The 121896-nt window shown below is 39.2% G+C and overlaps 5 protein-coding genes across 9 annotated transcripts; 4 read left to right on the top strand and 1 right to left on the bottom strand.

Annotated features, from left to right (window-relative positions):
• The first annotated feature begins 54366 nt into the window (after positions 1 to 54366).
• Positions 54367 to 98701, top strand: LOC120721043 (chromodomain Y-like protein 2). The gene is made up of 7 exons (XM_040011045.1): positions 54367 to 54742; positions 81883 to 82489; positions 89091 to 89308; positions 95054 to 95226; positions 95322 to 95532; positions 95620 to 95763; positions 95860 to 98701. The coding sequence occupies exons 1-7, from the start codon at positions 54719 to 54721 to the stop codon at positions 96016 to 96018; spliced, it is 1536 nt and encodes a 511-aa protein (XP_039866979.1). The 5' UTR covers positions 54367 to 54718; the 3' UTR covers positions 96019 to 98701.
• A 250-nt stretch (positions 98702 to 98951) lies between these two features.
• On the bottom strand, positions 98952 to 117363 carry cmc2 (C-x(9)-C motif containing 2). Of its 5 annotated transcripts, none has more exons than XM_040011051.1 (5): positions 117222 to 117357; positions 116810 to 117037; positions 99877 to 99993; positions 99716 to 99787; positions 98952 to 99600 (listed from the first exon to the last, which is right to left on the bottom strand). In XM_040011051.1, exons 3-5 carry the CDS (start codon positions 99955 to 99957, stop codon positions 99517 to 99519), a joined length of 237 nt encoding a protein of 78 aa, XP_039866985.1. In that variant the 5' UTR covers positions 99958 to 99993; positions 116810 to 117037; positions 117222 to 117357; the 3' UTR covers positions 98952 to 99516. The 5 variants fall into 5 exon arrangements, with proteins under 5 accessions (XP_039866985.1, XP_039866982.1, XP_039866984.1 ...); XM_040011048.1 differs by lacking the exons at positions 116810 to 117037; positions 117222 to 117357 and adding exons at positions 100456 to 100530; positions 100702 to 101002 and having other exon boundaries at positions 99877 to 99947; XM_040011050.1 differs by lacking the exons at positions 116810 to 117037; positions 117222 to 117357 and adding an exon at positions 100702 to 101000 and having other exon boundaries at positions 99877 to 100530.
• Positions 102037 to 105240, top strand: cenpn (centromere protein N). The gene is made up of 10 exons (XM_040011046.1): positions 102037 to 102328; positions 102472 to 102517; positions 102653 to 102712; positions 103166 to 103239; positions 103367 to 103540; positions 103641 to 103742; positions 103938 to 103992; positions 104118 to 104227; positions 104343 to 104466; positions 104919 to 105240. The coding sequence occupies exons 1-10, from the start codon at positions 102158 to 102160 to the stop codon at positions 105038 to 105040; spliced, it is 1038 nt and encodes a 345-aa protein (XP_039866980.1). The 5' UTR covers positions 102037 to 102157; the 3' UTR covers positions 105041 to 105240.
• Positions 106623 to 113706, top strand: atmin (ATM interactor). Its single transcript, XM_040011044.1, has 4 exons — positions 106623 to 107001; positions 109035 to 109160; positions 109596 to 109795; positions 109902 to 113706. The coding sequence occupies exons 1-4, from the start codon at positions 106717 to 106719 to the stop codon at positions 111664 to 111666; spliced, it is 2376 nt and encodes a 791-aa protein (XP_039866978.1). The 5' UTR covers positions 106623 to 106716; the 3' UTR covers positions 111667 to 113706.
• A 380-nt stretch (positions 117364 to 117743) lies between the features above and the next one.
• On the top strand, positions 117744 to 119949 carry LOC120721047 (protein phosphatase 1 regulatory subunit 3E). The gene has a single exon (XM_040011052.1). It carries the CDS (start codon positions 118134 to 118136, stop codon positions 119055 to 119057), a length of 924 nt encoding a protein of 307 aa, XP_039866986.1. The 5' UTR covers positions 117744 to 118133; the 3' UTR covers positions 119058 to 119949.
• Positions 119950 to 121896: the final 1947 nt, after the last annotated feature.

The following is a 121896-nucleotide window of genomic DNA, read 5'->3' on the forward strand; positions in this document are numbered from 1 at the left end:
CTACACTTGCATGCTGACAAGTGCGCTTGTCATTTTAGCAAGGCAATCTAAAAGAATTCCATAATAGTTACCACACTGCTTTCTTTGCAAACATTTGGGGTTTAAATAGTAATCACCTTCTACTTTTCACCTAACTCTGCTTGAATTCTTTAGGAATTTGTTTTTGTTTTTTTACTTTGTCTCAATGCTGTGTTTCCCTACTCTCACTGATTGAACATTGCCTGTAAAATCTGTAACAGCACATAAGGGTTTAATTTGAGACAGAGAAGTTACCACTGGAGTGTTTACAGTTTATGTCCTGCCAAAAAGCAAAAAATAAGCAAAAAATATATTTCCTACATGTAAGTATTTCAGCACATCGCTGACAGAGCAAAAGTTAACTATTTTATATAACATTCAAAAATCATGAAGCAAAATTAGGAGCTTGACGAAAATATCACCAAACGCAATTTTCCTACAGGTAAGCACACATGGGACCTGCACTGTTATCACAAGATCTGACTGAGGAATGATGAGCTGTTCCACAGTGACAACAGTGAGGGAAGGGATAATAACTGGCTACATTATTTAGGTTAGTGATCGCATAAATAGATAAGATGGCAGCATCATTGAATATCTTTTTTTTTAAAAACACTTACCGCTGCTGTTGCACATTATATTTATACTAATTGCCTAAAAATATAGGGTATTGGGTGCTGTGGGAGTATCCTATAAACCTATTTTACAGATGCAATTACAATTATCTCACACAGCTCACGGTGTAAACTGTGAGCAAGAATAATTCTCTTAGGACTCCTGTCGCTTCTTCTCTGACAGGTGATAGGGGACCAAATTAATCAACATTTTAATAAACACTGTAGGAGATCAGCAGGCATTTGGGTGCAGTGAATTTTGTTTTAGACATAAATAAACATCCCAGTTCCATCAGAGACAACTAAGATGATCCTCTCTTTTCCCTGAAACAATCAGATGGGGTAATTTGTGGTTCACACCACATGCACAGGTGTGCTACTGACACCCAGGCTGGATCACATCTTTATATGTGCTTTCTTCTGAACCCACCCCCAGCGATGGCTTTGAACTGTCGTGCTAATGCTTGCTGCCCTGGTCTCAGAAGAGCCCAGAGCTGCACCTCTGAGGAAACAAAAGGAAAAAAATACTTATGAAGTGAAGCAAGCTGAACATGTAAATGCTATATTTTATGCGTGAACTCTACAAATCTTGCAAACTAGACTGTTGCTTACAGGAAACAGGGACAGCAATCAGGGGACCGAAAGTGAGAGGAAAAGGAGAAATATTTCTGAATTGACAAACATATCTTCTATACACATCCTAAGAAGCTAAAAAATAAAAGTCCTTTCATTATCAAATAATATTTAAACTTGTGGTGCACCTCTGGTTCAGCCAGTGTAACTTCTCTTTCACTGCCGAATCAAAATCAAGAAGGGATTAAACTTTGCAATATAGCAGCAGAAGAGAAACTGATTCTGGTTGGGTATTTATGATCTAAAACTGAACAACATTATTTTGTAAGCCAGCAATAATAAGTACCCGGGCAAAAAAAAAAAAAAAAAGAGTAAAGTAAAAGAAGGATGAGAAATAACCTAAAATTGGATCTATGGGAAAGGAAAGAGAATTAGCAGCGTCCTGCTGTCAGTTCTTCTTTCAATATAAAGAATCACTCGGGCCACCTGTGCCAGATGCTGGCTAGCATCATTAGGCATGTGGCTAAAGGAGAGTTACTTACCCAAAGAGGAGAGCTGTGTACCAATACCACCTTCCCAGGGATAAGAATCTCCCTGGGACTCTTAAGCTAACAGGAGCGCTCTGAGCCTCTCTTAAACAGATGAAGCTAAGAAAAAAAACTAAAACAAACCAAGGCTATTTATCAGTGTGGCAGCCACTGGACTTGTCACTCTTCCCCCTGCCTCCTCTCCATTCAACCCCTTATTCATGGCAGCACTATCAGCCCACACAAAGCAAATCAAATGCATGAATCAAGACAAGCTGTATGGATGAAGTAGCCAAATATTACTTCTCCAGCTGTCAAAGAGGACAAATTAATATAGAGAGTTGGGCACCACTTTGAGGGATGCCGTTTGACTTTCATCGCACTTTGGATCATGTTGAACGGCACAAACTTTAAAAGCCGTGCCTTGTTGTTGCTTTTTGTGAACAGTATTCCCATTGAAAGCCTGACCAGACGACCACATCATTATCCAAATCCCTGTTGCTTTTCTAGGAAAGTCCCTGGGTTTTAGTCAAGATCAAAACAGACCATCAAAAACTATACATAAATAAAAGTTACAGCCTAAAAACATTTCAGATTTGGGTCAGCGTTAACCAGCGGTGGTTCCCCTGCCACTACATGTCCATCTCCACATCTTCCCTTCCCAATAGGTGATTTCCGTGCTCAATTTGTCACGTGAGCACGCAAGAGCTAAATAGTTGTCACAATTGAAAGAGTGATTCCTGCTGCTACTGTGTATTACTGACACTGCTACCCTGCAGCAGGTCTACACACACACACACACACAAAGTGGGAGACAGATTATGTTCACCAGACTTACACTCTCCAGGGGGCTATCTGTCTGTGTTACAGTAGTGTTAGTCACACGGATAAAGCTACTTTGCTCCGCTGTATTCTGCAGTGTGTGGATCCTTTACTAAAGTGGTTTTAAAATACCAGTAATTATGCATGATATGTTAAAGTAACTGAATGATCGTGGTGTGTGCAAGTAATTGCCTCCCTTCTTTACTATTACTGCTATATCGCACTGAAAGGAGAATTCAGGGAAAAGTTAAGAACTAGCATAATGGGACATTTTGAAACAGATAAAATTGTCTCATTATGATGCATTACACAGACTCCTCAGAGCTGCAGCCTCAGAGGTTTGGTAATTTTGGACCCTCACATGTATTGTTTAATAAGCATTGTTATCATTACCACTCTTTCTCCTCCGCTCCACTGCACTAAAGTGCTGAAGCAGGTGAATTACACCATGAAACTTCATGATTTCATGATACTCTAGTGAATCTGTCCATTACACCAGAAGGCCCGATCCAAATCGATAAAAACAGTGCCTTAAAAGTATGACTATTTTAGTTGTTTTTTTTTTTTTTATCTTATTCTGTAAACTGATAGATCAGTCACGATAAGAAACTATGGGTGGTAAGCAAGCCATTCGTTGCAATAGCCATGTCTAATGGATTATAGTAATGCAAGGTTGAATGGCTCTGTCTGCTGGGGAGAGACCGCTTTCTCAGCACCCCCTCAGGCCATCGCCTCAGGTCTGTTTCAGAGAGTAATCTTAAGTGTTTCATAATTTCCACTCAAATGCTTGTTGTGATCACTAAGCTATATTACTATGTCTTTTTGCAGTTAGCTGGCTGTTTGACAATCCAGAAAATCAGTTTTATTCATTATTTTAATGATTCATGTTTATATCGTAAAAAGATTGTACAGTCTTACTGCTTCTGTGGAACAAAACAATATACCAGACATAATGTAGGCATACAAGAGTGAGGGTAAGAGACAGAAAATCTCCCTCGCTGTAAAGCAATGTTGAATCCACAGTGTACTTCAAACCCCAACAGTTTAGATAACCATAAGAAATGGCTCCTTTATTTCATTTTATTTTATTCCTTTATTCCTGTACGCTGGTCTCTGAGGAGTGCTGGCATCGATTGCTGATTTAATGAAAGCGTCTGTTCCTCTTCCCCCATTCCTCACTCCTCCTCCAGGTCACTCTGCTTAAAATGCCTCCGTTAATCAGATTTCTGTTAAAAGCCGTAAATAGAATCAGAGCTCTGGTGCCAAGACAGACTCTGCTTTACGCTGCTCTTTGCCCTCCCGCTCTCATTCTACGATTTCCCAACTAGTGAATCTGGTTGATTTTCATTCTGAAGTGCAAGTTAACAGAGAGCCCCTCATATTCACAGGTAAGCATGTGTTTTAAAACGCAAAGCACTAAGAAAGAAATAACACAGCAGAAAATTACCCCACTGCAATACAACAAAAAAATCACCAAAAATAATACAAATCTAATGATCTTTATGTATTTTTATTCCTATATGACTCCTGAGATTTTCTCTTCCTCTGCGACCTTCACATCCTCTTCATATAATTCTTGTAATCAGATTTAGAAAATTGGGACTGGAGACAAGTGGTGGAAAGCTTTATGCCATTTTACAAATTTGATGAACAGAAATGGGCGATAAACATTTATATTGTATTGTGGATAAACAAATTTTAGCACTTAGAATGGTACAAAAAATTACATACTGCAAAAACCTGAATAGTTTTTGTATTGGTTTATCTGAATTCAATAAACCTTTGATTGGATAAATATTCAGACTAGGCTATAGGGATGTGTGTTACTTAAGATCTAGTACATAAATTAAAGACTGAGACCACAAATTCAACAACCAGCTGATCCAAACAGAGACAGAGAGCTTTTTTTTGTGGTATGCATTCATTTTAGCTGATATATAGAAATGATCACCAAAAAAGTCCTCATAGTTTATGACAGATCTTCCTTGACTCAAAAATGTACAGTATATAACATCCTTTTACCAGACAGTTTGTACTGAGCCTAAAGAAAGCAGTGGCTTCATGTGAAGTCAAAGCACAAACTGAGCAAACTAAAAGAAAATATTGTTCCAGTTACACCACTGTAGAGTCCTATTGTGAACATCAGTGTTGATTCTTAAAATATTTACTTATGGAAGGCAATATGAGAAGGAGTCAGAGTGCCTCATTAATCTGCCTTGCAGATATTTAAAGGGTAAATCTCCTGGTGATCACATAGAACACCAAAAGTGTGAAAACTGCTGTGGCATTCAATGAACATCCTGCACTTTTGGTTTAAACATGCTCAAATGACCATGAATGTGTATCACACTCAAGATTGCACCAAAAGTATACACAATACCATTTTGACAGAGAACTGAACAAAAGGCACCCAACAACCAAAAATAGCTTTGAATGTCAATGTCTTTGTCTTTTATTTATTTGTTTGCAGATCTTTCAACAAACCTCTGTACTTATTTCCCATTTCTCTTACAAATATAAAGAAATGAGGGGTAGCATAAGACTTTTGCATGGTACTGTATGTATAAAGCAGCACAGCATGAGATTAAAGGAGCATTTTCTTTAGTTTTATCTCTCTTTAGCAGACTAAACCTTTATAACATTAAACAAAGTTTTTGGTATGTGCAGCCTTCAACCTGCTTTTGACAGTTCACCAGTTGTCTAAACTTTGAGAACCCCTGCTCTATATGAACTGGTTTGGACAACATTTCCTACTAAATTAGACATTTTGATGCTTGTATGTGGGTGCACAACTACTATTGTGTGGTAGCATCAATGAAGACCTACTATAGATAAGAATGGCAAGAAAGCTCTGTGTGGTGCAGGAAGTGAGACGTCCACGATGGTGCTTTAACGTTGGGTCTCTACAGCATTACATTCACAAGACATACATGATGCGAATCTCCATCGGAGTCTGTGTATAACTCTTAATGCTAGCTCAACGCAACAAAAAGGAAAGAGGCATCACTTTGTAGGTGGCACGTTTGCAAGTACACGTCTATATTGTTTCATTCTCAAGGAAAACTTAAACTAATATATCAGAAATCATACAAAAAGAACATTGTCTTGCAAATCTAATGACTAAGCCATCTTTTAAAAGCTATAAATGACTTATAGCATGCATAATTAACTACCTGTGACAAAATGAGTTTATTCTAAGAGCCAATTGTTTTGGAGTAGGTGTGTTCAAAAATTAAATGTGAAGAGATAAGGCTTCATCTGTAATGTTTATCAAAAATATTTTGTTTCATTTTAAGAGTAGGTCTTTCAGGGGGTGTACTTCCTTAACTTGCATCCATCTCTTCTCTATATTAATGCTGGCACTGGGAATAGAAATACTAAAACTTTTTTCCTCAAGTAAAATTAAATATAACATATCATAAATATAGTATCAAAAAAATCCTGATCATTTTTTCCTACTTAAAAGTGAATAACGAAAGAGTACTTAAAGATACTAACAATCCCATTCCTACACTAACCAGACATTACTTACGGACTGTGGATGTTTAAAGACCAGAAACATGTTAGTCAATACCAATATTACACAAACTGAAAGCACACACTTTAAGTACATGCATTAAACAAATCGATGACAAAAAGCACATGGTGGTCTGTGTAAAGTACATCACGTATTTAACAAAAATCCAACTTTAAAAAGATGGAAAGCCAGATCTATAAAAGAGCCCCAGTTCATAAATAGATCCTGAATAAACAAAAACATTATACAGTGTTATTCTCACAGTCATTTAGAATTAAACAAGTTTAAGACATACAAAGAGGCAGAGCACAATCCGTCTATCTCTCAGCAAGTTTCATGTGATGAATAAAACACTGTGTGCATTATACATTTAATATAGTTTAAAATATGCAGTTTAAAAAAAATCATGAACACACACTCACTCAGCTTACAAATGGCGATTGTATATGCTAAAGCATCCTGTAAGAGACTTTACTGTTCTTACTTAGACTGCATGAGGGCTAATTATCACATTGTTCCTGATGAATAACCAGTCAAAATGATTATGCCCTCTACAAAAACTCTTAATTAGCAAAATCTCTTTCTCAATCAAGTATCTAAATTACATTTGTACAGTTCAGTGATTACTGACCAAAAGGAGGATTTTTGAGCTGTAAAGAATACGCTGGGCCCATAAATGGTCTCACTGAATGGGTGACCACTCACCGAATGAATCATGTCCTAATAATTAAATTGTATGGCATACCCAGAGTGTTAACTTTAGTGGATGCACATTGAGCGCTTCTGACTTCTCAAAAGGCTTTTAAAGAAATTAAGTGATGGGCTTCGACAATAATTCCTCTTTTCTGGGTCATTGATTGTTCTCTTTTTTTGGCTCTTCCAGACACATTTTGCTCTTCTACTTAAGATTTGCATTCAGGGATCCTTGTTCTTATGTCTATAACCCCAGTCAGGAGCCTGAGCTTTCTGAGCTGTTAATTTTAAAACGTGGTAATTAAAATATTTATCTTGTAGATGAATTTCATGGATTTCTTACTTTTTTCTGGAGCTACCTATTTACTCAAGCACAATAATGGGTGAAAAAGACAATGAAGAATCAAGATATCCATTTCTATACATACTGCTATTTAGCAGCAAGGAGCCACACAAACTACGAAAAGAGCAGGAGCGCACTATCTACACATGAGGTGTAGGAAGTCTTCACCAAATATTTATATCTATGCAGTGTACACGGACATATCGTTAGTTAAGAGCAGACACAAATTAAACGGGCTTGTCAGTAAGAACAATTTTGTATTGTACAAGGATAAAACATTAGTAGCAATATTAATGCGACATTATCTAACATCAAAGACAATTTAATTAAATGAGCTTATAAATTACAAGAATTTTATGTCTGAATCTAAGAGGATGATAACGTTTACCATAAATTGTAGTCTGAATATATGAATATGCCTATCAATCAAATTTTGCTCATTTTCACTCTTAATTTGAATGATATATCTCTGCCAAGCACCCTGCTAATAGCAATGTTTAACCTTTAAACTAAAAGGCTCATCTAGAAAGCTTGAACAAAACTGCCACTAGAATGTAAAGACCTTAATAAACTTTCATAGATAATAACAGCATTCGTTTAATACACCGAGGCTGTGAAAAACCAGCAACTTGTGTCAGATTACAGCCAGCAGTTTATCTTTCTTTTCCTTTTTTCTGACCTTAGTGAACTAACAATTTGCTGCAATCTGTTAGCATTCAGCTATTAATCAAGTGGTTACTGAACAGCCTGCAGGACTGTTCTGATATAGTGGCCACAACAGCATACTCTCTGTTTTCAAGCACCTGAATATCATTTGTTTCTGTTTTTCTAAGCCGTATCAGCAACATGTCTGCATGTCATAATATTAAGCCAATAATCAAAGTCAATTAGCATCCTACTTCCCTCCCTTTAAGCACCTAATTCTTCACTATGCTATGCCTTTGAAATATAAAAAAGGGGGGAAAATGTTACTTACTTTCTATGATATTTTTTTAGCTATCAGGTTTTCCTGATATCAAGCTTCTTGCTGATCAATAAACAGAACTGTAGGCTAGTGCCATTTATCACCTCCAAATCTTCACTCCTGACGAGTGATAGATCTCCCATACAGTTGCTATCTAAAATTACTCATAAAGACTGATTAGGGCCAAATCAGAGCCTTCCTTTCCTGAATCTTCAACATATCATCAAAAAAATAGCTTTCTGGAGTCAAGTAGCCGTATGATAGACGAGCATTTCCAAGCGCAAGGCCAGGGTATTGTGTGCCATGAAGCTTATTTTATAGGGTCCATGATAGATGTTGTTTAGAGCGATTTAAGCGGCCCTTATGCTGGTGTCAGCATCTGACCCCTCCGCAGTGATAAAGCTATCAGAAGGAGAGAAGTGGAAGCAGAAGTGAAATACGGAGGGAGGGACACATGTGCCAGATAAACTCCTGCATACTGGGCACGCACCCAGCTCTGGAAGGGGAATGCCTTCATTCTTATCTGCATAAAAGTTGAAGGCGCAGGAGTGGCTTAAGTGAAAGTGCACATTAAGTCCTCTAATAATCTAACTTCCAAAACTATTTAAATCAAGATATTTTTTTTTTCCAAAACGTACAATGTTCCTTGTTTCAAGAGTGACACCCAAGCCTAACACATATTGCAACTGCAAACCAAAACAACAAAACAAGTTAAGAGCACAGCCTGATTATTTCATACTGGACACAAGCTGAAAATAAATGATGAAAACGTCATCAGATGCAATGATGACTGCATAAAAATGTAAATACAAAAGGAGGGGCACAGGCTTAGATACCAACAAGCTGCCCAAGAATATCAGCTGCAGTTGTGGCTACTATGTTTGCAAGGCACAACACATGTTAACTGGTACTTTACTGTATAAACTTGAAAACAAACAAGAAAATCTGTTCAGTCAGTTCACTTAAATCACACATCCTGAGGGCGCACAACATACTGATTATTTCTATTTATTTAAGGTGCAACAAACACCATAAAGTTACACAATGGGCTCAACTTTTCAAGTCAATTTTTTTCCTCAACTAGTATTTGTTTTTACATTTTTAGCAAATTGGCATCATTAAAATGATTGTGAATTAGCCATTACGAGTTCCTGTTGCACTACGTTCACGGTCAATTATCACAAGATTAAAGAAAACACAGAATTTCAGGAAAAGTGTAAGATGAGTGTTGTTTTTCCAACTTAGATTATACATTCAAAATATATATTTATATTCTAAACGACACTGACTCAAGAGCAGACCTGACATACACATTGTATTTTTACTATTTTAACTATGCAATTTTCAAGCTCATGTGTTAAAAAGCAGCCCTGAAATACTGTGTGTGCATCAGTATCCTATAACCCACAGGTGGTACACAGACAACCTATTGTAGCTAATAATCTTTAATCAGACCCCCATCTGTGGTTCATTAGCACCAGCTAAACATCTTCATCCATACTTCAAAACATTCTGCATTACTGATAAACTTAATGATTTCCTCCCACAAACTACAGGCCATGCTGTCCGATCGCATCAAAAGTATGAAACATGACAGAGAGCAGGTTCTGCTGCAGGTTAGGAAAAGCACAAGCAAAAGTATTCTTCATCATAGAGGTTACTCAAAACCAATGGGACATTAACCCACCTCCCCTCTCGCCTCCAACCTTTATAATACAGACGCTGCCCCCAAATGAGTACTTGGGGTTGTCATGTGAAATTGAGACCTATTGGTTGTAATCACAAAATGCGACAGGCCTGTCCCCTCTGAGAGCAGGTCACCTCTACTCCCCCGCCCTGCTCCTGTTCTGGTCTGTTCAGCCTGCATGAGCCCCATGTTTTATTCCCCATTTCTGTCTGCTAACGTTGGCCTTGTCATTTTTCACCCTGCTGACTGATTACTGGTTACACTGTTTAGCCAATCTCCACTTATAGCTCCTTGTCTTCTATGGCTTTATGACATTATTACAAATCTTTATCACCACCATCAATACTCTTAGCCTCATAGTGAGGTGTGTTTAGAACAGACACAAACACTATCAGCCCAACCAACACATACTATATTATAACAAACTATATAGGAGTTGTGATTGGAAAGCAATCGGAAACAGAAGTTAGTTAATGTTTTATACATTTTGCATTATTACGGTTCATTTGCATATCAGGTAGAAGCTTACCTAAACCTTTTTTTCAATCGTTTTCTTGCACAGGCTGCACAGATTAGACCGATATAGCAAAATTCTTGTTGTTTGACTAAACAACCTTTTGCACAAAATATTAAATCTGTTAGAAGTTAATGGACAAATGGCAGCCGTTCCTGTTCGACTGGGTTTATCACTTTAATCGTGAAGTTGTTCTGTATCATATTTAAAATATCGTATTTTATGTTGTAAGGATATTGCGTTTGTCATTGCTGTATGAATATTGCTTTCTTCCTGTTTTTTAAAAATATTTTTTTGATCTTCCACAGATCTTCACATCTACGTAGACTCATCACACTAGAGCTCTCATGTAAATCTAAATCAACATGCTACAACTAAATTTATACACAGACATGAAACACTTTCCAGAGCACAAGATGAAGCTTGAGCAAAATATGTTAAAAACTGTAATATCATCCTAAACACACACACTCCAAGGAAGCGACAGCAAATTTCGCCATTCTAACAAAGATACTCTTTAGCAAACATTGTTTCTGTTGCCGTCATCAACACTACAAACAAACGCAGCCTAGATTATCCCTCTAAGGTAAGCCTTTAACTTTTTAAGCTTTTAAAATATATGCATGTAAACAAGTGTATAATTCAACAAGAATATATTAAATTTGATTCCTGACCAAAGGCACTGTAATTTAAAAATCTACAAATTTCAGTTTAGGTAACATTATTTCTTACACACACCAATAACAGATATGACTTTACTGAAATGCATTTTATAATTACAGTATTTTTTCTCCTTTGAGGAAAATAAAACATTACATTAAGGGTGGAACAATTGTTGATAAAAATGTCGAGGGTAAGGATTTCTCAAAAGGGATGGAAAATGTTAAAACTATAAAAGAAAAAATGATTAATACTTCTCATTTTACTCAGTACTAAGTGTTTTTATTCTGTGTGAGTTTGTGTGCTTGCATTAGAGGGGGTTATCTAAGCGTAGTCACACTTGGCTACTCCTGGGTGGATGTGAGAAAGTGTCACTGCCTATGTTTGAGTAAAAAAAAGGGCGTGAACACAAAAAGTGACTTGATATAAACAGGAAATGTTAATATAACAAGTTTACGCTTGCTTTCATAAGAAGAGCACTGCACTGACAGGAAGTACAACTAACATAACATTAATTGTAGCTGAATAATTAATCCTTAACAATCAGAGTAGAATGGTGACTAACTGAAAATCGTAGACATTTTCCTTAGTAGGCAATTATAATATTATGGATTCTTTTTAGGCCACGTTTAAGGAGACCCATTAGCAATTAATACCAGCTACAACATGATTTAGAATATTCCCACACAGCATGTCTAGTAATTGTTTATAGGTTTAGTTTGAAGATGAAAGCTGAGTGCACATTATGAAAGCAATATAGATATTTATACTATATATATACACAGGCACAGTTAAGTGAAACTCATTGAACACTAGTAATGGATTTTGTAGCACTTGGCTGCCCTCTGTTGGACACAACCTTTAAATGTGCACTTCATCTTCCAAGAACTCAGTGCAACATGATATTGGTTACAATGTAATTACAGTGAAATCTGGTTGTTTGTGTATGAAACCAACTACACAGGTCTAAGATAGGACAAGAATTAAGTATAACGCATTCTATGCATTACTTTGTACCCTTATTCGTACTTAAGGGTGACGTTTCTACAAGTAGTGACTTACCTAAAGTCATACAACAATGTAAAAAGAATTCTTATACCAGTTATCAGGACATAATAAAAATAATCTAGTCGTTAGCAGGTCTTAAAATACAACCTCTGATAAACATGATAATATGATACTGTGTCATAATTTATTTAACAAAAGTTACAACAAAAAGCAAAAGCTGTGTACCAGCTACTGTTAATCAAATGCCCATGATTAACTGATCAGCAGCAGTTCTAACCATCTCAATCAAAGCAGAGGTTTTGGCACTTTGGTGCTCTGGAGCTTTGAGGTGTGGATTAACACAACACCATAGAGGAAAGATAATGTACGGTGTTCATATTTTTTGCCATTTACAAACAATATAAAATGCATCATGTTATAGTGAGAAAAATTATTTACAAGCAGAAAATTTTTAAGACAGTTCCCAAGCTTCACAGGAGTGGATATTCCAACAAATCTGTTCCAGAGTCAGACTATGCAATGCTGAGAAACTGCAAAAAGCACAAGAACTACATGTCAGACTCTACATGCCTCTGTTAACATGTTAAATGTTCAATAGTTCAATTTTAAAAAAACAATCTGAGCTTGTTTCGCAGCCAGAGGAGCTGGGCAGCCTGCAGTCTGAACTCCTCTTTTTACCAAAGTATTGTAGAGTCAAATGTGACAGCGAAAGCGCGGCCCAAACGGACTCATGCTACAAGACAATGACCCACAGGGAAACCAGCAAATCTATCAAATCAAGGTGTTACACTGGCCCATTCAAACTCCAGAGTTCAAGTGATTGAAATATGTGCAAGACCTTAAGAGAGCAATGCAAAGAAGAGTGGGCAAGATTTCTTCCACTGCTATGTAAGACACCAATAAAGTCACACAGATTCACATGATTCACAATCAAGCTATTGCTGCTAAAGGTGTTCCTCCAGGTCACTGAATCATGAAGTGGAGTTTTTCTTACACTGCTTCAGCATTATAGCTTATTTTTTGTTAAATAAGGACATGGTTTAATATTTGTTGTTATATATATATGAGGTTATAGTTACCACATTTTTTAGACCTGGTAAGGACTAGATGATTTTTCTAGTATGTCTTGATATGTGTACTTACTTTTACCATGACTTTACGCAAAGTAAAGCAAAATTTCCAAATTTCCCAAACAAATGAATTTTGTTTAGAGAAATTCTCAAAACTGGACATAAACTAATTTAAAAGTGTAACAACCAAGCTTATGTATACAGTTTGAAAATAATATATTTTCAAGATAACTCTAAAGGCATTCTTGTCTCATTTATAAATGAGAAAAAATAGACACATTTTAAGGTTAAATATGGATATCAGCCTCAAGCCTTTGTAAAGGTTAAATATGACCTGTAAGACTAATTAGGTCTCCCGTTTTCTCTAGATGACTTTTTCCACTCTCAAAAACCTGACAAGGGCCACGTAAGGACAAAAAGTGTAACGTAGTTTGTAACGTCTGACATCTCTGTTGGTTGTTAATGGTTTATCTTACACTAACCCCAGATGGTGCAGCCTACTAAAGGAATTCATTATGACTCAGGGTGGTGTTTCTTTATGAGTCACCATTTTACATAAGAGATAGCCTTCGTTCATAAGTGACAAGAACAACTCCCTTTTTTCTTCAGCACTAAAGGAGCTTCTTTAGAAACAAAGATTTCAAATTTTATTTGACCCACTTAGAGCAGTACTTTTCCAATGTTATGCAACTGAGAGACTAGTGCATTCAGTTTATAGTAAGACAATGGTGCCATCTAGTGAGCAACAACAACACTTCTTATTTTTCTGGCTATAGAATAGTTTCGTTATATTAATTTCACTGAAAGAACAGCAGTTTGTCTGTGAATGAAAAGCCATATTTGTTGCTTTTCTTTCTCATCTTATTTATGTTACTCCACTGGATTGTATTTTATCATCTGGGAAACTAAAAAGCCCCAAACTTAAAAATAGAGTATTTTATATAAAGTTGATAGTACGGAGAATACAGCTGATCCATATATTAATCTTATCTGTGATGCATCTGCATTATAAGATATTTGTCTGTCTATATTACATATTTGTAGTAGATATTTGACTACTTAGCTATTCATTCCCTGGGATTTCAATTTTCGAATTTGATCATTTTATTACATTTTTTATGCTAAACTAGAAAAGCTATGTCTTTAAGTATTTAGATAGTATTTATTTTAAATTGTACACTGTACACCACCACATTTAGGCAGACTTTCAGTTCAAATTCAAGTGCCTTAACAAAAAATGTGTTTAGGACTGAAAGTCCCATTTTCACTGTCTCAAAATGAATTGTATAAACTCATCATGTTTGACAGATAATGTGGTACGCTTCAGAGCTGTTTCTCTCCTCCTCCATTCTTTTCTCTTACCGTCATCCTGATACAAGTTAATCTTTGTTTCATCTGTCCAAACATTTTTTCAAGAGCTTTGCAGGGTCTTTAGAAGTTTTCTGGCAGAGTCTAATCTGATTTTCTTGTTCTTTCGTGTAACCAGTGGTTTTCACCTTGTTGTAAACACTCTGTATGTACATTCACCATCCCTTCTTCAAGCAGCAGTTGCTGAATTTCTTGCCATAGTGTAATATGTGTTAATTCAGTGTGAACGTGACTAAATAGTGGAAATAAATGATGCCAGAAAACCCAAGCTGTGAGAAAATTGTTGGAGGAAGCAGTTATGATTTATGCACTGAGTATAAGAAGAGTCTTTAAAAAGATGATCCCTTAGTGTATTATAAATGTACTATAAATATCTTATATTTGTCCCATATTAGCTTCTCTGCTCTGTTTAAGCCTACGTTAATGTAAAAATATTTTACTTAAATAGAATAGCTGCCAGACTACAGGCTCGCTTTTGATTCTCAGAGTTTCCATAACTTAAATGGGAAACAGAGTCCTAAGCTATCAGGTCCCTGTAGTGTAAAAACATCTCCCAGTTTGAGACTTGGGAAACAGACACTCTTTCTACTTTTAAGATTAGACTTAAAGCTTTCCTTTTTGATAAAGTTTATAGATAGGGTTGGATCAGGTGACCCAACCACATCTCTTAGTTATGCTGCTATGCTGCACTGAGCATTTACTCTCTATTTACCGCTTTTTACTCTCCATGTCAGTTACGGCTATTTCCTTTAAGATAATTACTCTGTAAGCTATTAATTTGTAGACATAGCTTTAATTTATTTTAAAAAAGAAAAACAGCATATCCATTTGAAAAATATTTCCTTTTTTGTTTTCATGTCACAGATGGAGTGGCTACTTCTTCTGAATATTAAAGAATAAATAAAGAAGGAAATGATAAGATCATTAATGCAGACAATGTGTGCTAGTTAAAAACTAAAAAAAAGGACACACATGTTTCACTTATTTACTTGTTAATCCAGTTCTGTTTCTGCTACTTTGATTTTTATACTTGTCTTATTTTTTTACTGCCCCTCGTTGTGATTTATGTTTTGTTACCTGAGACTGGCACAATACAGTTTTGTTACAGTTACATATTTTAAAGATGCCATCACTCAAGTAAATAAAAGTTAAGCAAATACAGCAAAAAATCTGACATAAAAACATTTCTGTTGAAAAATGTAAAAAAAAAAATAAATAAATAAAAAAAAAAGACACTAGGGAAAAAAGAGACCCGACTGAATAATATTGTCCACTCATAAAACCAACCACAATTTAAAAAAATAAAGAAATATACAGTTAACTGTGTCAACCTCTTTGATAAGGAGTGGTGCATTTGATCACTGACCTGGGATCCCTACAGAAAGTGACTGTATTTTGCCATTTCTATTCTGAGCTTCTGAATAGTGTCCACATTACTATAAGAAAATGAAACTAAGATTTTAACCATCAGGAACAAAAGTAAAACCTTGTAAAATAATAAAAACAAGACTGAAATAGCAAACTCATTCTGAAAACTAGCTGACACCAAGGCAAACTAGATTTGAAATTAAAACAAAAAAAGGCCCTTTTTAATTATTTAGCTGATGTTATGTTATGTCCACTAACTAAGGTGAGCTAAACATGCTGTATGAGAAACATGCTTCAGTACTCTTCCACTGGTATTTATATACACATTACTCTCAATTCATTCTGTAAATGGGAAATGGCCAAAATAAACTACCCTATTACCTCCAAAATGTGCAGTAATGCAGTATAGTGTGTAGTTTAAATTAGCCACCCCTTATGTAAAGGTAATTTTGACTGCTCCCTGTATCGCTATAGCAGATAGATCAACATGCTGCAGACATCCCTAACACACAGCTCACATTTACAACAGGAAAGTGTTCATCAACATTATTCTGACAAACCAAGGAGAGAATAGTGAAAATAAGTCATGCAACTGAATGCATAAACATGGTTCCTCCCATTTTTAATTGTAGACTTTTTGTAAAGCACGTAATAAGTTTCCAAGTGTTCAAAGTCATTTTATCAGTCCCTTAAATTAGCAAATGGGGCAATCTTTCTCAATGCAAAAATTACTGCCGAAATGACACACCGTTACAGCGAGGAGGCATCTATAATCCATGTTATCTGTCATAACATGGATTATAGATGTAGACATAAACGACCACTTACTGGACAGGCAGCTGCGCACCTTCTGTTAAAGACGGATTTAGCTCCACTACCAAAACAGCAGATTCAGAAAAACTTTAATTTCTCTATTTGTAACTTCCTGCAATGTCACATTTGTGCCTAGCAGGGAATGATCTGATAACAGTTTGTTTCAACTCTGTACTCTCACAACATTTAACCACACAAGGCAGTTACTGCACTGCGCTTCCCAATGCATTTCACTCTGATTGCATTGTGCCACTAATACTTGCTATTCTGCTACTGAATTTTGGAAGGCATTTTATAATAACTGTTAGTTGTTAAACGGCTTAGTCAATGCAGTACCACCATAAAAATGGATACGATCATAGCACACATTGAATGAAAAAGTCAGTCTGTATGCCACGGCCTGTCAGAAGAGAGCAAAACAAGGGGAAGAAAATCAAAAGGTTTAACAGAAGCGACAAGTTTTTTCCGACCAAAACCACAGTGAAAAGCAAATCAGTAAATACATCCACCTCTGCAGCACTTCAGCCCAGTCATTTTACACCGGTGCACACAGGCTGAACATTATTAGATCATTGTAAGTGCGTGAGGGAATTTCCCACATCAATTGCTAAATCATTTAAAGTATACCAGATACCAGAATGAAATTCAACCTATAATTATGAATCCCTTTTGGAGCAAAATAGATGATAAAACATGGTTTGCACGAGGGCACGGTTATCATGGTTATCACACAGCTCCTTGACAACTTATTGTTTGTGCATTGTTTTATTCTGGCATATATTTTGTTTTTATACATTATTGGCAGAGATATGAAAGCACTCTTGAACCATTCGGGAAGCAGGACAAAGTTTCAATAGCATGCTGTTGATTACTACTAAAGCCCTCATTAAACTGCAGCCAGCATGAAACAATTGGCATGCATTTTCTATCAGAACACGTCCATAATGCTGCTGTTTGGCTACTACGTTTATATGGCCCATTTCCCTTAAATGTGTTACATGCAGTTTTTTTTTTTACTTCCCCAGCTCTTTTCATATCAAGTGGTTGTTTTTCGTTGTGGTCCAAACACACTTTCCCACAGGGAACTCCCACAGGCAAAGTGCCCTCTGGTGGACAAATTATGCATCGTCAACACTCACAACATGGTTGAAAAGTGTTCCGCCCGTGTCTTCTTTAATTTTTCAACTTTTATTTACCAGTTGTTGTAAATGTAACATCAAGACATCAGCCAAAACTATCAGCCAGCTAAGAAATTGGTTAGGATCTTCTTTCTTTAAATTCTTCTCTCTTTCCTTTCTGGGCTTTGTTCCATGAAGCAAGTACAAACATTCTCAGGGTATCTTTCCATTACTTCACTTACCATCACTTATGGTAGCAATGTTAGCACCCATACATTTTTTGACCATCAGGAATTTCTGATTCATTTTATCCTTGGAAGTAGTGCAAGTTCTCTTAATAGAAGAATGCTACAGAACCCAGTGTCAAAATATTTGCATGGCTTACAGTCCTACATTGGATTTGTATGTTTTTCTGGTTACATTTAATAAACAGAACTTGTCCTGTTAGTAATTACTTGCAGCTAAATATCATCTCTTGGTTTGTAACCTAGTTCTAAATTGCAATGCTTGGCAGATTGTATATTGAAATGAACTGAGTGTGCCCTAATATAATTAATGACCTAATATAGTAATAATGTTTACCCTACTTGAAGTGAGAAGAGGAAGTTGCCAAAAAATGCTGTGTAAGTTAAGAGTGTTAATGGTCTGTCATTAAGACACACAAGACTCCGATGGATCACAACTGTTATTCCATTAAATTAATATTTAGATGTGCATAAGACAGTTCTATTTTTTTTATTTTTTTCAGCTGCAGTCCTGGTGGTGTTTAATGGTATGAAACTAAGAAATAACTGTTAAAAAAAACAAAAAAACAGGATTTAAAGGGAGGCTTAGTCTACATATTTAATCAATTTAATAGAAGGTCCACAAGTACAAACAGGTGCTTATTGAACATGTATGAAGCTTATAGAATAAAATTAAAAGTGAAAAAAAAATTCCAGCCAACAAAACAGTGGTTAGCATTGTTGCATCACAGCAAGAAGGTCCTGAGTTCGACTCCACCACCTTGCCAGGGCCTTTCTGTGTGAGGTTTGCATGTTCTTCCTGTGTTTACATTGATTCCTTGCAGGTGCTCTGGCCTCCTCCCACAGGCCAAAGACATGCACTTAGTGGGTGAGTTTAATTGGCCTATCTAAATTGCCCATGGGTGTGAGTGTGAATAGTTGTTTGTTTCTGTTTTAGCCCCGCAGAAGTGGACGTTATTCAATTTCAGCTATTTTAGTGTTAATTAAACTAACAACAGGTAACAATGACCTAATCCCCCAAACAACAATTTCTTTACAGGTGTAGGGCACTTACACTTTTCCCCCTCTTTATGTTTTCTGGGTTTTTTTTCGTAGTTTTGCAATTGGCTTGGGTCAGTGCCACTACTGGCAGCATAAAGTGATGCCTGGACCCTATAGAGATTGCGCAGGTAGTCCAATCCCTTCAGAATGGGACATCAATATGTGCCATTACAAAACAGTTTCCTTCACCTCCCAGCACAGCCTCAAGAGTATGCGATTCCAGGAGACAGCCAGTTACTCTAGGTGAGCTGGACAAGCCCTTAGAAGATCCTTAACCCATCAGCAGGACTGGTATCAGCTCTTCTGCAAGGAGGAACAGGATGACTGCTGCCAGAACCCTACAAAAATGGCCAAACAATCAGAATCACCTATTAACCTAACACCCTTAGATGCATGTCCAAAGCTGGTCTGTTCAGACACACTCCTGAGCCGGTTTTGGGAAAGCATTTTTGATGAAGAAAAATATAGTTTTAGTATGGACAAACAGCTGAAAAAAAGCCAGTTTTACAAGTTCAGTTTAGTGTGTGTGTGTGTGTGGGGTTTTTTTTTTTTGGTTTTTTTTTAGGAAGGGTGCTTATGTAATCTTCAGTATATGTGCTGATAAAGGGTTTTTTTTTGCATTGGCAATAGAGAAGAAAGACTGGGTCTTGTAAGAAAGGATATTTGCTACAAAATATATATTATTAATAAATACCAGTATTTCTTTTAGCTTTTTTTTGCCAGCCTGCATTTTTGCCAGACTTCCACAAGCACTTGGATAAACTAAATACGGGTTTAAGGGGTGATTAAAGTTTTAATGAATGCAGCCTTGACAGTAATTTAACATATTCGTTCCTTTCACGACAAAAGGTTGGTGTAGTTTGTGATTCAAATTCAATTGTTCTTTACTCAAAAGTAATTTGAAAATTCTTAATTTAATCAGGATAATTTAAATAACAAAGCGATCCACTGATGATGAAATAGCTCGGGATATAAAGCACTTTTAATTGCCAGGCTAATAAAAATAAGCCCTCCAGAGCTGTAACTGTAATGCAGTATATCTATATAGATGCACATGTACATCCAAAAGCTTAGGTTCCTCTTAATCTCTTAGGATTGCTTTATAAAATGATGTAAAAATCATCTAGAAAATTAATAAATACATTTTGTTAAAAAGAGAGAGAGAAAATCTGGGACAAAACAACATTCTTTTAGTACTCAGGCAACTGTAAGGATCAGGAAATCATGTACACACAAGAAACACAGAAATTCCACTTTCTCTGATGCCAAGTCGTGCTACAACAAAGTAAGAAACCTGTTTACCAATGCACAAACCCACAAAAACTCTAGCACCAATGTCAATAAAACATTTAATTCTGTTTGCCCAATCAAAGTAAATATTGAATGTCAATAAAGGATTTAGCCCATAAAAACAACAATGTCACACAATTTCACTCCAGTGAACCACACACTGCCTTTGTCAAAGAAAAGCAAACTACAAATTCACAGTGGACTATGCCCAGGATTAGTTTACCAGGTGGTAAAACATTCATCACATAGCCTCTAAAACACTGCAGTAATTATTAAATCAGCATTAAATATTACTATACCAACGCACTTTACCTTTAATAGGCCTTTGTTGTACTTTGCCTTCCTCAGTTTGCACAGAGGCATAAAAGAAAGAAAAAATCAGGGTCACAGTTTGGGGCAAAAATCAATCGTGTTAATCTCAGCAGGTCAACTTCACACTTTTTTTCCGTTTATCAAAGTATTCATCATAAAGCCCTAAAAATGTCACAATAGTCATTAAACCGGTGATTAACACAACCAGAGTGGCTTTTCTTACCTCAAAGACGGTATTATCATGACTTCAGTCTGCTTCGGAAAATGTTTTGACCAAGTCTTGAAGAAAGAAAAGAAAAGGCGCTCACTTGAGTACAAATATTTGTAAGCTACTTGGTTTGCTAGGAGGCCTATTAGCAGGCTACATGAACTTTACCTCGAGAAATATAGGTATTGTGTAAGATAACTTTGTGTTTAACTTCACAAGGCCCTTATGTTTTATCTAGACAGTTTGGGGGTTTGTTTGGTTTGGTTTTTTGTCATTTCATTATTCCTTTGTTTTCCATCAAAAACTGGTAGATGCTGGGCAGTTATTCACAATCACTATGTGGTTGAACCATGAGAGACAAACAGGTACAAGAACATGCAACACGGATCGTTACCAGCTACTTTGGGCTTTGGAGTTGACGTCACGCCGCAATGCATTGTGGGAGCGCGCCACCATTTTAGCAGGTCACGAATCAAAACAAACACACTGTGTTGGAAGGAAGATTGCTACTAACCATACTTAAAAGTAGCTCAAAAGAAAAGGGACGTTATGAAGACAGATTGCTTCCGGATGCAAAGAGACGGTGCTTGCAAAAAATAGCGTGCATTGGAAATGTGGACCCGTATGAAATATAGCAGTTTGTTTTTTTGAAGACCAACTGCTATTGACCTAGCCTCAAATAGTACCTTGCCTGTGGAGTCAGCGCATATAAGGTGAACCAATTTCGCAATTATAAATCTCTGGAGGCGCACATCCACAAAGGACTGGGTACAAGACTTGGCTATTTTTAAGCCTCCACGTTGTGAATTCGCCGTAATTCAAACAAAGGTAAGTCAGCTTGAGTACTGCCAGTAAAATGCGTTTGATTTTGCCCTTAACATTCAGATTAGTGCAAGCATAAATTCATTCATGAGGGGGAAATTACAGAACATGTGGAGGCTCTGTCAGATGGATAACACAGTGAGTTCAGTGCATTGATGTGACATTGTCCTGAAGGGTTTAGTTATTCTCTATGGTTAAAGATATTGCACTAATGGATTCAAATTTATTATAAATAATCCTAATTACACAGCTTGCTTCCGTGTTTGTGCGCTGTGTCACTAAAAATACATTTTATTTTAGTTTTATACATTGATTAATGACCTGCAGAATCTCCTTATCATATTAAGTGATTCATAATTGTCACTTAAAGTCAAACTTTGTGCTTTCTCCCTCTTGAAGTGATTACATCTTTGCATTATGTACTTTAGGTTATTTTTTTGCGGTCAGATTTAAAAAAAAAAAAAAAAGAAAAAAAGAAAAAAAAACTAGGCAGATTTAGAATATACCATGCAGCGTTCTATAGATGGATACATAAAAAGATAAAGAATTACATGTGCTAACTTTCTAAACACTTTATTTGTTACTTTTATGATAAATGGATTTTAAAGTAGATAAAACACATTTGTGTCAGCCTTGGCTCATTAGTTGTTGTCCTTAACTTTGTGTGGCAGGATGAATATTATCCCTCGGTCCAACCCACTTTCAGCCTGGCCCATTAGGGGGCGCTGGTATAAATAGTGGCCATTTGAGTGTCTCTGCATCGCTTGCCTGTGATCTCCTTCTTGGTCACCTGACTTCCCCTCGGTGTGGTAGAGATCATTTGTGGGTTACTCCTCTGAAGTCTCCATCGCGGCTGGTCGTAGCTATAGAAGCCTCCTGAGCTATTCTGCTTACGTTCTATGACACGGCTTACTTGGTACGTACGCTCTCTGCCTTCTATTGTTCTTTTATAGTAATTATTTATTATGTTTCGCAGGAAGTGTGGGCCTTAGTTTTGCACCAAGCTACGCGAACTGAAGTGCTGCTGTTTTGCCTTGCTGTGCTTTTATCGTCTGTTCCCGTTGTGAGATTTCTTTCCCCGCTGCTGTCAGCTTTTACAGTGGACGTCGGCGTGGACAACGGCCATATGCATGCCGGTTATCGGAGTCAGCTGGCGTGCATATTGATTGACTGTTAACTTGTCGTCGTGTGACGGCAAGTTGGAGCAGTACGGCGATTCCGTTTGCTCCAGATTTTAGAGTTTTATCCAGATTGTATGTTGTTTTATTGCTTTTGATTTGTAGTTTAGATTTTTGTTACACCACTGGTGGGAGGCCCTTTTTCTAGCTGTAGATCACCAGTGTGGTCTTGCAGTTGGGTTATCCCCCGGTGCTACACATTAGTTTGTTGTAATATATTAAAATTTTCTTTGTTTCTTTTATTCGGATGCGGAGTGCCGACGTGGAGGAGACTAGGGTGCCTTGGTGGTGGGATCCCTTGAGTGTACACACCTGCCTTGTTTAGTTTATTAGTGTGAGTGTGTGATAGTGTGCTGCACTTGTGTTTTGGGTGTGTTTTCTTTCTTTAGTTTGTGTGTGGCATCCCTGCCCCTCCACTGGTAAGCCTCAGCTCTGAATACCTTTTTAAGCATATTCGTACTTGAATATTTATGATTGTGCTTTTATATGGTGTTTTAAATAATTATTAATAAATTGTGAATTTGTTGATCATTGAACCTCGTCTCTGGATTGAGTATATCGAACCTAAGTGCCTTTCTGGTGATTTAGTGTTACTTTCAGTATTCTCTGGGTGAAATTCCCAGGGTGGCGTTGTCTTTTTAAAACTGCAAAGAGTATTTACTTTATATCCCATTCTCGTCTCGCCACAAACTTGGCGTTGTTGTCGACAGGATATACTCTTTAACACAGAGACGTGTGTTCTTTTTTGTTGTCTGGTGTAACGTAAACTGTTTTTTATTTATTTTATTTTGTACAGAATAAAGGCAAAGCAGCAGCTACTTTGGTGTGGGGTTTCACAGCTGTGTTACAGAGATGGAGGAAGAGTTACAGGAACTCAGGGACTTGATCGCGCAGCTGAAAGCAGACAATGAGAGGCTGCGCCAGGAGAGGGCTGTTGGGTCAGGTACTAGTGCTACACCTTCTACTTCAACTGCATCATCTGTTAATCCCCCAACGGCTGGTGTCTCTGTAGCAGAGAGACTAGTTTTTGTGGCCCGTGACAGAAAATGCCCTATGTTTAGAGGAAAATCAGGTATAGGGTTGAATGAATGGTTGGAGGAAATAGAAGGTTGTGCTAGAGCACGTCATTTGTCTTTGGCTGATAAAGCATTTTTCCTGTTTGACCACCTAGAAGGGGAAGCACGTGAGGAGATCAAATATCGCTCTAGTGCAGAGAGGACTGATCCTGCTAAGATAATTACTATATTGCAAGAACTTTATGGCTGTTCAGACTCCTATGTAGCATTGCAGGAAGCTTTCTTCTCTAGAAAACAGCAGGAAAGTGAGACACTGCAAGAGTTTTCCCTCGCTCTCTTGGGTCTTATGGAAAAAGTTAAATCGAGTGCCCCCAATGGCATGCCCAATGCTGACGTTTTATTAAGAGATCAATTTGTTGAACAGGTCTTAGATAGTACCTTGCGGCGGGAGTTAAAGCAGCTAGTAAGGAGGCAGCCAACACTGACATTGCTGGAGATTAGAGGGGAAGCTATTAGGTGGGAACGTGAAGGGTTGCCTAGTGGCGTTAGGCATAGAAGCAGTTCTGTCCCTTCTGTTTATGGCATTCAGTATGGGGTCCATAGCGGTCCTTCAGGAATAGCCCAGTCTACCCATTTGTCTGAGATGAGCGAGATGAAGGAATTGTTAAAGTGCCAGCAGGAGCAACTTAATCAGCTCACTCAGAGCATTGCTCGATTGCAGGGCCCCCATCGAATGCCTCGCTCAGGACGGGGCGATTCCATTATATGCCGTCGTTGTCAGCAACCTGGACATTTTGCTCGGGAATGTGATGGGGAACGCGTTCCTCGTTCCCGGCCTCTTTCGCAGGCCCCTCTGCATAAGCGCAGGCACTCTCCTTTAAATACGGCTTCGGAAAACTAGCACCCTCCGTATTGCCGAGCCACAGTTCGGGTGGGGTGTCTATTGGCTCAAGGGTTGCTTCTAATGGTCCAGAGGCAGTCTCCAAATTAATTTCATCCTGTCCTCATATAGATGTGGACATGGGTGGTATAAAAGTACCTTGTTTGGTTGATACGGGGTCCATGGTCTCTACCATTACTGAAAGTTTTTTCCGCCAGCATTTTGAGTCCTGGGGTCAAGAGCGTCTCCAAGCTTGTCATTGGTTGCAGCTTAAAGCGGCTAATGGGTTGTCCATTCCTTACCTTGGCTACATCGAGCTAAGTGTAGAGCTCTGTGACAAGTTCCTTCCACAGTGTGGCGTGCTGATCGTTAAAGATCCTCCAGGTGCAGGACCTTCCACGGTTCCGGGTGTATTGGGGATGAATGTCATTCGGAAGTGTTACCACGAGCTTTTTGGGCAACACGGTGAAGCATTGTTTAGTTTGGGCTTTGTCACAGAGGCCCCTAAACCCCTTGTGCAGGCGCTGCAAGAGTGCCATGACGTTAGTATAAGAGCCCCACTGGATTTGTCTGGCCATGTGAGAGTGAGGGGTAAGCGAGCATGTTGCATTCCGGGTGGTGTAATGAAAGTAGTGGCCGCCACCTGTTCGGAGCAATATTCAGGTGCCACCGTGTTACTTGAACCTAATGATGTTAACTTGCCTGCTGGACTTTTAGCATCCCCTGCATTGGTTCGAGTGGTTAGAGGTACTGCATACATACCAGTTGTTAATGTAGGGACCACGGCAGTCTTGCTTCACCCCAGGACCGTTATAGGGACCCTGGAAGATGTTCATGTGGTCAGTTTGCCCGCTGGTGTGATAGAAATACCCCCTAACGTAGCCACAATGGCATCTCACACCGCCACTCCTACTGTGCAGGATCAGATGGAAGGGATTGACTTGTCTAAACTGTCAGCAGAGGAACAGGGACAGGTGAGGTCTCTCCTTAAGAAATACAGCTCTGTCTTTTCTGCTCATGACACTGATTTGGGTTGCACTAACTTAATCTCCCATGATATTCCACTCTTAGACGATATCCCCGTGCGGCAGCGTTACAGGCGCATCCCCCCTTCAGAGTATGAGGTTGTGAAAGAGCATATTAACCAGTTGTTAGGGGCCAAGGTGATTAGAGAGAGTAGCAGCCCCTATGCTTCTCCCATTGTGCTCGTTAAGAAGAAGGATGGCAGCCTGCGCATGTGTGTTGATTATCAGCAATTGAACAACAAGACAAGGAAAGATGCATTCCCCCTGCCGCGCATTGAAGAATCTCTAGATGCGCTGACTGGTGCCCATTGGTTTTCCACTATGGATTTAGCAAGTGGCTATAATCAAGTCCCAGTTACGGAAGAGGATAGGCCTAAGACTGCCTTTTGTACCCCTTTCGGCCTATTTGAGTGGAACCGAATGCCATTTGGGCTCTGTAATGCCCCTAGCACCTTCCAGAGACTAATGCAACGCCTTTTCGGTGATCAACAGTGCCAGTCTCTGCTTCTCTATCTTGATGACATTGTAATCTTTTCATCAACAGTATCGCAACATCTGGAGCGGCTGGATGTGGTGCTAGGTCGGCTTCAGCAGGAAGGTTTAAAAGCCAAGCTTGCCAAATGTGCCTTTTTCCAGCGGGAGGTTCGCTACTTAGGCCATGTCATCTCCGACCAAGGTGTTTCCACGGACCCTAGCAAGGTGGAAGTGGTGGCTAACTGGCAGCCTCCTAAGACTGTTTCGGAACTACGCTCCTTTCTTGGGTTTGCCAGCTATTATCGCCGTTTTGTAGAGTGTTTTGCCAAGTTGGCGGCACCTCTGCATAGACTGGTGGCAGAGTGGGGAGGCAGAAAATCAAAGAAGAAGTCAGAGCATGGTGTAGCGGAGAACTGGACTGCAGAGTGTGCTCAAAGTTTTGAGACATTAAAGACTAAACTGACAACAGCACCAGTGCTTGCTTATGCAGATTTCTCTTTGCCTTTTATTTTAGAAGTGGATGCCAGCCATGCCGGCCTAGGGGCAGTGCTTTCCCAGGAGCAGGGAGGTAAGGTGAGGCCAATAGCCTATGCCAGTCGGGGTTTGAGGCCCACTGAGCGCAATATGCTAAATTATAGCTCAATGAAGCTGGAGTTTTTGGCACTTAAGTGGGCCATGACTGAGAAATTTAGAGAGTACTTGTTGGGCCACAAGTGTATTGTTTACACCGACAACAATCCTCTTAGTCACTTGTCTTCTGCTAAACTCGGGGCTACTGAACAGCGCTGGGCAGCTCAGCTTGCTTCGTTTGACTTTGACTTAAAGTACAGGTCAGGAAGGAGTAATAAGAATGCAGACGCTTTATCTCGCCAGCATCCACCTGATCCTCAGGAGATTAAAGCCATGGTTCCTGGTACAGCCTTGCCTGGACCTCTTCAACAAGCCTTGCGGCTGGGACCAGCTGAGGTATCACAAGCTGCCATTACAGTTTTGCCCCATCTCACTACTCCTGATCTTCATACCCTCCAACAGGTCGACCCAGTGATAAAAGAGATCTTGGTGTTCTGGAGACGGAAGCAGCGACCCAGCTTTGAGGAGCGGCAGCAGCTTGCTCCACCTGCTCTGGTGCTGCTACGACAATGGGATCGTCTGATTGAAAGGGAAGGAGTTCTGTATCGTCAGGTTCATCGCCCTGACGGTGCTGAGGTGGTACTTCAGCTTTTGCTGCCTAGTGCACTAATTGAGCAGGTGTTGACTCATGTTCATCAGGACCATGGCCATCAAGGGGTGGAAAGGACCCTAGCGCTTCTCCGCTCACGGTGCCACTGGCCCGGTATGTCTGCTGAGGTAGCTCGTTGGTGTCAGAGATGTGAACGTTGCCAAATTGCAAAAGACACCCGACCAGCAGCTCAAAGTTTCATGGGACATTTGTTGGCTTCTCGACCAAATGAAATCTTGGCCATTGATTACACCTTGCTCGAACCTTCCCGGAATGGGCTGGAGAACGTTTTGGTGATGACTGATGTTTTCAGCAAGTATACATTGGCTGTCCCCACTCGTGACCAATGTGCTGCTACAGTGGCCCAGGTTCTCGTGACTGAGTGGTTTTCGAAGTTTGGTGTACCAGCGCGTATCCATTCCGATCAGGGTCGTAACTTTGAAAGCTCCCTGATCCAGCAGCTCTGCAGGTTTTATGGTATCAAGAAGTCCCACACTACTCCTTATCATCCGGCTGGAAATGGTCAGTGTGAACGTTTTAATAGGACTTTGCACAATTTGTTGCGGACCCTGCCAGTATCCAGAAAAAGAGACTGGAATGTATGTTTGCCCCAGTTACTCTACTGTTATAATACCACTCCCCATCAGGCTACTGGGGAAACCCCATTCTTATTGATGTTTGGGCAAGAACCCAGGCTGCCAGTGGACTTTCTGTTGGGCAGAGTACCGGACCCCATCAGTGGAGATGTGCACGAGTGGATTCAGGAGCATAAAGCCCGGCTACAGGTTGTACATGAAGGAGCCAAGGAACGATTGCAATTGGCTGCCGACCGCAGAAAGAGGCACCACGATAAAAAGGTGAAAGAGGCACCATTGAACAATGGCCAGTTGGTGTTCCTGCGCGATCTGAGTGGAAGAGGGAGATGTAAAATCCAAGATCGATGGAAACCCGTGGTGTATATAGAATCCTGAAGGCACCTAAAGGAGGTGGGGCAGTATATACCATTGCACCTGCAGATGATCCCAGCAGTGTGAAGCATGTTCATCGTACCTTGTTGAAGGCTGTGGTAATGGCAGCCACACCATCAGAAGGGCCTGCTCCAAGCAGTAGCCCACATGGCCCAGAAATATCGTCCCCAGAACCAGGGCATGACTCATCGAGTGACAGTGACCTGTTGTTCTTGAGCATGGAAGCTCCTCAAGTAAATGTTTCACCATCTTACAGCCCAGGGGCAGTGATTCCAAGTAGCCCCGAGTTGTGGCTCCCGCCAGAAGACCGAACTTCCGATGTTCCAGCCACTTGTACGGTTACTCCGAGTGTAGCACCAGTTCCATCTAGCTCTCTTCCTGCTCCCTCTACGAGTTCTGATACAAGAAATGTGGTGGCGCGAAAAACAACCCGGTCCACAGCTGGCCAGCATTCAAACATCCATCATCTCCCAAGACCAACAGGGGAGGTGGCACAAGGGGCTGCTAACTCTATTTCTGAGCCTAGGGTACATGCTGTCTCTGCACTTTTTAGGCCTTGGGACTAATCTGGGTGTCTTTGTAATTCATCGTCGGGGCGACGATGCAAGAAGGAGGGGTAGAATGTGGCAGGATGAATGTTATCACTCGGTCCAACCCACTTTCAGCCTGGCCCATTAGGGGGCGCTGGTATAAATAGTGGCCATTTGAGTGTCTCTGCTTCGCTTGCCTGTGATCTCCTTTTTGGTCACCTGACTTCCCCTCGGTGTGGTAGAGATCATTTGTGGGTTACTCCTCTGAAGTCTCCATCGCGGCTGGTCGTAGCTATAGAAGCCTCCTGAGCTATTCTGCTTACGTTCTATGACACGGCTTACTTGGTACGTACGCTCTCTGCCTTCTATTGTTCTTTTATAGTAATTATTTATTATGTTTCGCAGGAAGTGTGGGCCTTAGTTTTGCGCCAAGCTACGCGAACTGAAGTGCTGCTGTTTTGCCTTGCTGTGCTTTTATCGTCTGTTCCCGTTGTGAGATTTCTTTCCCCGCTGCTGTCAGCTTTTACAGTGGACGTCGGCATGGACAACGGCCATATGCATGCCGGTTATCGGAGTCAGCTGGCGTGCATATTGATTGACTGTTAACTTGTCGTCGTGTGACGGCAAGTTGGAGCAGTACGGCGATTCCGTTTGCTCCAGATTTTAGAGTTTTATCCAGATTGTATGTTGTTTTATTGCTTTTGATTTGTAGTTTAGATTTTTGTTACACCACTGGTGGGAGGCCCTTTTTCTAGCTGTAGATCACCAGTGTGGTCTTGCAGTTGGGTTATCCCCCGGTGCTACACATTAGTTTGTTGTAATATATTAAAATTTTCTTTGTTTCTTTTATTCGGATGCGGAGTGCCGACGTGGAGGAGACTAGGGTGCCTTGGTGGTGGGATCCCTTGAGTGTACACACCTGCCTTGTTTAGTTTATTAGTGTGAGTGTGTGATAGTGTGCTGCACTTGTGTTTTGGGTGTGTTTTCTTTCTTTAGTTTGTGTGTGGCATCCCTGCCCCTCCACTGGTAAGCCTCAGCTCTAAATACCTTTTTAAGCATATTCGTACTTGAATATTTATGATTGTGCTTTTATATGGTGTTTTAAATAATTATTAATAAATTGTGAATTTGTTGATCATTGAACCTCGTCTCTGGATTGAGTATATCGAACCTAAGTGCCTTTCTGGTGATTTAGTGTTACTTTCAGTATTCTCTGGGTGAAATTCCCAGGGTGGCGTTGTCTTTTTAAAACTGCAAAGAGTATTTACTTTATATCCCATCCTCGTCTCGCCACATTTGCTGTGTACAGTGGGGCAAAAAAGTATTTAGTCAGCCACCGATTGTGCAAGTTCCCCCACCTAAAATGATGACAGAGGTCAGTAATTTGCACCAGAGGTACACTTCAACTGTGAGAGACAGAATGTGAAAAAAAAATCCAAGCAAGAGACGAGAGAGAGAAATAAGAGTAATATTAAAACTAAGTCGCTGTGCTATGAATTCTGCAATATGGTTTTTCAATTTTGTTGTCCAGGTGGAAATTCAGGAGAATAGTGGCTCCAGGATTGTACCGGAAAAATCAGGAGGGTTGGCATGTATGGTTGTGGCAACATCACTAACCTTGTCAAACACCTCAGAGTAAATCATATCACAGAATATGAGGCGCGTATGTTGAGACGAACTGAAGAGGAGGACAGGGACAGGTGCTGCTAGGGCGAGACAGACCTCTCTCATGGAGTCCTTTAGTGCTGCAGGCAGGCAAGGTGTTCAAATAGCGCACAACTTCAGTTTTTTTTATTTCTATATGATGAACTCTGCATTATTAAGTGATAAGAACAAGTAATCTGATGTCCTGTAATCATTATGATGCTATAATTTGAGATACAATAGATAAAATACGTTTTTGTATAAAGTATCGGTATCGGATCAGTATCGTCGATACCACCCTGAATATTACTTGGTATCGGATCGGAAAGGAAATCAGTGGTATCGCACATCACTACTGAATGAACCAGCATTGCAGCCATGGGTCATAGTGAGCGTCACAGGGAAGGTTGAACTGCACCTGTATGGCCGGAGTCGCGGAGACCTGCACCCATGTCGCTGCTCTTCTGTTTAAAGTAGAAGCAACAGTTTTGATCCGTGGCTCGAGGACTGTTACAGATGAACCTGCATACTGGGTTTTGCTGGGTAATATGACCAAGATACAGTCAGTGGTCGGCTATAAGATAGACTTCTCCTCTTCAGCTGCCCCAAAAAAGGTTCTCAATCACAACATAAACAGACCATCTATAGTGACAGGTAAAAAAAAAAAAGCCATCCTCAGAAAAGAAAAATTCCACCTGCTACTGTGGAGGAGTTGTCTCAACTGATGGGAAGCATAGTTCTGTTCTGAATAACCCATAATGTTTTATTTAGGGGGTCTACATTTGTGTCTGAAGTGCATTGCCATGTAAATAATTTGCATTTACTGAATATGTACTTACTAAGTAACACTGTTCAAAAGTTGAATAAAGAAACAAATGTTTGCCTTTTTTTTTTTTTTTTTTTTTAAATCAAAACCACTTTGTAGAACATCACATCAGTTACAGAGTAGAATCCATGTCATGTACAGTTTACAAATGACAAAATGTTCACATATAATCATGACAGTCTTTAAATTACAGAGTGCTCTCACCCACTACGAGCACTCTGTAATTTACTCTCTTTTGAAAATTTATCACTAGAAGACTTTTAAGAGTATTTAACAAGAGCATTTTTCCCTGGTTTTACTACCACACTCGGGCACATGTTCACTAAAACACAGCAAACTTTCACCATCTTATCCAGAAGGGTCACCTCTTCACCCTCACATGGAAGAAGTAATCTGATTGGCATGGTGGTATGTAACATGTAGTTTGAAGCAGGGATTTCGTAGTGCCCCATGTGTAGCGTTGGAACCCAGTCAAGATTTGTTTCATCCATTTCATAGGCTGGTTTGCCTGCAATAATGAAAAACAATTAGCAAGTCTATAAATAGAACGTATACAATAATTATAATTCTACAACTGTTTATAACTTGCATAGTTCATATTTCTGTATAGTTTTCATATTTATATCCTGTTCATAGCCTTGTACACCCACTACAGCCTCTACATACTTATAGCATATTCATAACATACCTTCATACCGTGTACATTGTAACACCCATAATAGACCCATATTTTGTACCCTCATACCTATAACAGACCCATTTCTGTAATATATCTATATTATGGCTAAAGAACTTCTGGATGGATGCAAACTGCATTTTGTTGCCTGTACTTGTGACATGTGCAATGACAATAAAGTTGAATTGAATTCTATTCTATTCTATATCTCCAAAATCACTCATTAGGATGTTTGTTCTAATTTGCTATGACCTCAGAGCGCATTAAAAATAAAACTAATAGGCTATAAAGAGTAAAATGAACTTATTTAGGTCTTACCTGAATGAAAGTGTCTGGAGCACCAACAGATATCTGTGGATGGTGGAGAACTGGGTATCAGCTCGTCTCACAGCTGCTATCCAGGCGATCTAACATTACAACTGACAACACAGCAAGTGCAAACTATTGCTGATGCTTTTGCTCCTTTAGCCTTTTGTTTGGCCTGCTAAAATGGCGCCTCGGCGGCCACACCCCCTCCCGTGACATCACGCTTCAAAGCGCCCCTTCTTTGTCTTCTTCTTCTTCTTTATATTGTTTATCGGCAAACAACGAAATGGTGCTTTACCGCCACCAACTGGTGTGGAGTGTGGACCAAAATGTCCAACAAAAAAAACATTCAAATCCTCCCAAACTGGAGGAGGATTGTCCTAAAAACCAAAATATGGTGTTAAGATATTCATTGTGTGTACTCATGTTGTACAGTGTTTAACTGCATTATGGGTACTGTGGTTTAACAGAGACAGTATTTTAGTTGTCACCACAAGGAGGCACTGTTTCATTGTAAGAGCACGGATGCTGCGTCATCACGCCCCTAAGGAAAAAAAAGCGAAAATGGCACCCATGAGAAAAGTTTTGCCATGTGTTGATGAGGAATAAAGTTCCCAAAATATTAAGGACATTTTTGCCTCCGTCGTCATTTTTCTTCGAGTTGATCGCTGTCGATGCTGCAATACTCAACAGGTTATGGGCCCAGGGCCGACTCGAAGAAGAGTTTTTTCTCATGAAGATCCGGAGCCACAACGGATAACGGGCTAACAGCTAAATAGCAACATGGATCAACGAGGAGCAAGCAGGCTGCCTCGACTCATGTTTGACGGAGATGAGAACAGATATGAACTTTGGGAAACTAAGGTGCTAGGATATTTGCACTTGTTGGGATTAAAAGACACTGTTCTGAAGGAACCGAACAGTGAGGCTGAAATAGCAGTAGACGGTAAGAAGAACGCTGACGCTTACGCCGAGTTAATCCAATTTTTGGACGATAAAAGCCTCTCACTGATTATGAGAGATGCCCCTGATAATGGGAGAAGAGCATTAGAAATATTGAGGGACTACTACGCTGGAAAGGGGAAGCCCCGAATCATCAACCTGTACACCATGCTATCATCGCTTCAGAAAAAGAGGGAAGAGACTGTCACAGACTATGTCATCAGAGCAGAGGCCGCCATTACAGCACTGTGCAATGCGGGTGAGACTTTAGGTGATGGATTATTGATTGCTATGGTTTTAAAAGGACTACCTGAAAGTTTTAAGCCATTTGCAATACACGTTACTCACGATAAAGACGATATGACATTTGCTGAGTTCAAAACAAAGCTACGGCGTTTCGAAGACACTGAAAAGTTAAGCGCATCGGAGTGTAGCGACAACGTAATGAAAACAGGAGGAAGAACCGGGCGTGAGCACACGAGATCCAGCGCACAATGCAGATACAAGAGCGATGTGGACTAGTGATGTTCGATTCGTGAACGAATCGTTCAATACTCGAGAATCACTTTACTGACTCGTGAATCATGATTCACAAGCCCAACTGACTCATCCCTGTTGCTGTTAGCAAACTAATTCCATTAGTAGAAATATATCTAGCTTATAATTAAAATTGTGGGGGGAAAAACAACAGCCAGTTTCGTAACAAAAGCATTTCTGCTCTGAACTAGAAGAAAAAACCCTGAGTAGAAGCTCACATCAAGAAAATAGCTCCTCGGTTCAGAGTAGCATCGCGCTGCTAACATGCTAACAACACATTTGAGCTACTCACCCCCTCCCTTCCTGTGCTGAATCGGAAGCATAAGCGAATCACTCAGGACTCGCTCACCCCCTCCCTCCTGTGCTGAATCATAGAGCGAACGAATCACTCACTCACTAACCCCCTCCCTCCTGTGCTGAATCAAAGAGCGAACGAATCACTCAGGACTCACTAACCCCCTCCCTCCTGTGCTGAATCAAAGAGCGAACGAATCACTCAGGACTCGCTCACCCCCTCCCTCCTGTGCTGAATCATAGAGCAAGCGAACGAATCACTCACTCACCCCCTCCCTCCTGGCTCACAGCTTCTTCTTCTTCTTGGTTGGCAACCAATGTTAAGGCGCATTACCGCCCCCTGGCTCACAGCGCAGTGCACATTTAGATGAGAAAATATATATTTGACACACTTAAGGAAAATACTAATAAAATACAAATAAACAAAATAAATGTTTATTAAGCAATTTTGATAGGAAATTGCTTAATTTTAGAAATGTTTTTGCTTTTTTTTTTCTCTATAAAATAGTTGGGGGTTTTTTTTGTTTTTTTTTTAATCATTCATCTTAGCAGTGGGATTTACATGAAAAGGGAAACAAATTAAGTTTGAGTGAAAATGTAAAATTTTTGCACTCTCTGGTCAACTGACTCAGTGAATCAAATGACTCAAAAAACCCGATTCACTTTGGTGAGTGACTCATTAACACTCGATTCACTAAAAAGAATCAAATTTACCATCACTAATGTGGACATTGTGTGTTTCAAGTGTGGACTAAAAGGCCACCGAGCAAAAGTGTGCAGACGGAGGACGTGGTGCAGTCATTGCAAAAGCAGCACACACAGTGATACCACATGTACACATAAAGACAAACAAGATGGTGCGCGGAAGGTCGCAGATGAGAGCGGCAACGGATCCAAAGCAGAAACGCCAGATTATGCCTTCAGGATTAAGGGCGTAGACATCAAAGTCCAGCAGTCAGCATACAGCATTGAGGAGAAAGGCCTGTTGGTGGACACTGGGGCTACCTCACACATCATTAACAGCATCGCCAAGTTCAAGAGCTTCGACGACGTGTTCAGACCAGAGTCACACAGCGTGGAACTGGCAGACGGTACCCAGTGCAGAGGCATCGCCCAACAGAGGGGGGACGCAGAGGTGTTCCTGATTGACAATACAGGCCAGCGACGCAAAGCAACGCTGAAAGATGCGCTGTTTATTCCATCATACCCCCAGAACATATTCTCTGTAAAGTCAGCTACTGCATTAGGAGCACAGTCACCTTTAAACAAGGGCAGGACATGTTGACCCACAAAGACGGTACTAACTTTAACATTCATGTATATGGCAAGTTGTACTACAGGGAGTGCAGAATTATTAGGCAAATGAGTATTTTGTCCACATCATCCTCTTCATGCATGCTGTCTTACTCCAAGCTGTATAGGCTCGAAAGCCTACTACCAATTAAGCATATTAGGTGATGTGCATCTCTGTAATGAGAAGGGGAGTGGTCTAATGACATCAACACCCTATATCAGGTGTGCATAATTATTAGGCAACTTCCTTTCCTTTGGCAAAATGGGTCAAAAGAAGGACTTGACAGGCTCAGAAAAGTCAAAAATAGTGAGATATCTTGCAGAGGGATGCAGCAGTCTCAAAATTGCAAAACTTCTGAAGCGTGATCATCGAACAATCAAGCGTTTCATTCAAAATAGTCAACAGGGTCGCAAGAATGGCCTGTAAATGGTAAATGGCCTGTATTTATATAGCGCTTTTACTAGTCCCTAAGGACCCCAAAGCGCTTTACATATCCAGTCATCCACCCATTCACACACACATTCACACACTGGTGATGGCAAGCTACATTGTAGCCACAGCCACCCTGGGGCGCACTGACAGAGGCGAGGCTGCCGGACACTGGCGCCACCGGGCCCTCTGCAAGAAGCGTGTGGAAAAACCAAGGCGCAAAATAACTGCCCATGAACTGAGAAAAGTCAAGCGTGCAGCTGCCAAGATGCCACTTGCCACCAGTTTGGCCATATTTCAGAGCTGCAACATCACTGGAGTGCCCAAAAGCACAAGGTGTGCAATACTCAGAGACATGGCCAAGGTAAGAAAGGCTGAAAGACGACCACCACTGAACAAGACACACAAGCTGAAACGTCAAGACTGGGCCAAGAAATATCTCAAGACTGATTTTTCTAAGGTTTTATGGACTGATGAAATGAGAGTGAGTCTTGATGGGCCAGATGGATGGGCCCGTGGCTGGATTGGTAAAGGGCAGAGAGCTCCAGTCCAACTCAGACGCCAGCAAAGTGGAGGTGGAGTACTGGTTTGGGCTGTGTGGCGGGGCGTGGCCTGCGGTGCCGTGCAGAGGAGGCGGATGCACCTGCACGGCATCTGCAATCACGCCCCGCCGAATTAAATATTGTACTGGGTCCTGTGGTTGGCGTTGTTGTTGTGGTAATGTTGAGCGGGCAGCGGGAGAGCTGCAGCTCTGTGTGCGTTGTGAACAGCAACCGGCTAAGTATTAATAAAAAGCATCAAAATGCCACTGGGTCTGCCGTGTATGTTTACAGGCTGGTATCATCAAAGATGAGCTTGTGGGGCCTTTTCGGGTTGAGGATGGAGTCAAGCTCAACTCCCAGTCCTACTGCCAGTTTCTGGAAGACACCTTCTTCAAGCAGTGGTACAGGAAGAAGTCTGCATCCTTCAAGAAAAACGTGACTTTCATGCAGGACAATGCTCCATCACACGCGTCCAAGTACTCCACAGCGTGGCTGGCAAGAAAGGGTATAAAAGAAGAAAAACTAATGACATGGCCACCTTGTTCACCTGATCTGAACCCCATTGAGAACCTGTGGTCCATCATCAAATGTGAGATTTACAAGGAGGGAAAACAGTACACCTCTCTGAACAGTGTCTGGGAGGCTGTGGTTGCTGCTGCACGCAATGTTGATGGTGAACAGATCAAAACACTGACAGAATCCATGGATGGCAGGCTTTTGAGTGTCCTTGCAAAGAAAGGTGGCTATATTGGTCGCTGATTTGTTTTTGTTTTGTTTTTGAATGTCAGAAATGTATATTTGTGAATGTGGAGATGTTATATTGGTTTCACTGGTAAAAATAAATAATTGAAATGGGTATATATTTGTTTTTTGTTAAGTTGCCTAATAATTATGCACAGTAATAGTCACCTGCACACACAGATATCCCCCTAAAATAGCTAAAACTAAAAACAAACTACAAACTACTTCCAAAAACATTCAGCTTTGATATTAATGAGTTTTTTGGGTTCATTGAGAACATGGTTGTTGTTCAATAATAAAATTATTCCTCAAAAATACAACTTGCCTAATAATTCTGCACTCCCTGTATTTGCAGACTGAAGTTGAGGGTAATGATAAGTGTAACACCTGTCATGACATACAGGCATGGCATGAGATATTAGGTCATTGCAACTATGAAGATGTAGTAAGTAGGGCTGCACGATTAATCGTTAGAAAATCGCGATCTCGATTCATACTTATGTGCGATCTCATTTCCAAATGACAACGATTTAAAAAAAAAAAAAAGACGACGACGATTGTACCGCATTTTGATCCGGGACGTACTCTGCATGAAAACAAGCGCTCACTCTTCCTGCTCAACAAATGACAAGGGCGGAGCCTTATACACAGAAGCTGTGCCATGTGATGCTAAAATTAGCAGGGAAAAAACAACGGAGAGCATGTCAGGGATGACGAGAAAGTGACGGGAGAAAATCCGTTCCGGTCAACCACCCAAACATCTATAACGGGAACCTTATACAGCGCTTCCCCTATACACGTCGAACTCAAAGAAATTATGGAGGCTATCACTTATCACCTGACCAAAGATATGGCTCCCATCAACACTGTGCAAAACGAGGGATTTAGGAAAATGATCAACACCCTAGACAAACGCTACACAGTGCCGTCCCGCAACTATTTTTCTATTGTTGCCCTACCTGCTCTATACACGCAGTGTCGAGCAACGGTGGAGACGGAATTTCAAGCAGTACAACATTTTGCGGCAACAACAAAACGTGAGACATTTGTTGTTTTTATGTTTATTTATTGTTTTTATGTTCAGTCTCAACTGTTATGAAGTTGATGTGCAGTTAATAAGTGCAATAAATATTTATACTGGAAAAGAAAATCGTGAGAGAATCGTGATCTCAATTCTAAGCCAAAAAAATCGTGATTCTCATTTTATGCAAAATCGTGCAGCCCTAGTAGTAAGATTGCAAGGTGTGGTTAACGGTATGCAGATTAAGGGGAGAACTGATAGACCTGACCAGGAATGTGAAGTGTGTATCCAGGGAAAGTTTGCACAAACCCGAAACAGAGATCCTGATACAAGAGCAAAGGCTCCTTTACAAATGGTAAACACAGATTTAGCAGGTCCGATAGCCACTGAATCTATTGATGGGTACAAATATGTGCAGTCATTCACTGATGATTATTCAAATTCAGTGTTTGTATATTTCCTGAAGACGAAAACTGATAGAGTGCAGGCAACAGAGAAATTTCTAGCGGATGTTGCACCCTATGGCAATGTAAAATGCATTAGATCAGACAATGGGATAGAGTTCACTTGCAGAGATTTCCAAACCCTGTTAAGGAAAAATGGCATTAAGCATGAGACATCAGCCCCGTACTCACCCCATCAGAACAGTACAGCCGAGAGGGGGTGGCGTACTCTTTTCGAGATGGGCAAGTGCATGCTAATTGAGAGTCAGCTACCGAAATGCCTATGGAACTATGCCATTCAAACTGCTGCTGTAACACGGAACAGGTGCTTTAATAAGCGAACAGGGAAAACACCCTACCAAATGCTGACAGGTAAAAAGCCAGACTTGTCAAAAATGCAGAAATTTGGGTCTGTGTGCTATGCATACAAACAGGACAAGGGGAAACTTGATTCAAAATGTGACCAAGGTTTCTTTGTAGGTTATGACAAGAACAGTCCCTCCTACTTAGTTTACCACCCCGAAACTGAGAAAGTTCAGAAACATAGACTTGTTAAGTTTGCGAGCAAAGTAAATGTAGAAAGACAAACACAGACAGATGAGGGAGAACTAAATGATGACTGTAGGACAGCCTATGGCTAACAGACCTTCAGAGAAAGGTGACAAGGACAATGAGGAGGTTCCAGAACCTATTGTGACAGACAAAAGTCCACAAAGTGGTATACCTGATGAGCGTGAACGAAAAGGGACAAGTGTGACAAGTGATGGATTTGTCAACAAAAGGTATCCTATTAGGGAGAGAAGAAAACCGGGACATTTAAATTACTTTGTAGCTGCCAACAGTGGCAGCGATGAGATCCACACTACCATAGACTACTGCTACAGGGCAGTGTATGGTGTCCCAAACACATTTAAGGAAGCCATAGAATCAGCTAACTCAAAGAACTGGATCAAAGCCATGGATGAAGAAATTCACTCGTTACGGGAAAATGACACTTTCACCCTAACCACTTTGCCAAAGGGAAAGAAAACAGTGGGTTTATTCCGTTAAGAGTGACATTGAGGGAAACGACAGATACAAGGCAAGGTTCGTAGCCAAGGGTTACAGCCAACAGTTGGGGATAGATTATGGAGAGACATTCTCACCAACAGCCAACTTAACCAGCATAAGAGTTTTGTTACAGAAAGCAGCGCAGGAGAACCTGTTACTTCATCAAATGGATGTGAAGACAGCGTATTTACACGCTCCCATTGATTATGAAATCTACATTGATCAGCCAGAAGGTTATGAAGAGGTAGAAGGGCTAGTCTGTAGATTACAAAAATCCTTGTATGGGTTAAAACAATCTGGTCGTAACTGGAATAGGATCTTGCATGAATACCTAACAGCGAACAGTTTCAGGCAAAACCCAGCAGACCACTGTGTTTATACCAAAGAGACAAAAGATGGTAAGGTGATTATGATCATCTGGGTGGACGACCTGATAATTGCTGCTGGCAATGAAAAGGTAATGAAGGATGCGAAAGAAATGCTTTCAGTCAAATTTAAGATGAAAGACTTGGGCAAACTTAAGCATTTTCTGGGTATTGATTTCACTCAGTCTGATGGATGTGTAACAATGTCACAAGAAACCTATGTCAACAAGATACTGATGAGGTTTAACATGCAGAACTGTAAACCCAGAGGAACTCCCTGTGATCAGAAGTTATGTTACACAGAAGGTGCTACTAAGAAAAGAGATGTGAGGATGTATAGAGAGGCTGTATGCAGTCTTATATACCTCGCATCAGGTACCCGTCCTGACCTGAGTTTTGTGGTAAGCAAGCTATCACAACATTTCCATGAGCCTACAGAAGAACAGTAGGGAACTGTGAAACATGTGTTGAGATATCTCAAAGGGTCCAAAGATAAGAAGTTGTGTTTTAGAAGAAACACAGATGAAAATTTGGGTCTAGTGGCCTACAGTGATGCTGACTGGGCAGGTGACACTGACGACAGACGCAGCACTACTGGTTACTGTGTACGTCTATGTAACAACAGTTCTTTAGTTTCATGGAAGACCAAGAAACAGCCCACTGTGGTGCTCTCTACCTGTGAAGCAGAGTATATGGCTCTGGCTTCCACAATGCAAGAGTGTATATATTTAGAACAGCTTTTGAAAGGTATAGATGACTACAGATACACTCAAACAATAGTGTACGAGGACAACCAGGGAACAATTGCCCTGGCTAAAAACCCTGTGAGCCGACAGAGGTGCAAACATGTGGACATTAAATATCATTTTGTAAGGTCCATTGTAAATGAAGAGAAAATGTGTCTGTTATATTGCACCACTGAAGAAATGGTTGCAGATGTTATGACCAAACCTGTTTCTAAGCTAAAACTTGTTAAGTTTGCTGACGTTATGTTTGGTGCTTAAAAGAAAAAAAAAGAGAGAAAAAGAAAAAAGGAAGTGTGGTAGAGATTGTACAACTGTTTATCGTTTATTGTACAACTTTTCTTTAGATTCCAGCAACCTGAGTACAAGAGGGGGTGTTAAGATATTCATTGTGTCTACTCATGTTGTACATTGTTTAACTGCGTTATGGTTACTGTGGTTTAACAGAGACAGTATTTTAGTTGTCACCACAAGGAGGCACTGTTTCATTGTAAGAGCACGGATGCGCCCCTCACGCCCCTAAGAAAAAAAAAAAGTATACCACAACAAAAATGGCACCCATGAGAAAAGTTTTGCCGCGTGTTGATGAGGAATAAAGTTCCCAAAATATTAAGGACATTTTTGCCTCCGTCGTCATTTTCCTTCGAGTTGATCGCTGTCGATGCTGCAATACTCAACATATGGCCTCATAACTTTCACTTCTCGAGTACTTACAAAATAAATCAACCAAGTCCAGTTTCACTTTCATATCACCAAGGTTTTTGATCAATTGTCTTCTTTCTGCGTCATGTTTTTGACAATGCAATAAAACATGTGCTATTGTTTCCTGTTGTCTGTTGCAGTCACACTCCCCTGTACAGTGTTTTCCTATTAAAAAAACATGCTATTCAAACCAGTGTGTCCAAATCTAAGTCGAGATATAACTGTCTCCTCTCTCCTGTTCCTTCTTGTGCTTCTCCTATTTTCCTTTGGATTTTGTGAAACCATCGGCCTTTCCTCTCTTCCTCCCATTGCTTTTGCCACCTTTCTTTCATTTTGTGCCGTATTCTACTCTGAATTTCTGTCCTACTAACACTGATACCCATATCCGCCAATGGTCTCCACTGCACCACTGTGCCAGCCACTTCCTTATAAATGCTCAGTGCCACTTTGTAGCCAGGGTGTATAACATGAACTGGGTTTCCCTGGTTAGATGCGGTTTCCTCTCTGCGCTCAGCATAATACAATGACCACAGTAAGAGCACAGACATGGAACCCCATAATGATGGCATGTTGTGGCCTGCAGTGAGTCATATTTAGAACACCATAAGAACTACACAAATAATAGCAACAACAACAACATTTTTTATTTAACATTTATTTATTTAAATCATCAGCATGACAAAATGTTTATTTAAAAAACACAAGAAAATGGGTTTACACAAGAAAATGATCACACTGTGACAAATTTCCTTTTCCATCCATGTCACTGAGCGAAGAGAAGCAAAGATGTGAAGTCACACAGTGTTTCTAGTTTCTAAATTAATTGGTGAATATCGCTTTCACTGGGATGACGGCAGATGTTCAGACTTAGTGTGAGCAAATGCAGCGGGGGATCAAATAATTATTTCCCCCTCTCCATATATCCAAGGGCTGTACTATAAAAAGAGATTAACAGTTTAGTGAGCTATGTTGAGCTTTAAGCTTTCTGTGTCATGAAAGTGGATCAGCTTTAACTTTGCTGGATCACTGTGTTAATTTATGTTACACACAAATCATGGCAGGTATTGTTCAAAGATTCGATTTGCAATTGATTGTAAGCACCATATTTTTACTGATTCTTATATTTAGAGGATCTTTAAAGTAAACTATAGATTTTCTGCAGTAGGACTATGTTTTATACATAGTTGCAGCAGTGCAAACTGTGCTTTGCATTATCACTGGAATTTGCATGGATTCAATTGGTGAAGCAGAAAGTTTATAATAAATGTTGTTTATATGTGGTTTTAATCTGTTGCAGAGTCCCTTTTACAGTTCCGGAATCGCAGCTAGTGCAAAGATTAGGGTATTTATCACTGATCAATCAGTAAAATTGATTTCACTTTGATCTGGCAACAAACTGATCTGATTTTTTTGCAGAAGAGGCATATGATGCTTGAATCCCCATTTTTATGTGAAGGCACACAGAGCCTAAAGCAGAAAGCTGATGAAAAAAGTTAATGACCACTGCTGTAACTATAGCCCTGTGGACTCATCTGTTTATTTAGTTCTTTTGCAAATGTTTCAGTTTATTTCTGTGGTGCTAATGCTTAAGAGATTTTGACCTAGTTAAGGTGTTGCTTAACCTGTTGAGCTGCTACTTGTTTCCTCGTGCTTCCTACGCATTGTTTCATGTACCTGCAACAAGGCAGCCTTCCACAGCTCCACACTGACTCTGCCTCCAACAGTCATGGTTGTCTGTCTAGCACTTTCCTTTAGCTTCATATATGTTTGGATAAAGGTTTTGTAAACAAAGGATGCTTTCAGAAATATAAATGATTGGAACAATGACCCCAAACATACAGCCAAAAGTCATTAAGAACTATCTTAAGTGTAAAGAAGAACAAGAAGTACTGGAAGTGATTGTATGGCCCCCCACAGAGCCCTGATCTCAACGTCATCGAGTGTGTCTGGGATTACATGAAGAGACAGAAGGATGTGAGGAAGCCTACATCCACAGAAGATCTGTGGTTAGTTCTTCAAGATGTTTGGAACAACCTACCAGCTGAGTTCCTTCAAAAAATGTGTGCAAGTGTACCTAGAAGAATTGATACTGTTTTGTAGACAAAGGGTGGTTACACCAAATATTCATTTGATTTAGATTCCATTGTTGAAAGCATTCTTTGTTTACAACATTGTTTCTCACCTGCCTAAGACATTTGAACAGTACTGAAGCTCAAATGCAAGAAAGCCGTCCTACATATTTGTTTTACATGCACATTGAATATTGTGGTCACAAATAATTCCTGGAATGTGGCTGGAGGCCAAGGAAATGCCATCCATAGTAAGCATCTGACTAGACACCATATTTCTAATAGTTTTAGGGCAGAGAACAAGAACAATAGTTTTATCTGAATTTAGAAGCAGGAAATAAGAGGGCATCTAGGTCTTTAAGTCTTTAAGACATAGACTTTGTCTAATTGGTGTGTGTTATCTGGCTTCATAGATAGATAAAGCTGGTATCATCTGCATAGCAATGAAAATGTATGTTAGGCCTTCACTCAATACTGCCTAAGGGAAGCACAGAACCCTGGAACAAATGATTAATGTTCACTTGTGAAGAAGAATCCACATTTACATGAGCAAATTGGTGTCTGCTAGATATGAGATATATATTTATATTTATATTTTCATAACATAAGTTTGGCTCACTGGGGGAGATTTTGCATAACCTTTTTTTCATCAAACTTTTCTGAGATTGTTAGATGGATATGAACATTATTTAAGTTACTATTGCTGCGGCTTTGGATTAGGTGATAGACTAGATTAAAAAAGAACAAATAGAGCATATTAACTAATTATTATAAAGTTATTGCAATTACTTTATAATTTGTGCTGTGTTAACTGTATCTCATAGAAGTATTGTAAATCACAGCACTTGCACTGAGATAGGTACATTTAAAACATTGGATAAAGTTACAAGTTACAGTAGATTATATACGAGTCCCCAGATAGAAACCGCAACTTAAAAAAATATCACATCATAATTCCTATCTTATCTCATTTTGAACCACTGTAACTTAGATATTTTCTTGATATTTAAAGACCCTGCAAATACCTACACAGGCTGAGTTCAAGTAACTCACCCAACCTCTTCTGTGGGCATATGCTGGCTGTGTTTGACCTATATGCAACTCTCACTTTTAAACTTGGAAAAATAGGATTTATTTTACAGTAAAGAATTTAACATGTCACTGCAGGAAATAATAGAGGTATAAAAATGGCTTATGGAAACACTTGAATGGAACAGAGCTATCATTCACTCCATGATTTACACCTGTGGTCCCAAGCCCAGTCAGAATTTCTGCAATGAAAATGATTTACAACACCGTTATCCGTAACAGTAGGTATTTATTTTCAGAAGGTGGTTTTGGGGGAGGCACACAAGTGCATTTACTTGTGCACTGTAGCACTGCAGGTAGGGTTAGGTCATGGCATAAAGTGTCAAAAGCTGGTTAGCAACTGTATTTTACAAGCTGTTGGTTTAAATGATAAATTTATTGATTTACTGATCTAGTGCTTTTCTACTACATGAAAACTCAGACACACATTGATAAAGTGCTTTATTCTATAACTTTAAGTGCTTTTTATCTATTATGCACACACTCAAAGTTGAAAGTGTATCAGGGGCAATCAAGGACACTAAATGTGGAGTGTAGAAGCCAGGAATCAAAATGGAATGGCTACAGCCACCAAACTAAGTTAACTTAACAAAGTTTGTTTTGTGTTTGAAGCTACAGTAATAGTGTAGACAGCCTAACTCTAACAAAAACATATTATGAAAAGGCTAGAGAATCACTTCTCAACAGGACTGTGAAAGCAGTGGATGTAGTAACTGATTGCATTCTCTTTATCAAAATCGGTCCCATAACCCACAAACATTGCATGATGTTTAAAGCCTTGAAATCTTTTCGTGTGAAGCTACTTTACCTGCAGATAGTATAATCTGTCTGAGTGAAATTGGAAAGAGGGCTATCAAAGTTAACATATTATGAAATATTCAAATGTCACTTGACAGAAATATTATTACACTGACACACAAAAAAATACTACAGGCAGTCGACCCATGATTTTGTGTAAGTTTGATATTAGTCAGCTATTGTCAACTAAAAAAGCTTGTTTATATACGGGGTGGCTGTAGCTCAGGTGGTAGAGCAGGTCATCCATCAGATGCATCCATCGGAGTATAAATGTATGTGAATGTTAGATAGGGAACACTTGGAAACAGCCTAGAAAAAAGTGCTTGTGCAAATGGGTGTGAATGGGTGAATGAACAAGTTGTACATTTATACATATAGATAGAGTAGAAAAGCGCTATATAAGAACCAGTCCGTTTAACCATCTAAACTGGCTAAAGGAGTTTGATAGAATTGTTTTTAAAAAATGAACTGCGACAAGGCAGCACGGTGGCACGGTGGTTAGCACTGTTACCACACAGCAAGAAGGTCCTGAGTTCAATTCCAACATCAGGCCGGGGTCTTTCTGTGTGGAGCTTGCATGTTCTCCCCGTGTTTGTGTGGGTTCCCTCTGGGTACTCTGGCTTCCTCCCACCGTCCAAAGACATGCAGGTTGTGGGGATGGGTTAATTGGAAAATCCAAATTGCCATTAGGTGTGAATGTGCGAGTGAATGTGAGCGCGAATGGTTGTCTGTGCCTGTGTGTTGGCCCTGCGACAGACTGACAACCTGTCCAGGGTGTACCCCGCCTCTCGCCCTATGACAGCTGGGATAGGCTCCAGTGCCCCCTGTGACCCTGAGAAGTGGAAGCGAATGGATGGATGTAACTACAACAAGGATATGAGTGACAGCAATTTCAAGATAGTATAATGGTGCAGGATATTTTTTCTGCATACAAGGCACGTTCTTGACCTAATCAAATCCAGTTACATTCATAAATGCTACACAGAAAGTCTTTGTATAAATACGTGTTTATTGGAACTGAAGCATGTTTAAGCCTCCACATACACTGGGGGACATTTAAAGGTGCCAGAGAAAACCCAGGAGCAAATTTTCAATGCAGTGTTGAAGCCGCAGTCAGTCAATTTGAATTAGTCAGAAACTGATTCAGTTCATGCGACTGCAAGTGTGCAGGATTCTGTTGTTATGGTCTTAATTGATTGTGGGTAATTATGAAATCAATAATGGATGTAAACAAAGGAAGGGTTCAATGCTGGGAAATGGGTGCATTAAGCATTAACAATTTCTTGCACTTCCTAGAGAGAACAGTTTACCACTTGTGGTGGGGGGTAGGGTTCAACAATGTGGACTCTACAATTTGAGGGTGGATTGGACCCTCAGCATATGAAAGATCTTTGTTTCATATGCTGTAAGTCTTCATAAAGTGGGATATTTAGTTATAAATAGGGTCAAATTCTAAACCTGTAAAAACATGACTTCTTGCTCTCTCTATGCAACTTGATTGAACTTGTCAGTGGATTATTTAAAATTAATCCCTTTTTAAATAATTATTTATGCTTTAACCACCATTTTCCTTTCTCATTACATCCAGTAAATATCTTCATATTGCTCTATTTGTTTCTCCTCAGCAGATTCAAATCCAATTTGGGGGAGAAGCAGACTGTGGGCCAAAGAGCAAGTAATTACTTTTTGGTGCAAGTGCCCTCCTTTGGCAATTTAGCAAACACATTACATTCTGGCTGACAACTGCTTAACCACAAGGCTATTTGGTCCAAAGCTGGATGAGTAAGCATGAGATAACTGTTCAAGAGGCAAACCCCTTTAGCAGCAATATTAATTCTGAATATTGCTCATTGGAAGTAAAAGAGGAAGTTGGGTGATGAACTGTAGAATCACAAAGTTGGCAGAGGGAGTAGGATGGGATGGATGCCACTGGAAGCAGCTGTTCAAATCCTGACAGTCAATTTTTGTCTTCTTTTCATCATTCCCATGAAAGTTTAAACCAAAACCACATGGTTAACTGACCGTAACTAAATACATGTACCATAACACAATGGAACGGTTTTGTCTAAACTCTCCCAAATCAGCTATATATAAGCAAACCTTGACAACAGCAAGGTTTTGGAAGACTTCAGGCCTCCCAGACTGTGTGGACAGTTGGCATATTTTCTCTGTTCAATCTGGATGCATGATATAAAAGCATGTTCATAAAAATATTGCTAGTATGCCTTGTCTTGTAGTTAACATGACACCCAGGACCAGGAGAAATGTCAACTTTCAACAACGTAGTAAATGTTGCAAAAACAGTAAGAAATGACATGCCCAAAGATGTTAATTTATTACTTTTACCTTTTCTTATTGGTGTGCTGCAGTTTAACAAAGTCACAATAGAGAGCATGAAATAGCTGGATTGTATAAAGGTTTTTAATAAATGGCCTGCATTTGTATAGCGCTTTACTCAGTCACTAACAACCCCAAAGCGCTTTACACTACATTCAGTCATTCACCCATTCACACACACATTCACACACTGGTGACGGCAAGCTACATTGTAGCCACAGCTGCCCTGGGGCGCACTGACAGAAGCGAGGCTGCCGGACACTGGTGCCACCGGGCCCTCTGATCACCACCAGATAGCCATAAACTCAGAAGATTTTAATTTATACCTTTTGTCATATACTTGGGCATTTAAATAGACAATATAAAAAGTTGCAGCTAATGTGCTTTTAGCCATGCTTTAATCTTTACTGTGTGTCAGAGTTTGTAAACTGAAGGGCCCATGGGCAACTTTTTTAACAAGCCTTTTTTTAGTTGAATGCAAAATTCAAAAACTAGGTCTAAATCTAAAAGGAAATCCAAATCCAGACATCAAAGAGAAATATCATGGACACTTTGACAAAGACTAAGAGGAAGAAGGGGCCTATTTATACACAGAAGGTAATGAGCAAAACAGAGACGGGTGGGGAAAATGGGACAGAGGTCCAGAAAATCAACACAATCATAAGGGGAAGAAGTAAAACTCAAGCCCAGACACAGGAGACATTAGTAAATTAACCCAAGCAAACTCAGAGACAAGTATAATGTTGCTGCCTGAGTTGGACTCAGTGACTCGGGAGACTGAGGAGACTTTTTTTATTAGATTTTAATAGCTTTTATTGCATTAAGTTCACTGGAAAAAGTAAGTGGACACAACTCTACATGAGAATGAAAGATCTAGAGAGAAACAGACTATAGAGAAGAGAGAGAAAAAGAGAAACAAACACCCCAAGCCATTCAGGACCATAACAACAAGATGACTCACACTGAACATTAAACATGGGAACAGAGGGAGGCTGGAATACTAATGAACAAAGCAGGAACTAAGAAAAAATTAAAAAATACATACAACAACACACAAATCTAAACTATAAATAATAAATATAAATAACTATAAATATAAAACTGAGATATATTTAATCAAGGATACAAAACTCAAAACAAATACAATTCTGAGAATCACAATTTCTTTATAATAAATAAATTAATTAATGGTAATGTCGCGATCATTGGTGATGTGAACATTGAACATTACAATAATATAGTAATATGGAGAGTGCTGATTTTTCAAATTTATATCTAAGATGTATGATGTTACATTTGTCATTCACTGTGCTCCAAATGTCTTGTCGTTGGATGAAAAAACTCTGTTGGACTGTGTATTGTGGCGAGCTCAGACAAGGGGGAGACAGAGGTGTTGTTTGGTCTTGCTTCCCCGTATTGCCAGGGAGCACAGCTGTTTATTTTCAACAGAAAAACACCGCCGCTAACCCAACTGCTCAGTGTAGCTCTAGCATAACAACAACAAAAAAGGGCGCTCTCTCACCCACACAGTCGCAGAGAGAGCGCGTCACATGGTAACCAAAGCAACATAACGCTACCACCTGAAACAACAGAACACAGCTGTTAAACGCAAAAGTATGATCAATAGTAAAATGTGTGATGGCTTTTTCCACAGCTTGCCATTCACAACTGGTACAAAGAATACAGTTACAGACTTAGTTCTAATGATAGAGGAAAGAGCACCTTTCTGATGAAAAAAGAAGGCACTAGTTCTCCTGTTTTTGGAATTGTAAAGCACTTTGTGTGCCTTGAAAAGCGCTATATAAATCCATTATTATTATTATTAAACTAGTTTTCAGCTAACAGCTGAAAACCAGCTGAAAACCCTGTATATCTCAGCATGTTATTCTGTATCTCCTTAAAAGAATCTAAGAAAAAATGACAAGGTCATCCCTGGCAATATACAAAGAAAGACCACCTAGTTTTTTGACAAATCACCTTCATATGGTTAAAAACTATATTCTATATTAGTCTCATAGTCCAGTTGGCAGGATAATTCTCAAAGAGATATTGGTTTAAAATTTATCTCAGCATGCTGTGCTGTGTGTCAACAACAAAAAGAAAAGAAAAACAAAGTGGAAAACAGAAGAAGAAATGGCAGGTCTTATTGTACAAAATGTTTATGGAAAACTCCAAAGAATCAACACAGTCTATTTTAGAGGCATGGAGGAATGATTTGCAAATGGATGTATCTGATGATAACTGGTATAAATCGTGCTCCTTGGCCCAGAATCAGACAATCTAAACTATTTCAATATAAATGGTGCACAAGACAGTATATTACCCCCTTAAAATTGCATCATTTTATCCCAAACATCCCCGACACCTGTACTAAGTGTGGAGTGGATAGGGGCTCTTTGTTTTATTGCATATGTGAGTGCTCACATGTGAAAGTGTTTTGGGAAAAGGTAATAAATGTGTTAAGCCAAATCATTGGTGATGTGATTCCACTTGATCCCAAACTATGTATTTTAAATGTATACCTGAATAATTTTGTACCTGCTGCAAACATTAGAGCTCTGTTAACGATCGAACTTTTGGAAGCCAATTGATGTATTGCTAAGTGCTGGAAAGATCAAAAAATATGTGGACTATCTCATTGGCTCAACGGACATATATACTAACACTGGGAGAAATAACTTGTGCATTAAGAAACAAACTGGACAAGTTTGGAGGTTTTGGGCCATATGGTCAAGATTCTACAACTTGAAAACTTGAAAACTTGTTAAAACCAATAAATAAATGAGTAAAAGAAAGAAAGAAAGAAAGAAAGAAAGAAAGAAATGAGAAAAAAGGCAGGTCTAAAAAGTATCTATTCCAGATGAACAGTTTCTAAAAGTCATGTCCTTAAGAAATAGTTGGGAAAAATCCTACAAAGACCTAAAAAAGGACATGTGAAATGCAGCTGGCCTTTCGTTGATTCAGCTACTGTTTACTGAAACCTCACCAGAAATGGCCTCAGTGAAAGGGTGGCTGTCAACAAGCCATTCTTAACTATGGGAAATGAGGAGAAAAGGCTATGATATGCCAAATTAGAACACAAGAACTGGACTGAAAATTTGTGACAATGGATGATAAGGACTGATTAATCCACATTTTATTTTTTTTATTTCAAGTCATTATCTTTATGATTTTCCTCATGCTGTGCATTTTCCATTATTATACCTCTCTGACCTGTCTTCCCCATGTGATGTTTGTGTAATGAATGTATGGTCGGAAGGGTGAGATGGCGCTGGCAAGGCTGGCAGCCTTAACCCAATTTCCCTCGAGATGAATAAAGTATTATCAATCAATAAATCAATCAATCAATCTTTAGAGAAGTTCAGTAGAGTGTCTACAGCCATATTTAAAACATGGTAGAGGTTCTGCTATGATTTGAGGTTGCATTTCAGTTAGTGTTGCAGATCTTATCAAAAATGGAGTAGCATCACAGTTTAAATCATTGAGCTATACTGTCTAAAATGTGTCTGAATGGCTTGATTTGTTAGCATGACAGTGATCCCAAACACACTGCCAATGCAATAAAAGTAAACCTGAATAGTAAAACACACACTGACTGGAACACTATCAGTCATGAGCCCAGACCTCAACATTATTTTTCAATACCATCTGGACACTGTCTGATTGGCAGCGGCTTCATTTTTCAGCATTACAGTGATCCCGAAGCCAGTGCCAAAGCAGTAAAAGCAAACCTGAATAGAACAAAAACACAATGGAACACTACGAGTCATGGATTGGCCTCCCCAGAGCCTGGACCTCAACATTAAAACACTGTGGGATCATCTTGAGAGAGAACAAAAAGCAACCAACATCCATAGAAGAGTTTTGAATGCCCGTCAAGAAGCCTGGAGAGTTATTTCTGAAGGTTACTTAAATAAATTATTAGAAATCTTGCCTAAGAAATCTCAGACTTTTAAGCTTGTTAGAATTGCACACACTCTGTTTATGCCTTACATACTGTAGTTCCACAAGTGTTTGCACAAGTTTTTCCATAAGTCACTGCATTCATTTCCCTTGCAAAGTATTTGGAAGTGAGGGTGGGTTAAGAGTTTTGCACAGTAGTGTAAATGATCTGAAGCTAACACTTCAGCTAATCCCAGTACAACCCAACTGTTAGTAATTTCTCACTATTTTAAGGGATTTTTTTGGCCAGCCACCAAGAAACATGAGCAGATCATCAATGCTACGGAGATGAAGATGCTCAGGTGGATGGTGGGCTTAACCCGCCTGGATCATGTGATGAATGAAGGAGTTGCCCCAATGAAAAGAAAATGAGGGAAGTGCGCCTAGAGTGGTATGGACGTGCACAGAAAATACAGTGTCAAGAACAGCCCTCCAACTCGACACTGGAGGCCGCTCACCTCAAAGAAGACTGAAAAAGCAGTGGATGGACGTCATCATTGAAGACATGCGCTCAGTGGATCTCACCCCAGAGGACACCCAAGACCAAATGGAGAAGACAGAGCCACGCAGCGTACTCCATGCTGGGAAGATGCTAAGAAGAGAGTAAGGTGTTTTTTTTATTAGTAAAGAAGACAGTTCTTTTCTATCTTTTTTTTTATTGTTTGTTTGTTTGTTTGTTTGTTTGATTGATTGATTGATTGATTGATTGATTGATTGATTGATTGATTGTACTGTTTCATTTTAACTTAAAATGTGACGATATCCTCATATACCACTTGGTATCAAACTCTAAATACACAAAAAGTGATGATATTTGTTTTTCCTGAATATACGCATTAAATAAATACATCCCTACAGAATATTTGTATTCTGTAGCGCAAGTGGAAAACTGTTATATGTAGCAAGGCAAAAACAAATAATCCTGTTCATAATCTCATATCATATATGTGAGCTACTGAAGGCCTATAAGCATAACTGCAACAAAGTAAAATTCTGGTATTATCATAAAGATGTTTAGTGCATTAATTGCTTATGTATGTATGTTATACAAGAAATTAAGGACAAAATATGGGGGCAAATTGCATCTCTGTTACATTGAGATGGTCTTCTTAGTGTTTTGAACAAATATGTTAAAATGTTAGTATTCGCTTTTATACGCAGATATTTTTGCTTTGTAGCACACATAGGAGGGGTTATTATCCAAATCTTTTGTTGCCTTTTATATGGCTTCTGAGACCTATAGCTTTTTAGACTATGTGTTATTCAACGTTTACACAGAGGTAATGAGCATGTGCAAATGTGTATGTGATCAGTGTTTTAAAATGTCTGGCCTGTCATTGTCCTGTAAAATCACTTAATGCAGTGACTGTGTAGAAACACTGAAATATTTTGAAATATATTGGGAAGCAACAAGTGCAAAGATTGCAAAAGGACTGTCACTATACCTAAGAGTATTTGTATTCGGTGTGTATCCTAAAGATTAAAGTTATAACAGAAATGAACAAACGTTTATAAACCTCAGTTTTGTAACTGCCAAGAGGGTAACGGCATTATTTGGAAGGAAAACTTAGAAATCAGCTGCTTCACACTGGATAAGACATGCAATATCAAACATTTTACTAGAAAGAATGAAATATATTTAAAGACAAACAAAAACATCTGAAATGGTCTGAGGGCCCCAACTTCAAAGATCTGGATCTGACGCAAAGTCAGACAGAATAACTGTTTAAACCATGCAGTGTTTGGATTATTCTTTCTTTTGAACTAATACAAATAATATTTTTATGCTAATTTTCATTTCTTTATTTTCATGTACTTGCATGAATTTCAAGAGAAGAGTGTGGATTCCTATTTTTCAGTTGACAGGAGCAATTTGTTGTTCATTTGCTCTTTTTTATTTACAGCTTATTTTCAGATTTGTTTCAATCCATAAAATATTGTTGAAAACAGTTTCAAGTGATACAACTCTGGATTAATTTTCATATAATGACTGAAAACTTTTTCAGTATTTTAGGTTGTAGTTTTGGTGTCCTAGAGAAGGAAAAATACTCAAATTCTCCTGTTTGAAGTCAGTGTCTTTTTTAAGGTCTTTAGCAGCATTTTCACATTTGCTCTAAGGTAGAGCGGATATGAAAATGCTGCAAAAGCATTCATACTCTAAGGTTTTCATACTCTAAGGTAATTCATCCAAGGTTCTGCGAAAGACCTGGTCTGTGCCAAACAACCAGTTATTCTTCAGATTTTAGATAGGGGTTCCTACCAGGTTGTCATGGGACGAAAGATGGCCACACCCTGGACAGGTTGCTAGTCTGTGGAGGGCAAACACAGAGAGACAAACAGCCATTCACGGCTCTATGGCCAGTTTAGAAGTGCCAGACTCAGAAGGAAGCTGGGTGACCCAGAGAGAACCCATCAGAACCCCTGGAAACAGGGCAAAACAAACCTTTTGTTTTTAATCGTTTTTACTTTATTAATAAATAAATAAATATTTTAAAGATATTTGATGCCGATGCAAAGTTCAGTAAGAAGGTCTACCAACATCAGTAGCTAGTGATGAATCATTACAAATAGTTCCGCTGAACTTGTTCTAGATATTTCCCGGTGAATACAAATAAGGTAGGTCAGATCTTTCTATGACGCCACAGTGGACAGGTAAAGGGGATCATAGAAAGGGATCTGACCCAGCTGGTGTGTGTAAACACAACGCGTATAACGTCTCCCGCTGAGTGGATTGCAACAGAGCTCAGATGAGCTGGGCGCATGCAGACCATCAGGCTACATTCTTAGTCCGGGACTAATTTTTAGTCCTGTACTTCGGTATATGTAAACAGCACCGCCCCGATGGTTGCTTGTTTTAAGCGTGGAACGATCCGCCGGGCTCGATTGACACTGTCTGATCTGCTGCTGCGGATTGCTCAGAATAACAAGGCTGCTCGCTAATTCCCGTCTATCGGGGCTTTCGCCGAAACACCGAGAGAGTAGGGTCCAAAAAAAGCCAACAAGGCAGGCAAGAACGCCGCGCCGCCGCTGTCTGCACCCAAGAATGGCTTCAGGAGACCTTTACGAGGTAGGATAAAAACATGTCTAAGGAAAATCCTCTGTAATATTGACGAATAATGGAATTAGGAAGTAAAGGGAAGGGCGTCGCGTATGCAAAAAGCGGTGTCCTAAGCCCTTTAACAGGCGAAACTAACCCGTTTTCAAGCTTGGCAAAGACAAGATTGCCTAATTTAAGCTTATACTTTATGTCGCTTTTGATATACTTTGTCATAATTCTTCACGACTGTAGTAAATGGATAAGATGTAATTTACGGGCTGAACTCCTCAGTCTGTCGCCGAGTTGAAAGTCGTGGTAAAGTGACAGCAGCGCTGAGCGAACGGGCATGGTGAATAGCTACAGACGGAGTGATGGTTCTGAAGGTGCACATACGTGCCAAAAGATATTTTGTCATCACAGCCTCGACAGCGGCGTTAGTGTCACAGGCTGTTTGGCAGACAGAATCAGACACCGGTTTATTTTTGTCAAACGGCGTACGCAACTCGGTGCGAGCTTCTTTCATGGTTGATGCGTGATTTTTGTGAAATTGTGACTCTCGTAGTTATGGGCTTAAAAGTTGCCCGAATGGGTGACAGGAAGGTCACGCTGCCCCCGTGCGCAACATCACTCTGGGAGTGTGTGGGGCCCCGGCGGGGGGGCGTTCAGAAATTGCACAAAGGCTGGCTCCCTCATCAGTTTTGTCAAATCTGACACATGCTGTCATTAGCTTTTGTCACTCTGGTGTGGTGTCTCGTGTTTGAGCTCATGGTAGAGACACAGATGGGTCTCCCAAGGACAAACAAGTGTACTTATTTAAAGTAATGTACAAAGTTTAAACATGTCACAAAGTCCATCTGAGGAAAAGCTTGGGCATCCACTGAGTGTTTTTAAGTAGATAACATTATCAGCTCACAACACTGCCAAATAATGCATGATGAGTGAAGCTGGATGTCAGCGAAAATACAATAGACTGAATAAGTGAGTGGCATTTATTGCATTTCCCCAAATAGTTAGAACCACTGACTTTAATATTCAGTAAATGAATGCTCTTTGTCTCAGAAACACATTCAAACTAAAGTAAGATAACACAAGGTTGCCAAAAAGAGAACACATTGGGTTACGTTTTACACTTGATCTTTACACCACCACCCCTCCACTCTCTTACTACTGCTACTATTATTTAGTTTGTTTAAAAAAAAATTTTACTTAATTGCTCCATTTTTTAAGCATAAAGTTTGGCCTCCTCTACCGAAAAATCCAAGGTCCACTACTGACGATGTGTCCCAAATTTTAAAAATTTAGATCAGATCTCTAATCCCTAAACCTAACCAGGGAAAATGACAGGCTAGCTTGGGTAAAAGAACGAAAGTTGAGGCTCACAAAGATGTGTGCTGCTAAAGTTTCTGGGCTGCTTTCCTCATAAGCCATCCCTCAAGATTTTCTCCATTAAAAGCAATGCGTTGTCCGGGATTGTAACATCTAGTGCTTTACTGAATCATTACATTGGTGTCATGCATACATGAACTACCACTGAGCTATGAAAGCTACTTTCAAGACATTATGCAGTAATTACTGTTGATGTGTGGGGAAAATCCGTCAGCATGCTGTTCACTTGTAACTGTGTGAGTGTACCCTTACACAGGTGAAGTTATTCTGAGCAATTCTGTACTTTTGTTTTGAAGTTTGACTCTTGACACCTCTTCTTGTTCTAAGCGGGCTGTTGCCTTTATGTGAAACCTGCCTCACGTGGCAGCCTGTACTATAAACCTCATTGCTCATTGCTGAGCAGGTTTTTGCTAACAATAATCTGTCTTTGAGTCATTTCTCTGCTAAAATGACTACAGCTGCATCTGATGCCACAGTTGCCAACTGCCACAGTTAAACTGTATTTAACTGGAGAAGCTGACCAGTGTTTACCTGTGCTGCATACCTTTTAGTTTAAAAATGACCATGGAAAAGGGTTGTTTGACATTGCTGCAAGAGTTAATTAACTCTTGCAAATTTAATTCAGTAATAAGTTTTGCGGCCTGTTACCTGATCCATGATAAATTAAACATGATAAATTGAATGTCAGTTCCTCTCACACTCAGTTCCTTCTTCCATTGTACTTGGAGCTTGGTACCCAATCTCGGGTGGGAGTGATGATATCTACCCCCTGACCTGTCGTCCTGGCTCCACCTTGCCGTAGCATGTGTGTTGTATTTCGTCAACCTCTAGCTGTGAGAGCAGTCCCTTCTTCCGAATGTTGTTTCACCGTCAGTAGTGGGTATCGAAGATTCCATAGGTCCCTCATCCTATTTATGTAACCCGTCCGCTGGGGTTACTTGCGTAGTAGCATTCCAACAGCGCCCTATTTTCGTCTCTTGTCCTCTGATGGCTTCTCGTTCCAGTAGCCCACTTCTTATCAGGGAGCCCTGGTTCCTTAGTACCTGACGAGGACCTTGTTAATGCGGGCGACGTCTGAGCCAGTATGGCTTCATATTTATCTGTTTTGCTCATGTCTGCGATGGGCTTGGTTAGCATAGTGGGTCTAGCCTAGGACCCTTACTGGATACACACACCCCAGTTGGGAATCGAACTTGCGACTCCCGCTCTTACCACTACGCTATCCAGCTGCTTAATGGTAATAACAAGATCTGGGCTATCAACACCTAGGCCCTGCCTGTGATCAGGTACCCTGCTGGGATAATAAGATGGCCAAAGGATGAGATGGAAGCCACAGACATCAAGACCAGGAAGCTCCTGACCATGCATCAAGGGTTTCACTCCAAGTCCAGCACCCTGAGGCTGTCTGCTAAGGGGAAGGAAGGAGGCCGGGGACTGGTGCGCATCAGTACCACAGTCCAGGATGAGACCACAAACATCTATGACTACATGAGGAAGATGGCCCCAACCGACCGCATGCTCAGTGAATACCTCAGGCAGCAGAAATCCAAGAAAGAGGAGGAACCATCATGGAAGGAAAAGCCCCTGCACGGTATGTACCACCGGCAGATAGAGGAAGTGGCTGACATCCAGAAGTCCTACCTGTGGCTGGACCAGGCTGGACTGAAAGACAGCACAGAGGCACTAATCACAGCAGCACAGGAACAAGCTCTGAGCACAAGATCCATAGAGGCTGTGTAATCCAGCACATAACAGCAGGATGCAAGATGCTAGCAGGCAGGGCATACATGGAACACCATAACGAAGTGGTGGGCATAGTATACAGAAACATCTGTGCAGAGTAGGGCTGTTCGATATAACGATGTATATCGGATGACGATATAAAAACGTCTATCGTTTCATTTTATGCTATCGTTTGTTTCGTGGTGTCGCAAAATAAACAGTTTACAGCAATATTTTTTCATCCTTTTGATGGTCACTGTAGTGGCTACATTAATTTCTCCTTTCTCTTATATTTAATATAACCACACTACTGACGGACAAGCACCTGTTTTATGCGTTGTGGTTAGCAACAACGACGGTAACACCATCGCGTGTCCGCTTGTTTATGTTTCACATAAACCTTTCACAATAAAGCTCAAGATCCTGTTGAGACTTTTCAAAATAAACTGAATCACGTGAAAGAGCAGATTATTTACGGAGAGTAGTAGAAGTAGTAGTAGAGGTAAAAAAGAGCTGCCAGGTGCGAAAAAATAAACCTTAGACTCAAACGTTAGAACAGGCTTTTCCCCGCAGCACGCCGTGTAATAAATACTCACAAAGAAAACGGTGGCCGTTACAACTTATGTCTAAAAATGTATAGTTTCATGCATCGGTTAAAACACTCGACTCCAGGTACACTACGCGCAGCTGGAAACACTTCCCGCAAGTCGAGCTGCCCGAGATTCACATAATTTACAGAAAATGTTACATTTTTGTGATTTATATCGTTATCGGGACGATAGAATTCTTATATCGGGATATGAGATTTTGGTCATATCACACAGCCCTAGTGCAGCCTGGAAGCTAGTGGAAATGGTGGATGGAAAAAAACAAAGGGGACACCCCTCCCCATATAATACAAATGATTATTATTAACTGAAATGACAAAAGTGGCACACTTATGGAAGAGTTTAGGGTAGAGTCACTCGTGCATCTAAGGGTTAAGAAAACCTCTTCAAAACATCTAGCCCATTTAAGAACACTGTCAAGTAGGTAGGTGTATGATTGTCACAGTCTACAATCAAGAGGATCTTTCATGAATTTAAAGAGGGTTTACGACAAGATGCAAAGCATTGATTACATTCAAGAACAAGAAGGCCAGATAAGACTTGGCCAGAAAACATCTTAAAGAGCCTGCACAGTTCTGTAAAAGCAATCTTTCAACAGATGAAACCAAGATTGATTAGTACCGGAATGATGGGAAGAGTAAAATATAAACAAGGAAAGTGAAAAAGTTCATCGTATGAAGAATGCCACATCATCTGTCAAATGTTGTGGAGGCAATAATATGGCATGGAAATCTATTGCTGGCAGTTTCTAATGATGACGTGACTGCTTATAAAAGCAGCAGGATGACTTCAAAAGTGTTCAGGACTGTACTCTCTGCTTAGATTCTGTCAAATGCTGCAAAACCGATTTGACAGTGCTTCACAGTGCAAATAGATTATGACCCAAAACATACGGAAAAGCAACTCAAGAATTTCTCAAGGCAAAGAAATAGGATATCCTTCGATGACAAAGTTAGAAACCTGATCTAAACTCATTAAAGCATGCCTTTCAGTTATTGATGACATAACTGAAGGCAACCCAAAACTAGCAGGTGCAGGCTTGCAGTAAAGGCTAAAGGATCCCGGAGAAATGAGCATTTGGGATGGCACGTGGTTCTGAAACACTTCAAGCAAGTATTAAAAACAACTCAAACTTCAAATTCGTGCGTAGTCACTATAAATCAACTTTGTAGGGAAAGGAGTATTAAAATGGCTGCACTTCCTAAACACCTAATGCAACATTTCTCTCAAAGGCTTTAAATAAAACCTTTAAACAATCAAATCATTGATTTAAAATCTGCTGTGGGGGTGTAGAGAGGCAAAAATACAAAAATGTGTAATTGTCCAAAAACTTATGGGCTGTGCATTGCATTCTATTTAGCATGCTCATTAGTATTTAATTTCATGATGAAAACAAAAGCAAGGTGATCACAGGCAGCATTGTTTTTCACATTTATAAAGAAAGGCACCAAGTCTTGATACTTTTATTTGAAGAGGAACACCTTAAGGTTTCTCATAGGTTTCTGTTGGAATGTTTGGAAACCCGTGTTTTTATCTTCTGCTGTGCAAAGTTCTCTAGCTAGAAAATAAATTTTTAAAAACATGTTGAGGAGTCAATGAGATGGAATCTGTGCCAAAAGGCATTGGAGTAAATATGTAGTCATGTCCAAGAGTAAGTGAGAGAGGCTGAGACCAGTGCTGTATATTAAAATTTAGTACTTCAGTGGTATCATTTGACGTTGGGGGAAAAAGTTAAATATTTGACCTGTAATTATGTGGCTGGATTCAATATTTGGTCTGTAATGCTTTCTCTGGAGGGTGTTTCTTAAATTTCACTTATCTATTGAATCCCTTCTTTAGTTCTCAGTAAACCAGATCATCGTTTTCCTTCTTAGTTGAAAATAGTTATTGGTGAGTTGTGTTGAGTGCGCGCACACACACACACACACACACACACACACACACACACACACACACACACACACACACACACACACACACACACACACACACACACACGCCGCTTTGTTTGGTACACTTGCTTAACTGCTTGTTAATGCAAATATCTAAAATATCTAGTCTGCCAATAGCATGGCAGCAACATGCATTTAGGAAGGTAGATATGATAAATTCTGCTCTGGTCTCAAACCAAACATCAAAATGTGGATGAAAGGTCATTTAAGTGTTTTTGAATGTGGCTTGGTTGTTGGTGCCAGATGGGTTGTCTGAGTATTTCAAAAACTGCTGAGCTGCTGGGATTTTTCCATACAAGCATCTTCAGTGTTTACAGGGAATGGTGCAAAAGAGAGAAAGCATCCAGTGAGTGGCAGTTCTCTGGGTGAAAATGCCTCGTTGATGTCGGAGGTCAGAATACAGTAGCCAGTCTGCTTCGAGTTGAGGGGAATTAAAAAGTAACACAACCCAAGGCATGCAGACGAGTGTCTTGGAATGTACAAAACACAACCTTGAACACACAAAGCCCTCAAATCATCAAAGACTTAAAGTTGTTGAAGTTGTCAGGGCACCCAGACAGAAATATGAATTAGCTGAGAATGGCAAATGACCAATAACTTATACACAGATAACTTTATTTTTTATTTTTATTTTTTGCCTGTCCTGTATGACAATGTAGCAATCAGAATTATTGTCTGAAGGCCAAGAAAATGCCCAACAATTTACTTTCCCAAGTGGACCTTTTGCCAAACTGCTCCACTTGATTTTCATAGTTTATTCGATCTTTATTATTTATTTTTATTTTAAGTTATTACAGTCAGAAAGGACAGGACTCGGGGATGGGAAAGAGAAATAAAAAGAACAGAGAAGTTGGGAAGAGAGTTAAGAGAAGGAGAGGGAAAGACAAATGGAGGAGGAGAGAGATAGAGAGAAAAGACACTAAAAATCTGCTTCACTACCTGCTGAGACAAAAAACAAGCAAAAAGAAAACAGCACAGAAGGGAAACTATAGCAACAACCAACATAAGCATAGATATCTGTAAATAATAAATACTGAATCTTACTGAGCAGCACACAAGACCGACAATGCATGATATGTTTAGAGGCAGCAGCCAACCAAGCTAACCTGGAAAGAGCTGAGGAGAGCTCTAGACGGGGGGGGGGGTCACCCAGCAGCCATGGTGCAGAAGCTACAGGGGGCTGCGGCAACGTGCCTGCAGGCTCGGCCATCAGACAGCTGTGCCAGAGTGGACCGAGCCCCGGGCCCAGAGGCTGAGCCAGGCCGCGCCAAGCAGCCACTGGGAGTGAGCCAGTAGATACCTGAGCGCTCAGCCCCGGACACCAAGAACCACCAGTGCACTGACGGCTGAGGGCTTCAGCCACTGGCAGGGAGTGTAGTGGGGGGGAATAGGCCTCCACACCTGGGGGGTGCCTGAGATGTTCCCAGAGAGGTGAAGTCTAAGACCTGTCCTGACACATATTCATAGACATAGACATAGAGAAACTGGCACACACAGACACAAGCATGCATTTCCACCCTCATGCACACATATACGAATATTCAGCACTCGTCCAACGTGGAGACAAGCAGAAATGAACACTGTATGCACACCCTCACTCCCCAAACATACTCTATAACCCAGGTCCAGGTACCATCACCCCCAGAGGGGCAATTCGCCCCCAGACCCAGGAGATGTTGCCCTTTTCCCTGGGGTGGAGACAAGCAGACCGCCCCGGTCCTGCAACAGCAGTGAGGCCCAGCATCCCAGACCCCGATGGCGAACAGAGAACGGGGGGTGTGAAGATCGCATAACTCTCTCCGCCCGCTCATATGTGGTGTTGCTGCGTGCTGTTCTAAAGTGCATTTAAAGCACGGGAAGGGCATGGTGCTTCCTGCCCGAACGCAGTAGGTGTCAGCACGGCCCCTCCCGAGAACCCTCAATGTCTACATGTATTTAAAATTGAGAGGTGGGCACCGGCACCAGAGGTGAGGTTGAATACACAGACTGTATTCAACCTGGACGCCGTATAGTGTGCCCACCCCCACGGCCCTGTATGTATCTGCTATGAGAATATTAGTAATGTGGATGTCTAGGTTGTGAAATAAAATTGAGGCACAGGTGGCCAAAAGGGGACAGAGGAGGAATGTCTCCCCTGCACCTCAGTGATGCACCTGTACACCAAGGCCCTGCATCTGTGGGGGTGTGATGGAGTGGGAAGAGGGAGGCAGTTGGGGGGGGGGCTCAGCTCAGCTCAGCTCAGCTCAGATAACTTATTTTTGATTGACTAAACAGCACGCTGATGACGGGTGTGGTTGGCAGCATCATAATTTTGAATTATTGGATAGTCTGTCTGTCACATTTTCACATGAATAGATAATGGTGGTTAAAGGTCAAAGTTACTGTGGTCTAGCATCCATTACATTAAAGCATTTTTTAATGCTTTCCACATCTGCAATTCTTTTAGGGTCCGCTTGGGTCTCAGTGATGTAAATTTCGTCATCAGATATGAAGGACCACATAAGAAGGGGTGCACATAAGTGGTCCGCAGGTGCGCATACACTGTCAAAATAAAAAATGCGCACCAGATAAGAAATTGCAACACGCGTTTGCATACATAAGATTTTCTGGAGGAGGACAGACATTTGTTTAGAACTCTTAAAGATGTCAAAGAGCAAGCTCCTTTAAGCAATTACGTTGGTGTTCCTCCACCTCCAAAGAAATGTCAGAAGGAGTCCGAACCGCAAAAGAAGCGCCTATTCTCGGAAAAGTGGTTGCAGGAGGTTAGCTGGCTTCAAACAAATGATGAATGCACGGAGATTTGGTGCAGAATATGCCGTGAAAATCCCACTCTAGCGGACAAAAACAGTACCTTTTATATGTACGCAAACGCGCGTTGCATCTTCTTATCTGGTGCGCGTCTTTTATTTTGACAGCGCATGCGCACCTGCGGATCACTTACGTGCACCCCTGCACATAAGCATGTGCCTGCCATTTTTTTGTGACCATGCTGATTCGTCCGTGGAGATTTTGCATTAAAATGCATTAACTACACATGTCCCTAGGCTGTGGATTTCGAAGAATTAGAACCGGAATGCCTACACGGCTGTTGGGTCTTCAGTTGTCCGTAACATAGTATAATCCAGGCTTAAGTGAATACAATACTGTGCAAAAATCTTGAGCCATGCTTCATGTCTTTATAGCTTGATGAGAAATAACTGCCACAATTTATTTAAAGTGGTGCAAAAATACATGAATATACAATACATAAAGCAAAAAGCTTTATACATAGCCTGAACTCTCTTAGACAGCTTTTTTTTTTTTTGTAATTTCATTATGTAGTCTTTGGTAATAATTCTCCAGGCTTCTTGAGGAACGTTCAGCAGATGTTTACTCCCTTTTGTTCTCTGTCGAGCTGATCCCATAATATTTTGTTGTTGAGCTCCAGGCTCTGACTGGTAATGTTCCATTGTGTTTTTGTTTTAGCCAGGTTTGCTTTTTACATTACACCATTAAAACAGAAGTTTTTATGTCTGAATTGGAACCCAGCATAGAAATAGAAGTCAAAGAATGTGACACAAGCTTGTGTGTGTGTGTAAGCTTTTACTATCATGGGTTTGACATCATTGTTATGCAATACACAATGCAGAAAAACCATGCCATTGATTAAAAGATAAACCTACGATTCCAATGGACTGGAGAATTTGAAACTTGCTCTCGCCTACAAATGTTCTCAATTCCCAGTACTAGTCAAAGATCAGTGTGACTTTCCAAAAGACATTTATGTCCATAGCTCACAAATCTTTAATAGTAGGAAATAATAGTTTTTTTGTTTTGTTTTTTAAATTAAGGATGTATTCACAGGATTAAAGCAAAAGCATATTTTATCATTAGCATTAATTCATCCAACGGCCAGAAACAACAGGAAGGTGCTTAGATTTTTGTAAGAAGCGCAGACTTTAAAGCTAACATAAGAGGAGTCATGGGTAACTTAAAAAAAACTCATAAGAAGTTGTATAATCTTACATCTGTTGATAATTTTGATGAATCAATAATTTAAGATGTTAATCTCTCCACATACGCACTGTATCAAGAGGATTAGCATGCTCCCCAAAGACCAGTGCAGCAGAATATAGTCTTACAGAGTTGGTGAAGGAAAAAATTGTAGACTTGTAGAGCTGGATTTCCCAAGAAAACGACGTTGTGCTAATACGCAGTGTGGATTTTGTTACATTTGTGCCTGCAACCTGTCTGCATTCAGTGTTTGAATAACTCAGATTATTATGCAGTCAAGTGCTGGACTGAGATCGTGCCTCTGCAAGTGAAGGAAAATGTTCAGCAGTGGAAACTCTAGTTCAGCTTGGTTTTTCTGTGATACAAATGCTGTTGCAGACCCAGCATGCCTGATATGTGAGGTGTGATGGTCCTCTGCCTCAGCTAGGCCTGCTGCATGTTTCCTGCTGTTTGCTCCTCTGTGTTGCCCTGTTGCAGGTTCCTGCTAGCTGGAGTTCATTTCCTCTGGAGCACTGAAGAACCAGCTGTCTCAGTCTTGCTGCCTCTCTATACAGCCATGCCATTTGTTTGGTTCTCCTCAGCCTAATTATTTTAAGCTTTCCACTACACAACACCATATAACCTAATATTCAAATTCATCCAAATGCAAATACACTAACAACACCACAGGTCTGATAAAGTTAATTATGGTTTCTCTTTCAGTGAATACATTGGTCAATTTTGGCTAAAGTTGTATTTCTCCTGTTACTTGTTCTGGCTCATGAGTTGTGTCGAATCCTGGATGCAACTGATTGCAGTTGTTTTGGTTTGTGACTTGTAGAATAGTAAAGTCCATTATCTGCTTTGTGTGCTCGAGAATATAGTCGAAATAGCATATTTTGTTTAGGCACCATTGGAGGAGGCGGCTTCAGTAATGGAATACATGCAATTTCAGGTGGGCCGTTGCTATGTTGGAGTGAGAACTGTCTTTCAGCAAGCTGATGACATGAACTTTGGTAATCCATGCATCTTTTGAAAGAAACGGAACTCTTGTCACGTTAGTTTTTCATCTACAGAAGAAGAAGCACTTACATTGACATGGATGGTAAAATATTTTGAAGTTTATGTCAATTCTGGTGTGCCAGTGGTGGTAGAACTGCTTTATTAGCTAAAATCTATCACTTTTGTTTTTATAAATGGTTCATTGATTATTCGGCTAGTTTTTGTTTTGTTTTGTTTTGTTTTGTTACACCTGTTGAAAAGTCAGAAGTAATGTTAGACTGGCATTGAAAACATTCCGTCTCCTATTGTATTTCGTTTGAGATCAGTCTGTTGTTATGACTCCATTCTTATGGAGAGGCGTGTGATGGCTTACTGCCTTGGCTGGGCCTGCTGTATGGAACCTGGTGTTTCTCCCTCAGTATTTCCTTGCAGGTTCCTCCTAGGTGGAGTTGATCAATTCAATTGGGAGTACCTGACCAGTCTTACTGGAGTATTTAAGACCTGCCTTTCTTGCTCTCCATCCACCCAGTATCATGCTATTTGTTTGGGTTAAACCTGGTAATCTTAGATTTTACATTACACAACACCATACGTGTTTTACACTCAGTATTCTTCCAACTGTTGACACACCTCATAAAGTTAATGATGTTTTATGCCCCTTTTAGTCAATACATTTCTAAATATTGGTTAAAGTTGTGTTGTGTCACACCTCATGAGCCAGAGTATGATGGTGGTTAGAAATCCACTCTAACCACTGTCACTATCTGTCGTCTCTTTATGGTTACAGCTGTAACCATAAAGAATTTTCACATTGTATACCTGTGTTGACATCCTTCACAGACCTTTGTATATGCTTGTTCCCACTTGTTAAGTCTGAGATGATGCTGAAAATGAAATTGGCAGTTGAGGGAGGACGTGCCCACCTCCACTCTCCCAGCTCATATTTAAATACTAATTGTTACGAAACCTCTCTGGTGTATGCTACTTAGCCCTCTGTCTACCTCCTCCACTTTTATATTTTTCTCTGCATGTGATTCAGTTACATTTCTAAGTGCACCATTATGTTGGACTGTAAGCGTTTAACTCGCATGCATGTTCTAGCAACCACCTTAAAGCTCACCTGTCAAAAGGCTGTTTACACCTCTAAATGATGGTTTCAGAGTATGGTTAAGGTCACAGCTGGACTTTCTAATTATCTGTTTCTTGGTAAACATACAATAACAGATTTCAGGTCCACTGTAATTTCTGTTTAAGTGAATATTCAAAAATATCACTGCACGAAAATCTGAAAATCTTTTTTAAAGGGCTTGGTTTTCACTGGTTTTATGTGTGGGTGAAAGGGCAAAATGCATAAAAAAAGCTACATCTACAAAAGTACCCATGTAATCCTTGATGTAGCTTAAATATTTTTATTAAATATTTTTACACCTAAAGCTTAATTCAATATAGAGTCCAGAGGTTGGACAAAAACTAGAAATGCAGCCGAGACAAATCATGTTATTTTATTTATTTTAGGTTAAAAAGCCAATGTAGAGATGATCTGAAATGGTTGACTTAACATTACTTGCTGGTCAGTATTGGCAATAAAAGCCAATCAGTGTCATTAATTTTTTAACGATGTGCTGGTAATGAGCAGCAAGAGAATCTGATTGAGAAAGCAAGGAATACTGAATGTTCATACAGCAGGGATGTCAGTCACAAGGTGCTCTCACCCTAGTGGAGACTATATACCCACTAGGGATGGCTATAAGTCAAGAGGGGGTAAAGTAGGTCATCTTCTAATCGGAAGGTTGATGGTTTGATCCCTGGTTGTTCCACTTTCCAGTCTGAATGTCTTAGAATTCTTCGGCCAGATCTTGAACCCTGAGTTGTTCTCTGATGTGTTCATCAAATTATGAATGTGTGTGAATTTAAGATAGAAAGCACTTAGGTATAGAAACAAATGCTTGTGTGAATGAATGAGTGAGGCATCTTTTATGTAAGAGTTTTGAGTGAACTGTGATAATGTTGGGATGGCGCCCTTTTGCCTTCAAGACTGCCTTATTTCTGTGTGGCATAGATTCAACAAGTTGCTGAAAATACCTCACATCTCCTGTTCTCACCACATCCCAAAGGTGTTCTGCTGGATTGAGATCTGGTGACTAAGGAGGCCGTTTCAGTCTAGTGAATTCATTGTCATGTTTAAGAAACCAGTTTAGATTATTTCAGCTGTGTAACATGGGACATTATCCTGCTGGGACCAGTCATCCAAAGATAAATGCACTGTGATCATAAAGAGATGAGCATGGTTAGCAGCAATGCTCAGGTAGGCTGAGATTTACATGATGCTCATTTGGTACTAAGGGCACTAAAGTGTTAAGAAAATATAAATATCCCCAGTACCATGCATGTCATCTAGTAATAAGGAGTTTAGTGCTTTGATCCTTGAATGGTACAGTATGCAGAATACAGTAAGCACTTGGGTGAAGAAAAAAGTGCTTGTACAAATGTGTTTGAATGGGTGAATGAAGCAAGTTTTATGAAATTTGAGCTTTGGTTGCTCAAGTAGAGTTTAATAGCACAATATAAAAACCAGTCCATTTACATTTACCATTAAATTTTGGTCAGCCAGGGGGAATTATTGACTCAGTTTCCTGTTCTTGGCTGACAGGAGTGGCATTCAGTGTGGTCCAGTGTGGTATTCTGCTGCTTTAGCACACCTCAAGGTTTAACGTGTGATGTTTTCAGCATACCTTGGTTGTAACAAGTTGTTTTTGGGTTACCCTTCTGTTGGCTCAAAGTAGTCTGGCCATTCTCCTCTGACTTCTGGCATCAACAAGGTATTTCACCCAGTGAGCTGCCTATCACTCGATATTTTCTCTTTTTTTGTGTATGGGAAAATGCCAGTAAATCAGCAGTTTCTAAAAGATTCAAACCACTTATCTGATGCCAACAACCAATGCAATAAGTCACTTAAATCACCTTTCATCCTCATTCTGATTCTGGGTTTGAACTTAAGCAGGTCTTCTTGATCATGTCTGCATGCCTAAATGCATTGAATTGCTGCCATTGCAGATATTTCCATTAACAACCATTTAAACAGGTGCAGCTAACAAACTGATTGGTAAGTATAATTTACATAATGAACCGAATGTTGTATTCAGTAACACATGATCTAGTGATTGAGACCATAAACTCATCAGGAAAGTGTTTACTCAGGCCAAAGTTCATTTTCCTATCGACCTCTATACAACTAGACTCCCATTTTGCGGCCAGAGGAGTTGCCCACTGCTGGTTAATAACTGTTACATTTTTTACATTACCACATACAGGATATTGCGTTTTTGTTTTTTGTTTTTTGATAAATGCTATTTTGGGGGGAGTCTCACCAAAGAAATATACAAAGTCACTAAATCTAGTGACGGTATTGTAAAGCTGGGAACATTAAGAAGCAATGCAAACCAGCCACCTTTTCTCCTTGATTTTATGGGCTTAGAACTTCATCACATTGCTAAAGCTTGTGATGAAGCTTTAGCAAATCCTAACCAGTTACTACTCCAAACCAGTAGTGACTGGTTAGGAAGGTTTAAAAAAAACTGTCATTAGAAGTTTTCAGTTAAAGCCATTTCCAGAGTTTGATCTTTCTTTTAATTAAATTTGTAACATCCAGTGACCACAGGGTTCACAAAGCAAAGGAGAGAATGTGATACTGAAGCTAAATGATGCTTTAAAATCAGACAAAGGCTATAAAAATATGTCTCTAGCTTGCAGTTTTCTATTATTCAATTCAATTTAATTCAATTTTATTTATATAGCGGCAAATCACAACAACAGTCACCGCAAGGTGCTTTATATTGTAAGGTAGACCCTCCAATAATACATACAGAGAAAAACCCAACAATCAAATGACCCCCTATGAGCAAGCACTTTGGCGACAGTATGAAGGAAAAACTCCCGTTTACAAGGAAGAAACCTCCAGCAGAACCAGGGTCGGGGAGGGGTGGCCATCTGCTGCGACCGGTTGGGGTGAGAGAAGGAAGACAGAAGACAGAGATTAATAACAAGTACGATTTAATGCAGAGAGGTCTATTAACACACAGTGAGTGAAAAAGGTGACTGAAAAGGAAAAACTCAATGCATCATGGGAATCCCCCAGCAGCCTATGCCTATTGCAGCATAACTAAGGGAGGATTCAGGGTCACCTGGTCCAGCCCTAACTATATGCTTTAGCAAAAAGTAAAGCTTTAAGCCTAATCTTAAAAGTAGAGATAGTGTCTGTCTCCCGAATCAAAACTGGAAACTTTTCAGTTTCCATAGAAGAGGGGCCTGAAAACTGAAGGCTCTCCCTCTCATTCTACTTTTAAATACTCTAGGAACAACAAGTAAGACTGCAGTGCGAGAGCGAAGTACCCTAATAGGGTGATATGGTACTACAAGGTCATTAAGATAAGATGGGGCCTGATTATTTAAGACCTTGTATGTGAGGAGCAGGATTTTGAATTCAATTCTGGATTTAACAGGAAGCCAATGAAGGGAAGCCAAAACAGGAGAAATATGCTCTCTCTTTCTAGTCCCTGTCAGGACTCTTGCTGCAACATTTTGGATTAGCTGAAGGCTTTTCATGGAGTTTTTAGGACTTCCTGATAATAATGAATTACAGTAGTCCAGCCTAGAAGTAATAAATGCGCGGACTAGTTTTTCAGTGTCACTCTGAGACAGGATATTTCTAACTTTAGAGATGTTGTGCAAATGGAAGAAAGCAGTCTTACATATTTGTTTAATATGTGCATTGAAGAACATATCCTGGTCAAAAATGACTCCAAGGTTCCTCACAGTGTTACTGGAGGCCAAGGTAATGCCATCCAGAGTAAGAATCTGGTTAGATACTAGGGGTGGTGGGAAAAATCGATACTGTGTAGTATCGTGATTTTTTTTTTTTTTTGCTAATAATGTATCGATACAGGGACAGCAGAAATCGATATTTTGTTACAAAAAAGTTTTTGTGGACTGGAACATGCTTCAGAGCTGTTGATCAGCTCCTTTTTCTGAGCAAGAATCCTGACACTGTCCAAATGTGTTTAACTTTTTTTATGGCAGCAATAAACATGACAGTTTATTTATTTTAATTTAAGACATGTTTTATTTTAATTAAGTTTAAAACTTTTTTTATTTAATGTAAAATTATATTTTGTTTTAATTTACTTTCAAATTCTTCAGTTGCTGAAGGGGCTGCATAGTTTTCACAAATTGCATAGTTCAGAATAGCTATAATTGTACCAGACGGTTGCATTCAGTTAAGTTGGACTAGACTGTAATACAAACCGTTCAGTTTGTCAACAATATAACTGACTGAAATGAAAGACTGAGTGTGAGACTTTGTTATTAGATAAAATGAATATTGATAAAGTTTACCTTTATGTACAGAATCTGAATATCGCAAAATATTTTTAAAAATTGCAATAATATCGTATCGTGCGTTAAGTATTGTGATAATATCGTATCGTGGGATGTATGGTGATTCCCACCTCTATTAGATACCATATTTCTAAGCTTTTCAGGGCCGAGTACAATAACCTCAGTTTTATCTGAATTAAGAAGCAGAAAGTTAGCGGCCATCCAGGTCTTTATGTCTTTAAGACATTCCTGCAGTTTAACTAATTGGTGTGTGTTATCTGGCTTCATAGATAGATAGAGCTGGGTGTCATCAGCATAGCAGTGACAGTATATGCTATGTCTTCTGATGATACTGCCTAAGGTAAGCATGTATAATGTAAATAGAATTGGTCCTAGCACTGAACCCTGTGGAACACCATAACTAACCTCAGAGTGTGAAGAAGACTCTCCATTTACATGAACGAATTGGAGTCTATTAGATAGATATGATACAAACCACTGCAGTGCAGTACCTGTAATACCTACAGCATGTTCTAATCGCTCTAATAGAATATTATGGTTGACAGTATCGAACGCTGCTCTGAGGTCTAGCAGGACAAGCACAGAGATGAGTCCACTGTCAGAGGCCATAAGAAGATCATTTGGAACCTTTACTAAAGCAGTTTCTGTGCTTTGATGAGCTCTGAAACCTAACTGAAACTCTTCAAATAAGCCATTCCTCTGCAGATGATCTGTTAGCTGTTTAACAACTTCAATGATTTTTGAAATGAAAGGAAGGTTGGAGATTAGCCTATAATTAGCTAAGACAGCTGGGTCTAGAGATGGCTTTTTGAGTAAAGGTTTAACTACAGCCAGCTTGAAGACCTGTGGTACATAGCCGATTATTAGAGATAAATTGATCATATTTAAGATTGAAGCATTAATTAATGGCATGACTTCTTTGAGCAGTTTTGTGGGAATGGGGTCTAAAAGACACATTGATGGTTTGGAGGAAGTAATTATTGAAGTTAACTCATGTAATTTGGCATGTAATTTGGAAAGGGGAGCTAAGGAGAACTGTGGATATAAAAACAAGATCTGGAGGGCAAAGACAGTTCAGATAAAGCTTCATGTCTGCTTGGAGGAAACCCCTTCCAACCTTTCTAATATTCTAATATTCCCCATAGTTGTGCATCTATTTACCTTGTATGCATTTAAAGCCATTTTCAGAATCTGAACTGTAGAGAGTGTATCTGTTCCTTTCCTTTTTAGAAATCAAGAAAATATAAAATTTGACAAATGTGCCTCGTTTTTGGATTATATTTACGGCTTGTGGCTATGGTTTGAATATATTTCACAACATATGGTGCAATGGCAACACAAGATGTGCATATGTATTGTACATAATCAGGTCATATCAAACTTTCAATGCCATAATAGTGTTTATGGGATTGAAAAGCTTTTAGAAGGCTAAATGTATTCTACTAAATAGGAGACTACAGTGAATTGTCTTTTGATCTCTGGCTTTTTGTTTCCGTGTGTAAAAGTTCTTGGGCAACATACCGAACCTTAAAATTGGGGTTTCGGGTTAAGCACTATGGGTGGTTAGTAAGATGAGAAAAAACACACATACAGTCTATTTGTAGTGGTCAGAAGTTTGGGCTTTTAATGATTCCTTTGAATGTTTTTTTCCAGCGTCCAACATACATCTTGAATTACTTTAAAAAACAAGAACTTGGTACACAAGTTGGAATTTATTTTTATTCCACACAGGGTCTAAATGATACACATGGGCTCAAATGTGTATATATACACCTCATCTAATAATTTTGATTCATTGTCCTGTTGGAGCTCCCAGTGTCCAAGTTTGAACCCCCGTTTTAGCATGAAGTTGAAGAATTTCTAACTAGTCTTCCTCCTTTATTATTCCATCCACTTGGGCAATGTATCAGTACCACTGACACCAAAATAGCCTGAACATGATGCTACCACTACCGTGCTTAACAGTTGTTACAGTGTTCTTAGCTCTAAAAGCGTCAACTTTAGCAGTTCAAAAATAACCTTTGAGCCATTTGGCCACAATGACACTCTTTATCTTTTTCGTCCATCAAATTTTCACCCAGAAGGCATTTGTCATATTCATGTGGGCAGCTGCAAATTGCAGTCAGTGATTCTTTCTTTGTTGGCAAACTCACTTTACTGTGAACAGTGATGGTGGTGTTCCTGCAGTTTCCAGTTTATGGCAGGCTTGACAGTTGGTAGTTCCTGGGTTGTTCCTGAGCATCATAACCAATTTCCTCTTATCTGAGGGTGAGAGTTTGGGCTTTTTTTCCAGACCTTGGCAAAGTGGTAACACATCCGAATAACTTTTACTTAAGTTCAGTTGTTTGAATCACTGATCCGCTTTCTAATTGATCAGAGTATTTGTCAGTCTGGAGAACGCTGTCAAACAACACATAAGATAATGTTTTTGCTGATAAAGAGAAACTAGGAGTTGCAGTTAATGTTAAGGTAATATTTATTTATATAACAGACTTAAAACAATGGAGTTCACTAAATTGTTTTACATTGAAAATATATAAGTATTCATTAAAACAGAGCAGAATCCACAACATTAAAATAAAATAAAAGCAGAACATGCAATGCAATCTTCTAAAATTATGTCACACTGCAGCCAAATGCCAAGGAGAATAACTGGCTTTTTAATAAAGCTTAATTGCCTGTAACGTCTAGCACTGCTGATGAGAGGTTAGATTTGTAGGTTTGCTGCTGCTGCTGCAAAAGCACAGTCATCTCTGTTTTTTTTTTAATCTAGTTTTAAGAGCTTGTGTAAAAACAACTGGTTAGTTGAGAGAGCTCTTAAAGGTGAATGAATGTGAAGCAGCTCAGATAGATACAAAGGGGCCAGTCCATTTAAAAGTTTTAAAAGTGAGCAATAAAATCTTAAATTCAATTCTAAAAAAGACAGGGAGGCAATGAAGCATGAAAGGACTGGGTAATATGTTCATTCTTTTCACCCCTCATCCGTAAAAGGCTGATGGGGTGCTGTTGTTACCCTGCAGGGCAGGCGGACAGGAGTGTGGACCACCCAACTTTGTGAACATGCTAACTCAAGGAAAATGATACACTTATGGTATCTATTAAAACCCCCGGAGCGTCACGATTCCTGGAATATTACTTCTGAATCCTTTGTCTTTCTGTGATGAATATCAATATGAAAAATTGAGTTTTGGAATCAGTTTTATTCCTGCTATTTTTTTGTTTTGGCTCCAATCTTATTTCATTTTTACCCCATGGCCATAAAAGGCTGATCAGGTATTGTCACTCTGCTGGGTGGGCGGGTCTAACTTTCCTTAAGACTTTGGAAATTGATCCTCATCCAGGACTTAATGTAACAAAGGCGGGTTAAGCAGAGGCTCTCATGGATCTCAGCTGTTCAATCGTTTAATCAATCTTCATCACTAACAAGACGTTCCTAGTCCTTGGCCTTGTCAAGTTAAGACATTATAGGACTTTTAGCACCACTTACTAAAAGACTGCACGTGTGCATGATGTGTGTTTATGCATGCAAGACAAAAGGGAGAAGAACGGTAGTGCACAGACATTTGGAGATGGGCGGTCATTATAAACATAGCAGACAAAGGATTTTGAAAGCTACAAAGGTTGTTTGAATTTCTTGAGTCTCTGAGTTTTCCTCTAACACAGGTCAAAAATCAGAAGTGAGTCTATGTACAAGAGTGAGAGAGAGATGGACAGAGAGAACAGAAAACTATCTCAAGTGTTGGTTTGAAATTCAACAATGGCCTGTAAACAAACTCGGTAAGCGTCAGCAAGAAAAGCGGTTATGATCATGGTGAAATAGAAGGACAAATTCGTTTTTCGTTTTGTTTTTTCATTCTTTTAAAACCAGTCCGTGGTTTGCGTGGTGAGTGGATATCTGTAACTATAAACTACTAGAACAAAGCCCCATTATCCTTTGGTAACTGGATGCTGGCAAGGCAAGAAAACATTCATTTGCTCATGGCGAAAAAAAAACATGTAGTGCTATTAGGGGTGGGCGATATAAACGATATATGATAGAAACGATATAAATTTGGCTAACGATAGAGATTTTGACTATATCGCTCTATCGCGATAGCACATGTTGATGATGTCATCAAGCTGCGCCTGTTTTGGTCGAAAGCATCGCAGTGGCTACAACCATTATCATCTGCAGATTATGGCGGGCGACAGTCATAGCAAAGAGATGAAGCACTTTTGAAATATGGGGAAAGCCAAAAACTGCCGTTCCTCCACTTCCGTAACATTGATTCATTAATGTTGAATTCTCTCGCAGCTGCTCTATTCCCATGTTGTTGCAGTATATTAACCCTTTAAAACCGGTCAGAGCGGGCACGCTCCGTTTTGCGTAACTATTTTTAAATCCTGGTAGCACTGCAACCACGTGAGCTAGCGCAATAATTTTTTTTGCATATGAAACCGGAGGAGTTGTACTTACATCTTATGCCATCAGCTTGTCCTAGGTCACAGTTTCCTTCCACATATAGCTTTGCAAAAACTGCATAAAAAGCACTTGCAGCAACAAAAACATAATATTCCAGAAACACGCTTTGCCGATCCAATCAGCTGTTCATAACACTTCCTATGTCCATCAGCACGAACTATCGCATGTCCGCCATGACCTGCCCTGAAACCGGAAGTGACATCATTTTCGCGGAAATGTAGTTTTTTTACCACCAAGGCCTCATGAGCTTATACTGGTGTTTTTAAAAGTTATGTTTGACTTTATGACTTTCTGTGTCGTTTCTGGGATGCTTAGGACTCATATTGCACTGCTGGAAATAGTTTATTTTGATGCATATGCTGCTTTTTTGCAAATTTGCACTATAATATTTATTTTCGTTTTTCCTGCAGTGTATAGAAATTGGTGTATTTCAAAAATAAAACTTTGAAGACACTCAAAATAAATTTCCTGTGGTGGGAAACTATTTTGTGCAACTTTTTTGTATTTACAGTTTTGAGGGATAAGCCTCTTAAATATCTCTAACTAGAAATATATGTTAAAAAACAAAAATGATTTTCAATTTTTTTGTAGTTTATTGCACTTTTTTGCATTTTATGTAATTACTATGCACTTAATGCATGCATATTATTAAAATTTAGGCTGTAATGGTTGTATTGATGTATAGCAACTTGAAATGCTCCCAAAAATGGCACTACAACATGTAAAAATATAATATAAGCTCTGGAGGACTTGGTACTATGGTAGGTCTTAAAGGGTTAATAACTAACCTCGTATTGTGGATGAATAATCTCAGTTGTTCTCCTGACTGAAGTTTGGCCCATGTATAGCATCCTGCTATGCGATTGCATTTGTCCTTAACCACCAGAATCCCTCACGTTAACTTTTATTGAGTGGAAAAAAAGTTGGTGTTCATCCTCCAGCTTCACTATGCCAATGTTATGCTAACATAGCTGTGTCGCTAGCAATCACGTAGCACAACATTATATACCAGGTAGTCCAACTTCAGTAACCCTGCAAACGCCACTGCTGTTTAGTTTTCTGTCTTCATTTATGTTGGAAGTGGTAGCAGAGCTGTACGTTTTAATTAGTTTCAAGTCTCTCAGTCAGAACATGGTATGAAATGTTTAGGTGTAAACTAGTGAGCTAACTTCCTGTTAACTTCTAACTCCGTTAAATTTAATAAATTCTGTTTTCATGGATGCATGGATGTAAAACGTAATTGTTACACCCGATAAAGCAGCAACGCTGATGATTTAATTAAAGATGAAAGAATTTAGACTGTTTTTAACTCTGTGTTCGTTTGACTTTGGGACCTGAAGCGGACGGAGTTTTGGACCCAGATTACTCCGCGAAGCTCCTACTACGGCAGCCGTAATGCTCTGAAAATCCATCAAGCAGTGCGGCTTACCAAAGTTGTACTAAAACATTTTTTAACAGATTTCTGCAGCCAAAATCGGTTCGAGGTCAGTAAGCACAACCAGAATTCATACATAAGGCACACTCTCGATTTTTGAGAAAATTAAAGGATTTTAAGTGTGCCTTATAGTGTGGAAAATACGTTATACAGAAGAAAAGAATATATCGCAATATATATCGTTACCGCACATGCTTCAAATTATATCGCGATATGAATTTTAGGCCATATCGCCCAGACCTAAGTGCTATCAGGAAACTGACTGATGTCTATGTTGATCAGATGATACCATGAATCATCAGTTACCATCACCTCTGGACACAAACGCTTGTGTTGGATTGCCAGCCTCCTTGCTGATTGTTGTAGAACATTCAGGATCTTTACCTGTTTTGCCTTTGCGGTTGGCAGCGAGCTTATTTCGTCTGTACACCTGTGCAATATCTGTTAGGGCGTGCTCACACTAGGCACGATTGCCTCATTCGAAGTTTGAGCATGAATGTCCCTCCTCACTGCCTGCCGTGCTTACACTGTCCTTAACAATCTGAGCCTGAGTACGCATCAGTTTGTCTCAGCATCTCAACTCTTCTCATTCTCTTTCACACACGTGCATGCCTTCCTGTAGAGGAAAAGCAGGACTTTTATATGGCATTCTCTAGGACAGTGTTGGCACACTGTCCATGGACATATTTGTCATTTACTTGAATTCATAAATAGTCAAACTGAACCAAGCATTTTTTTTTTTATCCGAGACATCAGTCGCACTAGCCAAAAGAATTGGATTGAGCACCTCCTTTGAGTTTTATTATTATGCTTTTATACGTCTCTTTAATATAGTACAGTGTAAACATTGCTACTTAGCCATGGAACTCCAATTATTTTTATGATAGCTCCCAAACCTATAATTAAAATGTAATTACACATAATGCAGTTAAAAACTGTTTAAACTCCTGCTTAGACTACTTGTCCGCTAAGAAGCTTTGCTCCGAGGCAACCCCAATTTCTGCTTTTCCTAAATGAGATCAGTGTCATATGTTTCAACTGAAGTTGCTGTGGAAATGATGCCTTCAGGGGATGTTGTTTACACTGTAGGTTGTTGGTGTAGCTTAGATGTCCATTTCAGTGGGATGATTTGTTTGGATGTGCTCAGCCTTCCTGTCTTAGCAGGTTGAGTTCAGTGCTTGGTAAAACCATTGAATTTGGAAATAAAATCTTTATCTAGATTAACTCTGAAACATTTTTGTAGTGATTTGTTAAATGTGTTTACTGGACTGCTCTCAATTTTTTCATTTTAAATAAAAAAACTAAAGATTTCCAATTCTCCAATGGTGGTTGCAGTACCTTAAATTTCTCAATCATTCCTTTTATGCTGATATTGCTGAACATAATATACACTAGTCACAAATTAAATTTATGTTGTTGTCATATGAATCTTGTCTCTTGAATCTTAGTTCATCTTAGCTGAAATTGTGTTTTTATCTTGTTAGACTTCTTCTTTTTTTGTCTATCCCACTTCCCAGATTGTGACATTTCGTTATTTTTTTCCAATTGAAAAGAGCATGAGGTAGAGATTTATTCATCATTTGTTTGTTTAGGCTTTTTTTTTTTTTTTACTATGGGCACAAATCTCGCACGCAGTTTTATAGCAAGAGTATTGTTTCAACATTGCACATTCATGCCACACATGAAGTCATTCTCCGCAGCAGATGCTTCAGCATCAAGAGTTTTTAAACCTCTCCTTTCTGTGTATGCAAGTGCACACCATGTTCAGGTTTTATCCTTCTTTCTCCTCTCAGCATGTATCTCTCTGCTTGGCTGCTAACTCTGACATTATCTTAGACTGTAAGCAACCTAATCATCTGTTCATTTCGCTGCCACCCCTGCAGCTCACCCATCAAAGGCTGTTTACTTCTGTTAATGTGCACGGCACATCTGAGAACATGATGAGCAGTTATTACCACAGCTATACTGAAGCCTCTGATAAAACCTCCCAGCCGATTAACACGGGTCTCATGACTCAAAACCTGTTTCTTCAGAAGAAGTCACATGGATATTTATTTCATATATTCTTTTTGTTTTATTGTTTTTTTTCTTGTCATTGGCAGTAAAAGACATAAAAGGTAGATTCAAAATTTGTTTTAAGAGCAACTTGACTGCTGTAAAACTAGAAGATCCTCACATGATACCTAAGGATGTACTATTTTTGCTACTTTTTTTTTTTTTTAGCATGACTGTACTCTCACATCTGGCAGTGATTATTATGAACCTTTTGATGCTTCACATAATTGAGCCTTCCGTGTAACAACAGTGGAGCTTCTGTTTATTTGTATGTTTTAAAAAATGCCATCGGTGACAGATTTTACTGGGATATTTCAGTTTGCCGTGTATGTATGACTTGTTTTTGGTGTGATGTGGATATTATGGGTGTTTTGTATTCTCTGTGATGTGATAATGTGCATGTGGGTGTTTGCGATGGACCGAGGGATCAGACAGAGAGTGATGCCCTTAGTTTTGTCTGGCGGTGACATTTTGCTGCCATTGTATGTTTTGAACTTAGTAGCTTTTATTTAAAGATATTGTGTGTTTTCAAAGTGAAAACCAGTAGAAGTTACATAAATGTAACAAAATACATAAATGTAATTTAACATAACATTTATTTACATACATTTATATAAATATAATGTTGCATAAATTAAATAAATGTTCTATTTTTTCTTTCATGTGAAAGCCTCTTTTGACTTGTAATTTCACCTTCAGTCTAATCAACACCTTTGCGAATCAAGTTGAATGCAGTCAAATTGAAGTGCAAATTAATGAGTCGTTTCATTATTGAAGTGATTAGTCACACATTGTGTATACCACAATCATGATTCCACATTAAGAACACCATGGACTTTGTGTTGTTTATGCAACAATAACTTACTTGTATCCATGGTTTTGATTAAAAAAAGAATGACAACCATTGACTATAGCCATTTTTTAAATTAAATCTGAGATATTTGCTTGTATGAGTGTCAGAAAGAAATTAAGTGATGTGTGTGTTTGCTTTGTACCAGTTGAATTTCTATTTTGTTACTCTGAATTTATTCAGTTTGCAACAATGACTTCAGAAGCACTCCCATTTTAGACCCCTGCCAAGAACAATTATACACACCTCGGTATTTTTCTCAAATAACTGATTTCCAATTAAATGTAAAAGTTTCTTCTTTTGCCTGTGTGCCACCTGTCCTCATCTCTTCTCTATAGAATTATAAAATACTGGCTCGTCTGGTGTTTGGCTTCAAAAAGCCCATTTTTAAGGTTTCATCATGAAAACAGCCTGCAGCTCATCTTGGCTTCACCCTGGTTCTTATCTTTCTTATACAGGGAGTTAGCTCTTATCTTGAACTTGACACATGTCACACAATGTTTCTCCTTTTTTTTTCTTCTTTTTTTAACGATCTGGCACTCCTTGGCAATGTTTCAGAATATAAGGAATCATCTTCTGGAAAACATACTGAATATGGTCAGGCAATTCAGTGTACCCATTAGCTTTTGATTTTAGTTATGTGCAAATCTGGTAAATGACACAGAATCAGACCTCTGAAGGTGCGTCATCATCAAGTTTATCCAAAGGTGCGGCACACACTTTCACAAAACCTTCTTTTTCATCTTTTTCAAGATAAATCAAATTTACCTGGTACAGATTGCTATCTGAATGTAGACAATAAATATATATATGCATTTTTAATTTAAGTAAAACAGTTCTGCTTTTTGTTATTTTCATGATAAACCAGGTTTTAGCCCAATAATCAATCATTACCAGAGGCCTGTACTGTGAAACAGGAATTTATTTAACCCTTATTTAACCAGGAAGTCAACTCTTGACTTTAGTCTTAGATGGGTTTGAACCCTCTTAAGAGCGGTGATTTATTGGTTAGCAGGTAACTTCAGAGTTAACACGAAGTTTTCAGTGCTACATAGGTGGTTTTTGCTTGGGTACATGGTAAATTATGCTGAAGACCAAACCTTAATGTATGGAGCAGGTTATGTTCAAGTGATCAACAGGTATGAAATCAGTCTGCTGAATAATTAGTTATCTGAAAATAACACAACATTGCTAGAAGATCCCTTCTGAATCCTTTGTGTTTCCTTCATGAATATCAGTAAGAAAAAAGATGGTTTTGGAATCAATTTTATTCCTGCTATTTTTAGTTTTGGCTGAAAGCAATATTTAATTTTTAATTTTTACTTAACTTTAAAGCTGATTAGGTGTTGTCGTAACCACAACCGGTGGGTGGGTGTTCAGGCGGTGTGGACACCTACGTTTGTGAATGCAAGAATGAGGCAATTTAGGATTTTTGAAAATGAAACCATAGGCACAATTGCGAAAAATCTCAGATAAAATTGAATCTCAGTGATCTCAAACCAAAGGTTAAAGATTAGAGGTCAAGTTTTATGAAAATCTTGTGAATGCAATAAATTAAGAAGTCACTTCAGATTTTCAAATCGATATCATATGTGTAAATGTGTCTTAAAAGTTTGAATCCCAGTTACCTCAAGGTCAAAGGCCAGGTTTTCTGAAAATGTTGTGATCATAATAAATTGAAAAAGGAGTCACCTAAAGTTTTCAATATGATAACTACGGTCGAATCTACTAAGACACAGACACTGCATGCTCTTTGTTATTCATTTAAGTTGTGGTCCGGCAGAAGGATATTCATCTAGGTGCCAAAAAAGAAGCTGCTATACTAAGTCTGTGAAGAAGATAGTCCAGAGTGACAGGTTGCTACCATGTGAGCATGCAGTAACCTTCATTCCTTCAGTCAGATCAAGTCTCCACTTGTCACATCCAGTTTCAAGACTATGAAGTGATGATGGCTAAAATACTCATGTTCAGGCTTCAGGACAGAATGTGTGACACCATGGTGCCAACAACCATTTTTATTTTATTTCGTTTTTTAATGTACTGTCTATCATCCGTCTTCTAGCTTTAGCTGTGTTGCTTTTAAGTTGGGCTGCTGCATAACTCAAATGGGTTCCCAGAAGAAGCTGGGAGGTGGTGCTGTGGTATTATCTGAACTGTGAACTCGGAGAATCTTTAACACCCCTATGCCATACTTGTGACTAAATATTGGAAATAAAAACAGGGTTAGAGACTCAAACACAAATGCATTAAGTGTTTTGTGATAATTTTTGTCATTAGAATATTGTCTAATAATCTGTTCTTCTATGTTGTACTGTTTTGTTTTGTTTTTAAGGTGGAGCAGATCGTGGATAAGAGGCGGAATAAGAAGGGTAAGTGGGAGTATCTAATTAGGTGGAAAGGCTATGGAAGTAAAGAGGACACCTGGGAGCCAGAACACCATCTACTACACTGTGAAGAATTTATTGATCAGTTCAATAGCTCAAGACTGCACTCACACAAACGGCCCAAAGTTTCCAAAAACCGTGGAGAGCCCTTCATTCCTAGCCACCTTTCTGCAACAGATGACTCAAGAGCTAGATCTGAAGCTCGAAAAAAGAAAAGGACTAGTGGCTCAACTGTGGGGGTGAGAGTAGGGACTGTTCTAGGGATTGGAAGTGGAGGATCAGGAACCACCCAAAAGCAGAAAAAAGTGGGTGTAGGACCTGGAAAACATGCTTTAGGGGACAGAATGAGCAAAGCGATGACATTTAAAGCTCCTCCACCAGGCGGACCTCCGTTTGTCCCGTCATTGAGGGTTCCTCATAATGGACTACAGAACGGAGAGATGGACTCTCTCATGTACAGGACTGCAGCAAGGTCACAGCGACTGCCCTCAGACAGGGTGGATGGAGAACTAGGACATATGGAAGCCAGCGGACAGCAGTTTACTACTGAACTAGGTAAGTTGTTAAGAAAAAGCAGATAGTATGGTAAACTGAGATGAGGTGATGCTGGATTTTTGAGGCACATATTGTTATAGAAATGTGATTGTTGTTCTTATGCATGCCCGGTCAAACCCGTGCTCCTAAATCTTGTTTTTAAAACTTAATATTGGTACAGTAAGTATGTATATATATATATATATATATATATATATATTTTTTTTTTTTTTTTTTTAGAAAAAAGGTTTTGCTCATAAATATAGATTTATTGCTGTGTGATTACATCTTTCAACAACTTAATGCATTCTCATGAACTTCGAATTAATCTATTAAAGATGCGTAGGAGTGGGTGCTGGTTCCTGTAAGCCACCATATTGCCCTGCCATCTGGAATACAGTGGCCAAGATGAACACTGCTGTTCTGCCTAATCACGTTTTATTCGTGTGTCTAAAGACTGGCTGCATGCCTCTATGTTACATTTAATGTAAAGATCATATTTTACTCTTTAAAACAATTTATGAGTATTTAACATTTTTGCATCTTTCTCAGTCTGTAATTTTCCTCCTCCTCTTCATCTGTATCCTCCACCACTTCTCTCATTTCCACCCCATCCTATTCCTCTTTACATCAACTCTCATCTCCTGAACTGAAGTCAGGGTTGTAACACACAAAAAATGTGCATAAACATTTTTTTTATTTATTCCCCAAATTGTTGCCATTCGTTTTTGTCAGCAGATTAGACTTGCTACTGTCCTGTGCACAGCTGACAACAAGCCAACCAAACAGCAACAACAGCTTGTTAACCTTATGCTAGATACTATGAGGCTTGAGTGTCCTAAAAATCACACTTTCTCCCTGATAAACAGTTTGATTACATTCTCGCATCATATCACAATTAATTCACTTAGTTTCCCTGGCAAAAACAGCAGCCCTCACCAACAGAGGAGTTCAAGATATCCTCAACACCTCACCTCAGTATCACTGTCATTGGATAGAAGTGAGAGTCACTGACTCGTTGACTCAGTTCACAAGTTTTAAAACCTCCTCCAGAGTAAATACACGTGGAGTTATTTGTCCTACAGTGTCCACTGTACCTGGATTTATGCACTTGAATTGGAAGTGGTAAGAAAACAGAATTCAGTTGACTGCAGTCTCAAATTTGCTGACATCTGGTGGTGAGATTTTACTTACTACCTCTTTAAGGAAGTGTGGCGTACAATAATTCCACCAAAAATAAATAAAGTTCAAATAAATAATTAAAAGCCCAGAATTACCAGGATAATCACACCCATGATAAGTGTACATAAATTTCTGACAACGACTGTAAATGTAAAATGAATCCAGATTTGAGCATAGCTTTTTTGTATTATCCCAACACCATGTCCTGTAGTGGCTTGTATATAGATAAGGATGATTTATTATATTTTTCCACCTCACCCATAACACTTACTACACCATGACAATAACCAGTAACCTGTAGTAGAAGCTATTTATTTATATATTTTAATGTTACCACAGTACCACAGTCGCTCTTGTATCATACAAATGGCCTCACATACCTACTGTGGTTCTTTCGTGCTGATAACACCTTTGAATTTCACTCCTGGGTCACAGTCCAGTGCCTCAACCACTATAGTTAATCATTAATTGTGTTTTTAAAAAGTCATCTTGATCTGTTTTAGCAGAAAATCAGAGAAAAAAGCTGAATAACTAAGCATACTCGTACATAGTTGTAGGTTGAGTGTTTCCATTTTGCTTTTAGTTCAGAGGATGTTTAAAATTTTCTGATATAAAGATACTAGCTTTATGGCCACTTGCGTCATGTGCTTGTTTAACTGTGAGTATCTACTGGCTTTACAGTCATGAAACATGCTATGTAAGGCTTTATATTGTCTTTTCATTCAGTGGCACTGTAGCAACATGAACAAGATGACTGTAAATAAATATGCCAAAAACATGTAAACCATATTTACTCCATATAGAACAGATCATCTGGTTTGATTTTGTTTAAATTACTTCATAAATAAACACAATTACACAATTCTGAGGTCAAATGTAAACAATTTTCACTTTTCTTTTTAATCAGCTTAAGTCAAACTAAGCCCTCTTCTTGCTTTTTGTGGATACAATTTTTCTGATAAGCCTAAATTTCCAGTTGCAAACTGAATTTCTATTGCTTTTGGATATGATGACATCACTGTCATGGTATGATCCACAACATATCAATTCAATTTCTCAGTTATTCATTAATTTCAAAGCATCCTAATTTAACAAGTGATTGTGATACTTTATAAAAGTCTGTCATTTATTTATGAGGATGGTAGGGCTGCAGCACTAACCATCCTAATGGTCATCACTCTGGGAGCTATTATAGTTACTAATCTCATAAGCCTCAAAAGACTGCCCTGCTCACCTCATCCAAAATCCTGTGCTCCACCCATTAACCCGTTGAAGTCAAACGGGTCCCTGTAAAGATGTCACTGTTTTGCAGATCATTTCTGAAATTGTTAGTTCTAGACTGGATCAGTTCTTATGTGGGATCCAAACTATCCAAACAACTAATCACAGTCAAGTGTCCCTCCAGTTGCTTCACTCAAGCTGTATTATTTTATATCCATTGTTCACATCTTATGATATCTGTTTAGGTTCTCAGCCATCCACGTCATGGTAGTCTTGAGACCTTGTCTTTGAGTGTTGGACCTCTTTTTACCAAAAGAAATCCGGTTGCCTTCTTTTCAAGTGCTCAACACTAGTGGATGATTGCAGAAATGGTTAGGAGAAAACTTTTTCAGTATCTAGCCAAGTCAAGACCAGGTACATAGACCTGCTCGAGAACCAGAGGAATTGGAACCAGAGGAATGTACTATAATGCAAGATTAATAGGTTAGAGTTATGCTCAGGTTAAAGTCAGTGTTCTGAAGTGTCTTTTTACCTGCCTAGATCACTGTAGTAACTTACAGATTCTCTGCCAGGGAAATATAATTTTTGCAAGTGGTAATGCTGTACTTTACTAAAACCACTGAATAAAGCGCAAACTGTCCATCATATTGTTACAGGAATACCTGTGTATTGATTTGCTGATGCATAAAATGTATAAATGTTACCAGTAGATTAAAGTATCGCTTGCACTGCTGGAATTGCAGCGATTAGAACACAGAACTCTCATGAAGAGTACCTATTCAAGCAGTAAAATTAATTTCACTTTTTTATCTGCCAACAAATTAAAGTGATTCCCATTTTCCTTTATTAGATATTAGACAGGAAATGTGAATGTTTAAATGTTTCAGTTTAAAGTTTCGGAGCTCTAATGTGCAGCTGTCACCTTAGAACAGCGGCACTCTGCAATAAAAATAATTAACTTGAACTAAAATGTAGTGTTAACCTCTTTATTTGTGTAAGTGTTGCATTTCACTGTTCTGTTTTGGGGTTTGTTTGTTTTTTTATGTTCTTGTGAAGATATGACCTGAGTCACACCGTGCCACTTGGTGAAGAGTGCTGTAAAAATAAAATAGGGGAGACATGATGGAATTAATGAAGGCCAGCTGATATCCAGCCTCCCCTAGCACTGCCCTCTGAACCCACTGCTCCACCCCTCCCTTGCAGCTGAGCCTGCCACTGTTCTTTATAGAGTTTTAATTACCATTTTATCACCATCCTTATCATCTGTCTGTGACTGGAGTAGGTGGCACTCATAGGGATCACTTTTGTGGGAAAGAAGTCATATGACCTGTGAAATGCCCTTTTTTAACTTTGAAGTGAACATGCATAAAGCATAAGGCAGGAAGCTGGCCTTAGTGGAGAAAGCTGACAACCACCAATGTAATATCTGTTATTTCTAACTGGGGTTTTAAGTCAGGCCAGCTAATGCAAAGAAAGCCTGGCTGTGTAAGTGTGCAGTAAACCCCTCAGGCCACTAGTGTTTATTGATAATATTACCTCTGATGGAAGTAGTCACATCATGCATGGGGCTGTACTCTGCTTGAATTCAGCCATATGCTGCAAAACTCTTTGGCCCTTCACAGTGCAAATGGATAATGAAGCATTCTACCAAAGCAACCCAAGAGTTTCTCAAGGTAAAGAAAATGGATAGTCTTCAGTGGCCAAGTTAGTCACCTGATCTCAGTGTAGTAGAGCAGCCTTTCTGTTACTGAAGGCAAAATTGAATACAGAAATACAAATAAACAAGCAGAAACTGAAGACAGCTGCAGTAGCCTGGAAGAGCATCTCAAGAGAGGAAACACAGCATTTCATGAACTACAGGAATTCTAGCCTTACGGCAGTCATTGACTGCAAGATTTTACATACAAGTAAAAATATAAGTAAAATATTTTAAAAAGTCATAATATTTAAAATGATGTTAGCTTGTTGAATTACTTCCAAGTCTCTGAAAATGAAGACATAAGTATCAAAATGGTTGTAAGCACTTAACAATGTATGTAATAATTTAGTTTTGAATAATAGATGAAAGCCTGCGCTTCAATCACATCTTTTTTGTTCATTTAAGTTCTGCTGTGGTGGTGCACAAAGTCAAAATCACAAAAAAAAGTCATTGTCCAAACATTAATGGACCCAATTAAGGTGGTGACACCATTTCAAAATTGGCACCCAAAAACCCCCACAGTACCTACAAATTAGTTTTGTTTTCAAGCTTGCTGTAAAAATTAAATCAAATTAGCTTTTTAAATTAAGTCACTATTAGTCAAGTTTCAGATTGTGTTAATTAAAGAAACAAATTCCCAATGTATGATGATTATTTAAAAGTGCATTCTTATATTTTCAGGCAAGAAATACTTTACTTTTATCTTCAGTCAACATGAACTTTATTGTTTAAGGACCATACTTTTGTCTCCATATTTTCATCAGTCATAAATTTGGCTGGAAAAGCATCACACCATTTCCTCTAGTAAAAAGACTCTTGTGTGCCTGAGTAATTTCTGATTTATTCTGGTTATTTTTTACCACAGCATCACTAGATGTTCTTAGATGAGGAACATGTGCTTTGTCTGACTCATTTTTCTTTCTGCCTTTAATCATTTATCTTGTAAAAGTCTACAGCTGAGAATGTGGTACTCGACCCTCTTGGACATTTCTTTTTCTTTCTCAGTGCAGATGAATCAGTGATTTCTGTGCATTAGATATTACACTGCTCCTGTACGTTAATGCTCCTTTGTGTGACAAGACCTGAAAATTACACTGATTGCTTTTCAAATGTGAACATGAGATTGCATGTAAATATAACTGTGGGCAATTTCCAAGGTTGAAATGTTAATGCAATCAAGTTGAAATTCATTGAATCACACCAAGAGAGTTGTGATATTGTGCAGAGAGAATACCCTTAGATGACACATGTATATGTAAAAGTAGGTGTAATTGTCCACATCGCATAATAACACTGGGAACGACTAAGAAATTCAAATTTAATTAAAATCATTGCTAGTATAAAATTATTCAGGCTAAAAAAACAAAAAAACAAAACGCATTACTGAAAAAAAAAATCATTTTTTTGAGTTCAGATAATGTAGTATTTTCTAGACTTCTGTATATGGACTATGTATCTTTTTTTCTTTTCCTTCAGCTTTCAGCTCCAAGTATTAATAAATAATATTATAGTATAAAGAAATGTAGTAAAACTAAGAGGATGCATTTTTTTATTAGGAACTTGTAGGCTTGATAGGCTAAACACAACATTTATTTGATAGTTGGAGTAACTTTGCAGGCTTTGTTTAACACTGTGACATGAAAAAGACTCAGGCCACACTGTGGCAGCAAAGATAATTTGCTGTAAGGAAGAGTTGGGTGTTCTCCAGATTTCAAATACACTGATCGGGCACAACATTGTGGCTGCTGACAGGTGAAGTGAATAACACTCATTATCTCTTCATCATGGTAGCTGTTAGTGGGTGAGATATATTAGGGAGCTAGTGAATATTTTCTCCTCAAAGTTGATGTGTTAGAAACAAGAAAAATGGGCAAGTGTAAGCATTTGTGCGAGCCCGAGAAGGGCCAAATTGTGATTGTTAGACTAACTGGGTCAGAGATTCTCTAAAACTGCAGCTCTTATGGGGTTTTCCCAGTCTGCAGTGGTCAAAATGCAAGAAAAGTGATCCAAGAACGAAACTGTGGTGAACCAATGATAGGGTCATGGGTGGCCAAGGCTCACTCACACATGGGGAGCAAAGGCTGGCACATGTGATCCAATCCAAAAGATGAACTACTGTATCTTAATGCTTGCTCAATCATCCAGGTAAGGAAATCCCAAAAAGTTGATTACATTCATCTGAATGTAACGTTTTCAGTGGAAGAAACATTTCGTCACTCATCCAAGTCACTTCTTCAGTCTCAGCTGACGCTTTTAAAAGGTCCGCAGTCTAACCAAACTAATATTTACCGAATAATTTCTCTGTGCGAAGTGCAAATCAAAGTCCCTTTTTTGAATGCTGTTTCTTAAAAAATATATTTCACCCTTAAACTTGGATTTGGAAGCACTTTGTAATTGCAATAACAATAATTGCAATAGCCAACTGTAATAGATTTTTTCTTTTCTTTCAGTTGCTGTCAATTATTTTAAAACGTTCTAGAAGACAGACTGACCTGTTCTGTCACTTCTTGTATGAATCAGGCTCACCTTTAGCCAATGGGAAGATGCACCTACACAGCTCAGTGAAGCGGAAGCTGGCTGAGGAGAAAGGCTACGTTTTTGACAAGCGTCTCAGGTACAACGTGCGACAGAACGAGAGCAATTGTCGATTTCGAGACATTGTGGTCAGGAAGGAAGAGGGCTTCACGCATGTCCTGCTCTCCAGCCAAACAACAGATAACAATGGTCTGACGCCAGAGGTGAGAACAAAAAAAAAAAACACACGAGTGCTGTGCCCATGTTACATTTTTCATTTTGATTAGTGCATGTCGGTTTATTTATATTTACATAATTTATATTTTGTGCTTCGCTGACACGTATTAATTGGTGTTGATTGTATCCTAGTTGCCATGGAGTTCTGTCTGGGGAAAAAAAAGAAACCATGAAAGTTTGCCCAGTAACTGTTGTAGAGATGCCCTGGAGCTATGCAGTAGTTCCCTAACTGCTCAAGGGGAGTTTTTCAGGAGACGGTTTTAGAAAACTGTGGTTTTATTTGACAGCTGCCAGGTGTGAAAATGCTAGCTGCATAAATCTAACACAGGGCACTGCTGAAAAGGGGGCACAGTTTCCTCAAAGCTGCCTCCTAACAAACAAGGCTTCAACAAGTTTAGCAATTAGGGGTACATATAATGCAGTGTTTTGCCATCTGTTGTTACTGCAGCAAAATGCCAGTTGAACTAGTGAGGAAATTATGCTGCAAGATCATTGAGGAAGTCTTTATGTAATTATTCTTAGAGAGAGAACTGGATACCCTAGAGATAATCGCCAATGATTTCTTCATAGCTGTTTGCTATTTAGGAATATCACTCCCATTGCTTCTACAGGCTATGGTCTCCAGGAGGCATGGGCATCATTAACATAAACATTATTCATAGTATGTAAATGGGACAACTGGAATATTGTTTTGAGAATATAGTTTGGCTGTCATTAATTTCCCAACTTCTAAAATAGGAGTACCCTCAAATAGTTAATGAGAAATATAAACCAATGTTTGTTCTTTTTTATTTGCAGTGCATTCTCAAAAAATATATTATTTAAAATGTAAATTTGTGAGTACAAAAAGAAACTTTTAAAATGAATTCTGCCTTTTCAGTCTCTCCATTACTTGATAAGATTAAGGTATAAAATGACAAAAAGTTTTTGGTTGATTTCTTAATAGATTATTCAGGGCCTTACTGTTTTGAGAAACACTTCTGATTATGTGTAATGATATACCAGCTGAGTCTTCTCTACAGGCGTTTAGGGGGCATAATCTGTACCAAGCTGTGTCCTCCCACTTTTGATGAGTTTTCTTACACTCTTGTCAGTAATTTGGTGATCACCTGCTAACTCCATGTCAGTCAAACTACCTTAAAAAAATCATAATCTAGCAGTGAAACAAACTGTAGATGTTGAACTTTATAGCCATAGTAACAGACGGTGTCTAAATCTGTAATTTAAATCGCTGATCAGAACCTGTAACCTATATTTGTATATTCAGGTTTTTTTGTGCATAAAGGTTTTATTTATTGTTTTTCTTAATGACCCTATGAAGTGAGAACAGAAATATTTGAACTCAGTGAGAATTTGCTTCAAGTTGCATCTATTTGTGGTAATTCTTTTTGCTTAATCAGACATGGTTATTATCAGTATATCCAGATGTAGTGCTTCAGTGGATTAAAGTGTTGGGTTATCCTAGTTGCACACTTTCCACAGCCCATGTGTATGTCCACATGGGTAGAAGTGACTTGAGGGTGAATCAAAGGATGATTAAGGGTAAATGCAAGGCTGTCCGATTTACTGAGAGAGCACAGATTTGTCAGCACATGCCACACTACTGGGGTAACAACTTTGCATTTGCCCTCCAAGTAGACTCTAAATAGACTGGAAGACGGTATTAGTCCAAACATAGCTGACTTTGTGTGCATCAACAAGGCAGATACAACATAGACTCATTCGTCTAAAATATATCACTATAGTTTTACTCAGGCTTTTCTCAACGGAGGCATAAAACTCAAACTTAAAAAACTGGGTGAAGAGCTTGAGAAAGGCTGGAGCCATGTGCATCTGCAGTACTTGATGTCATTTAATGGCTCTCTTCTATGCAGCTTTGTGAACTGTGATGATTCACTCGTTGATCTGGCTGCCTGCAGGAGTCTTCCAGCCCATGATTGGTTGCTCACTTCCACACTCCAATCAACAACAAGCTGGTCTATTTAAATTTCCTATGAGTGATTTCAGTAACTTGCTCTCCCCAGATGCATACCAGCAGCTGAATTTTGATTTCTGTTTCAGTTTTAATTTAAAGGATTTAATGGAGATACTATTTAAACTGTTTAGTAATTCAAGCAATTTCCATACCATTTTACTGTTTATAGAATAGGTGTATACTTTTGCTTGAAGCTGAAATATAATTATTATCCCGGATGACCCCCCCAAATTAAGTTCCTCAAAAGCCTAAGGGATGAGGGGAGTAACAACAGGGGAAAAGAAACTGAGAAAAGAAAAAGAGTAGCCCATGAAAATGTGGTTTTCATTTAAAAGAATAGAGCTGAAAGAGAGAGCTACACCGCTATACCCACCAAACAAACGACAACCACAAACTAAAATACACTGAAAAGAGATTGTTAACAAACAAGTTAATAGAGAAAAAAATTGCTTTCGACAGACATTAGGTACTCAGTAAAAGCTCCAAAGAACCACTAATCTGACAGTCAAATCTCCGGCCAAAGACACTACTACAACTCACCACTCTCAGGGCTGGCCCACACACTGAGACCAAACCGCTTAACACCAGCGTTTATAGTGTTGAGTGGCTAATTGCTGAGTTCCTCCAAGGGAAATGGATGACAGCTGAGTTCAGGGAGAAACAGGACACATCCACATGCACGCAAACCCCAATATGTACTAATATACCCACTGACATTAAAAAAAAAAAAAAAATCAGGGTTATTAACGTGGGCACCACAGATGTGTAATAATTAGCAGTGCTGCCACACAGGAAGAAGGTCCTGGGTTCAAATCCAGATTGGGGTCTTTCTGTCTTGTATTAGCATGTCCAAAAACATGTGTGGGTTAGGTTAACTGGCCATTCTAAATTAGCCATAGTATGAATGAACAGAATAGTGACTAGTGTCCAGGTTGTGACCGTTTCTTGCTCCATGACAGCTGCAGTGACCTCCAGCTCCTCCTACCATACCTGACCCTGATCTGTATCTGCATCTCTGTTTTGTATTAATAACACGTTAGTACGCTAAAAACATTCAGCTGTTCTTTTTTTGTGGATCATTTGCACAGTTGTGGATAAACACTTTTTCTCTACCTCCTGTCATTTATATTTTGAGAGTAATTCATTCTGGTCTGTAACCATACAGAAAAACATTTATTTATTTTAAATTTCATCTGTGTAAAATTGAACCTCGTTAATAAATGAATGAGGTTCAATCTGTCAATGTTAACAGGTCTTTTTTTAGAGGTCTATTAAAATATTATGGCATTAGCCACAAATTACATGCAAGCCAAAATCATCTGCCTTCGGCTCATAACTCTAGCAAACAGGATTTTCATCTTCTCAGATTGTAGGATGTGTCTCACATCTTCCACAGAGGGTGGTTCTGGCTTTGATACAGCATCATAAGCACGGCAGTCTGTACTTCACAAGCACCGAAGTGGCCTAAACTATGTGTGCACATGTGTGTGTGCTTTCATCTGTGACACTAAGCTCGTAAGCTGTGGGCTCATCAAACAGCTCAGATAGCTCCTTATATGTCTCTCAGTCTTTGAAGCCACAGGAACAAGAGAGTCTACGGATGTGCTTACTGAGAAAATCTTGAAAAATATCCCAGTTCCTTTTTCTTCTAAACACTCAGTGCTGGCTGTAAGTGAGAAAGTCCCCCTATCTATTAACTGGTACACTTTCTATCACCTTTCTGGCCTAAAGTATTGTAGCTTTCTATTATAATCCCATTGGTTTTCAACCAACTGGGTTTTTTTTCCCCATTTCATCAATAAATGAAAGAGAAGTAAGAAATTAAAAAGTGAGAAATATCCTTAACATTTTCTTTGAAAAGGCTAGTTCACAAAAAAAGCAAATTTCTGTTCTGATAAATTTAAAATATTCTTACTGAAAAGAGTTCTGATGCTGATCAGTTTTCTATGTTATTTGCCCTTTTTTAGTTTTATTATACATTAACATATAACAAGCTGTTCAAGAAACATGTAGCAGCCGAACAACTTTTTTTGGACCTCCTCAACAGTTCTTCAAATATTGAGGAACACCTTCTCAAATTAAAACCAAGACTCAGCACTTTAACACAACATTTTCTTCTAAACTAAATGTCCTGAAGATTAAAGCACAGAGCATCTCATTAATTGTCTCAATGATAAACATGCCTAAATGCAGACTGCAGCAGATTTGTCTACTAACGTCTTCAAGTTCTCCGACTCCTCATGAATGTCACTTTGATCGCCCTCTTCTTTCTCTGTTTGATCGAGTGGAACTAGCATCTGTTCATTTCTCCTTCATGTATCTGAGCAAGTGTTTCATTCACCTCCTAAAATAATGACATTTGTCATTTCTCACTTTGTCATGCTCGTTTACACACACACACACACACACACACACACACACACACACACACACAAATGGTTTCCATCATTGTAGAGGATATTACATTGACTTGCATTAATTTCCTGGAGACTTATCCTAACTTTAATCAAAACGTGCTTGCCTAACCCTTACATTCACTATTAAATTTCATTATGAGAACATGCTTTTTGTGCCCAACCACGTCACTGTGTAAACGGACTTGTGTCCCCACAACATGAGTTATTCAAATACGGAGACAACACAGCACACACGGTTAAAACTGGGGTCAGATTATGTGCTTGGTGAGACATAGAGAATTAAGTTCACTTTTGAGGTTGAATGGTTAATATGGGTCAGGAGTGATAATCTGATTAAAATGCAACAACACAGTGTGCAGACTGACTGCAGACAGTGACATGGTGGTGTGGGTGTGGGGCTGGGGTTTGTCGGGTTGACTGTCTGACAATGTCGGCAAACTCTCTTGTTTATCAGATGAGGCAAAGGCCAAACTCTTAATACTGAATTTTGCATATATTGTTTTAACTGGCAGCATGAAACGTGTCTCTTTTCAGACTACTAAAATGTACTGGGCCCAGTTGTTGACATACCATACTGCAAGGAGGTTATATTCAAGTAAAGTCTGACCAATGTTTTCTTAATATACCCTTTTTAAAAAAAAAAAAAAAAAAAAAAAAAAATCTTATTATAACATTTAGAAGTTTACACACACAGCTTTTCTTCCTTTGTAACGCATGCAGCCATAAGGAGTGGGAATTGTTAACATACAGTTAAACCAGTTGTTGCTGATGGGCAGGGTGTCAAGGAAACAAGCTGCATAGTGCTAGTTGTCACATTAACATCTTACCCACAACAACCCCTGCTCACAGAGTAACATCAAGTAACTAGAAACCATTTCACCGCTAAGCTGACCTTCTACACAGAAACTAAGCTTATTGGAGCAAAAGTCTAAAAGCTTGTTTTGATTTATTTTTTGCCCTTTAAATTTAAATAGAGAATGTAAATTGTATAGTATTTATGCAATATATATACAGTTATATATATATTTAGCATTAGCATGTTTAAACTGAATATCTCAAGCTTGTTCCTTCAAAGTGAAATTTTGTTAGATGCTGTGATGTGCTACACAGTTTTCAGTCTCTGTTAACTGCAAGGATGCAGAAGGAAGTCTTGTCGTCCCAGTGCTGGTCTTTTTTTCTTTTCTCTGCTCTGGGCATTGCAATAAAAAATAATGATGTACCTAGTGGATCTTCAGTTTTACTCTGAGGATTCAGAACCTATATTTAAGCTTTTTCCTTCCCAACCAGTCCTCTTTTGTTGGTTAAGAATGTAATACACATTTGTTCTTCTTTCTCTTCAGATCATGAAGGAAGTTTGTCGAGCTTTGGGTAATGCCGCTGCGGATGACAGTAAATTACTACTGCTCAGTTCAGTGGGGACTGTTTTCTGCAGTGGCCTGGAGCCATCGTATCTGATAGGGCGTCTGTCCACTGACCGCAGAAAAGAGAGCAGCCGCATCGCAGATGCTGTACGGTAAGAAGAAATCACTCCACTACAGGCAGCAACTCTTTTGTGTGTTACCATTAGTCTTGATAGAGTCACTGCTGATCATTCTGTGACCCCTGTAGGGACTTTGTGTTGGCATTCATCCACTTCAAGAAACCCATTGTGGTGGCAATAAACGGCCCTGCTCTGGGCTTGGGAGCATCCATCCTGCCACTGTGCGATGTGGTGTGGGCCAGTGAAAGGGCCTGGTTCCAAACTCCATGTGCAGCCCTGCACCTCACTCCTTCTGGATGCTCCTCTTACACCTTCCCTCAAATACTGGGCGTCGCTCTTGTGGGTCCCATCAAAATCTATTTTTTAGCAAAATTCCACGTAATGTTATGTGGTTCCACCAATAGCATTTTTTCTCCTTCATTCCAGGCCAATGAGATGCTCTTCTGTGGAAGAAAACTCACAGCACAAGAAGCATGCAGTCGAGGGCTCGTGTCGCAGGTCTTCTGGCCAACCACATTCAACCAAGAGGTGATGCTGCGTGTGAAGGAAATGGCATCTTGTAGCGCAGTGGTAAGTCTTGTTGATCTACACAATGCAGAAGGCGAAGGTGTCTCTTAAGGATGGAGATGAAATAGCTCTTTCCCCTTTTGTCTGTGTGTTTTAAAGGTCTTAGAAGAGTCTAAATGCCTGGTGAGGAGTATCCTCATGTCCGTCCTGGAGGAAGTGAATGAGAAGGAATGTCAGATGTTGAAGCAGCTATGGTGCTCAACTAAAGGACTAGAGGCACTCTTCAGTTACCTGCAGAACAAGACAAGTGAAAAGTAACCATCCCACCACAGAAGTTATAGATGATCAGTGTGGGTATGAAGCTACCTAAAAAAACAAAAAAGGGGGATCAGGTTGGCAGTGCTGTGGTGTCAAACTCATTATGGGCCTTTATTGCCATCTATCAGCAGGAGAATTCTTTCTGATTTCTTTCTGTGTATATCTGTTAAAAATTAAATTCAGTCATGATCACTTTTCTAAAACAGGTTTTTGTTTTGTCCCTAAGTTTTCCCAGATTTCCACGCTCTGTGTTAATGAGGCAAAGGGCCAAATATGCATTGTGTAAGCGCAGGGAGGTACAGAGTGCATCTGTACATATGTGAGACTTATTCAACAAGATGGATGAAATAATAAATGTATTTCTGACTGCACATGACAAAGTGATGATAATATATAGAAGAAGAATATATATTTATTACAAGCGTGTAAAAGAGTTGCTTTGTGTACATAGGATGCATTTTTCCAGGATTTTTCTCTTAGTTTCTTACTGTTTTGAATTGAAGTGTAAACCAAAGTTTGCATGAGGACACGGTTGCTTGCTCCTTATCATGCACATTCTCTCCTATTTGTATTGACTGTATGTAGTCATGAAGTAGTGTGAAATTTTCTTTCCTCATAATTATATTTTCTTACATAAATATCTTTATTTAAAAAGAGCATTTCTGTTTGCTTACATTATTAAAATAACCTGGTAGATGAAATTAAATTCTTCCATTTAAATAAAATAAAAAGTATTTCAGGTGGGTTTTTTTTTTTTTGTTTTGTTTTTTTTTAAATAAAGCTATTGTGATCCATGCAACTTTAGTCGTTTCCCTCTTTAACATTATAGGCAAGAATACTGTCTTTAATTTTTACAAATAATCACACGAAGGCCAGGATTTCTCTTTTCTTGCTGGAATAATGCACCGATAATTTTTACTAATCTGTGAATGCTAGCACTAAATAGAAATGCTGAAAGTAACTGACTGCAATTCTCACAGGGGAAAATTGGTGATGAATCCGATCAAACTCTGCGCTACATATAGGAGCCTTTATTGAGTAATTGTCATTATATAAAATGTATGAACATTCTTTTAAAAAAACAACAACAAAAAACCCCAGATGATGTGTTTTTCTTTCCTTAGCTGTGTGTTTTTAGAGCACAGAAGAGATGAAAATATCTGGATTCTCAAGCATCTTCAGCTGTCGTTGAACAATAATGTCGAAATTGAACATTTTTGTTGCTGGAATCCACTTCCTGTCCTAACCTGCATGTGATCATTCAAAGTTTCAAGAAGTTTTATATTCTGTATGATATTTAGGGATCTATTTTGTTTTACCAAAATGTAAATGTGTCTAGCTCTGTGTACATTTTTTAAAAGGTGTCCATTTTGCAGTTATATATGATAATATATATATATAATGTAGACTGTTTTCTGTAACTAATTGCATGTAATATACTGTAAATGTGCTGCTTGTCTGAATTTCTTGTATTTCAGGGTATGTTTTGTACCACCATTGTAAGTACTGTTAGAAATGTTGCGTTTTATTTTTGTATTTATTTGAAATAACTGTTGTGCCGTGCCATGTGGTTTACTTTGCTCCAGAGGCACCCTGGCTTCTTTTTCGTGACCCTGCAGAAAAGTGAATTAGCAAAATAGGCCCAGAAAAAAGAAAATGTCTACATAAATACGTCCTTCATGACCGAAATGTTAACACTATTGCCACTTGAAGATATGATTTACAAATAGAGGTGTTGTACATGATCAGTGAGAGATATGGGCTCATTTAATTTACTTTACATTGTGCTTTAAAACCTTTGTGAGTATGAGCTGAGGTCTGTGGTGTAAACAGATTGTTGACATTTGTATAAGATTTAATGCAATGTGAGATTGTTAAATGATTTTGTGGTCATTGATTGCTGGGATAATAAGGTTGGAAGCTTTTTTTTTGTTTTGTTTTTGTCAACCAAAAATTGACAAAAACAAACAATGCCAGACTTCCACCTGAGCGCATTAAATCTAAAACCTTTACAGTCACACCAAATGATTTTACACTTACTGTCTAAAGGAAATGTGATTCACGTAACAAAATCTAAATTGCCGTATACTCAGGTTTCTGTACAAAACAATTTATTGTGGTCATTAGATCCATGAAAGGAGACCCTGTCTTTACTTCTATTGTACTAATCTGATGATAGATTATTTATATTGTGTCATTTGCTTCATAAGAAGAGGTATAATATGGCTTCTGTACAGCATCAATGAACACAAGTCACTCAGGTCTGCTGAGCGTTGCTCACGCTGAAGATTCATGGACTTTAATTTATTTATTTTGTAAAATATCAAATGTCTTTGAGTGTCAACTTGGACAGAAGCATTTCTTTGGTTTGAAACTTTATTTAGGGCTATGGGAGTTTATAATGGATTTGAGCCCCAAATCGCCAGCTCAGCATGTGTTTGAAGTGTGCTTGATGAAAATATTTGAAGTATATCAGTTATAACTTGCTCCATTATTTATTACAAATTGCAGGTTGATATTTTATTTTACTTTTTAAATACACATACCTACATGTGTATTTTTTTCCCTACACTGTCTGAAAGCACACCTTGGGTTGCCTTATAATTTAAATGTTTGTCAAGGAGTTATTGATACATTGTGATGAGTAGAATGAGCTGCTTCAAATAAAGAAACAATTCTTTGACAACATGTTTTTACATTTGCACAAACACAAGGCTTCTGCGTATGGTTTGCACAGCTAGCCTAACCTTACCTAACACTCAGAGAAAACCTCACACTTCTGATGTGGTTTTAATTACCAAAAAAAAAAAGACTCATGTTGATTATTTTGTTAGCAAAATGCATATAAATGCTACATGTGTTACATGCTGCGAAACTGATACTGTGTCCCGCGTTGTTGTGGCACCATGTTAAAGCAAGAACAGGTTCTTACATTAATTCAGAGTTTTACTTTATTCAAAAAGAATCAATATGATTCCCAATTCAAAGAAATCTTCAACAATAGATACTGTTATACGTTAACAGAGTAATCATTGCTGTGGTTTTGTGCCAACAGACACATCAGTGATGGAGCAGTAGTCCGCTGCAAGAGATGGGGTGGGGGAATAATAATCCCCAAACTCAATCTTCAATCTCAAGTACTAGATGGTTTTTTTATGTTGACCTCTTGACATTGTTGTCAACACTTCAAGTTTTAGTCTATGTAGCTGATACAAAGTACCCATGTAAGCTTAATTGAGCTTACTTGCTGTTCAATAAAACTTTAAAAATACCAGTAATATAAGCATCAATATGGCAAGATTACCATTTTGTTCTTGGAGACGCACACCATTAAATGAAATCACCCACACTGCTTATAAAGAAATAGCTCTTCATCTGTCCTGACATGAAATGTCAGCTGAGGAAGCCTGGTACAGAGTGTCAAGCTTCATTCAGTGTGCCAAAATCTCAGTAGGTTTAACTTGCTGTGCCAGTGGCACAGTTGCAGTAAAATGTCCCTTAGAGACGGTCTTTAGGTCCTTCTTTCAGCCTCTTCTTCATCTCTATCGCATGCTGCTTGCTGCGCTCCCGCTTTTCCAGTCTCTGTTGAATAGTAAGGAGACAGAAATGAATGTAAGAGAGAAAAAAAAATCTTCTAATAAGATTGATTGTTGTGTCCTATCCATAAGTGGAAAAAAAGTTTAAAAAGCTGACAGACCTCTTTCTTCAGACACTGACGCATGGCACGGTCCACATCGTTACATGTGCCAAAGAACTTCAGAATATTGTGCTGATCGTAAAAGCAAACAAGGTTTTACACAATTTTATATCTATGCATGTGAAGCATAGAGAAATAGTCACATTTGGAGATTGACTTACCTCGTTGTGGCACTGTCTCAGTTGACTTATTAGTTCATTACACTCATCTGTGTGAAGGTGAGGTGACAGGTCAGGGTGCATTTTGAGTTAAGGGCTTACTGAAGAACTGCAGAGACACTGAAAGGCAACAAGCAAGAGATGAACTGATGATATACTCTCATCTATAAACAACGTAAAATACTCAGCCCAAGGGGGGCACCTTGGAAGTAATATGATTTAAGGCTAGTATACAATAACATATAGCAAGAAAGCAAAATATTGCCACATCTGGAACTGCTGATGCCCAACCAATAACAACTAATGGATCAATAATTAAATTCGTTATTTTAACTGTTTGAATGAATTATTCCACAGACTGCTTCAACTGCACTTTAAATACCGCATATCAGGGGTATCAAACATAAGGCATGGGGGCCAGAAGCATTCTGGGAAGCACTCCAATCTGCCCCACTGGATGGCAATGGAAAACAAGGAGTGCATAAACATCCTGTCAAGATCAAAGTGGGTTGTATGTGCCCCATGATGTAAAATTAGTTTGACATCCCTGTAGTAGTCAGCAGCATTTCCTCTAAAGGATACTAACACCTCCCCATCCCTCTCCATCCTGATGTGTCATAGTGATGACCGAGATTGTTTTTTCCAGTGGACACTTACCTGCAGACACAGAGGCAGAAACAAGAGCATTGTGTCAAATGTACACCATCTACATTTACTTTGGCATTATGTTAGCTAGACTAGACTTTGAACTGGGGATCTGTACTGCGTATGTAGTAATTTATAATAAACTTCATGTCAACACTGGATTATCAGCTGAATTACACTTACCACTGCAAAGGCTTTATCATCTGAGAAGTTTCCAGTGGGTAAAAAAAAAGGCACTGCTTGCTAACTACTAGCTCCAAGCTAACTTCACAGAAGATGAATCTATACAACCATTGAACAGCTGCAGAAGCTTTATGGTCTGCTGCAAGTCACCAACGCCTTAATGAACTGGACTAAATGAGCTGTAGTAGTACTATCGCCGGTTTAACCTACAAGAAATTACAATCTAAAGGACGTGCCTGCCTGTTACAGGACGTGAAACTTTCGTAACTGTTTCGCCTCAACGATTTGAGTGACAAGAGTCGAGGGCGAATCCTAGCCTATATTCTTCTTTGGCCTCACCAATGGCGTGCGTACTTTCCACAAAAGGCGGGACAAATGATGACGGGAGTTTGCAGGAAATACAAGAAGGCTCCTCTCCAAGCACCTCCGTTTTTGTGAATGGGTACGGTACTATTTGGTCACCTGTGCTACACATGGTTTTTTTCCGCCATTACTTACTATTTCTGTAATGCATGGAACCTTGTTTCCGTCACTAAGTTTTTTTTGTTTTTGATATTTTTTCTTAAGTCAAATGTTCATGTCATTATTTAACATGAATTAATTAATAACTCGAAATGTCAACGATGCTTAATTACCTACTTACGGTTCTTTTGTTGTTGTTTTTTGCTTGTTTGTGTGTGTGGCGTGTGTGTGTGTGTGTGTGGGGGGGGGGGTTGTGGTTTGTGTTTACGTAATTTGAACAATCTGAGTGATGGGTTTTACCGTTTTTCCTCTGACAATATTTCCTCTTTTTATTTATTTATTTGTGTATTTATTTTTGGTTGTTATTTTGTCCTTTTCATTTCGGAAGGTGCATGCATAAATGGGGAAAATTCACAACTAAATGGACTAAACTAAAAATGAATAAATAGTGTTCATGCTCTGAGTAAACTACTCATTGGTCAAACCTAGCCTAACCTAACTAACCCCTGACCCTAATTTAGTTAATAAGTCAAAATTTCCAAACCGTGACCTGAACTTTTGACTTAGAGTTGACAAATTTTCTTCTATTTTTTTTTTCAACAGTTTCTATAGCAGCAGTGTGAACTTTATGAACTTTTTGTATGTCATAATTAATTTCACTCAATGACGGTCACTAATTTCTTTCAACATTTAACTCTTTATGTAAGGGTCTTATTAAGGTCATTATTATATACAGATTAGTATAAGCATGGTTGGTCACGTCAGTAGCAGCGGCACTTAAAATTAATATGTAACTCCAAGACAGCAGAGGGCGCTAAAGGAAATACGTGAGTCCGTTTTGCAAATATCTGATTGGTGGATTCGTGTGCTTTTATTCTGGGCGGTTTGTTTGGAATCGATCGACTGTGGTGTGCGTTGTCGTGAAAGCTGAACAGATCGACAGTTTTACTCAAATTCAAGCTGTCTGTCTATTTCGGTCACTTTTGAAGGAAGCATGGACAACACTGTTAAACGTTTACTGGAGCGACTCGTAAGACGGATACCGAGTCGAATGCTGAAGACAACGCTGGATAAGTGGAGCCGTTTGACGGCGACGCAGCGGCAGTCCATAGATTACACAGAATCAAAATGGGCGTTAACAGAAAAACTACTTGCCATTTGCGAGGTATTTGGCTGGTTTTAGGCAATATAATTTGTTGTTATTTCTATGTGTTCATTGTACACTGTAAAAATGTTCACATTGAAACTACTATTAAATATTATGGTGTTTGCTCTATTAGTGTTTAACATAAGTGTTGTGTTTCACAGGAAAATGAATTGACAGTTAAACACATAGCTGAGCTGGAAATGATACGTAAGTCGAGCGAAGTTACTGTATTATATTATTACTATTATATATTATGTTATCATTTTGGCTTTTTGCTATATCAGTGGTAAGGACAGATTTACAGTTCACTAACAGTGCTTGTGTCGCCCTGGTTTCATACAGATGTCATCGAGAATCCCAACCTGGGCATGTGGCATGCCTTCCAGCTCATGGACCCTCAAGGTATGTTGAAACAGTAACCTGCTCTGTGTCGTCAAGGGCTGAAAGCCTATAAGTTTTGAACCTTCGTTGAATATCGAAGCTCTTGGGGTTTTCAGGGAATGTTCTGTCTTCCTCCCCTCACCCCAACCGGTCGCGACAGATTGCTGCCCCTCCGTGAGCCTGGTTCTGACGGAGGTTTCTTCCTGTTAAACGGGAGTTTTTTCTTTCCCACTGTCACCAAAGCGATTGGTCATAGAGTGTCATATGATTGTTGGAGTTTAATGTTTTATTATTGTAGGGTCTACCTTACAATATAAAGCACCTTGAGGCAACTGTTTTTGTGATTTGGTGCTGTATAAATACAATTGAATTGAATGGAGGTTTTCTTTATTAAATTGCTGATGGCTTTAAGTGCCTTAATAATATTTTAATTTCTTGCTGTCTTTATAAATAAATTGATTTTTTTTTTTTAAGATGATGCTCACTCTGTAGAGCTGACACAGTTCAAGGAACAATTTAAATCCCACCTCAGTGAGCTAATAAGACACGTAAGCTATTCCATCTAATTTACACCCAAAAATCCTATTTTTAAATAGTTTTATCAGCAAATTACATTTCACATGCTTCTCTGTTAACCTCCTGCATTATCAGTCTGTTTTCACTTTATATTTGAAGGTTTCTATCAAGATAAAGAAGCACACAGATGAAGCTGTGTGGATTCGAATTGCATGGGGAGACACCTTTTCTCGCCCCAACCACCTGAAACCCACATATGTCGTTCACTATCTTCAAACCCCTTACGTCTTTCTGAGCAGCCTAACTTCAAAACAAAAGCCTCTGTTGTCACAGGTAAGGATGACTTTTGTGGTTAATACTTCTAAAACTACATTGTTTATCCAGTTTCCTTGTTTGTTTCCATCCTACTTTAAGAGACTTGTTTGCTTTGCAGGCTTTGGTTCTGTCCACCCGATATCAAGCTATTAAGGATGCTAACCTCAGTGGACGGAAGCTCACTGCCATCAGAGATCTGCTTATGAAGCAGTATCTGCAAGTATGCCTGATTTATTTTTTTAGAATTATTTACTAGTTAAGACTGACTTTATTTTTTTCATTTCTTAGATTTTGTGGGCTGCATGCAGTGTTTTCACCTTTTTAAATTACTGCTTTAGAGAGAAAAATGAGTGGAATTTTACTCTGACCTTTTTTTTTTTTTTTTTTTTTTTTTTTTTCATTTAAATCCACCTAGGTGTTTCCCACCAAGTTTCCCAGCCCTCTGGCAGAAAGGAATCGTGTTGTCTCAAGTATGTTTTAAAACTTTTGGATTTTCTTTAAGCTGTTTTCTCTATGCATTTCTGTCATATGGTGAAACATGTACTTAAATTTTTTTTAATGCTGGTTTTATGTATGTCTTTATTTATATGTACAGACCTTCACATAGAAAAAGAGCAAGCTGGGTCTGCAGCAAACAGACATCAAATGGCTTGTGAGGCATTTGGTGATGGGCTATTACCTCAACTACAGTCTGCAGTTTACAAGGTAGCCGGACAACACCGACTAAGTAAAAGAAGTTGATTATCTAAGTTGTTTCACTGCTTCACAGATACAGATGTTAACCCAGATGCTGCCATGTTCCTTGTTAATGTTTCATCAGCTGGAAACAAAATTCAGAGATCACACCAATAAGACCATGACAGAGCGGGACGAGCCATTCAGATGTGTTGTTAAATTTGCAAGCACCAATCTCCTCGAGTCACTCAGACACTCTGCATCCTCAGGTACACAGAAAGTGTTAAAAACAGTCATAAGAGTAACTATCATCGTCTTTTGTAAGGAAGTAAGTTATGTTACTATAACCTGGTATGTCACAAAGTCATGTAGAATACTAACTGCATCTCTGCAAGTGTCCACAAGAGGGCACCAAAGTCCTGGAAGAAATAGCCATATAGTAATGCTGTTACATTAAGCTACTTCACAATATCCATGATACTTTGGGAAGAGGAAACTTTTCTAAGGAAGTTTCCTTTTATGTTTAATTGTTATGTCCCTGAATCCTCCTCACTTTGCAACTCTTTCCCACATTTTCCGGTGTGGGTGGAGACAATCAAAATACTGATAGTGACAGGTAATAGACGAATTCTCAGTTATGACGCAGGTTAAAACCTGATCCTCATTGTTGTCTTTCTGGTTTCTCTAATGGTTATTTAAACATTGTTTTTCTACTTTACAGGAGTTGCTTCCACCCCTGTGACACCCCTTCTCTCATCCGTTCCCTTAAAGGGAAAAAATTATTTTGTTATCACAGACAATGGCCCTGGACCTTCATCACAAATGAAGCCATCACAGAAATGATCATCAGACACTTGATTTAACTTGTAGCATGCTCAGTCTATTAGTCCATTCATTTTACTTCATACTTTGAGAGTTTCATTGTTAACAATGACATCATTAGTCTGTTTCAATAAGAAATTTTTATTCGTGTATTTTTATATCTTCAGCTGTAGGTATACTAGTTGCTGGCAACTCTGTCACTTTATTTTTTGTCAGCATTGCATATAAAAGCAGAATTTTAAATATTCCTGAGGTTTTGTCATTTGTTTTCTGGTATTGATACAAATGTGTAATTTTACCACACATTAATATAAAGTGTTCTTCTGCGTAGCAATCAGATGAAACCAGCCCCTCACACCTCACATGCACATTATTTCAAAGTGCATTTTTACTCTGTGTCTGTATACAAAACATTTAGACAAAAGCTTTAGTCTCAAGTTTATCGTTAACAATCCTTTCCAGCTTATTTAAAGCATCATTGGTCAAAGCAATTCTTTAGTCCTTAGTCCTGTTAAAACGTGTCCATTTAAAAAAAAAAAAAAAAAAAAAAAAAAAAGGGGGGGGGCTTGTAAATATGTGATTTACACAAGTGAAAGGTGTGTATTAGTTAAATCTGTCTTTACCAACCATAGTAGCCTCTTCATATGTTAACTAATAAACTTAGACTGGGGGAGTTTGGGAGATATGTGAAATTTGAAAGATACTGGACCCCATCTGATGTAAACCTCTGTTTACATCAGATGGGGTCTGATGTGATGACAAACCCAAGCACTGAATCTAAACTTTTTGAGAGGACAAAGTGAAAGCTCTGACTTGATAAACAGTATTCTTTCGAGTGTTTTGTAGTTGAGGCGAGTAATGAGTCGGAAGATTTGCAGAACATGTCTCCAAACATTAGTGACATACAAACAGAGAGCACAAGTCCCGCCAAAGGACTTTGCTGTTCTATGATGTTTTTATTACAATATGATGATGTGTGCAGTTTTTCCAGATTATGTGTGTTTATCTCATCCTGATGACATCAGCGGTTTCTATGTATTATGCTGATGTCAGCATTGTTAATATGGAAATATATAGTATAGTATATTAATCTTTTTGTGTCACTGTGAAGTCATGTGACCCTAACCCTATGACATATGTATTAATATCATAGGTTTTATCAACATGAGTGGAGCAGAATTGGCTGAAATCTTTGGCTTATGTCTCCAAAGGTCTATCATATTGTTGTGAAGTTTGCAGGTGATGCACATTTTTTATTTTTTACTGATTTTCACATTTAGTGCAATCTTAACCCGATTTTCACCTAAATTAATTGCATAATTTCTTTCTTTGTGGGAGAATAAAATGGGATTATTCATCAAAAATAGTTGCAGGAATAAAATATAGAAAAAAATGAAATATTCAGTTTTCAATTAGGTGGGTCGCATTCATTAAAAAAATCCAAAACAAAACAAAAAATCTAGAACTTGTCATTAGTGATGCTGAACCGGGTTAGAGTCCGCGCTATGCGCACTCGAAGTATAATTATTCGTCCATCCGTATATGTTAAAAACCACATTATTCTGCAAAACGGAAATGCGAATGTTATCTAGGATGTGACGTAAGCCAAAATTCCCTGCTGCAATTGAGCCCGAACAGGAGAGTGGAAATGCAGCCTTACAGGCAGCGTTGAGGGACGGAATGATCCTTTTCATACAATGCTGCTGCTGGGGCTCTCTGCCAAACACGGAATGCACTGTCAACACAGAAACATGGCTGCCTCTTCAACGGGCAAGGCGAGTAACAGTGATAACGCTAATGCCGGCAGTCTAAACTGTAACGATGAACCTCTGCCGCAGTCTCGGGAAATGATAAAACCCACCATCGTGGAGCTGACCAAAGAAGTGAGGACGAACATCCTATGCACCGTGGAAGGATGTGGCAAGATTCTCCCCAACACACCTGCGTTGAATATGCATCTGGTTAAGTCGCACAGAATAAAGGTAACTAATTACTAAATCAGGTTATTCCGATGTGAACAAGTGAACTCAACTGCGATGCTAACTTGGCTAATTCGGTTGAGAGAAAACTATCATTTTAAAAAAAAACGCAAGTCATCCATAACTTCGAATTAGCTAGCACGTATGGTCGTAGTAATGTGTTGCCAGTAACGCTGGGACAACATAGTCGAGCTTTGGTAAAAGTTAACTAAGTTTCTTCTTGACTGTTATTTAATTGGTGACTGTTTACTATTAGCGAGTTAGCTATACTGCACCTAGCCGCTTATGTTATCAATTATTGTATTTGTCACGAGAAATTCGGTGCTTATTGCATTAATAATATACAGATATACCCCTTTATTATTAAATATTAGTTTTTAGCGAGTTGTTAATCTAGGGCAGGGAATTTGGGAGTATCTAAATTGGCTGTGTGTACGCAAAGCTAGAAATCTATTTGTCGTTGTATGGTTACGGTCTCTCAGGAATACGACCGCACAAACAACGTGCTGTCTATCACGAACACAATACTTAGACTTTGGTCTAAATGTTTAAACCGCCTCAGCTGTACTAACTCCTAGTTCCTCTGTCCTCACTGGACTGGGCACTTCGTGGGACGCAATAATTCACTGTCTCCCAATGAATGAAGTCCTTTGCTGGGAAAGACTGCCTTTGTCCTGCAATAGACTAAGCTCTTTGTTTAAAATAGGTGAATGTTAGAATTTGAATTAGCTCCTAGAAGTAATCCATGCTGGCCCAGCAAGGAGAGCGTTTAAAGGCCTAAAGAAACCACAAGTTTTACTATTTAAATCTGAGTTGCAGTCAGGAGTAGTTTAAAGTTTAAAGTTAAGCAGTCAGTTTCTAAATATAATTCCGTTTTTGCACCAAAAATTTAAAAGCTGCAGTAAAGCTGGGTGAACTGTGTTTGGTCCATGTTCATTGCAGTCCATGAATAAAGGGTTATATTGGTCACTGTGTTGGGTTTTCATGGTGCATTCACACTTTCCTCAGACAGTGCCTGTAAGAGGCACAAAGGAAAGAAAAGAAAGCAGCATAGCTTGCCTGTGTTACTTTTAATCCACAGCTATGTGAAACTTCTGTCAGCAGCCGTAATGATATTATGGTTGACATAATGATAAAGTGCATAAAATGCCACAGTTGCTCACTCAGTGCTTCTGCATAGTTGATGGAGCTAGAGTTGGGCTATATCTGTTTATATTTAACAGCACCATAACGTCACTGCATCGCTCCACAGCTGTTTAATCACTGTTTATATTGTTTCCCTATGAAGACTTAAAAATAAAAAAAATTTTATATATATATATATATATATATATATATATATATATATATATATATGACTGTGTGCAGTCAGGTCAGTCCATAAAACTCATGAGACTATTCTAATCCAGAATTAGCTTGCCTTTCAAACCATATCACTTCCCTTAGCAGAAAGAACAGTTTAGAGACTATTACTTTGATTTACCACTGTATTGGCTAGTCTGTTGGAGAGAAGATTTGACCTTTATAATTGATATAGGCTAGCCATGCCATAGGAAAGACAGTAAATCTGCTTGGTTTCTCTTCTGAGCTACAGCCAATCACAGAGTCGTGACATGACTCAGGCTTCAGCCTACGACCATATGATGCCGTTTCAGAGAAGCACAAAATTTGGATTTGCTGTCTCCAAAATTTGGCTTTTTAGTTATATTCTTATCACGAAGCAGACAGTGTTTGTTAGCTTTATCTTTTCCACAGCACAAGCACATGAATCTCTTCAATACTATAAATCAGAGACAATTGTATGTACAACAGTCATCCCATGGTGCTTATAGTAAGGTAAAGACCTGACAATATTGGGGGGAAATCAACCTTTATATCATTAGCAAATATATTGTAATTTGAGTTTCTTAAATATAAACACAGCATGGGAATGTGTGTTTAAGTCTTACATTCACATATTTCTGATCCAAGTATCTGTAATGCATATATCTGTATTTTGTCCTCTGTTAATACTTTGTTGTCATTATCACCCCCAGGATGGTATTGTCAATCCCACGGTCAGAAAGGACATGAAGGGCTCTCAGAAGCTTTACTGCTGTCCTATTGAGGGTTGTCCCAGAGGCCCTAACAGACCTTTCTCCCAGTTCTCCCTGGTTAAGCAAGTAAGCATTTCCTCTGTGAAATGTAATCAGTTATTGTTCTATTTTTAAGAACCACTTGTGCAACTTAAAAAACAACCTTGCATTTTTAATGTAAGCAGTGTTAAATAATTTACTGCATGATTAAGTTGTATACAGTGTCCTGTAGTCTGAACTGAAAGCCTCTGATACAATAGGTTGAGGAAAAAAGAACTGCCTAATGTGAAACACATGTATCAATATGAAATACCTTCTTAGCATTTCTACTCTGATTCTTGTAGCACCGCAAAACACAGGGAAAAGCTGCCTTTCTTTCCTAGTTTTGCCTAAATTATACTGTGACCTTTAACTGGGTGAATCACTAGAAAGAAGTAAATGGACATGTGCTTTCCTTTTCAAATTCCGTTTGGACATTTTTATTTTAAAGCTATTTTCTGCATTTGATTCATTTCGTTTCAGCACTTCATGAAGATGCATGCAGAAAAGAAACATAAGTGCTCCAAGTGCAACAATGGCTACAGTACAGAGTGGGACTTAAAGAGGCACATAGAAGACTGTGGAAAGACCTACCACTGTACATGTGGCTGCCCCTATGCTAGCAGGGCTGCTCTACTCTCACATATCTACAGGACGGGTCATGAAATTCCAACAGAGCACAGGCATGTACAGGGATAACCCCAACACTTTCATTCATATACTGTATTTTGTTCTCTCCATGCATTTATGATTGTTATCATTTTATCTAATTAATTTATTATTTTGCAGAATTCCCCCAGTAAAAAAGAGAAAGATGGAAAAACTGTTAAGTGGTTCTGAAAAGGTTAAGATCAATGATTCAACCTTCCAGATCATCCCTGCTGCCACAGAGCAGACAGACACTTCTCTCCCTTCTGATACAACCATTACTATTCCAGACTCCCGGAGGAGCCTGCAGAAGTTGCTTTTACCAAAACCCAAGATGGCTTTGGTTAGTGTTCCTGTGATGCAGGTGGCTCATTTGCCTGTACTCCTTCCATCTACAGAAAGTGGGGCTCTGAGGTCTGTAGTGCTTGCTGTAGATAGCCAAGGTTCTGTTAGTGCCCTTCAGCTCCTTCCACAAGCCACAGGAGCAGTGGTACCCCAACTTGATGCTAAAAGTTTGGGTTTCAAGGATAGCATGCCTACTTCCCGCTCTAGCCAGGGGCCTATTAGCACAGGAGTGCAAGTCAATCTGGATCCAGTAGGTGCAGAGGATTCAACCATCAGCATGGCAGCACAGCGAGGAAGGAGCACTTCCACCAACATTCAGACAGACAAATCGTACTTGTCAAAAATGCCCACAGGAGTAGGGGTTGGGGAGGGACTAGGCTTGTGCTCTGCGGGTGAGTCCTCTGTGTCTTCTTGCTCCCAAACAGACATCAGTGTCAGTGCCCAAGTCCTTTTGCCAGTCAGTGTTGAAACCCAAACATTCTTCTCCCGAGCCAAATCCACATCGTCTATTGGAGCTCAAACAGACAGCCAGTGCCTGAGCCAAATTCCCTGCTCATCCTCTTCTGTGCTTCCGTACAAAACCAGGCAGACACAGACATACTTTGCCATACCACAATCAGAGGAGAAGGCTCAGAACCAGGCTGTCATGTGCTCAGACCTATTTGGCAATGACTCCCTCAGTGTGTCAACCCAAACAACTTTGGACATAGATGACACCCTTTGTGCTGCAGGAAGCACTATATATGAGGACTCAAAATCAGAAGGTGGTATGTGTTTTGGGGTGCAGACGCATGAGCTGAGTGCAAACAACATGGCAGACAACCAGACCCAAACAATGACCTTGTTAAATGACCTGGAAAACATCCTGTCTGACAGTATGTCAGGCCATCAGGTGCTCACAGAGGCTTCTGCAGGCTGTGGGTCAAGTCTCAGCTCTGTTCAAGAGCAACATAACGGCATCGACTTTGATTTTGAAGAATTCCTCAATGCTGTGCACATCCAGACACAGACCGAGGAGAGTGAGCTGGGAGGACTGGGTGGTGACACGCCAATGGAGTCTCTAGACATTCAGACACAGACAGACTTCCTACTGATGGATGATCTGGACCAAAGTGAGGGACCAAGCCGAACCCAAGCCAGCGACTTGGAGCTATTTGATACTCAAACTCAGACTGACCTCAATTTTCTGCTGAATGCCGGAAGCCACATGCCCCTGAGCAGCATCTTGCGACATTCAAGCTTTTCTATGAGCACAGAGTCATCAGACACAGAAACACAAACAGATCTCCCTTCATTTGCCACGAGTCTCTCTGCTCAGACTCCTGTCACTCAAGGAGAGAATGCAAGACTGCTGAACAGCACAGAGACACAGACTGTGACCAGCCAAGCAGAAGGCCTAGGAAACCTGTTCCTGACCAGCAACGAAACCCAAACTGTCATGGATGACTTCCTGTCAGCGGACTTGGCGTGGAACATGGAGTCCCATTTCAGCTCTGTGGAAACCCAGACATGTGAAGAACTTTGTGCTCTGTTTCAGCATTCTGAGAAACCCAACAGCTGAAGCTTCCCATGCCTTTGCAATAAAGGTTTCTGATATCTGCCTCTTCCTATAAGAGGAAATGGTTTATGCTGTCCTCTGGCAAATCAAACCATAGTCTTAGCAGCAAGAAGTCTGCAGATATGTTTTCAACCATTCCACTGGGGGCATAATGTCCAGAGCCCTTCCTGGTGTCTATCCTGACAGCATTGCTGCACTTTATTAGCTCAGTGGGCATGACCCATGAGCTCCCGTGACAGTTTACATATTTATTTGCACATAAGGTAACATTGTACGTGTCTTGTCTAAAATGCAAGCTTACTTGTATATTTCAGTGCGTAGCCGCTGTGACTGGTCACTGTTTGGTCTTAAGAAGTTGTAAAAACATTTAACATTACATAAAGTTTAGCTCTGCACTTAAAAGGGATGACATACATACCTATATATGGCTGTCATGAAAGGCTTGTAAAATTGCTACCTTGTATGACAGCTTTCAAATATAGATGTACTGCTGTAAAACAATCTCATCTCAGCTGTACAGTATACAATATTGTACGTTTAGTTTACATACGTATGCAATGCGCATGAAGCCTTTAAGCAGCACAACATAAAATATTGATTCTGCACATGTGCATCTGAATGCTGCATCTTCAATGTTACCTTGTCAGTGGCAACAAGACTGTAAACTCTGACATTGCAGGCAGCTGAAAACATGACAAGTGAGATTTTTTTTTTTCAAAGTAAAGGCTTTGCATTGCTCAAAGCAGAAGATGTGTTGTTGAAATATAACCTGGCACAAAGTAAAAAACAATGTTTGTCCCGTGTTGCGCACCTTGCATTAAAATGTGGTTGTGAAGTCTGATGTTTTGTAAACACTTTTTGTGTCAAGGCCTCTAGTTAAGACTTAAGTCAGTAAGCAGGCTAGGCTGTCATTGTCTTTAACTTATTCATTAGCTGGATGTAAGTGTATACATTAGCAGTACACTGCTGAAGTGATCCAGTAATGTTACCGTACACAAAAACAGTGGATTAGAGCTAGGATTAGCACAGATTAACACAGTGTTTTGTTTTGTTCTTTTAACTTAAAGGACTTACACTTTAGACCCAATTTCCCACACTAATTTTTTTCAAATCACTAAATGTAACTTTTTTTTCCACCCCCACTTTTCTTTTTTGTTATATTGTGACCTCAGTTACCTCATAGGCACCACATAGAGACTGTTCTACATGAGACCACAGAGCTATAGGCCTTGTTTATTTTCCATTTTTGTTGTGTTGGTGCCTTAACCCAAGTATTAACTTGAGTTCTGTTACAGATAATTTGCTGCTTCAAAGTCATGTTTATACTAGAATATACCATGATGAATAAACAATGAAAAATATCTGAATCCTTTCAGTCTTTGTTTTGCATGTTTTATCTGTTTAGTATTGATGTTTTTATTGTAATTGCATGCAATGTGAGAATGCCTCTGCTCCATGTTTATGGAAAGATTTACGCTGTGTCACATGAAAATATTCCTTTGCAGCATTTGATTGAAAATAATTACTTTGATTCCATCACATCTTAAATGAATAGTGTTTAATGTCATTACACTTTATGGATGTTTATTAAAACTGAAGAATGTACACAATAATGACTCTGTGCCCAGACATATTATGCTTTTTTTTTTTTCTCCCACTATTCCCAGTTGGTTTATGGATTATTTCTCTATTTTAGGAAGGTTCACGCCTATAAAGTCTGAGCATGTTTTGTTTTAAAGCAGGAATTCCAACTTTTAATTCCTAAATTCTAATACAATAGAGCTGTTTCCTTGCAGGTTTAGTGGAATGGGGGAAAATGCCTATATTGGAATGGGTAGAAGCTATGCCACTTTCTGGTGTCTGTTACAGTGCTTTACTTTCTCTTTGTAGGGAGTGCATGCAGATATTTTTCCAGCACAAAATATTTGTTTTTGCAGAATTTATTTGATTTTTCTGTTGCCTAAATGTGTCGACTTAATGGCTGCCTTTAATTATTGTTCAAGATACATTATAGATGTTGTTAATAAACTGCTGGCAAGTGTTGATTGTGTTCATTTTTATTTTTTTCCCAAAACAAAAATAGGAAAGTAGTTGCTGAAAGATGGACAAACATGATCAATATTTGTTTTTTGTTTTTTTATTAAAAAAAAAAGGTTATAAGTGGGTCATACATGTTTTATTCATGTGATCTTGAGTTCAGTATTACAATTGCACACATTATGTCATCGTCTCTTAAGATTTGGTTGTGCAAAACAAATTTTGCACTATTAGTTTTTTCTAAAACAAAAAACCTTTATAATATTGTACCTTTTTTCTTCTTCTGATGCAGTTACAACCTGCCCAGTATAAACCTACTAAATCCAGGCCTGTGCATTTATTTTACATCTGTGTAGGTAGGGAAAAGAATTAGAGCAATACAGATAAATGTAATAAGGTAACAAAATTGCCACAGCTTAAACAGTATTATAACAACTGACTGAAAACAGGCCATGAGTCATGTTGACCCTGGAAACCAACATGACCCATGGCATTTTCAGAAAGAACCTTGGCTCCACCCATAATCCTTAACCATTACCAATCCCTTGTTTACTAATATAAAAGTTAAACTGTATTAAGCAGATGCAGTAGTTTGGCCACAGTTTATATTATGAGAAACAAGCTGCGGTGCAATGTTAAAGTTCTGACCAAGTTGTAGTCTGCTTAAATTCAAAAATATTAGCGACCACCAGTGCCACTATTATGCCAGGCCGAATTTCTTCTTCCAGCTAACTGTATTTTAATGGTATGTGATGAGTGAGGCTGACAGACAGGACTTTGTAATAAAGTATGTTGCCTTTACTGCATACTTAAATATTCAAGTGACAGATTTTTATTTCACATGCCTCGTTCAGCTTAAAAGTGAAGTGAGGCAGAGAAGAGGCAGCTCGGGTGCATTTGTGAAATTCCTTGTGAGAGACTTTAGTCCTCAGTGCATTGAGTCAGGTTTGGAAGACATTGTATTTAATACCACTTGGTATCAAAACATTGTGTGGGTTTTGCCAAAATGTCTGGTACTTGGAGGTCAGCGCTGCAGAGAAAGTGGAAATATCTGAATTACTAGCAGTGTCCACTCTAGTTCCCCTTGTTCCACGCTGCTTGTCTAAAAGGAAACAGTTTTTCTCTGAGGTTTGTTTCTCTGGAGTCTTCTTGTCTCTACAGAGATGACCACTGGCCTTGGCAATCAGGTGAGGTGGGTTAATAGGTGGTAGAAATGTGAAGTTTTTAATGGGAACCACTCTGTTATTGGGACGATGACTATGTTTCCAAGGCTTAGCAGGCTTGTTCTCTGGCACAGAATATTTTGAAGACAGATGGTGAAGCTGAGAAAGTGTCTCTTTATCCATCCCTCTCTCGTATATCTTTTCTTCCAGTAAGAGGTGTGTCGGATTTCTCTGCATGGCTTTAAGGAAAGGACATTCTGCAGCATCTGTCTGTTGAGCTGCCATAGCAGTTTGACTCCAAGATCCTGTCTGCTGACTTACTGACACAAACTTCTTAAAATTATCCAGGCCTGCATGAGGCTCACAGTGCTGCTCTGTAATGCTGGCTGAGCTGTCTCCATTAGAAGGCACTGGGTCATCAGATGAAGGAGTTCCATTGTCAGCCTCCTTATGCTTTGGTTTCTTGTATGTGTTTGAAGTCAAAAGTATGCAGCTCAGGGGAACAACTCTGGCCCAACCACAAACCTGTTGCAAAACCAAGTTTTTTTTGTTAAGTTCGGATATGTTTAAAGCTAAAAATCACAAAGTAAAAATACTTATTGAATCAAGTAAGAAACATGCAGGAAAGCAGTAAAAGCACAGATGTGATTAATAATACGTGAATGAAGATATTCCATTTAGTCAGATTCTGTCCATCATTATAAAATGTGACCATATTTTTTGCATTTTGCATATTTGTCATACTTAGATGCTTCAGATAATCAATACTAATATCAGAAAGGGTCATTAATTGTTAAGTGATGATTTTTTTTTAAAGAAAAATAGGTATCCAAATCACCCTCACTCTATGTGAAAAAGTAACTGGCTCCTAAACCTATTAACTGATTGTGCCACCCTTGGCATCAGGAAATGAGTCTTTCACATCGCTGTGGAGGAATTTTGATCCAGTCGTATTTACAGAATTGTTTTAATTCAGCCACACTGAAACGTTTTCAGGGATCAATGGTCATGTCATGTCAGCATATCCCAATCTCATTTAAGACTCACTAGGCCACTATGAAACCTTTTTGTTTTTGTTTTTTTAAAACATTCTGAGGGGGACTTGCTGCTCATCGTACCCAGATCGTCACATTACCACCACCATGTTTAACTGCTAATATGATGTTCTTTTTACAAAACTCTGTGTTAGATTTACATCAGATGTAATGGAATGCGAACTTTCCACTCTACAAAATATTTTCCCAAAACTTCTGGGAATCATTGACATGTTTTCTGGCAAATTTGAAGAGAGCCTTTATATTCTTTTTGTTCAGGAGTGATTTTCTACTTGGACCTCTCTCATGGATATCTTTTTTTCCCCACTCTCTTTGTTGTTGTTGAATCATGAACTCTGATCTTAACCTTGGCAAGTGAGGCCTGCAGTTCTTTAGATGTTGTTCTGAGTTCTTTTATGACCTTCTACATGAGTCATCTACGGGCTGTGGAAGTAAATTTGGTAGTCCGTCACTAGTGGGAAGATTCAGTAGTGTTCCGAGTTTTCTCCATTTATGGAAACTGGCTCTCACTGTCTTTCACTGCACTCCCAAAGCCTTAGAAATGATTTTGCAACTCTTTCCAGACTGGCTTTGATAGATTTCATAGATAGATGACTTTGATAGATTGGAGCAGATAGAAATGAATAGCCCTTTTCTCTTAATGAATTAATAATTGTTTAAAAATTGCATTTTGTATTTACTAGGGTTATTATTGACTAATATTACAATTTGATTATCTGAAAGTGTAAAAAAACACAAAAAATAAGAATTAGGGAAGGCGCCTAAATACTTGTTCAAATTATCACTGAGTCCAAACTGTGACATAGAAGACACTTACTTAAAAACAAAATTGCAACTACATATAGGTAACAAATTAAGAGAGGTACAGTAACAGGATATTGGATCACTTACAGCATCCTCCCAACCAGAGTAACAATGGAACTCATTTAGCTCCTTCTCATTCAAGAAGTTCTCCTCGCTGGTATCTAAAAGGCTTTCAACAAGTCTCCTTTCTGCTATTTCGTGCTCGCCAGCTGCGTTCTCCGGTGCTGACAGCTCCCCGTCTGCTCTGTCCACAGCTGTACGATCCCTTTCTTGCGAGGTCATGATGTAGTTAGGTCCTTTGACTCATGGTGAGATCTCGAAAGGGTCATAGAAAACAGAATTTCCTTAATTACTTAAAAATGCATCTTGAGTAGCACTTTTACTGTAAATATGATCAACTTAACAAACCTACCGCTGATTTTGCTTACCAAAATAAAGCAAACTGGATTATTAAACGAGGAAATTAAGAAATACATGAATAATATTTGTTGCTACTCACAAACAACTTCTGCTGTGTGCTATCTGCTGTGTGCTATCTGCCGTGGTGGCGACTTTTTTATTTCCCGATTGAGAGTTTTGTAGGACAAAAGCGGAAGAAACGGTGAATGCCTTTAGAGACCAACTGCAACGCCGTCGTCATAGTGACACTTAAAAGCCCGTACCGTCAAGCCGTAGAGAAAGGGGGAGGGGTTCCTGCGCTCCTGCTGCATTCTACTACCGACACATTACTGTCCTATATCTGTATTAAGTATAAAAAAAAATCAACACAATAGCTTTATTTTTTACACGGGAACGCTTGATAATCTAGTTATGCACACAATATCTGGATGAACCAGACTGAAGACAAAAGCACATAACTGTTTTTGATGCACCTAAATTATTGATTTCATGCGGTTTGTTTTCAATGTCACAGCGTTCAAACGGGGAAGTAAACCAGCTGAAAACTTGTGAAGAAGGAAACCATTTTGGTCAGTTAAACGCGCATCTCTGCACGTAAATGTAGATGAGACGTCAACCTCTGCCCCGGGAAGAGATCAGCTGTGAGAGAACACGCATGAATTTCCCCACATTCAAGTGGAAACGAGGAGATATTTGATGTGAAGAGGAAGGAATTTGTTTTTGTTTGTTTTTTTGTTGTTTTTTGAGCAAACAGCTCTCCATATTTATTTTATGATGGATTTTTGGTTTTTAGTTTTTTAAAGAGGCATCTGCAAGAGGAGAGTCGCGCTAATTGCGGAAAGCAACAACACTTTGGTTTATTGGTCCAAGGCTGCAGAGTGTCAGCTTCTGACGCAGGCAGAGCACCTATCCTCGAGTTGCACACTAACACCTGACGGCTCCATCTCTTGCATCGCCGGTTTTTCTCCATAACGACTACTCCGGCTCTGCAGTTCAGGGACTCCAACGTTTTATGGAAGCGGAGTCTGCGCACCCTGTCGCGGTCATGCTCCCCCCAAAGAACTGCCTGCCGAGGAACTACAGCTGCATAGCTGGACTATTCGGGAGTCTTGCAGCGGCAAATCCGAGGCTTGAAGATGGGGAAGATTTTGACATGGTGAACGCCACTTGTGAGCCTATCGAGAGCGCAGTGGTGAATGAGAGGCCAAGGGGCAGGGAGATTTCCCTGAAGCCCCCACAGAGCCCTAATCTGCGTCGGAGGTGCACGTCTTTGCCTACACCTACAGAGAGAGCAAAGTTAGAGATCGCCCGCAGCAGAAGCCCAACCATTAAGAAAAAAGTCCGCTTCGCGGACTCCCTGGGCCTGGAGCTCATTTCAGTGAAGCATTTCGACGACACAGATGTTCCCGAGGTGCCTGAGCGCATAATGGCAAAATTACCCAAGGGACCCCTTCACCTTCATCACTTGGAAACAAAATTCCCCCGGGCTCCTGCGCAGTCTGTGTTCATGGAATTGCAGTTCACCAACCCAGGCACATTACCCGGCTTCGAGCAGAAAGTGAGGGAGGTAAACGTCCTGTTGGAGACCGTGGAGGCAGACGAATTCAGCCTCTCCGGCTTCGTGCGCGTGTTGAATCTAGCTTTCGAAAAGAGCGTCTCTTTGCGCTATTCCCTAAACAACTGGATAACCTTTATGGACAGTTTGGCGTCCTATGTTCCTAACTCGAGCGACGGTGACACCGACAAGTTCTGTTTCAAGATAGTTATGCCCACATACCCAGACAACGGAGGAACATTGCAATTTGCAATTAAGTACTGTGTCGGCGGGCAAGAGTTTTGGGACAATAATAACGGCAACAACTACAAAGTCCGTCGTCACCGGTTTAAGATGTCTCCACCTCGGGAATGGGAAAACGGATGGATTCATTTTATCTGAGCTTTGACGTATGCAGTGACACGCTTGCGCCATTTGAGCGCAATTGATCCCCGGGTACCTTATAAGCCTGTAAAACAAAAGATTCATATTATTATTATTATTCCGTCATTGTCAGCTGTATACATTCCGTGACAGAGAAAATATTTTACCACGATATTTCAAACAGTGACCCTGTGGTGGCGACGCACCGAGGGTTGAAATGGCCTGCTGTTTAAGCCTGATAGGCTTCCCGGTGTGGGATGCTGTTCGATATGTTGCCTTGATGTCAGGGCTCTGTACAGCTTGGTGCCCTTTGGGAGGGCATGTTCTCGTTATGTAATATAAAAACACGCGCCACGGAGAACGTGCCGGGTAATGCCAATTTCAGGCATCACTACTCATTTCAAGATGCTGTAACTGTCAGTTTGCATGTGTGCAAACATCGACTCAAAAGCAAAAAGAAAGCATTTTAGCTGATGGTAGCATACGCCCCTGGTCATCACCTGCAGACTGGGGTAAACATGTCTTATCCCCCCCCCCCCCCGCCCCCCCTAAAAGATGGAGATATAAGGTGGTTATTTAATTTAGATATTCAATTTATTATTTCCTACTATCACGCCATTTAAATGCCTTATTCTAAGCCATGATGTAGGGAGTTGTTGATTTGTGTTGTACAGTATTTTCTTCATTGGGCTTGAATGGAGTTGAATGCATTAGATGTTTAACGTCATTAAATTTACAATGTAAAACAATCCAGGGACATCATACTTAACCATACAAAAATCTGCCTCTTAGCAATACATTTGTAGCCTATTCAACATAAATTATTTTACGTTTTGCATATTTAAATTATGAAGAATAAGCTGGTTTGACAAAGTTCAAAGACAATGAAGTAATGTTAAATATCTCTCTCTCTCTCTCTCTCTGTATATATATATAGATATAGATATATAGATATATAGATATATATATTTATATATATATATATGGAATTTAAGAATTCTTTATAAATATAACGATAAAGAACAGGTTTTTCAGGACTCCTATTCTTTATTCTTTACAATAATTTCTTGTTTTATCTGAATGAAATCCTCCAGCATAGCTTTTATCACAAGGAAAATGTCTGAAGTGGCTGTTTGAAAGGTTAAGTTTACCTCTGATTACCTGTGGACCTTTTTTGTTTCTTCTCTTCTTCAGGTTGACTGCTAAAGAACAGATCTTATTTTCACAACAATTATTTTTTAACTAATATATTTAAAGAAAAGCGTCTTATTGTACATGTACAGCCTTGAAACAAAAATATCTAAGATTCCTGACAACACTGCTTAACTATATTTTTCACATAGCAGGTCTGTCTATAGTCCAAGTAGCTATCACACAGGTGGCTGTGTTTAAATATCTTTAGCTGCTTTAAATGTACACGATAGTCATCGGTGCAAGAATAGTGCTGCTCCTCACACTTCTTATACTTTATGTGAACGGATTGACTGTCTTTCGTTCTCAAATTGCAAACTGTCTGCTCGCTTTCATCATACAGTACACCTTTATAAATGTTATTGTCATTTCTGGACAAAAGTGTGTCTCACATCTAAAGTCTTTTTACTTAGATCAGAGGCGAGCAGCCTTCCAAACTCTCTCGCCTTCACTGTGGCTGACGAAGCTTGTCTGTTGTTCAAATCATTTTAGTTAAATGCCAATATCCACCGCGCTTTTAAAAATCTGTACAATAATATCAAAGCGAGCATGTGCAAAGTTTAGCCTTTAGCTGCTAGAGGAACAACAGACATGTTGCTTTTAATTCCAGTGCTCAGACTGTAATCTGAACATCAATTTGGCCTTTGTTTACATCATCATGGCCTCAGAGGGAAGCTCTCCGTTTAATGAGGCCATCGCGCCGGGATGTTGACAGAGACTATTCCTATAACCACTTAGTTTTTGGAGCACTTCCACTGTGAATCCATCAGTATTGTTTGTCTCCAAAGATGACATAATTTATGTCAGGGCTACAGTGCTCTACCTGATCATATTAGATCAGTTTTGATGAGATGAGCGATGATAGTTCCAATCATGCAACTTAACTTTAGCACGTACAGAGCTGAATTTCTCTCATTGGTTTATTTAAATACATTGTGAATATCTAATGTCCTGTCATAGCAGAATTTAGTGTATTATGCTGTTACACCAGTGGGTATTTGCATATTGTCTGCTTTGGTCTGTGTAAACTTTGTTCCAGCATCCATGCAATGCAATACCAGAAAGCATTAATTATCCAGGCTGAGGTGACTGATGTGGGCTTAGAGAGATGCATCAATAGCCAACTGATCACTGCCAACATAGACTGTGATTTTTGAATTTAATGTTTGGCTCATATGTGGCGGTATTTGCTTACTAGATAACAATAAAGTGTTGGGGTTGCTTGACACAAGAGACTGTGTGAATATAATTGTCTTGTCTGTTATCTGTTACATTTGAACCTGTTGGTTTCGCGTCGCAAAAACTGTGAAAACTGTGGCGATCCCACAGCCCTGTTAATGCAACTGTCGAACTAGTTTTGCAATATAAAAATGTCATTTGTAGACGACAAATCTGGATGCTATTTTTATTCTGGCATCTCCAACACTGCTGTTGCTATTGGTGCATCTCTACTACAAAGATGATGGGTCTGTGGTCTTAGATTTTCACCATAATCAATTCATAACTCACTGATATATAAGTATGTATGTAAATGTGTTAATGTTTCATATTGAATGTCTTCCTGCTATGTTGTGTGTACTTTGAATCATTTTAAAGGCAGACTTGATGAATTAGAATGGTACAGGTTGTTGTCCTTTGGTGCTGTAAAGTGTTATCAAAATAATGT

Source organism: Simochromis diagramma, unplaced genomic scaffold, assembly GCF_900408965.1.
Source record: "Simochromis diagramma unplaced genomic scaffold, fSimDia1.1 OVJJ01000603.1, whole genome shotgun sequence".
In the NCBI taxonomy this organism is placed as follows: Eukaryota; Metazoa; Chordata; class Actinopteri; order Cichliformes; family Cichlidae; genus Simochromis; species Simochromis diagramma.

Bases quoted from the DNA above. Each gene is read 5' to 3' on its own strand.
- LOC120721047 (XM_040011052.1), top strand. From the start codon at position 118,134: ATGGAAGCGGAGTCTGCGCACCCTGTCGCGGTCATGCTCCCCCCAAAG.
- cenpn (XM_040011046.1), top strand. From the start codon at position 102,158: ATGGACAACACTGTTAAACGTTTACTGGAGCGACTCGTAAGACGGATA. The intron at 102,713-103,165 runs GTATGTTGAAAC...TTTTTTTTTAAG, and splicing joins CCAGCTCATGGACCCTCAAG to ATGATGCTCACTCTGTAGAG. The intron at 103,743-103,937 runs GTATGCCTGATT...AAATCCACCTAG, and splicing joins TTATGAAGCAGTATCTGCAA to GTGTTTCCCACCAAGTTTCC.
- atmin (XM_040011044.1), top strand. From the start codon at position 106,717: ATGCTGCTGCTGGGGCTCTCTGCCAAACACGGAATGCACTGTCAACAC. The intron at 109,161-109,595 runs GTAAGCATTTCC...ATTTCGTTTCAG, and splicing joins AGTTCTCCCTGGTTAAGCAA to CACTTCATGAAGATGCATGC. The intron at 109,796-109,901 runs GCATGTACAGGG...ATTATTTTGCAG, and splicing joins GAAATTCCAACAGAGCACAG to AATTCCCCCAGTAAAAAAGA.
- LOC120721043 (XM_040011045.1), top strand. From the start codon at position 54,719: ATGGCTTCAGGAGACCTTTACGAG. The intron at 89,309-95,053 runs GTGAGAACAAAA...CTTTCTCTTCAG, and splicing joins ACAATGGTCTGACGCCAGAG to ATCATGAAGGAAGTTTGTCG. The intron at 95,227-95,321 runs GTAAGAAGAAAT...TGACCCCTGTAG, and splicing joins CGCATCGCAGATGCTGTACG to GGACTTTGTGTTGGCATTCA.
- cmc2 (XM_040011047.1), bottom strand. From the start codon at position 117,004: ATGACCTCGCAAGAAAGGGATCGTACAGCTGTGGACAGAGCAGACGGG. The intron at 115,389-116,809 runs GTAAGTGATCCA...GTTTTGCAACAG, and splicing joins ACTCTGGTTGGGAGGATGCT to GTTTGTGGTTGGGCCAGAGT.